Source organism: Acanthochromis polyacanthus, chromosome 16, assembly GCF_021347895.1.
Source record: "Acanthochromis polyacanthus isolate Apoly-LR-REF ecotype Palm Island chromosome 16, KAUST_Apoly_ChrSc, whole genome shotgun sequence".
NCBI classification, from domain to species: domain Eukaryota; kingdom Metazoa; phylum Chordata; class Actinopteri; family Pomacentridae; genus Acanthochromis; species Acanthochromis polyacanthus.
Genome location: NC_067128.1, coordinates 16,163,972 through 16,296,388, shown reverse-complemented (window position 1 = coordinate 16,296,388; position 132,417 = coordinate 16,163,972). Strand labels below are relative to the sequence as shown.

General features: G+C 39.9%; 6 protein-coding genes and 4 long non-coding RNA genes across 11 annotated transcripts; 9 read left to right on the top strand and 1 right to left on the bottom strand.

The window, feature by feature from the left end:
• The first annotated feature begins 18,815 nt into the window (after positions 1-18,815).
• On the top strand, positions 18,816-22,565 carry LOC127530311 (uncharacterized). The gene is made up of 3 exons (XR_007936863.1): positions 18,816-19,067; positions 20,098-20,198; positions 21,891-22,565. It is a non-coding gene; the product is annotated as an uncharacterized LOC127530311 (long non-coding RNA).
• Positions 22,566-28,887: 6,322 nt separating this feature from the next.
• Positions 28,888-45,227, top strand: LOC110959901 (cysteine-rich protein 2-like). The gene is made up of 8 exons (XM_022206910.2): positions 28,888-29,089; positions 34,739-34,833; positions 36,788-36,845; positions 36,944-37,075; positions 37,701-37,769; positions 37,879-37,973; positions 39,836-39,893; positions 42,738-45,227. The coding sequence occupies exons 1-8, from the start codon at positions 29,047-29,049 to the stop codon at positions 42,800-42,802; spliced, it is 615 nt and encodes a 204-aa protein (XP_022062602.1). The 5' UTR covers positions 28,888-29,046; the 3' UTR covers positions 42,803-45,227.
• Positions 45,228-47,222: 1,995 nt separating this feature from the next.
• On the top strand, positions 47,223-54,223 carry pnrc1 (proline-rich nuclear receptor coactivator 1). Its single transcript, XM_022206911.2, has 2 exons — positions 47,223-47,867; positions 51,220-54,223. The coding sequence occupies exons 1-2, from the start codon at positions 47,532-47,534 to the stop codon at positions 51,697-51,699; spliced, it is 816 nt and encodes a 271-aa protein (XP_022062603.1). The 5' UTR covers positions 47,223-47,531; the 3' UTR covers positions 51,700-54,223.
• Positions 54,224-57,890: 3,667 nt separating this feature from the next.
• Positions 57,891-87,206, top strand: LOC110959900 (uncharacterized). Its single transcript, XM_051937000.1, has 8 exons — positions 57,891-57,984; positions 58,866-59,195; positions 59,326-59,595; positions 73,896-73,943; positions 83,882-83,935; positions 84,312-84,398; positions 84,477-84,505; positions 86,643-87,206. Exons 1-8 carry the CDS (start codon positions 57,924-57,926, stop codon positions 86,670-86,672), a joined length of 909 nt encoding a protein of 302 aa, XP_051792960.1. The 5' UTR covers positions 57,891-57,923; the 3' UTR covers positions 86,673-87,206.
• LOC127530375 (uncharacterized) lies at positions 60,282-61,193 on the bottom strand. Its single transcript, XR_007936990.1, has 4 exons — positions 61,122-61,193; positions 60,989-61,044; positions 60,849-60,916; positions 60,282-60,755 (listed from the first exon to the last, which is right to left on the bottom strand). It is a non-coding gene; the product is annotated as an uncharacterized LOC127530375 (long non-coding RNA).
• LOC127530374 (uncharacterized) lies at positions 74,356-81,415 on the top strand. Of its 2 annotated transcripts, none has more exons than XR_007936989.1 (3): positions 74,356-74,460; positions 74,539-74,567; positions 81,293-81,415. It is a non-coding gene; the product is annotated as an uncharacterized LOC127530374 (long non-coding RNA). The 2 variants fall into 2 exon arrangements; XR_007936988.1 differs by lacking the exon at positions 81,293-81,415 and adding an exon at positions 76,680-77,237.
• A 1,202-nt stretch (positions 87,207-88,408) lies between the features above and the next one.
• On the top strand, positions 88,409-91,309 carry LOC127530391 (phosphatidylinositol transfer protein 4-like). Its single transcript, XM_051937037.1, has 3 exons — positions 88,409-88,648; positions 89,231-89,287; positions 91,280-91,309. The coding sequence occupies exons 1-3, from the start codon at positions 88,409-88,411 to the stop codon at positions 91,307-91,309; spliced, it is 327 nt and encodes a 108-aa protein (XP_051792997.1).
• A 10,776-nt stretch (positions 91,310-102,085) lies between these two features.
• LOC110959907 (uncharacterized) lies at positions 102,086-105,133 on the top strand. The gene is made up of 4 exons (XR_007947561.1): positions 102,086-102,116; positions 102,466-102,522; positions 102,814-102,882; positions 102,996-105,133. It is a non-coding gene; the product is annotated as an uncharacterized LOC110959907 (long non-coding RNA).
• A 689-nt stretch (positions 105,134-105,822) lies between these two features.
• btbd9 (BTB (POZ) domain containing 9) lies at positions 105,823-116,567 on the top strand. Its single transcript, XM_022206912.2, has 11 exons — positions 105,823-105,976; positions 106,361-106,569; positions 107,282-107,645; positions 108,417-108,684; positions 109,148-109,367; positions 109,744-109,863; positions 111,116-111,225; positions 111,372-111,561; positions 112,119-112,226; positions 113,592-113,670; positions 114,550-116,567. Exons 2-11 carry the CDS (start codon positions 106,385-106,387, stop codon positions 114,742-114,744), a joined length of 1,839 nt encoding a protein of 612 aa, XP_022062604.1. The 5' UTR covers positions 105,823-105,976; positions 106,361-106,384; the 3' UTR covers positions 114,745-116,567.
• Positions 116,568-118,290: 1,723 nt separating this feature from the next.
• zfand3 (zinc finger, AN1-type domain 3) lies at positions 118,291-131,816 on the top strand. The gene is made up of 6 exons (XM_022206914.2): positions 118,291-118,804; positions 123,232-123,272; positions 127,092-127,283; positions 130,196-130,261; positions 130,350-130,520; positions 131,551-131,816. Exons 1-6 carry the CDS (start codon positions 118,737-118,739, stop codon positions 131,703-131,705), a joined length of 693 nt encoding a protein of 230 aa, XP_022062606.1. The 5' UTR covers positions 118,291-118,736; the 3' UTR covers positions 131,706-131,816.
• Positions 131,817-132,417: the final 601 nt, after the last annotated feature.

Sequence of the window (132,417 nt, the reverse complement as noted above, 5' to 3'; positions counted from 1 at the left end):
CGAGATCACGAAATCAGCTGTTGCTTGTTGAAGCGAACGCTAAATTTATATTGTATATTTTACCTTTGCAGGTAAGCAGAGTTGGAATGAATGGGTTTAGAAATATGCTAAAACTTACAGTGTGGACACAACCCGCCATGGTTGAAGATTCAAATCTCATATCTCCCGTGTTTCTCCGAGACTGCCAGTGAAAGGCATGTCGCGAAGTAGGCGCGTCGCGAAGTGACCACGCTTCCAAAAGCGTGGTTAGTTTACGTGACTGATGTGTGATGAGATCCATAAAACTAACCACGCTTCCAAAAGCGTGGTTAGTTTACGTGACTGATGTGTGATGAGATCCATAAAACTGCAGAAATAGAAAAAGCTCTCAAGCTGCAATCGTGATTGAAGCATTTTCAAAAAGTGATTGAGCTCCATTTCAGAAACAGTCAGAACCGCTGGATGTTTCCAAGTAAGTAAATACAGATTTTAAAAAAATAACTAAAATAAAGAATAAATCAAATTAGAAAAAAATTAAATGATATGTTTAGAAAAAAATGAGGTACCCCAACCTCACAGGTTCGACCTATTAACAGCGTTTCGTTTCCCGTTGCACCCGCCACCTACTCCTCCTCTGCTGCCGGGAGTTGGCCAGTCTTCCTCCACTTCATGCCACGTCCGTTGGTCATTAAGTGTCACTTACTTCATGATCGAATCGAGACACAGTAGGAAGTAGAAGTATAGAGACAGTAGGAATAACTAGTTGAAGTGTAGAGACAGTAGGAAAGTAGGAAGTAGTAGAAGTGTAGAAATACCATGAAGCGTCACTTGTTTCATGCCACGTCCGTTGACATGAAGTGTCCCACTGGCACTTTATTTCAGTGATAATCGTGCTGATGTGGTGGGGAACTGACACTGCAGTAGGTCAAACCTGCTTACAATTTTATTGAAGGCAATCCAGCTATATATATAGTCAACTGACCGGATGTTCGTCTAACTCATGGTGTTCACCAATTCTTTGGAGGCATTTCCATGTGTGACACAATCTCCCAGGAAAACCTGACCACTCCACGGTGGCTTGACATTTTTATTTGCTTTCGTTTTCGTGTGAGCAGCTGGATTCATTTAGTCTGAGGCTGACGCTTGGAATTGTGGGTAATGGTTTGTTGTTACGTTATGATCCGAGTCTCCAGGTGGATGGAACGTTAGCATAGCCATGTGTGGAAGACAGCCAGCTTGTCTGGCAGCATCTCTGGCTGCTGTTGACCTTGTTTTTGGAGTAAGACACGGTAAGAAGATAAATACTTCTAACCAACTTTCAGTAGTTGGTCCAGACGCGTTAGCTAGCTAAGCGGCTAAGTTAGCTAGCGGGCTAATTAGCACGGGTGGCTAACTTACCGCTGAACACCTGTGTTAGTTGCTGCCTCAGCTGTCCGTCATTGTTAAAATGAACTTCTCAACCTGTATTTCTCTGCTGTGTATTTTAGCTTTTAAAAAAGTTATTGTGCTTTAACCCGTTCAGCTGCACTAAAGTTCTGCCCCTTTACAACCCACCCGGCCAGCAGGTGGGTGTTGGCGGGTTCTGGCCAAGGTTTTTTTCGCTGTTAAAAGGGTGTTTTCCTTGCCACTGTCGCCTTGCGGCTTGCTCTGGGGGTCAGGCATATGGATTCTGTAAAGCATCTTGAGACAATTTGACTGTAATTGGTTCTATATAAATTAAATTGAATTGAATTGAAGTTTAACATTCAGCTGGTTTGAATTAAACCACGCTTAACTAAACATTGCGCAACATCACCTCTCTGAATCTCCATAATTTCATTAAATTCCTTCTCTTCCACTGCTCAAATTCAATCTAGTATATAAAGTGAGATTAATAGTGAATAAACTAACAGCCAGCCATTGTATTTTATAATTATTGCATGTAGGTTTTAGTAAAACATGAGTTGAAGCATCCTACTTGTGGATCTCGAACTGCACAAGCCGTTCATATTCAGGCACCTGACGAGTTAAACTTCCCTTTTTATGCGAGGTTGAAGCAAATAGTCTGAGTTAACAAAGAAAATTGTTTCTAATTTGCGATACCTGTTATCTCTGACTGAGGCTTTAGTTTTTGTTGAGCCGATTCACACGTCGAAACTTTGTTCAGGAAGATTTCTCAGTAGCTCAGAGGACAGGCTGCTTTTGACACAACCTTGTAAGAGAATGTGTGTCAGTGCTTTCAGCAGAATTTAGAAACACAACACTTCCTAAACAGATATTTTAAGGCTGTGAGGTTGAACATTTCAGAGTCTATCAGTGTGTTTGTTTGTGGTCTTTCTGTTTCTCGGTGGAAGCTGAATTAGTGAGGATGACTCCTGCTCCTGTCATCTCTAAGCTCCTCACACATCTTTACCTGCACGTGAGGAAAATCCCTCCTGTAGAATGCAGGTATGTTTGTCATTATTATAAAAAGATGTTGACTGGTGACCTGTCAGAAACCCATCATACAGAGTCAGCCAAAAATAATGTTAACACACTTCAGGAAAAGAAAAAAATGTATAAATATTTTAACACCAAATTTATTTAGACATCATGAGATAAATAAAAGTTATCTTCGGCCTCTACAATTACCAGAGGTGCTCAAATGGAGGCCACTGGCTTCCAGACATTTCTGTTGTGTTGTAGACGTCACCCGCTGATGCTCCATTCATGAAGGTAATGCCATCTGTTGGGAAAACATGGTACAACAGGACACAGAGTTATGGTGATGTGATGAAAGTACTGATACAAATGAAACATTTATTTAAAAAAATCTTTTCCTGGTGTGTGCATGCATCATTTTGGCTGACTGAAATTAATGAGAACAAAACTGTCATTTAATTATTGCTCTGAAAGCTTCTTTAGTGAAAACCGGCTGGTGTTCTGCTTTTTAAACAAACTGCTGTTGAGGTCTGTGTTTTGAGGTTTAACCCCACAGTTTCTGAATGAACTGATAGTTGTTTTTTCCCCCTGATCAGTGTGGATGTTATAATTGATGGTAACATTTACCGATCATATAATCTGCATGGCAATATAACAGTATAACATTATGACCGCCTGTCTAATACTGTGTTGGTCCCTTGATGCTGCTGAAACTCCTCTGACCCAGTGGTTCATCAGGACCTCTGAGGATGTCCTGTGGGTTGCAGGGTGGGTCCTACCTAGACCAGGCTGATCCTGGACCATCGCACAGATGCTCAATCAGATCTGCATGTGGGGAGTGTGGAACCCAGGTGAACAGCTGAGCTCTGTCGTGTTCCTCGGACCACTCCTGAGCAGTTTTAGTTTGTCCTGCTGAGGGTGGCAGCTGGCATCAAGGACTGCTGTTGCCATGGAGACTGGGGGGTTGTTTGTCCCACAGTGTTCCGGTGGTGGTACGTGTCAAACATCCACATGAACGTCAAGGTTTCCCAGCAGAACGTTTCATTAGAACAAGATGATGGATGTTGTTGTCTTCAGCTGTCAGTGGTCAGAATGTTGTGGCTGATCGGTGGATCTGTCTGCCTTTACTCTGACATCCAGAGTTACACAAAAGTGTAGTATGTGTGCAATGCAGCAGAGATTTACTTTATTGTATGCAGTTTTCGTGGTCCCATCAGAGAAAATCATATCCATATTCCGTTTTTTTTTTATTATTAATTCCAGGTCTGGTTCAGTAAAGATTCTAATAATGACAACATCAGATAATTCTTTGTCGCAGCTGGAATTTTGCAGACTGAGAGATGGTTGAGAAGGTTTGCAGTTTTTTGGCAAAATATGTTAGAATAGAAGATCTTGATTGTTATTGTACATGAAATTATCTGCAAACCAGCAAAGTGCATCAATCTGAGGTATCTAAAAATAAATAAGTCAAGAAAAATGCTTCTAAAGCCAATAACAAACAGAATATTTTGAGGGAATATTCTAAAAAGGAAAGAAAAGCTCCATTCTCACTCCTCTCAGGATGAACTGTCATTAAAATTGACTTTAAATTTCACTTCAACACGAGATCAAAACATTTACTTTCATTACTGATGTTGTCCAGCTTTAATAAAGTTCATGCTACTTTTATAAAATGATGAAAGTGAATAAATTGTATTTCCGTGATCTGTGTTTGATTTCTGTCTTTTCTCCTGTCGTCCAGATGTTCAGAGGGAGATGATGCCACATCTGGTCCAGCCGATGGAAGGTCTTGAAGTTCTCTGTGGATGGTCCTCTGACTGGATTTAAGGTTAAGATGCTCAGGAACAAACTGAGCCGATTATTAAATGTTGCTACAAAGGTATCGCTGTTTTTCTTTGTGAATGCAAAGTGCTCCAACTGAAACTTGAATTAGAACTTGGAAGTAAATCCTTCCATCTGAAAGGATCTAGTTGCATTAATAACCTCATAACGTAGTTAGTTTTTATGAGGAATGTGATGTTTTAATTTTTCTGTGAATAACTGCAGTCTGGTGGAACAGCTGGAGTTGTAACATCTGTCCTGATATTGATCATGAAGTACTGATCAGAATACTTGTGGTTAGCCATCATCCCTGAAGTTTTACATTTAAAAAATCTTTACTTGTGTTGTGAACTTTGGTAAGAAGCTGAAACTTTAGCGTTGCCATGGATACATGTGTGTTAAATTCAGTCCATGTTTCATTTTGTGGTGCAGTCCAGCAGATGAGTTTGTTTTTACTGACAGCTACCATTCAGTCTGAGATATTAAGAATAAATAAATGTGGAAATGAACAGATTTTACTTTTATTTATTCCTACAGCTGTTGCAAAGTTCCAGAATGTGGAGGAATTGTCTCACAATCACAGACAATCAATATTATGTGAAAGTTGGGTTATTGTTGTTTATCAGCACAATACAAAAAGATTCATGTCAGAAATATTCCAGTTAAGAATATCATGATTTATGTAAATTTACCTCAATAATGTGAATGCTCAGGTTAAGATTGTGCAGTGATATTTATTATGCAAGTTTAGCTGATTAACGTTCATGACTCTGGATTAAATATTATTTAAATTTACATTATATTTAGGGTAGGACCCTATTGAGATGAAGAAATCAAATAATCTATAAAATGTAAATACACTGAACTAATTTGGATATACAAGGCGACACAAAAAAACGGGAACTTTTTAAGAATACAATAAAACCAAGAGTGATGGAAGAAAAATATTTTATTTGTAGTAACTGAAACCTCAAAACATGCCATTTAAGAAACGATGATGAAAATTTCGTTTTTTTTTTCAAAATTACTTCCTGTAGATGGCGTCCTCCTGTACAGGACAAAAGATAAGTTTGTTGGTTTACATGAGCATAAAACTCCCATGACTTTTTTCAATAAGAGAACATGAGGAGGCTCATAGAGTGACAGATATATACAACTGGTAACACAACTGTAGTCAGTGTGTAGAATCCGTGTACTGATCTGTAGTGATGGGAGATCGAGGCTTTGATGAAGCTTCAACACTTTATCCAATACCTGCTTCATTACTCGAGGCTTCACTGACACTCAGTGCTCGAGTAGGACATCTAGTGGTCAATAAAATGAAGTGCAATTGATTCATGTTTCTGATTGGTTCATGGATTGTTTTGGATTTGATTCGCCATGCACGTTCCTGTTTCACTACATTAGATGATTGTATCTGTTCTAGTGGCTACAATAATAATAATATTACCAGCAATAATAATGACAATAACTACTGAAGAGCCTGTTTCTTATCTGCCATGTCTGTCTGTAACCCTATATACTCTTCACTGATATTCTGTGTTATGAAACATTTAAACGGTGCTGCTACATTCATGAGATGTGCTCTATAAGTACAGACTGATGCAATTTTCACATGAGGCTGGTGCAAATACAGATTATATTATGGATTTTGGCAAAGTATGTCTTGGGTTAATTGGTAAAGAGGGTGTGCTTGTGTAACTGGATATGATTTTTTTTTAACAATGTATTAACAGTTTTTGTATGCAGGTACATATATGCATTGCAGTATACCTTACAAGACTTACTCAGTTATGCAAATATTTTTAACCATAATGTGGTACTTGCACATTAAACAGATCCTCATAAAATAAGGAAATGAAGAGAAAAAGATGGGGGGGAAAAATGAAATAAACATGTTCTCATACATGCAAATACATAAATACAGTAGTTTATACAGAACAGCAGGTAATCCTGTCATTCCTCTCATTCTGGCAGTTCCACGAGGTTTACATCACAACTGTTCATTCCACCTCATCACTTTCATCTGTTAAATTCATGGATTTCAAAAAAGCAATAAAGGGTCCCCACGCTTTCTCAAACAAATCCTGTCTCCCTTTTCGTACATGTGTCACTCTTTCTAGAGGAAAGGTTATTAACATCTGCCTCACCCAGTCTACTAATCTTGGTATGCAAGTTTTTTCCCAAAAAATGTTGTAATGTAATGTTTTTGAATGCAGGAGGCTTGAATCTATTATTATATGCTCACTCTTGGTGTACTTATGTCACCTTGGATAAAGTCCCAAAATAAAGTGAGCAGGGTTCATTGTAATATTTTTAGAAATAATATTCTCTATTGTTTAAGTCTTCCCCCAGAATTTTTTTAACCTTTGGGCAATCCCACATACAATGGTATAAAGTTCCGTTTGCCTCATTACATTTAACACATAAATCTGGGATGTTGCTGTTAATTTAAGTGGTGTAGTATATGTGTAACCCCTGTGAGATGTCTTCCTTTCTAAAATGACGATCAGGAGCTGGTCAGGCTGGTGGCAACAGCAGGTTTATTCCCTTTTCTGCGTTCATAACAAAGGACATGGAGTTTAGTAAGTCATCATCTTGTGGGCGACAGTATGTGCTCTCTTCATAAATCCTCCGTTGCTCTGAGGATTACCCATTCATATCTCTTTACACTCAGTACAATACATAAATGATCGTAGTGATCGTAGCTAACACAGTACAAAATACAATTAATAAAAACCGGCGAATATAACTCATTGGCATATTTCTACCATCCAACAATAACAATAATAACTAACATCACATTATAGAGGGACACACTAACATACCTGCGTTCATAACAAAGGACATGGAGTTTAGTAAGTCATCATCTCGTGGGCGACAGTATGTGCTCTGTCCAGAAAGACGGCATCGTGTTAGCGGTAGCTAGCTACGCAGTAGAATTTTTTTACAACGATAAAACACATCCAAACGCACAGTCAGCTTCAAAAACACATGGTGAAATGATTCTAGGACACACAAAAGTAACCAATTAAAGCCAGCTAAACTTCTACATAGTTATGAACGTAGTTAGCATTGTTTTGCAAACAGACATTTTTAGACATGTTACCTCTTCATAAATCCTCCGTCGCTCTGAGGATTACCCATAATCCTTTGCTACTATTACACATGCAGGGAATTCTTTCTGACAGCAGGCGGCGTAGTTGTCCCATTTAGCTGGATTTAACCTGAACTTTTTAACTATGTTACATACACCCCCTTTAAATCCTGCTAAATTGGGGCACTATACACAAAAAAAAAAACACACACACAAAAAAACACACAATTCACAAAACTTCAGTTGTGCAGTAATAAGAGCAAAACTCAGTTCAAGTCAGTTAGAAACTTTCCACTTGGGAACAAATTGACAAGGGACTGGCCAATTCCCTCACCAACAAAGACACAAAAGATGCCATGTACATCTCTTATTTTGTAAACATTGCTCTATAATAGATACAACCTTGGCAATCCTCAGGTAAGTACTAGTACAAAAAAAACAAAACAGCTCTCCAAATATACAGCACTCTATCCAGAAAACATGTTCCTCACAAAAGAAAACAAGGAGTCAACTGTTGACACAGAGTCATCAACAAACTGTTCATTCATTTCACAAATGAGTCGAGCTGGGGGTTTAACATTTCTACCCAACCTAGTGCAAACTGGAGGCGGCTGTGCATGAACTACATGGTCCAGTGTGAGTGCATCTAGCTGCATGACAGTTGAAGGGTCTGGGACTTGCTGAGCTTTATCTGTTGGGGGTGGGAAGAGTGTAGTCTGAGACTCAACACATTCAGCAGGAGATTCAGGGGAAGTAAGCTGTGCAACCAGTACTGAAGAATCAGGGGTATTCAAAACCTCAGTCACAGTGTGTAGGGCTACAGCCGTTTCAGTCTCTGAGGGTGAGATAATCTCATCTAGAACAGGAGAACAGTCATATTGGCCTGCTGTAGTGTCCACATCACTCGCATCCTCCATTTGTAGAAGCCAGTTAAGTGTCCTTGTCTCACTGTCCTGTATGTCAGCAGAAATCACTGGGTCACATCGTGAACTTCCAGCAACTGAAGAACAGCTTGACTCCAAGATGCCATCATCTCCCAGTGGGAGAAAACTCACAGGGAGCAGTAGGTTTCTGTGAACGACTTTCTCTGATAATGTCACAGGGTCTCTGATACAGTACACATTGATTGCAGGCTTCACTGATGTCACTTCATAGACTACAGAGTCCCATTTGTCTGCAAGTTTTTTCTTCCCTTTTACACCACGATTTGCAAGCTAGACTCTGTCACCGACAGCGAGGGGAGATCCTTTTGCTCTGCGGTCATAGTTCTTTGCCTGACGCGCCTGTTCTGTACGACTGTTCTGTTGGGCAATGCATGCAGCTTCAGACAGGTCACGCTTCAGACGAGAGACAAACTCATGGTGGTCGACTACAGCATCCTTGGGAAGGATATGCTGGAATACAACATCAACAGGTAAGCGCGGAATCCTCCCGAACATGAGAAAGAATGGAGCAAACCCTGTTGTCTCGTGCTCAGTACAGTTGTAACAGAATGTCAGCATCCGGAGCATTTGTGGCCACCTGGCTTTGGAGTGAGGGGGTAGGGCCCTTATCATGTTGCCGAGAGTCCTGTTGTATCGCTCGACGACTCCATTCCCCATAGGATGATATGGGGTGGTATGCGATTTCTGGATGCCAGCCATATCCAGGAGCTCTTTAATGAGTTGACTCTCAAAATTTGCTCCCTGATCTGAATGGATGCGTTTAGGAAAGCCGTATATGCAAAAAAAGTCATCCCAGAGACGACGGGCAACCTGCTTCGCTGACTGATTTTTACATGGAAAAGCATGTGACAGTTTTGAAAAGTGATCAGTCACCACTAGAACATCTACACACTTCTTGTCAGTCTGTTCAGCAGTCCAAAAGTCAATACATACTAGTTCCATAGGTTCAGTGGTGCAGATGCTTTCAAGGGGAGCACGATCGTTAGGCTCTGGAGTCTTTCCAACCACACAGCGGAAGCAATTTCTCACATAATTTATGATGTCACGTTCCATGCCTATCCAAAAAAAATCTCTGCCTGGCAAGGGAGAGAGTGCGAGCCTGACCCTGATGACCAGCTGAGTCGTGGAGGCCATGAAGGACTTGGGCCTTTAGGGAGTCTGGAACAACAAACTGGTAAATTGTCTTGTTCATAAGTCTGTCTTTCTTTACCCTGTACAACATGCCATCTTTAAAGGAGAGCTTGGGCCAATGTCTCAACAGTTTCATTACCCCACTAGATTCAGCAGCACGTTCACGGCTAGTGGGCCTCCTATGACGCTGGATGTAAAAGAAGATTCTGCCCAAGACTCCATCTTGCTCTTGCAGATTAGCCAGCTCACTTTTTGGTAAAGAGCAAGACGACTCAACACTGACAAGCTGAGGAATAGCAGGACCTGTGCCTCTCATTCGGCTGATGCTTCCAGAGTCGTGTGCATCCAGCACAGCTGAGACAACCTGTGAAGAGAGGGACCCTTGAGGTGGAGTGACAACAACTTTCTCCTCAGACTGATCGACAACCAACTGGCAGTTAGTAGTACATCGAAATGCATCTTGCACTGTCCTATCCACCATCCCATTTACTTGGTTCAGCAATGAGGCATAAGGCTCAGTTACAAGACGGTGGGCTATGCATGACTGGACAAATGGTTCTCTACTCAGTGCATCAGCAACCACATTCTTTGTACCTGGGACATAATTCAGGTCAAAACTGTATGCTGCGAGCTTTGAAACCCATCTCTGTTCACATGCGTCCAGCTTAGGTTTAGTCAGGATGTATGTCAATGGATTATTATCTGTCCAGACTGTGAAAGACCGCCCTTTGAGCCAATGGCTGAACTTATCACACACTGCCCATTTAAGAGCAAGAAACTCCAGCCGGTGTGCTGGATAATTCAGCTGAGAGTGTGAAAGGGTCTTGCTAGCAAATGCCACAGGCCTGGCAAACTTTCCATCAGGTGGCAGCTGTGACAGAACAGCTCCTAAACCATCAAAGGAGGCATCTACTGCAAGGATGAATGGTGCATTAAAATCTGGATGGGCTAAGGTGACACTGTGTAGAAGCTCATTTTTTAGAGTCCTGAATGCTTCTCTGCACTCATCAGTCCAATCAGTTGGAGACAGCCTAACACAACCTTTTTTAAATTTTGGTTTGTGGCCTCGTCCTCTATTTGGTGGTGTCAGTGGTTCAGCTACGAGGTTGAACAGTGGCTTAGCTTTGGCAGAGCATGCTTCAATGAAGTGATGGTAATACAGAACCATTCCTAAGAAAGATCTGATTTTCTTAGCACATGGCGTTGTCCCATCAGGCCCCATCAGGTCAGCTTCCTGCACATCATTAATTGTCTGCACTTTGCCTGGATCTGTCTTAACACCATCTTCACATATGATGTGTCCCAGAAACTTGACAGACCGGCAGAGAAAATGGCATTTTTTGGGTGAAAGCTTCAGGTTGTTTGCAGCAAGACGGGAGAAGACCAACTGTAGACGCTGAAGTGCAATCTGTTCAGATGGAGCAAAAACCATAAGGTCATCCAAGTAACATAGCAGACTTGTGAAATTCTCATCACCAAAAATGGACATCATCATGCGCATAAAGGTGGCAGGACTGTTTGTCAGGCCCTGGGGCATTCTGTTATATTCATGGAGACCAAAAGGGGAGGAGAATGCTGTGTATTTCTTGTCGTCTTCATGCAGTCTGACATTGTAAAATCCTGATGTGAGGTCCATCGTGGAGAAGAACGCACTGCCACCGAGTGCAGCGAGGGCATCAGTCTGATGAGGCAATGGATGTGCATCTTTCACCGTTCTCGCGTTCAACCACCTGAAGTCATTGCAGAGCCGAAGATCACCATTTGGCTTGACAACCAAGACAAGGGGCGATGAATACTCACTCTGAGATTTGCGAATTATTCCTAATTCCTCCATTTCATTCAGAGCAGTTCGAAGCTTGTCATAATGGCATGGTGGAACCCGTCTGTATGGAAGTCTGAAGGGCTTGTCATCCACCAGACGAATTCTGTGGACAAAATCTGTTGCCTCTCCACAATCCATCTTATGTCTTGAAAAGATGGACTCATATTGCTCAATGATCTGCAGCAGTTTATCCTTCCACTCGAGGGAGACCTCACAGGAAGAGAGGTCCAAATCTTGCAGGCCCATGTCATCCAAGACGCGTGCTATCTCCTCCTCTGATCTCGGTGCAGGAGATGAGCTCTGTGTATACTGGGCACTGGATTGGACGCGGGCTGGCTCAGGTAAATCCTGCACAGAAAGACAGGGGGACACATCTGCAACCTTGGCATTTCTCCTAAGAGTGAGCGGCTTCTCTGTGGGATTTACCATTTTAACAGGAACCCAGCCATCCCCCCACAAAGAAGTAACAACTCTCCCCACCAGAACTTGTGCAGGTCTGGTCCTGCTTTGAGTGGGTTCAATGATGACTGTACTCCCCACTGCAGAAACATCCACTGTAGGCAGTTTTGCCCACACCAAATGTTCAGACATTGGCTGCAGAGTGACGCTTCTTTTGAGTTTAGCTGTTCCAATTCTGACTGGCACTGCGCTGTCCTCCGATTGAGACAGCAGGGAGATGAGATGGGGCAGCTCATCTTTCTGTGTACCATTCACTGATGAGGCGTTCTGGTCGCTAACAGTCTTTTTCATCTGTGAAATTAGCCACTTAATAGCGTTGCTACCAAGGATCATTTCATCAGTTTGGCCTGGCACAACTAGGACAGGAATGACCACCTTATAGCCATAAACTGTAGTAACGAGATCGTACATGGCAGAATGTGTGACAAGGTGACCACCACAACCAACGATGACAAAGTCCTCAGCAGATTTTTTCTTAATGTTAGTTGACTGTGAAAGTTCTGCATCAACCGTCTCGCTTATCGTGCATGCCATAGATCCACTATCCACTAGTGCACTGAAAACATGTCCATCGTCAACAGTCACATCTGTGTAGAATAGGCTATCGGTCTTTGAGAGTTTTTGTAGGCTTTGCACGATCAGTGTTTTCTGTGGAGACACCATACTGCTACAGGTGCGATACAATGTCTCATAATCATTAATGTCTGTCAAATCCAGGGTGGGAGTTTCACTCACTTGATCCACGCTGTCCTCCCCCTCACGCAGACCATTCAGTTTCCCTGCTGTCCAGAAAAAGCAGGGCTCCTTCCTTCAGGGCAGTGGCGTCTTGAATGACCAGGTAAGTGGCACATGAAACACAGCCTGTTCTCCTGGCAGTGTGTGAGGGCAGAGTGAGAGCCATCTTTGCATATCGAACAGGGTATGTCATTTAATCCCTCAATTCTTGGGAGTCTGTTGTGACGTTGTCTTCTGTTGGCCTGAGCATTTCCTGGCCCCTGAAGCAACACCTTCTCCAGCATCCCAATTAACCTCTCTAAAGTAGAGGAGTCTTGGCTCACAGTTTTTGTCTGTTCTGGAGTGTCTGAAACTAGAGCAGTACTTGGGCCAATTTCAACTTTATTTACATTGATTCTGCTATTTTTCTCTGTAGCAGACCTGAGTCCTTTCTCTAGATGGTATTCGTCTAACACTTCCTGAACCTCACGAGCTGACCATTTATCAATCGTCTTGGATCTAAAGGTAAGAGCTAAATCCCTACAGGGGCAGTGTCTGATAAACATGCGTGTGACTTCAACAGTGGGGTTGTCAAACATCTTACCCTGCTCTCGAAGACAGTCTGTCGCAACATCAGCAGCTCTGTTAAATCTGAGCCAATACTCATATGGATCCTCATGTTCTTTTGGTAGGGTGGAGTAAAAGTCAGCAAGTGGCACAGAGGAACAATGGCTAGAACTGAAATGTTTGCGCAGGAGTCCGTAGATGGTCTGTGGGTTATGCTGGACATCAATCTCACCGTTTCTTGTTCCAAATCTCACCACATCTTTTGCTCTGCCTCTCAGATGCATGAGAATTTCTTCAGCTTGATTTTCCACTTGAACACCACTTTTTTTGATGTAATTCTTCATCAATTCCTCCCATTCCTCAATAGGCAGTGTCTCTGACCCCTCTCCATGGAACACAGGTGGGTCTTTAACTGCTCTCTGAGTGACCAGCTGGACTTGTGAGAGGTCTAGTGTGTGGCTGGGGGGTGACTCCTTCTTATCACGTGTCTTCTTGACACGTAAGCACAGCAGCTGTGGGGTTTGATGTGTTGAGGCGTGACATAATGCTATCAGCTAGCTGCTGACCTATCTGCTGTACAATAGAGCTCATTTGGTCAACTAGCTTCACATCATCAGGAGGTGGGTTTGGGACAGATGTGCTAGTAGACTGAGGCATATGTGAATCAACTACAGGCTGGCTCTGAGGCACCACTACATCCCTATATCTTAAAGGGCTATGCACAGAGTCATCACCAAAAGCTGTGTTATCATGGTCACCCAGGGAAAATGAAACAGGTGTGCTATGCAATCCCCTACCTCTACCAATACCAATAGGCGTCATATCAGAGGTTCCAAATTTGCTGAGACTCATATTTGCTAGCAAAATTCCCCCTCAAATCAGATGACAGGTTCAATGCTATATAGCAATGGTCAAATAAATAGTCCTAAAAGTCAAAACATGAAAACAAAAGATATGCAGCTCCAAATCGATGCAGTGAAGACATCCACCCGGTCCGACGTGGTCGGGTCACGGCACCAATGAGTCATTCCATGTCAATTCAACAAATGCTTGTTGCACCACTTTCTCAGATCCTCCCAAAAAATTTTTTGGGCTTTATTTGGGTAATTTTATGAACAAATGCAAAGTATTATGGTTATAAACATACAGTATAAGCAGTAATGATCTAATCTAATACCCATAGTCAGTCCAAACTTAATCCTCGCCTATGATTTTAGGGTTTTAAACTACTAAAAAAAGCAATTTATACTCCTTTTACATGGTCAGAATTTTTTCCCCTTCCAAAACTTTTACCCTTCTGGTGAGAAAAGTATAGAAATGAATGAAAATAAAAAAATACTGGACTGTGGAATTTCCCAAAATATCCTTATTATTTCATGGGCGACTTTATTTTGGGTTTTTCATGCCTCTATTTTAGGACTTATTCTTGTGAAAAGACATTGAAAGAATGAATTTTCTTCTTTACTAATGAAAGTTGCATAAGGTAAAAGTTTTAAAACATTAAAATAAAGCTTATTTATTGATTTATAGGCTGTTGAACTCAGGTGTAGACCCAAAATAGCCTAACTTTAGGCATTAAAAAGTGCATGTGGGATACATGGTACGCGGTTCAAATTTTTTTTGGAGGAACTAGTATGTGTGAAGTATGTGTGAACTTACTTTCATATTTGTTTCTTGTGCCAAAGATGAGCAACTGCTGAATCAATTTACTATACATTTTGATCCTCGTTTTTGTTTTTAGGAACCATTTACTTGACCAACTAAAGATGAAAGATGAATCTGAAGCATCAGCATCGTAGTATAAGTTACAAAGGGCATATCTGAAGTTAATTATTATATAGACATTGTTTTTTCTTTCATACAGTAACTGAATAAGAAGAAATGGCATCACTCCCAGACTGCATTCTCAGGACAGCCTCGGTATCGTATTTGACTTATCAGCTGAATTTGAAGATTTGCAAGTGAAATTCATGCACCCAAAAGGTCCCAGCAAGAAGTTCACATGGCCTAGAAAGGATGACGTAGTGTGGGTGCCTACAGCCCACATCCTCTGTCCAATCACTGCTCCTTCAACACGCCGTGGTGGACAGTACCACATATCTGGTGCAGATGATGGCCTGATTTCAGAGAAATTCAAGCAGTTCAAAGGACAGAAATAGTGGTGTGATAAGTTGGGGACAAATTACATGTTTTACATGGGACCTAAGGCAATATAACTCATTTTAACTGCAATATATTAGTTAGAATTCCTAAAAAAACGCCTATAAAACATAGTGCATTTCTTGGTTAAATTGGCCATGAAGGATTCAAGAAACAATGTTGATACTTCAGATATCAATTATTCGGATGTTTATTGTTATACAGACAAAGTTTCATGTTTCTACTCCATGTCCCACATTGGTTTCTGTGCCAATATATGTATGGTGTTTTTCAGTCTGTTTCATAAATAGGCATCGTTTTGAGGTCTAAGGAGACTAGCTAGCTCTTGGATATTTTTAGGTTAGAGAGAACTTTTAAGGTACTTTGAGATTTTTATAACATATGAACCTTGTTACTTATTAAAATTTGTGAAAAAAATGCCTAAATTCTTGAAAAATGCCATTTTCGCCAAATTTTTAAATTGCCCTGTACCACAGAGAAATGGGTATATTCATTCCAAATTTTTTTTCCTGCTCTATTGTTAAGGTGTTTGAACCCTTCAGATCACTTGTAAGTCTATATCATCAGTCAGTTCCCAGTATTATCTTCCTAAATCAAGCCTTTCTACCTAAAATATCAATTTCCGAGTGGAAAAATAGGGATTTAAATATTTTATAACTTAGCAAATAGCAATCATATGATGTTAAAACTTTGCAAGTAATCTATTCTTATGTTGGGATAGTTAAAAAAAAAGTTTGGAGATGATCAGAGGAGGTCATGCAACAAAATTTCCTCAGATTTGTTGAAATGAGATGGAATGACTCCAATGTAACCCCTGTGAGATGTCTTCCTTTCTAAAATGACGATCAGGAGCTGGTCAGGCTGGTGGCAACAGCAGGTTTATTCCCTTTTCTGCGTTCATAACAAAGGACATGGAGTTTAGTAAGTCATCATCTCGTGGGCGACAGTATGTGCTCTCTTCATAAATCCTCCGTTGCTCTGAGGATTACCCATTCATATCTCTTTACACTCAGTACAATACATAAATGATCGTAGTGATCGTATAGTGGATTAAATTTAGGTAAGACAATAAAATAAACTCATGAAAACAGAAAGTGTCCTCTTGATTATTTGAGGGAAAATTACAAGAAATTATTATAATAATACAAATTTTCCTGGACTGTTACCCCTTTTTTTTATATTTCATAGATTCACAACAGCTAACACAGTACAAAATACAATTAATAAAAACCGGCGAATATAACTCATTGGCATATTTCTACCATCCAACAATAACAATAATAACTAACATCACATTATAGAGGGACACACGAACATACCTGCGTTCATAACAAAGGACATGGAGTTTAGTAAGTCATCATCTCGTGGGCGACAGTATGTGCTCTGTCCAGAAAGACGGCATCGTGTTAGCGGTAGCTAGCTACGCAGTAGAATTTTTTTACAACGATAAAACACATCCAAACGCACAGTCAGCTTCAAAAACACATGGTGAAATGATTCTAGGACACACAAAAGTAACCAATTAAAGCCAGCTAAACTTCTACATAGTTATGAACGTAGTTAGCATTGTTTTGCAAATAGACATTTTTAGACATGTTACCTCTTCATAAATCCTCCGTCGCTCTGAGGATTACCCATAATCCTTTGCTACTATTACACATGCAGGGAATTCTTTCTGACAGCAGGCGGCGTAGTTGTCCCATTTAGCTGGATTTAACCTGAACTTTTTAACTATGTTACATATGTTCTCAACAACCATTTGTATTATAGCAATTTAAATCAGGTATTGATTGATTGAGTGTGGGCTTTGGTGCAAATCAGTTCCCAGTCCTCTGATGTTATGGCCATCTTTAGATCTTCTTTCCACTCTTTTCGTTTTTTTTAACAGTCGTAGTTACCTTGATATCAGGCAGCAAATGGAAATTATGCCATACACAGGACCTTTTCCTGATTGGCTCCTGCTGCAGATCTATCTATCTATCTATCTATCTATCTATCTATCTATCTATCTATCTATCTATCTATCTATCTATCTATCTATCTATGAATGCTAGCTGTGAATGCTAGCTAGCTAGCTATACACTACTAACTGTCAAAGCAACGAACGGCAGCAACAAAACCAACCTACTCTGCGGAAAGTCAGTCAAATAAACGACACTCTGGGATCTCCTATCCCGGAACACACTCAATCCCGCCGAGTGATTCACAAAACAAACCGAACCAATCAGGTGATTCGAAGCAGTTGAGTGCTTCAAACGTCACTGACGTGATTCAAACGTCACGAGTCACATGACCAAATCAAGCGTCGGCACAGTGGCTCGATACGATTGCTTCATGAGCTACCGCGCATGTGTTGAAGCCTCGGGTATCAGAGGACCATCACGACTGATCTGGTAAATGAATTTTCGGGTCTGAAACGGGTATTGAAAAACAAAAATCACATTTAGGTTTTCTAAACATTCCATGAATGTGAACCAGCGTCTCCACTGACAGTTGTATTAACTAAATGTACCACATTACACTAAGGAGGAATTTGACATGGTGCTTTGGTGCAAAACTGTGAGACATGCCATCGAAATGGTGTCATTAACGGCAAGTCAGTTGAGCAAAGCTGAGCCTCACAGGAGGTCACAGACTACCGTTGTCATCTAAAATTGGACGCGACAGGATTCGATTCGACGACCTTCGAGTCTTAAGCGCGCAGTATTAACCACTCGGCCACCGACAAGAAAAAGCCGTGAGCTGACACAAAGGGAGTACGTGAGCCATTACGTCACAGTCTGTGTCTGTCATTTGACTTCATGTTTCGAGCTGGATTTGTTCCACAGATTTACTTTTGTTCCAGTGAAAATTATCCATCAGCAGATAATTTGCACTGTAACAAAGGTAAATCTGCACCCAGTTAAAGACAAACATGAGTGGAGCTGTTGATGGCAGGACGTGGGACTGTGGAAGACACTGGTCTTCAGGTGGAGCTGAAGTGTCAGTGTGTGATCTACCGTCGCCTACAGAATCAGCAAAATTCGTGTGCTTCCAAAAGCGTGGTTAGTTTACGTGACTGATGTGTGATGAGATCCATAAAACTGCAGAAATAGAAAAAGCTCTCAAGCTGCAATCGTGATTGAAGCATTTTCAAAAAGTGATTGAGCTCCATTTCAGAAACAGTCAGAACCGCTGGATGTTTCCAAGTAAGTAAATACAGATTTTAAAAAAATAACTAAAATAAAGAATAAATCAAATTAGAAAAAAATTAAATGATATGTTTAGAAAAAAATGAGATACCCCAACCTCACAGGTTCGACCTACTACAGCGTTTCGTTTCCCGTTGCACCCGCCACCTACTCCTCCTCTGCTGCCGGGAGTTGGCCAGTCTTCCTCCACTTCATGCCACGTCCGTTGGTCATTAAGTGTCACTTACTTCATGATCGAATCGAGACACAGTAGGAAGTAGAAGTGTAGAGACAGTAGGAAAGTCGGAAGTAGTAGAAGTGTAGAAGTATCATGAAGCGTCACTTGTTTCATGCCACGTCCGTTGACATGAAGTGTCCCACTGGCACTTTATTTCAGTGATAATCGTGCTGATGCGGTGGGGAACTGACACTGCAGTAGGTCAAACCTGCTTACAAATTTAATGAAGCAATCCAGCTATATATATAGTCAACTGACCGGATGTTCGTCTAACTCATGGTGCTCACCAATTCTTTGGAGGCATTTCCATGTGTGACACAATCTCCCAGGAAAACCTGACCACTCCACGGTGGCTTGACATTTTTATTTGCTTTAGTTTTCGTGTGAGCAGCTGGATTCATTTAGTCTGAGGCTGACGCTTGGAATTGTGGGTAATGGTTTGTTGTTACGTTATGATCCGAGTCTCCAGGTGGATGGAACGTTAGCATAGACATGTGTGGAAGACAGCCAGCTTGTCTGGCAGCATCTCTGGCTGCTGTTGACCTTGTTTTTGGAGTAAGACACGGTAAGAAGATAAATACTTCTAACCAACTTTCAGTAGTTGGTCCAGACGCGTTAGCTAGCTAAGCGGCTGCGTTAGCTAGCTAAGCGGCTAAGTTAGCTAGCGGGCTAATTAGCACAGGTGGCTAACTTACCGCTGAACACCTGTGTTAGTTGCTGCCTCAGCTGTCCGTCATTGTTAAAATGAACTTCTCAACCTGTATTTCTCTGCTGTGTATTTTAGCTTTTAAAAAAGTTATTGTGCTTTAACCCGTTCAGCTGCACTAAAGTTCTGCCCCTTTGTTGGCGGGTTCTGGCCAAGGTTTTTTTCGCTGTTAAAAGGGTGTTTTCCTTGCCACTGACGCCTTGCGGCTTGCTCTGGGGGTCAGGCATATGGATTCCGTAAAGCATCTTGAGACAATTTGACTGTAATTGGTTCTATATAAATTAAATTGAATTGAATTGAAGTTTAACATTCAGCTGGTTTGAATTAAACCACGCTTAACTAAACATTGCGCAACATTACCTCTCTGAATCGCCATAATTTCATTAAATTCCTTCTCTTCCACTGCTCAAATTCAATCTAGTATATAAAGTGAGATTAATAGTGAATAAACTAACAGCCAGCCATTGTATTTTATAATTATTGCATGTAGGTTTTAGTAAAACATGAGTTGAAGCATCCTACTTGTGGATCTCGAACTGCACAAGCCGTTCATATTCAGGCACCTGACGAGTTAAACTCCTCTTTTTATGTGAGGTTGAAGCAAATAGTCTGAGTTAACAAAGAAAATAGTTTATAATTTGCGATACCTGTTATCTCTGACTGAGGCTTTAGTTTTTGTTGAGCCGATTCACACGTCGAAACTTTGTTCAGGAAGATTTCTCAGTAGCTCAGAGGACAGGCTGCTTTTGACACAACCTTCTAAGAGAATGTGTGTCAGTGCTTTCAGCAGAATTTAGAAACAACACTTCCTAAACAGATATTTTAAGGCTGTGAGGTTGAACATTTCAGAGTCTATCAGTGTGTTTGTTTGTGGTCTTTCTGTTTCTAGGTGGAAGCTGAATTAGTGAGGATGACTCCTGCTCCTGTCATCTCTAAGCTCCTCACACATCTTTACCTGCACGTGAGGAAAATCCCTCCTGTAGAATGCAGGTATGTTTGTCATTATTATAAAAAGATGTTGACTGGTGACCTGTCAGAAACCCATCATACAGAGTCAGCCAAAAATAATGTTAACACACTTCAGGAAAAGAAAAAAATTGCATAAATATTTTAACACCAAATTTATTTAGACATCATGAGATAAATAAAAGTTATCTTCGGCCTCTACAATTACCAGAGGTGCTCAAATGGAGGCCACTGGCTTCCAGACATTTCTGTTGTGTTGTAGACGTCACCCGCTGATGCTCCATTCATGAGGGTAATGCCATCTGTTGGGAAAACATGGTATAACAGGACACAGAGTTATGGTGATGTGATGAAAGTACTGATACAAATGAAACATTTATTTAAAAAAATCTTTTCCTGGTGTGTGCATGCATCATTTTGGCTGACTGAAATTAATGAGAACAAAACTGTCATTTAATTATTGCTCTGAAAGCTTCTTTAGTGAAAACCGACTGGTGTTCTGCTTTTAAACAAACTGCTGTTGAAGTCTGTGTTTTGAGGTTTAACCCCACAGTTTCTGAATGAACTGATAGTTGTTTTTTTCCCCTGATCAGTGTGGATGTTATAATTGATGGTAACATTTACCGATCACATAATCTGCATGGCAATATAACAGTATAACATTATGACCGCCTGTCTAATACTGTGTTGGTCCCTTTATGCTGCTAAAACTCCTCTGAGGATGTCCTGTGGGTTGCAGGGTGGGTCCTACCTAGACCAGGCTGATCCTGGACCATCGCACAGATGCTCAATCAGATCTGCATGTGGGGAGTGTGGAACCCAGGTGAACAGCTGAGCTCTGTCGTGTTCCTCGGACCACTCCTGAGCAGTTTTAGTTTGTCCTGCTGAGGGTGGCAGCTGGCATCAAGGACTGCTGTTGCCATGGAGACTGGGGGGTTGTTTGTCCTACAGTGTTCCGGTGGTGGTACGTGTCAAACATCCACATGAACGTCAAGGTTTCCCAGCAGAACGTTGCATTAGAACAAGATGATGGATGTTGTTGTCTTCAGCTGTCAGTGGTCAGAATGTTGTGGCTGATCGGTGGATCTGTCTGCCTTTACTCTGACATCCAGAGTTACACAAAAGTGTAGTATGTGTGCAATGCAGCAGAGATTTACTTTATTGTATGCAGTTTTCGTGGTCCCATCAGAGAAAATCATATCCATATTCCGTTTTTTTTTTTTTTTTATTAATTCCAGGTCTGGTTCAGTAAAGATTCTAATAATGACTACATCAGATAATTCTTTGTCGCAGCTGGAATTTTGCAGACTGAGAGATGGTTGAGAAGGTTTGCAGTTTTTTGGCAAAATATGTTAGAATAGAAGATCTTGATTGTTATTGTACATGAAATTATCTGCAAACCAGCAAAGTGCATCAATCTGAGGTATCTAAAAATAAATAAGTCAAGAAAAATGCTTCTAAAGCCAATAACAAGCAGAATATTTTGAGGGAATATTCTAAAAAGGAAAGAAAAGCTCCATTCTCACTCCTCTCAGGATGAACTGTCATTAAAATTGACTTTAAATTTCACTTCAACACGAGATCAAAACATTTACTTTCATTACTGATGTTGTCCAGTTTTTAAAAAGTTCATGCTACTTTTATCAAATGATGAAAGTGAATAAATTGTATTTCCGTGATCTGTGTTTGATTTCTGTCTTTTCTCCTGTCGTCCAGATGTTCAGAGGGAGATGATGCCACATCTGGTCCAGCCGATGGAAGGTCTTGAAGTTCTCTGTGGATGGTCCTCTCACTGGATTTAAGGTTCAGATGCTCAGGAACAAACTGAGGCGATTATTAAATGTTGCTACGAAGGTATCGCTGTTTTTCTTTGTGAATGCAAAGTGCTCCAACTGAAACTTGAATTAGAACTTGGAAGTAAATCCTTCCATCTGAAAGGATCTAGTTGCATTAATAACCTCAGAACGTTCTAATTTTTATTCCAGTCTTGGTTGGAAATAGAATCCCTGTATTGATTCAGGTAAAAACTGAACTTCACAGCATGTTGGAGCAAAACAAGCAGATGAAAAGTGTGATGGTGTTGGATTGTCAGACCGTAATGTTGCAGCTCAAAGCAGCTTTTCTATCTCACTTCATTCTGACATTCAGCTCTGAATCAACAGCAGATCCAGTTGATGGTGATCCATGCTGTGGAAGTGTCACGTCTCCTCATTTAAATACACTGTTTATTCACCAACACTTTATTTAATAAAAGTCCCATTTAGTTTTTATGAGGAATGTGATGTTTTAATTTCTCTGTGAATAACTGCAGTCTGGTGGAACAGCTGGAGTTGTAACATCTGTCCTGATATTGATCATGAAGTATTGATCAGAATACTTTTGGTTAGCTGTCATCCCCGAAGTTTTACATTAAAAAAATCTTTACTTGTGTTGTGAACTTTGGTAAGAAGCTGAAACTTTAGCGTTGCCATGGATACATGAGTGTTAAATTCAGTCCATGTTTCATTTTGGGGTGCATTCAGTCTGAGATATTAAGAATAAATAAATGTGGAAATGAACAGATTTTACTTTTATTTATTCCTACAGCTGTTGCAGTCAAAGTTCCAGAATGTGGAGGAATTTAGTCTCACAATCACAGACAATAAATATGTGAAAGTCGGGTTATTGTTGTTTATCAGCACAAAAAAAGATTAATGTCAGAAATATTCCAGTTAAGAATATCATGATTTATGTAAATTTACCTCAATAATGTGAATGCTCAGGTTAAGATAAACCCTAATAATTCCTTGCATTTCAATAACGTCCTAGGCACCGTCAGTGCTCGGACCTAATGACACAAGAGTGATCTATTTCTTCTCAGGGCTCTCACCTAGTTGAGTCCTTATACTGCGTCCATGCAGACTTCAGTTTCTGTCTACAGGGTTTGGATCAGTCTTGTATTGTTCAGCAGCTTGGACCCCTTTTTTCCAGAAGCTTTCATGGTGTTTTCTTTTTTTAATTTTGAAATTCTGTAGAAGAACTTCAACTGAATCCACTGTTAAACTACTACAAGCATGTCCAAACATTCTTTATTATAATTAAAAAACAGATGCGTTTAGACCCTCTTTTCACTTTCCAATCACAGTAATACCAACTCCCAAATTGCTGCAAAATCAGTGTAAACGCTTTTTGGTTGGTCTGGTTAAAAGGGAGGTAGTTGTGCTGGTAAATACATCTGTAGAGGAACAACAACTATAACCAAATACAAAAATGTTTTGACTGAAAAACGGTGGATGCCAGTTCTGTGTGTGTTGCCCTCTACAGGGTCATTGTTGGTTGTGTGTGGTGCCCAGACTTCAGGCCTTTTTATTCAGTCATTAATGCACTCATACACCATCAGAATAAATTTGGGGTTCAGTTTTGGCCCATTCCAGGACACCTGACATGCTAACAACATGAACTGGGATCAAACAGAGACATTCGAACCACAACAGCACATCATTATATCCACTCAACATGATCGTATGAACTTATGTTGATGTTAAGGACAAAACAAGGGGCTGTCTTAACCACAAAATGCTGTTTCCTTTTCTAGCTGAACAGGATGGTTAGTTAGACAAATGTGACAGGCTTTCAGACAGATATGAGACAGAAGCTGCTCTGGAGTCGAGCTTCCACCCATGACACCCAGTCACTGATGTCTGAGCCAAAATTTACAGACGGACACAATCTGGGCATGTTTATTTTAAGATCAGTATTCCCAGGCCCTGGATGGCTCAAGACCAAGTGTACTAACTGTGGAGGAAAAGAATTGCCCCTGTTTCCATCTTTGCCCAGACCGTTTGTGTGTTTATCTCATTGAAAATACTGCTCTTATCTGCCTAGGAGACTTCATTTAAAATATTATGCTTTGCTGGCAGACATTTTTGCTTGAAAATTCATTCCAGAGTCTTGCTCGTGGGGAAAAAAACTTAAAGGAACTATAACACTGCAAACTGGCACATACACAAAAATGGGATGGGAGTTGTGTGAAGAAAGGAAAAAATAAGTGTTGGAGAGAAGATCCTGCTTACTTTCACGCTGGTTGACAGGAACAGGGCAGGTAGAAAGTGCAAGCTGGAAAGCTCTGACAGCGAGGTGGAAATGGCTGCTAGAAGTGATTTGTGAAGGAGGAGCAGGTGAGTGGGATTGTGTGAAACTCTCGTGGTGACTGGAAAAATCCACAGGATGAAGGGGTACGAGGAAGTGTGAACATGGGGGAAGGCAGGGCCAATAGTAAAACGGACAAATTAAACACAACAGAGACGATGATTGTCATATTATTCAGTTCAGTTGCATTTGCTAATTCATTGGTATGATTCTTTACCACCATCAGCTGTCAGTCTGTACAGTACCGGGAAGGTAGGTAAAGACAAGAATGTGACATAACTCCTCCCCAACATTCAGAGGAAACACAATAGGATAGTGTAGTGAGAGCGCAGGTCTGTGTAACTGAAATGGTCCCAGCCTTGTATGTGAGAGAATGCTGAGAATAAACAGACATTCTTGAAAATTCGCTCATCAAAGAACTTGGTCCTCGGTAGAGTTGAGGATCCCAAACACTGGAACAGGCTTTTGCCAGGCTTCAGTTATGAGATGCAGCCATGTTGTGCCAGTGTCTTCCTTCAAAACACCTATTTAAAACAAACCTACTTAATATTAATTCATCCCTTGTGGTCAAAGCTCTGCAGAGTTCATTTTTAAAATATACTGGGCATCTACACACATATCTGAACCTTGGAAAAGGTGGTTTCAGATGTTTTGGTTTCACACAAAAGTCATGTGGGTAGATTTAGGGGGGAAAAAACAAAGCTTGTGTTAAAATACAACCTCTTTACAACTTGTTTGAACAGTGACCTTTATTTTCTGAGTCAACAGGGTGACAGTAAAGCAATGAAATAAATACATATATACACTACTGCTCAAAAGTTTGGGGTCACCTGGACAGTTTCATGTTTTCAGTGAAAAGTCACACTTTTATTCATGTGCTAACATAAATGTACAAGGGTTTTCTAATCATCAGTTAGCCTTTCAGCACCATTAGCTAACACAATGTAGCATTAGAACACAGGAGTGATGGTTGCTGGAAATGTTCCTCTGTACCCCTATGGAGATATTCCATTAAAAATCAGCCATTTCAAGCTAGAATAGTCATTTACCACATTAACAATGTCTAGACAGTATTTCTGATTCATTTCATGTTATGTCATAGATAGATAGATAGGTAGGTAGGCAATTAATGCCAGCAGCATATAAGTCTTGAAGAAATCGTCATCACAGTTTTACAGGTGGTTGTGGAGTCTCACTGGTATTTTCCAAAGAGTTAAGCTTTTCCTTTCAGGCTTTTATTGCTTCTACTGCATCATATGTGGATAATTTGGTTTTTATTTCATTATTTTATACATTGCAGATTAATACTGAAGACACCAAAACTAAAAAAAGAGTACATGGAAGTATGCTGTAAGCAAAAAGTGTTAATCTTTAATATCAATCTACAATGTGGATAATAAGACAAATAAATAAAAAGTATGAATGAGAAGTTGTGTAGTGTAGTGTACATTTGTGTTTAATCAAGCTACCGTAATCTAATGACTTTCACTAACTAATGCATTCAGAATACAGAAAAGTGTGTTTTACTGAGGACCACAGCTCATTTTCTGCCAGAGTGTTGGGTTAATATATATCTGCTGTCTGACACATTTAACATTTAAACTCTTCACCTGTTTCAGTCGTTAGGATGACTCGTTTTGAACCTTTCAGTGTGGACTTAAATATTAAGAAAATGAAATACAAAAAATATGGCAATGTATTTCTTTAAATTGTGCCCAACATCTGCAGGTACAAATAGGGAATTCCAATTTCAGTGCAAAGAAAACTATCAGAATAAATAATGTTTGAATTCTTAATTCCACATAAAAGTCCATCTATATGTCAGCTCTTCTTGTATCTGGGTGCCAAGAATGTACAGAGTTGTATTGTTGGGTGCTGCAGAGCATCACTTAACATTCCTTGTGAAGAGCACCGCTGTCAGGCAGCGTAACCTAACAACCACAGAGCAAACAAACAGAGCTGAAGGATGACACTGATTCATGCAGGAGGGACACCATTGCTAGGATTTAGGATTAATCGCATTTCCAAAATAGAGACACCTGCAACAATGGATATCTGTAGACGTGGGCTTTCCTACTATGTGGGGATTTACAATATTAATATGAGGAGCAGAAGGTCCAAAAAAGAACCCTAGACTAAACTAAAAACACACAATGCAGCAATTTATGATTAGATTTTTTATGTAAAGTGAAAAGTTGTGGCATGTTTTTTGGAATGAAGGTCATTCAAGTGTTTAAAAATCCACTGCTTGTTTTTGTGTTCCTCTGTAGGTTTATACAAAATATAAATCTGCAAAATATGTAACTAAAGTTACCTGTGTTCACTTATAGTTCATATTAGAATCTCCTTGTTGATTGAGTTGAGCTACCTTTCATAGACTCTCATGAATAGCACATGATCATTTACAATATAATCATTTGTTTTGTGTGAAATATCTTACTATTAATTTTAGTATCTGCCAGTAGTAAGTAACATAATTAATGTCAATAAATAATATTTTTCATATGATATATTGTGGAGAAAACATGAAGTATTGTAATAAAGTAATTTAATTTATTTGACCTTGGTGGAAAGTAGCTCAGTAGTTAGACACAGTTTGAAAGTACTTGACTCGACTTGGATATTTCCATTTCATTCTGCTTTATTATACATTAACTAAATTACATTGTAGAAGGAAATATCAGTGTGTAGTCTGGTCATACTTCAGAGGTTGTTAACAGCTCCACCAAACAGTGATTTTTCCCTCTGAACATCCCACATTGATTTATTTTTGATGATTTAATGCAGGATCTAATATCTAGAGAAGAACTGAACAGAAGTTTGTGGATCAGAGCTCTGTTTCTTCCTTTCTTCTGTTATTCTTCATGTTTGGATCTCTCAGATTTATCTGCTCTCCCTGTTTATAAACCTGTTCATATTGTTCATTCTGTTTGTACTGAAACATATACTGTAACTGTATTGATGCTATAAATAAAGCACTTAACTGTTGCTTTTGCACTTCTGGTTAGATGATAAACTGCATTTTGTTGTCTTGTATTCAGTGACAATAATAGTCGAATACAAAAAAGTTCAAACCTGTAGTAGCTACAACAGTAATTTCAGGCCTTTCACACAGGATGGTGAGGTCAAATTCAAATATGTTCAAAGTTCAGATTAGTCGAACTTTGACACCTATATGAGCTATTATATATAACCGGCAATAGAATTCTTACAGAGGGTAAAGTAGAGGAGAAGCTGGTGCTGTGTATCTGTGTCCCCCAAATTATATGAGACGAGTTTGCGATTGTAACGAGACTTGAGGATTAAAGAAACAGGTTCCCATTCAAGCTGTTCTACCAGGTTTGTTTTAATGGTCAGACAGGTTGTTGTCAGTCGGTAATATGCAGCGTTGGAATGTTTAGGTTGACTTATTAATAATCTAATGATGGAATGTATAATAATATATCAGTCTGAGGGAACAAACCAGGGCTTTTAGTTTCAATTTCTTTTGTTTTGCTGTTTATATTTTATTCGTTTATAAGGCCCCGCATGGGCTCACACCAGATTATATCTCTTTCAAAAGTATGGAACAGTCTGCCAGAGGATTTGAGAGGAATTAGACATTAACACTTTTAAACATCGGCTTAAAACCCAGCTCTTTAGTTTGACTTTTACGAGTGTCCTACCATAGTTTGGATTTTTATTACTCCGCCAAGGAATTATGTAACGATCAGTGTTGGTTCATCTGTCTGTCTGTGCGCAACATTACTCAAAAATGGACTAACGGAATTGGATGAAATTTCACTGAAGGTCAGAAATGACACAAGGACCACCTGATGAGATTTCGGCAGTGATGCGGCTTATCGTCTGGATCCACAGATTTGTTAAAGGTTTCTGTATCATTGCCAGATAGCGGCACGGCGTCACTGTAACCATGACAAGTCAACACTACATCAGCTGCCTGCTGATGATCATATGATTGCAGTCCTACTGCAAATCGACCATTGCTTGTCGGGACTTATCTGTCAGAAATCATACAAGGAACAACTGATATAATTGTGGGGGTTTCTGAGTCCCATCAATTCCTGCCACCCTCTACATATTTAGGTCCCGTGATTCAGTATCCATACATACTGTACACATGTATAACACACACCTGTGCTCAGCACAAGGTCATTTTGTTTGTGAGTACATCTAAATGGCCACATTCTATAGTGCTGGGATTTCTACCACAAATTTCTTTCGAGATTTCATCAGAAATGATACAAAGACTGAGCAGCCTTAGTGGAGGGCTATTCCATAACACCATGTGTATTAGCCTCCAAGTCCTTTGTCTGGTTTCACTTTGTTGTTTGTATGTATTTTTCAGTCAAAATGTAAAGCACTTTGAATGCCTTTGATTTATTTTGAAAGGTGTACATACAATTTGATTTGTTGATTTGATTTGAATATTATCTCAACTATGATTTTTTTTCAGTAGGCTCTTTACTTGTAACTGAGTATTTTTAACATTGCTGTATTGGTACTTTTACTTCAGTAAATGCATAGACTTGAATGTACATTTTGATCCGCTGAGAGCTGCATGACGTCATTCTGTGGGCGGGACTACAGGAGTCTATGAGGAGGGCGGATGTGAGACTCATTCAGTCTCTCATCAGCAGCAGCATCGTCAGCATCAACTGAGGTGTGTCTGGAGCTGCAGACAGACAGACTGACAGACAGATCACCGCTAGACCGACTGAAAACGACCCCGCTGGTACCGACCATGGCGTCCAAATGTCCAAAATGCGACAAGACGGTGTATTTCGGTGAGTGTGTGCTGCCCGAGCAGCTGCTGCAGAGGCCCGGAGTGTTCAAGGAGGCGATGAACGCTGGGTGGGAGAGTTCTCCTCACCACGTAGGGTTTTAGTCTTTATTTTTAATAGAAATATCATGTGTTGTCAGTGGGTCTGTGTTGAAACCGGATCCATTAGCTCATCCATTACAGAACTCACGAGATAACCTGCATTCACTGATCAAAAAGGGGATTTATGAAATTATAACAGCTCTATTGTGTCTCAGCAACTTTTCAGGAAAATTGTCTATAAAGAATTATCAGAATAACAGCATACAGTCTGTCATGTGTTAATGCAAGGATATTGTCATTCATTTTATTTTGAAAATATCTATGTTTGAACAGTGTTGACAGTTTTTGTTAAAAGAAGAACCAAACTAATCTGGTGATGTTTAGAATCATTGAATATAGGATTTCTACAGATACCTCATTTTCCACTCACTATAAATGCACAAACATTTGAACTTGAATGAATTCTATAAATTGTCTTTAGCATTTTCTGCGATGCAATTTCCTGTTCCTAATTGTCCAATGTATATACACCTTTGTATCTTTGTTGGGCTAATAATAGCCGATAAGTGAAGCCAGTGTTCAGTATCAGTCAGGCTCTAATTATATACAGCTGTCACAGCTTGATCTCCATTCAGTCCCACTGTGAAAATGTTTCTACCGTCTCTCTGGGTCCAAATCCAATAAAATATATCAGTGCTTATTGTTGATCTTCTGGAGCAGTCTACATTAGCTTTCTTCTTTTGTTACATGTGATGGTGCACTCACTGTCATAAGAGGCTTTGTATCCGACATGGATGAATGCTGAATTTAGGACATTGTGTTTTTTGTGCTGTCATTAACAGAGTCCTATTATTCTCTTCATATGTTTATAATAAACGTGGCCAATGTTCCAAATATTGAGGTAAGCGCAAAAAAAGTACTCTAGCTGTCAATGCTCTTTTTTTTCTACTTTTGTGTCAAGCTGATTTCTGCTACATTCCCAAAGTCTTCATGGTGAATGTCTATGTAGGTAGAATTACAGGCCTTTATTGCGCTCGAACATACAACAAACCAATGGTTCAGGAAGATACTATTCATTAATCTGGCGATCACAGATACGAGCTACGTTTTTTTTTTTTTTTCTGGTCTACAGCATTTGAATGCATTTCCACACATGGACATCTATTAACAGGGACATATATAGATTTTTTTTACATACAGCCTCTTTTTTAAATGCTACATTCACTGTTACATCACAGAACAAACAGTTTATGTGCGTCATATTCCAAATCAAATGAAGCTTGACATGTACAGATGGATTTGACAAATTGCTCTTTCCAGTCGAGAAAGGGAGATCGTTTTACTTGGTCAAAACCTCCACATTGGTATTAGAATGAGGTGTTTCTCATGTTTCAAGTCTTCTGTAAAACTGTGGAGGTGACATTTAAAGAAATGGGAGCTTTAACAGCTTTTTTCAGATGGTGGATGGTTGAGGAGCTACATAAAGGCCCACCATAACAGAATTTTTTTAATTTATTTTTACTGTGAATCATGCTATTCTGTCACAGTCTTAAAAATAAAACATAGACCTGGAAATGAGCATAGTAGGTGCCATTTAGAAGCCTGTTCAGGTCTCTACTGTGGATGTCGTCATCATGCAGCAACACTACAACACTAAACCTGAAATCCTGACAACTAAATTATAGCAGTACAACAAAATTGCACTTCTAAACTCACAGCTGTGCACTGCAGATGTGCTGTCAGATTGGATATGAAAGGAAAATGACAGTTTATCTCAAAGAGTGATTCAAAAATGCCTCAGCTGTCGAGTCTCTGTCTCCAGCAGATAGCTGCTTTGTATCAGCATTGCTCAGATCCAGCAGTAATGGATTCACTATCTCTGGATGTGATTACAGGGAGTCATTAACAGATCATCAACCCAAAGTATGTTATATTACAGCTAATGAAGAATCTTCTTTATGTATGCCTGTAGGTGGAATTAGCCTATGCAGGTTGACGTCTGGTTACTGGAGACGTCTTTTGCCTGACTGTAATCGATCTCGTTCATACTCTACACGGGAGAAAAGGGCGGTGTCATCTTGCTGAGAACAGAATTTAATGATCACATATCACTGTTTAGCTTCTATTCATTTTGAAGCCAACGCCATATGGCTTGGTAAATAATTTATTGATTACACGTTTGTCGAATGGATCAATTTTCTTTTTGTTCTTTCCTCGTCAATTCTCTGGAGAGCAGCGGCCCAACCCCGCCCTGCAGGCCCTGCCCGGCATGCTGCTCGCTCCTGTTTCTATTCGAAATTCTGCAGTAAATCCGATGCTCCTAAAAAAAAAATAAAAAAAAAATGTGCATCTCACAAGAAGTATGACGCCCTCAGGCAGTGTGACTTCTTGTTGTGCAGCCGTACAGGGAATTTACTGCCGTTAAAATGAGCATAATAATGAATAAATTTTATCCTTGGTGATAGTGTTTACTTTAGGATATCCGACTCCGGTGCTGTCATTTTTCTTTTGGGTGCAAAAAAATATTTTAAAGCTGTTTTGAGCAGAGAATGGATAAGAAGGAGTAAAACAGCAGACTGAAACACCACCAGCAGACATGTAGTTTGGTTATTTAAGTAATGAATGGAAGAAATCTGACAGTATTGCAAACTGAGGTGTCATTCTTTTAAAACGTACCGCTGAGTTAATGTGGTTTTGTCTTTACAGCTCCACTGTTAAGTAACAATAAGAAAACTGGTGGCCTACTCTGTTGCATACATGTCGTCCTCGATCAAGGCAAAGTTCTCACTGTGTACCATGGTGACTCGCTGTCACATATCACTCTGACAGGCTGACCAGCCACTGAGCCTGAACAGGAAGAGTCATGCTGTATCAGGTTTAGTGTATCTGCAGGGATATTTTGAGCAGAGGACAAACAGATAAACTACTGTCAGTGCACTCTCTGTCTTTTCTACAAACGTCTCTGTGGCTAAAACTGCTGAGTGGCTTGAACTAAGGCTTTTTTAAGGGACTACATGAATTATTTGGATAGAAGTCAGTAGAAGTGGGCTTTTTAATTTTGCTGACTAACGTTGTGCTTTTTGCTGTGGATTTGTACTGTGTGTTTCTTTTTCTTCCTTTTTTTTTTTTACAATATAGTTAATAGTTACATGAATACTTACTTTAATTCTACTTAATTTAATTACTGAACACATACCATAAAGGTGCACTCTTTCAAATGCAAGGGAAATCAGTTCTACCTCTGTGTTAGGGTTTTATTTTTCCAACATTTTCCATCCAACTGGTAGCTAACAACTCCAGTATGTCGGCTTTGAGAATCAGTATTTAGTGTGGGTGGATGTGAGTGAAGCTGTTGGAAAGCTAAGTAGTTTATTTGGCGAATATGCTTGATTGATACCACTCTATTCTGACTCACCGGAGGTAGACCATGAGTATAAATCTGACATTTCCACCAAACATTTCACACAGCTTTTTCTCCCAAATCAGCTGTCTGTTTTAAAAATTCCCGTCACTTTGAAAAACAACAACAAAAGCCTCCCAACGTGAATCCACATGCTAAAAACTTTCTAATTTTCATATGGTCAATGCAATGAGATTGGTTCTTTTCTTATATTAGTTATTTTGATGACCATGTCTGCAAAAGCTAGATTTATTTATTTAATTTATTTAACCAGGTAAGTTAGTTGAGAGCTGATTCTCATTTTCAATAACGACCTGGCCAAGAGACTAATAACTGGAAGTTACCAAAACTAAACTTGACAAAGCTCCATGTACAGCAAAGATAGCCAAAGTTTGATGTTAACAGATCAATAAAAAGGAGAAGCAGCATTTTAATTTACTTAATTTTTTTGTTCTGCATTTTTTCTAACTTTGTGAACCAGATTCTAAAAGAATCCTTTACAAAGTTTATTTTAGATTCTGCTCATCAAGTCCTAAACATATTTTACTCCTGTTAGTTTACAATCAACCCACTAGCTCACTGTTAATCTGATTGTGTTTGGAAAAAACCCTGAGCTGTCTGTTTAGAGACTAGATAGCTCAGTGACCAACACCCCTGACTTTAACACTGGAGGTTGGTGGTTCAAATCTTGGTCAGAACACACAATTCCAGTGAGGATCCTTAGTACTGGCCTGCCCACATACCTTGTATCTATTCTCTCTCTTGTCATTTTGGATAAAAGTGTCTTCTAAATGAAGTTGTAAGTTATAAAATGAGCCACTCAAACAATTCCCCCATCAGATGATTGTGAATGGTTTAAAGCAATACAACAAGAAAGAGCTTTCCTTATCAATGATAGTGAGGTGCAGTCATTAACCTCCTGTTGTTTCTGCTCACTGCGTGGCTCAGAAAAAGTCCAGTAGTCTATACTGTATAACCTTAAGTCAAATGGAAAATATTTCACTTTTTGTATAGATTAAAGAAGGTGTAACCCAGAGCTTCCCTTTCGCACTTGTTGGTACCGTTCTGTAGATCTGAATTGGTATATACCACCAGTCAAAAGTTTGGACACACCTTCTCATTCAATGCTTTTTATTTAATAATTTTGTACATTGTAGGTTAAAACAGAAGACATCAGAACTATAAAAGAATACATATGGAACTACCTATGCTGTAAACAAAAAGTGTTAATCTTCAATATTATCTACAATGGATCAAACGTGTGTCCAAACTTTTGACTGGTAGTGTAGATTTTACACTAAATACTTTTCCTTATCCAACCCGTCTCATTTATCTGGCCTTAGGACCAGCACTAATGATGCTCTAATGATGGCCTTTGCATCACCAGTGTCTAGTGGTTCACATCCAGCAAAGCAAATGAGCACATTTAATTCAGATTTAGAGAAGGACTGGATTTAGCTGTGGTAGTTATCGTTACAATGTTTTGTTCCATTATAGTTGCAGAGACGGAGGAACAGCCAGTAGCTCCATCAAATGGTTATAACTGATATAAAAATGGAAATCTCTGAGTCATCGCACTGCACTTTAGAACAAAGTGGAAAGAATGTGCTTTAGGCTGATAGGAACTCTTAAGTGCCCATTAAGTGCTGTCATTTAGACAGGCGACTCTGTCGCACTGTTAGACCGGTGATTCAGAGCAAATTGTTGCTTATGCATTCGGGTTGTGTCAAAACTTGAACTGCTGCTCTACTTTATATGCTGATGCTTGATCTCTCCCACACAAAAATCTTAATAACAGTGAATGTCAGTTCTTCTAATGACTGTTGGACCCACACACAGAGGCTATAAATAAGTAGTCACATTTAAAATCAGCATAATTGATATTTCATTTGGACACAGAAGGGAAAGAAACTTTTCCAGTCACAGGCAAGAAGATGCTGTCTGTGGAGGAAGTAGTTTTAACAGGAACATTATGTCCTGATTCGATTGTGTTTTTCTGCACCATTTCTGTTAATGCACTTCATACAATTTTGATTTTGTTTTTAATGTGTTACCCAGCTCTCAGCATGGCTCTTTGCCCAGGACTAAGTCTTATGTTCAATAAACACCCTAAACACAAGTGTTCACCGTAGTAGTTTTGCGACGCACTTGAATTCAGATGATTGTGACTTCTTTAAATGGTAATGACTCCTGTCTCTTCCCCCTCCGCAGCGGAGAAGGTGTCATCTTTAGGGAAGGACTGGCACAAGTTCTGTCTGAAATGTGAGCGCTGCAACAAGACGCTGAATCCAGGAGGCCATGCTGAGGTAAGAAGAGGAGAATGGGAGCCTGTATAGTTTGTTTCTATTATCATTATTTAATCTAGATTTATGAAATGTAGTGATGGATTACATTTACATATTTCTACATTTTTGTTTCATTAAAGATGAAGAATTGTAGCCTATATGATGTGTTTTATTTTTCCTTAACTGAATGACAGTGTTCACTACATAAAACCGTACATCATCATTCATACAGTTTAATCAGTGCTGACTGAGACTGTTTTCAGTTATTTATGGGTCTGCTTGACATTCAGTGTAGCACAAAATTAATCCATGCAGTGAGAGAAACACAGTTGATGCTTAGAATTTGGTTTTCTTTTTTAACCCTCCTATTGTCCTCATAGGCACCAAAAAATATTATTTCCTTGTCTGAAAAAAAATCCAAAAATTCAGCAAAAAATTCCCCAAATTTCTGAAAATTTGCAAAACCTTAAGGAAGAAATTTCCAATAATTCCTTACAAATTTCCTTTAAAAGTTTTACATTAAAAAATCCCCCAAATTTGGCAAGACAGTTCTTGTAAATATTTTCAAAAAATGAGTAAAAATCTGTAAATGAGTAAAAATGTGAATGTTCTTAAAAAAAACATTTTTGACATTTCTTTTTTCCCACCATAAAATGTTCAAGGATTTCCCAAAAATGTTGAAAATTTGGACATCAGAAGTTTCACTGTGAAAATATGTATTTTCCCCCACATTTTCAAACTTTAAAACGGGTCAATTTTGACCTGCAGGACAACACAAAGGTTAAGACTGTAGTCTTTCCTCTGAATGGCAAGTTTCTTTTTTTATCCAGAGCACTGAAAACTTTTCTTGGATCATATACTCCATTATACTCCTTGTCACTGTAGTGAACTCATTTCCGTGGCTATAGTTCCTACATCCTACATTCTTCAGCTCTGGCAAACCAGTCATTGCTAGCTGATGTAAAGTGCATCACTACTGGTGCACCAGCAGGGGAATGCTGCCGCAGATACCAGATTTAAAACTCCGGTATCCAGCGGAATACAGAAAGATTTATGGGGCATTGTGTGAACTCATTTGGCATTTTGCCTCACAGCTGCAAGGTTCCGGGTTTAAAACTTAGCTGTGTCGAGTTTGCGTGTTCTCCCTGTGCCTGTAAGGGTTTTCACCAGCTACTTCGACTTCCTCCTACAGTCCAAAGATACGCTGAGGTTTGTTGGTGATTCTAAATTGTCTGTAGGTGTGAATGTGAGTGTGATTGTTTATCTTCGTGTGTAGCCCCATGATAGACTTGTGACCTGTCCACGGTGTCCCCTGCCTGCACCCTAGATGGAAGTCCAGCACTCCAGCTTTATCAGCTCAGCAGCCTGTTTTTATAACTCATTTGTCTTTTACTGTCTTTGAAAAAGGGAATATCTTACTGTCACAGATGGACTGACAATAGTGCTGACAGCTGACCTGTTAAAAGGTCTCAGAAACATGACTGAAACACGTCCTGTGTGAATAAGTCTTTCTGACATGACTGAATGAAGCCAAATACAGAGCGTTACATAAAGAACACTGACATCTGGCTGACAGAGGACCATTCATTTAGATGAAGCTGTGTTGCATATTTTATGTCTGATAGAGGTTATACACAGACAGTCAGGCTGAAGATGTATTCCTGGAAAAGACACATTACTTTCTATCGCTATAAACAACATAGTTTTTCCTGGCTATTAAAGGAGGATAATAAAATTAAGTGAGCACACTGATGGCCATTTTTGGCTGTTTTATCTTGAGTTATACATTGAAGAAAGAAAGAAAAGAACAGAGAGAGGATGCATCTTATGAGTCTTAATTTGGCATCATGTGAATCCATGCACATTCCTGCTCTGGTTCAAAACAGTAATAAACAGATGGTATGGCCTAGATGTACTCTGAGACTTTAAGTAATCATTGCTTCTCTTTTCTGTTCTTCCATCTGACCTTGTGCAGCATGATGGGAAGCCTTACTGCCACAAGCCTTGCTACGCCGCCCTCTTTGGACCAAAAGGTGCAGTTTCCTCTTGTGTGCACAAATAGAAGATACTGGCATCACCTCTGGATTTATGGTTTTCAGGTTCAAAAATGAACTGGCTGTTTGCATTTTAGGCGTGAACATTGGCGGAGCTGGTTCCTACTTGTACGACAATCCTGTCAATGAAGCTCCTGCAGCTGTTTCCATGGAAACAGATGCCAAACCAGAGGAGGGAAAAAAAGCCCCCGCTCGGGGACCTGTGAAGGGTGAGAAATATGTGGAGCAAAAATAGAAGAACTGTAATTTGTACAGAGGAGAAATCCAGTGTCTGCTGGAATCGTATCCTCTCTGGGAGGATCAGGTTTAGTGCAGGTCAGTTTATTCTCAGACATGAATGTGTCAGTTATTAAAACAGCCTGATCAAAATGATCTGAGCTGACTGTGATCATTCTACATAGTCAGCAGAATTTATTACATTTACCTGTTATATTTCAGTCACAATTTCTACATTATTCACCTTCTTCTGTGATGGTTTAATGTCACCAACTGTTTATCTTTTTGTGCATAACTTAAAGTTAATATTCAACGAACTGCATTTTGATGAGCATCTGCTGACACCAACTTCATAGATTTAGTCAAACACCACAGCACCACTGTGAGCACATTTGCTGTGATGTTGTTGAATTTGTAGAAAAATTAGGTGCTAATATCACTAATCTAAAACTGAAAACGACAAATTGTTAATCACAGTTATTTTGTGACAAATGCAAATTTCATAATCATCACAGCTCTAATTACAAAAACATTTTAACTTACTCATAAAAGCATGTGTTTAGACTAATGCAGCCACAGACTGTGACGCATTATTTTAATTCAGTGTTACTTTTCCAGCTGCAAGTTTCTCATCTTTCTCTGGAGGACCCAACATCTGCCCCAGATGCAACAAGACGGTATATTTTGGTGAGCAGACAGATGTCCTTATATCTCACGCTGCATCATATTTGAATATGTGACTGTTGTTCGACTGTGTCAAGTGACTGTTTCCACGGTGGTCTGTGTGTTTGTGCAGCTGAGAAAGTGTCGTCTCTGGGGAAGAACTGGCACCGGCCTTGTCTGCGCTGTGAGAGGTGCAGTAAGACTCTGGCAGCAGGCAGCCACGCAGAGGTGAGAGATGAGCCTCCACTGAGCAACAATAGTGCACTGAAAAGTTCATAGTGTATATGTTAGACAATATATACAAACAGGAGTGGCAATTTATTTTGTGTTGAAAAGGTGCCAGAGAGTGAAAAAAGGCAAACAATTTAGTCATGATCTCTGAATCCTATCATTGATGTCTAAGACAGGATTGTTTCCTTGTAAAGTTCCACAGTGGCAATCAAATGATACGGTTGATAGAGTGCTGATATAGATTCTCTTTATTTGTAATCAAAGTAAACTACATGACAATATTTGGAACTCATATCCATTTACAGTAAAAATGCAAAACTTGGTGTCAAAAATTAGAAAAACGCAGACTCCAACACAGGACTTTGTCTTTGTTTTTTCAAGTTTTACATACGCTACTGTTCAAAGGTTTGAGGTCACTTAGAAATGTCTTTATAACATTAAATTAATCTGAAATACAGTCTAGACATTGTTAATGTGATAAATGACTATTCTAGCTGGAAACGGCTGATTTTTTTTTAATGGAATATCTACATAGGAGTACAGAGGAACATTTCCAGCAACCATCACTCCTGTGTTTTAATGCTACATTGTGTTAGCTAATGGTGTTGAAAGGCTAATTGATGATTAGAAAACTCTTGTACAATTATGTTAGCACATGAATAAAAGTGTGAGTTTTTATGGAAAATATGAAATTGTCTGGGTGACCCCAAACTTTTAAACGGTAGTATACATTTATGGTCTACACAAGAAGAATTTACGACAATTGTACCCTTTTTTTCTTGTTACTGATGGTTTTAATTGTGTAACGTGAAGCAGTGTGTCCAAGTCATGACATTATCATGCTGTACAAGCAAATTAAATTTACTGTGCATTTGTCATGTACAACTATAACTATGACTCTGGTTGTCTCCAACATTAAAATTAAAAGTCATGACAAGGCAAGTTTATTTATATAGCACAATTGATACGCATGGCGATTCAAGAGGCTTTACAATGCCAAAGAAATATATTCAGAAAAATGATTTAAAGGTAGACATACATTAAAATCATAGAACTAAAACATAAAAGGAGACATTGAGATAATAAAAGTACATTCAAAGCGAAGAAAACAGATTGAGCATCTAAGAGAAAGCTGCAGTAAACAATCTGGTTTTCAAGCTTGATTTAAAAGAGCCGACAGTTTGAGCTGACTGCAGGTGTTCAGGAAGTTTTTCCACAGGTGAGGAACATAACAGCTGAATGCTGCTTCACTAGTCTTGGTTCTGATTCTGGGAACACACAGCAAACCTGTGCCTGATGACCTGAGGGCTCTGGATGCTTCATATGGAGCTAATACGTCCAGGATATATTTTGGTCCAAGACCATTCAGTGCTTTGTAGGTGAGAAGGAAGATTCTGAACTCTATCCTTTGACTAACAGGAAGTCGGTGTAGTGATCTGAGGACTGGTGTAATACGGTCCAGTTCCCTGGTGTTAGTTAGGACTCTGGCAGCAGTGTTCTGGATCAGCTGCAGCTGCTTGATCGATCGCTTGTCAAAACCAACCATGACACAATGAGAGGCTGTTTAGCTGTAAAATCATACTACATTTGCCACTGAATGTGAAGCACAGTAGCTGCTAGAACATGTTTTAGTTGTGCATATTCTGACGACAGCTTTTCATCACACATTTAAGAGAGTGTTTTGGACTTTGTGTGGTAGGAGCAATAATTCATGTCATTCTTGTTGCTGTTACTGATATATAAATGATGATTTCATGTCTCTGAAAGCTAAGATACAATAAAACAGACAGTATTAATAACAACACAAGTTCAGACTGTATATGGAAGAATTTAGATGAACTCTTTTCTTTCTGTTGCAGCATGATGGACAGCCTTACTGCCACAAACCATGCTATGCTGTGCTGTTTGGACCCAAAGGTATGAAGTGACACTACAGAGGGATTAGGGAGCAGACAGAGACTGTCCTCAAAATAATGGTTCAAACCACCATCTTTCCTAACAGCAGTCTGCACAAATTCATTTAGCTAAAAGGTCAATGTTGAATTTATATAATGATCTCCTAATTGAACTAAATAGCTGCTGTTATTATCAGAGTTACTTTAAAATATTGCAGCAAACTTGCCATTCATTCTATTTTTTAAAATTTAACCTTAATTTATAATTACATCTACATTTGTTTTCCTTCTTCTTCAGAGTCATGTTCACCTGTTGTTTTAGATTGTACCGTTTATTGTTGGGCTTGCAGTCAAACATCATGTTTTATGCAGTGGGACTTGAAAGCCAAAGGTTTTCAGCAATATATTGTTCTTTGATTAGTTAATTTAGCTCATTTACAGCATAGAGCATGTAAAAAGTGACAAAACAGCTGCTCCCTGCACACTGACGTTTTTGCCTCTTCACCTTCATTCTTTAATACAACTACAGTGGGGCAAAAAAGTATTTAGTCAGCCACCAGTTGTGCAAGTTCTCCCACTTAAAATGGTGACATAGGTTTGTAATTTTCATCATAGGTACACTTCAACTGTGAGAGACAGAATATGGGGGTGGGGGGGTGGAGAGATAAGTAAATTATGGTGGAAAATAAGTATTTGGTCACCTACAAACAAGCAAGATCTCTGGCTCTCACAGACCTGTAACTTCTTCTTTAAGAGGCTCTTCTGTCCTCCACTCGTTAGCTGTATTGATGGCACCTGTTTGAACTCGTTATCTGTATAACAGACACCTGTCCACAGCCTCAAACAGTCAGACTCCAAACTCCACCATGACCAAGACCAAAGAGCTGCTGAAGGACACCAGGAACAAAATTGTAGACCTGCACCAGACTGGCAAGAGTGAATCTACAATAGGCAAGCTGCTTGGTGTGAATAAATCAACTGTGGGAGCAATTATTAGAAAATGGAAGATATACAAGACCACTGATAATCTCCCTTGATCTGGGGCTCCACACAAGATCTCATCCCGTGGGGTTAAAATGTTCATGAGAACGGTGAGTAAAAATCCCAGAACTAAACGGGGGGACCTGGTGAATGACCTGCAGAGAGCTGGGACCAAAGTAACAAAGGCTACCATCAGTAACACACTATGTCGACAGGGAATCAAATCCTGCACTGCCAGACGTGTCCCCCTGCTTAAGCCAGTACATGTCCAGGCCCGTCTGAAGTTTGCCAGACCGCATATGGATGATCCAGAAGAGGATTGGGAGAATGTCATGTGGTCAGATGAAACCAAAATAGAACTTCTTGGTATAAACTCAACTCGTCGAGTTTGGAGGAAGAAGAATGCTGAGTTGCATCCCAAGAACACCATACCTACTGTGAGGCATGGGGGTGGAAACATCATGATTTGGGGCTGTTTTTCTGCAAAGGGGACAGGACGACTGATCCGTGTACAGGAAAGGCTGAATGGGGCCATGTATCGGGAGTTTTTGAGCCAAAACCTCCTTCCATCAGTTAGAGCATTGAAGATGAAACGTGGCTGGGTCTTCCAGCATGACAATTATCCCAAACACACTACCCGGGCAACAAAGGAGTGACTCTGTAAGAAGGATTTCAAAGTCCTGGAGTGGCCTAGCCAGTCTCCAGACCTCAACCTCATAGAAAATCTGTGGAGGGAGTTGAAAGTCCTTGTTGCCTGGTGACAGCCCCAAAACATCACTGCTCTAGAGCAGTGGTTCTCAACCCTGTTCCTCAGGACCCCATGTCCTGCATGTTTTAGATGCTTCCCTGCTCCAACACACCTGACTCAAATGATCAGCTTGTCATCAGACTTCTGCAGAGGCTTGATGACAAGCTGATCATTTGAATCAGGTGTGTTGGAGCAGGGAAGCATCTAAAATATGCAGGACATGGGGTCCTGAGGAACAGGGTTGAGAACCACTGCTCTAGAGGAGATCTTCATGGAGGAATGGGCCAAAATACCAGCTACAGTGTGTGCAAACCTGGTGAAGAACTACTGTAAACATTTGACCTCTGTCATTGACAAAGGGTATATTAAAAAATACTGAGTTGGACTTTTGCTATTGACCGAATGCTTATTTTCCACTGTAATATACATATAAATTCTTTAAAAATCCTACAATGTGATTTCCTGGATTATTTTTTCCCCCATATTCTGTCTCTCATAGTTGAGGTGTACCTATGATGAAAATTACAAACCTCTGTCATTTTAATTGGGAGAACTTGCACAATTGGTGGCTGAATAAATACTTTTTTTGCCCCACTGTATCTTAACACACAATGCAACAAAGCTAACAAAGTCTTTTTTTTCTATGCTGCTCCACCTCCTCCAGCAGCACGTTCTCTATTTCCCTCCATGTCAACAAATGCTCGATACTTTTCAGCTGTGATGACAGCTGCTACCTGATCTGACAGATTTCACCAGTCTAGTGGTGTCAGAATCAGTTTAAGATACATGAAGACCGGAAGAAACAACCAAAACCATAATAGAAGTTGACAGCTAGTTATCCTCGTTATCTAGCTAAATAGACTGGAAAAGTTTGTATGTAGTTATATTCCTTATAATTGAAGAGATGAAATGAGAAGAGAGCCAGAACTACAGACCAATTAAGAGAAAGAGAACATTACCTCCGCAGTGTAGCGGTTTCAATGTGTTCAAACTTGTACAGTCACTGCTGTCTTTAAAACCACGATTGGACGTAGCAGAAAAAGTTTAACCATAAAGAAACTGCATGTACTGTATCTGAAAAGAGTGTGTATTCAAAAATGTATTTTGTTGGGTGACCTGATCCTCTCTCTATCTCAGGTGTAAACACTGGAGGCGTCGGCAGCTACATCTATGATGATCCTGAAGCTGAGGCACAGCCTTGAACCTTGATGCTGCCTCCACCATGCAGACAAACCTCCAGGACCCTCCATGTCTCGTTGATTTGCCTTCAGTGGTCATTATGACAAACGATATGTACTGCACTCACAGGGATGGATACTTAGATCTTTATGTTGTATTTGTATATTGTTTATATATCTATTTTTTGTACTGAAACAAACCTTTAATATGTCCTCCCGTGTGAGTTTCAGATCTGCCTTTACATTTCTTGGTTCTCTTTGCCAAATAGTTATTAGCCGATTACTGTTGTGGATTACAGTGACTATCAAAAATATTCAACCCTCTTTGAAGTTTTCTCCTTTTATGGCTTTTCAGCATTGAACCATGTTTAGTACAAGAAAAGTATTCAGAGAGCGCAATACTCCACCAAAGCTGCTCAGTCATTGTATCATTTCCGACAGCTAAACAGCTTGAAAAATTTGTGGCAGAAATCACAGCACTGTAGAATGTGGCTGTTTAATATAGATGTACCCACAAACAAAATGGCCTTGCTCTGAGCACAGGTGTGAGCTATACATGTGTACGTTATGTACGGATACCAAATCATGTGACATAGATATGTACCAGGTGGAGGGAATTGATGGAACTCAAACACCCCTACAATTTAATCAATTGTTCCTTGTACCATTTCTGACGGATAAGTCCCAATAAGTCTGCAGTGGTGGATTTGTAGTAGAATCTCAATCACGTGAGCGTCAGCAGGCAGCTGACGTAGAGTTCACTTATTGTCATAGTTACAGTGAGGCTATGCCCCTATTTCGCAATGATACAGAAATTTTTAACAGATCTGTGGATCCAGACTACAAGCCGCATCACTGCCAAAATCTAATTAGTTGGTCATTGTGTCATTTCTGACCTTCCCTGAAAATTTTATCCAAATCCAAGAATCTGTTTTTGAGTAATGTTGCGAACAGACAGACAGACGAACAAACGTACTCCGATCGTCAAATAACTGCTGCCGTTCCTTGGTGAAGTAATAATTCATCTTTCGGACAAGAAGTTAGAAAAGACAAAGACTTCTTTTCTCAATGAAAACATATTTCTACAAAGTATCATTAGCTACATAAAGAATATAAAATATATTGTTAGAGACTGCATAAGTATTCGCCCGATCCAGTATTTAGAAGATGAACCTTTGGCAGCAATTACAGCACTGGCCTCATGTGGATAGGTCTCAGTCAGCTATGTACATCTGGACACTGCAATTTTATCGCATTCTGCTTTGCAAAACTGCTCAAGCTTTGTCAGGTTACATGGAGTGTGCTGTAAGGGAACAGCTCTGTTTAAGTCCAGCCACAAATTTCCAGTTGGATTGAGGTCTGTGCTCTGACTTGACCACTCCATTCACCTTGTTGTCTTTAGACAATTTCTCTGTAGCTTTGGCTGTTTTCTTTGGTCTGGAAAACAGATCTTCTCCCTGGTTACAGTTCTCTTGCATCAGGTACCTCTACAAACCTTCCAGGACCTGCTGCAGAGACTCATCCCCACATCATGATGCTGCCGTGCTTCACTCTATATGCAGCGTTTCATGTCCGCCAAACACAGCGTCTAGTCTGATCTCCAAAAAAATCAATTCTAGGCTCTGCCAGTATAGCTTGTAACTCCTTCAGAGGCCTCATAGGTGTCTTGGTGGCCTCTCTCACTAGCCTCTTTCTTGCATGTTTAATCAGTTTCTGCTACAGGCAGAGTTACACATGTGCCATAGTCCTTCTTGTATTCATCCCCTGAATTCTGCTTTTTAAAAACATTTTTATGAAAAATGTTTTTCTGTCTTCAGGGTGTGCTTGTAGCCAGGAGTACTGATTTACTAGTGACTGGACCTTCCAGATACAGGTGTTGTTATACTAGTATCACTGAGTCACATTCACGACACTCAGTTAATTCCACTCCCTGTGTGACCTCCAGCAGCAGTTGACTGCACCTGTGTTGAACTAGGTGAGTCATTTTAAAAGGGGTGAAGTCTTATGCAATCACTTATGTTTTGTGTTTTTATTTATTTGACATTTCTCTGTAGAGATCTGTTTTTATTTTGACATAAAGGAATTGTCAAGAAGGCCACATTAAATTGACAGTGACTCAGTATTGAAAAGCCAAAAAATGGGAAAACTTCTAAGAGGGTGAACACTTTTTATAAGCAATGTAACTCCTGTGTTTTTTCACTCTTAGTAGTTTTTCAGACTTTTGTGCACTTACAAGTACTGTATGAAAAAAGTAGTAGGTCACCAATTTATATTGAGTGCTTTTTGAACAAGTTCGTCCCGGCCCTAAAAAGAAGGATGACAGTGTAGGTGTAGCAACGAAACATTTCACTGAATGTTATGAGGGCGAGTTTGAGGGTCTGTTGCAAACATGAAGCCGTCAGCTGTTTATCACATTTTATACAGTAAAACTGTGTGATAGTAAACCTGTGCTGAGTGTCAGTCGATTTTGTTTGTTCATACATACTGTATTACAAAATCACACACTATATTAGGAAAGGTTCATTTAATGTAGGGGGGGGAGTATTTCATACACAAAGGGAAAAATAGAATCAGTCATTTGTAAAAGAATAAAATCTACAAAATAAAAGCCAAATTGCTATTTATGTCTGACCAAAGTCATTAAAGGAATTCAACTTACAATGGCATACAAGAAGAAAAACAGCAAAACATTACAAAGGAGATACTAAAATCAACATTTATTTATTTTATTGCAATTATTTTTTTTGCAATAAATGACATGATGGATTTTTCACAGTGACAAATATAACCTGCTCCTGTGCAACGAAAACAGATTACTTAGACAATATATCACAGTAACTCCACATCAAAAGTTTTGTGAAAGGGTTAATGACGATTTAGAGATTGGTTTCAGCAGAAACTAAACTGAAACTAAAAAGATGTCATCATCACCACCAGTATGCATTTAAAAAAAACTACCAGTGTAAAAGAAATACATTTTAAAAGGTCATACATCAATAAATAGCAGTGTGGTTTAATTAATTAGGTCGTAATATATTGAAGTTTTTCCCAGAGTTGGGTGCAGCCTAATAAGAGGTAAACGTCACTGACAGGATGGAGTCTGGCACGCCCCTTACTGGAAAAACAGGCCCAGAGGAGATTGTCAAGCTGAACGGAAAACTACCGACAGTTGAAAGTGTTGCTTTACAAAATAATTGTGTTGAAAGGGACAGTAACGATGCAGTCCCAATATTCTGCAGAGCAACTCCTCAAGACTTTTCAATTATGCTTTGGCTACAGTTTATAATCTAGTGATTTTTGCTCCACCCAACACATGCAATATTTAATTAAATTAAAAATTGAATCATAAAATGTGTGCTTCAATAATAAGGTAGCAGTGTAATAATATATTATGAAATGCCACTGTGCCATATTATTTCCACAGCAGGCACTAAGTACAGTTTTGTTTGGGGTTTTAGCAGACTGAAGAGAGTTTACATTAAACCAATAAAAACTTAAAACATCATGCTATGTAAAAACATCAACATATTTTTATATGTGTTTTATATTTATATTTTCGTCATGCTCCAATGTATGATGACACTGAAGCTATTCTATTCTATTCTATTCTATTCCAGGAATTTCATTCATATGTTTCCTTCATTTTATCTCTCACATTTTCTTCATAGTATAGAGAAAGTAAACACAGCTAGAAATATATTTTAATAAAAATTACAACAGTTCTATAGCTATTAGAGTTTTAAAAAACAGGAAAATTGAGATCAATCAGCTGTACAGTCCAGATTATATCGCTGTGACATTTGATACTTTTAATACATTACACTGACATTAAGTTGGCTTGCTTTTACTGAGTACAAATTTGTGAACAGATGGTTCACTTGTAACAAAGTACTTTTATGTTATGGCTGTACATTTCCTTCTCTTTGGCAATTGAGAGCAACCAGATGAGCATAAAAGAGGAGGTGTTATGGTTATGTGACAGTCTTCCAACTGTCAAGATATTAAGTTTAGTATATGTATATAATTATTTATTATATTTCTAATTTACTGGATTGAAACAAGTCTTTTAAAAGTCATCATTAAATGCAAACTTAATATGGTGCTGTATGAGTAAGAATATACTTAAAGTTTTTTGTTTTTTTGTGCAAAACTGCGACACTAAAATTGTACCAAAAACTAATTTAAAGTCCTGTATTGCTGCTTGGATGTTTCTGTTTGATGAGTTGTCTACACTATGTAATATATACATTTCAGAATATCCCGCGTGTAAACAGGTTTTAAGCTTTTGCATCGTAATTTCAGCCTGACGTGCACGAACTAGTGTATGTTCTGGTTGACAATAAAGTGGCTATTCTATTCTATTCTTCTTCCCAGTACTGGTCTTATCGTCAGGAGGGCGTCTTGTTTTGTTACCGGAACTCATACGTCTCCTTGTGGCTAACTTAGCATTGAAGCTACTTCTGTTTCCGTTTAAAGGTTCACTGTCAACGACGCGCCATCTCAGGACAAGGCGTCCATTATTACAGCAGCAACAATTCAAAACCCCCAAGTTCACTCACAGGAGCTTCCGAGGCGACAAAACAACGTTATATTCGTTCAGTGTTGTTTTCTGCTCGAGGACAACTCGAAGAATAAAGCGCTTCTTCTACTTAGCTAATCGTTAGCTAGCTGTTAGCCTGTGACGTTGTTAGCTAAAACAACTTAGCTGCAGAGGAATTTCACAGCCTGTTTATGTTTTCGCCACTTCCAAGACATGTTGGACGGATCTCCGGCTCACAGCGATGAGGCCAACATCGGCAACGTCGAAAACAACAACCCAGTCATTTCCAGCAGCGACGGGATGAACAAAACAAAGCAGGTGCTGCTGAAGAAAGGAGGCAGGAAGCTGCGGACGACGACGACGACGGCGCCTCTGCATCACCATAAACCGCCGAGGAACTGCCCCAATGTCCGCCTGTCAGACCACAACAACAACACCCTGACGGCCTCATCCGTCAACAAACCCGCCGCCCTGCCCGGTACCGAGCACCCTGCCGGTACACAGACCGTACTGACTCTCCATCATCTCAGACAGGGAGCCAAGAAGGAGGTGAGTGTCCGGTGTGGAGCTGCTGTTTCCCGCAGTGCTGCAGATCTGTCTGGCCTCAGAGGCTGATTGACAGCAATAGCTGTTTACCTCGAAGTTATCCTGTCTAATGGGTTATTTTAAAAGTCAGATTTTACATCATTGTGATGTTTCCAGCCCAGTCACCACATTTATAAAAGCAGAACTCAATAACAAACTCCAAAATGCACCATATTTACTGTTTTCTGAAAGGACGCTGCGTTCTCCTTCGATCTTATAAATGGAGATCTTCTGTTTTTATTGTTCTTTTATTTCATGGCTCAATTTTAAATTGATTGTTTCTTTAGTTTCTTGCATCTTTAAGCAATATTTGTATACACTTGTGTTTGTGTAGTATTTGTGAGGTTTGATGGTGACTGATGGGACAAATGAAGACATTGAAAGGAAACCAGCTTTATCCCTGTGATGCTGCATGACTGATATTTTCTAGATCTATGGAATAATTCTGCAGTAATAATAATAATTTTAGTCATATTTACATAATTTTTAGAACTTTTTTTGAAGATACAGATTTCCAAGATCTTATCAAAAGTTATGAAACTCAATCAAATGCCATGTTAGTGTCATTTTTGAAGTAAGTTTCATTGTGTAAGGTTTAAACCTGCTGTTGAGCCTGAGGCATTTTGATGTGACGTAGTTCCAAGTTTTTACAGTGAAGTAATCATGTGATGAACACGCCTTTTCTTCCTGTTTCCATCACCTGATTCAAACACAGAAATTTCCCCAGATTGCACAATGACAGCACGTTCCCCTGTACAATAAAAGGGGAGGAGCTAAAGCTTCAGTAAAACATTAAACAAACAACATCACAAATGCTTTATGATGCAGAAAGTGATTCATATTTACTGGTTAAATTTAACTGTTATTGTTGGGGCAGGCGCTGAAGATAACAAGCGAGGAAATTAAGTTTGTGTAAGACGTTTGATGAAAGTGAGATGATGATTTGAGGTTTGCCAGACTTTTTCCTTTCAGATTTCAGTTTAGGGTTAAGATGCAGATTGTCATTCTCAGTTGCATTCTTAATGATTTTGATTCTTTGAGTTGCAAATGGTTAGATTTTTCTTGATTTCATTTTCACTTAATACTTTCACTGCTGTACATTCACAGTGTGGTTAAGTAAGCACCACTACACATCTCTCTTTATGATTATTATCAAGATAAAAACACTTCCTAATCATATGAAGTGATACAGATATTGTTTCATCTTCTTTAGGGAAGGTCATGACGCAGACGAGTTCTGACGGCCTGCTGTATTGTTCCCATTCAAAACGCTGTGTACCTCAGATAAACCTTTGCAGCAAAAGCATAGAGCTAGATAAAATAACTGTAACTACTGTGGATTTACTTAGGTTTTTTCACTATAATGACAGAGTCCAATCTCGTCCTTGTAGTAGGTCTTATAACACAGCTTTTGCAAAATTAAGATAAAGATAATTTATGCCGTTCACCTGCAAATCAAGCTTCTTAGCAATGACTGAAGGGTTAACAGGAAGACACACAGACATTCAGCCTGCACCTATAAAGAGAAATGAAACTTGCTTAGTGCTTCACGATTCTTCTGAAATCAGAATTTTGGAACCAGTTGTAACTTAAAGCCGATTTTTGATGCACAACCCTAAATAATTATATAATGAGTGTAGCAATGGATGTGCAGCTGTTTGACAGCGGGTTTACTTTATTAAGGTAAGAATATGGCAGTGTTATTTTTTATTTCACGACACTTGTTCAAAATGCACGTGTTTGGAACAGTTTGATTGTGGCTTTCAACATGTGATTGATTGATTTGTTTGTCCCAGGAGGAATGGGGAGTGTCAGTAAATACACAGCTGACTCAGGCTGCCAACAGTTAACAGCAGTGTTTAAACAACGGTGATCTGGGACTGCAGTACAGATAAACAGATAGAAGACATTATCTAGATCAGTATTATAGACATAGGTTAACATCTTACTTACTGTAGTGTTCCATTTGTTTGTGTTGCTATACAATCTACAAATCCACGACTGAAATGATCTTCTGGAGCAGAGCTCACACACACCCACACATAAAGCTACTATTTTCAAAGGACCACTCTAACACTACACCCACTAAACAGACTGTGTTCCAAGCCAGCCGCTGCAAACTACTCAAACCGAAACTAGCTTTCATTAGTCCCATGCTTTTGCAGTAATAAATCAGATAGGGATTGAGAGTTTCGAAAGCGAGCGCCAAAAAAACAAAACAAATTTGCAAAAGATTGCATACGGTTTGAGTTTAGGAAAAGCTGGAGTCAGTACATGATAATAAAATCCTACTGAGGATGTTATTATAAACATACTGCTGTGAAAGTGTAACAAAAAGCAAGTTTTAGACCTCAAATAACCTCACACTTGACACTGGGTCCTCAGCGATACATGATTGATTTATTTCTATATTTTCATGTCACACACACAAGCAAGCTCAACCCTCATGAATTTACAAGACAGCAGTATGCCAGCATTGCAGCAATACATCCCAACACACATTATTCTGCTGCTCAGCTCTCAAACTAAATATGTTGCCTTTTATCCCCGGCCTGGCCAAGAGATTCTGCCATGTAAAAGATCCAACTTCTGAAACATAACCTGAGTTTTTCATGGTCATCCAAGCAAAAGAAATCAAAAACATCAAATGAACCTGATTCTCAACTTCATCTAAATTACACAGCAAACAAAGTTTACATTTTTTAGGCTAGAAAATGCAGATTTTACCCCAGAAATTATTAATATAGTGTAGCGATCGCAGAGCCTGTCGCTATGACTCAACTGTTGTGCTGCAATGCACCATGGGAGGCTGGAGGCTTAAATGTCATTGTCGTTTATGTTAGTGTGACAGTGTTACTATTGTTTGTGTTTTATTGTGTTTTTGTGGTTTAGTCAGCCTAGTTAGTTTGGTTAAGTGTTACGTTGTCAGGACCGTGAGTGTGAAGTGTTTGATGACTTCCTGCCACATTTTCAGTTGTCGATGTCTCTGTGTCAAAATGAAAACAGCTGCCAGTTGTAGAGTGCATAAAAGGCAGATATCCATTCTCCAGTGTCATTCTTCAACGCAGCTCACTAAAATAAAAAAATAAATAAAAATACCTATAAACTGCAAAATCCAGCGATATGCATGTGAAACATCCGTGTGCAAAATCCAAATGCTATTTAAAAATCCGCAGTGAGACAGCGAAAAGTGAACCGCAATACGGCAAGGGACCACTGTATTAAGACGTTTTGGTGATGATGTCCATTAGTTTTAGTCCAATAATAGAACTATGTTTTCTACATAGTTTAATCAATGACTGTTTCTGTGTTGTAGCTGCTGAAATCCAAAGGGGGCAGATCAGAGCGAGGTGCCACGCAGCCAGGAGGCCAACCTGCCCGAAACCTGCCCAGACACGATCAGATCACCCAGAATGTGAATGCTCGGAGCCACAAGCCCAAGCAGAGCCAAACATCCGGCGCTTCTCACTCCTCAAAGAAGAAAGACAACAGCAGCCCCAACAAGCCCTCGTCTCTGTCCCAGCCTCCACACCGAGAGCAGAAAAAACCCCTCCACGCCTCAAACAACGTCAAGATCGTGAACACTCCTCCTGCTTCTGAAGCCGTGCCCGAATACCTCAAAGATGCCGAGAAGGTCTACGCTGGAGCCAAGTTCAGCGAGCCGCCCTCACCCAGTGTCTTACCCAAACCGCCCAGTCACTGGGTCGGAGAAAACGAGCCACAACAGAGCAGCCAAAGCAGGGAGCAAATGTCTGTTCATTTAAAGTCGCTGCTGAAGGTTCAGGATCAATCATGACCGCTCTGGAGCGCCAATAATCTGATCTCTCCATCATGTGATCGCCAATTATTGCCATCAATTAGAAAATCAAAATTTAAATTTTAAAAGGAAAATGAAATGGAGCTTTTAACACACTGCAATACAATGTAGGGAGTTTTAACTCACTGTAATACAATTCCCATTAGCCAACACGCTGCCTGCATTTGTGAACATTTCAGACACGTTGCGTTGCTGCTGGAAATCTGACTGACATGCCGTGTATGTCAGGCGTTTATCAGATACTTCAGGGATTCTTGTGAGCAGACGAAAGAAGGAAAATAATGTTTTAGTTGTTGAATTTGTGAGCTAGAAAAGTGTGTGGGAGTCTGAGGTCGTCTCCAGCAGCAACACAGTCAGTGCCTGAAGTTCCCATTATGCAAAGTGATGACAGCACTTTCTTTGTGAACACTTTTGAAAAGGCAGCCCTGTGTTCGACTTTTTAAGCTTGCGTAAATGTACATAATATATTGTAAACATATATTTGTGTATATTTTCTTGTTATTTTAACTGAGATTCTAGTTTTGTTACTGAGGATTTTCCAAAAAAGCAAAAAAAAAAAAAAAAGTCCCCTGCAAACTGAGGCACTTTTGTTACAGCTCCTTCAGTGTGAGGCACAGTGGATGTAAGAAAGACTTTTCTTACTCATTTACACTTACAACTAAAACAGGGAAGGGCAGGACACCTAACTTTGACGTTCCAAAGCTTGACCAGCCACTTTGATGAACCCACCAGCCAGCTTAGAGCACAGGAGAGGACTTGCAGGTCCTGGCTGGTTCCCTTTCAAAATGGATCGGATCGCGGACAAATCAAAAAACAAAAGCCATGGCCCAAAGTTCCCAGCTGCTGGCTGAAGTTCTCTCCCTTCCCTGAACACGGGTCCAGCCTTTGGAAAGTCGAGATTCATGTCAGCGACTCGTGAAGCTGACGAGGCTGTTTGGAGCCTCAGTGAACTGAAGAGAAGATGACAATGTGAAAGTCTCACTACCAGCTGCTGCACAAAGCCAGTATCCAGCATCCAGACCGAGTGCTTTTTCTGTTTATTGCACTGATGTAGAGTACGTCCACATGAAGCTGACTAAATTCAAGCCCTTGTCTTTCTCTTTCTGTTTCAACCCTCCATGCACTTGTAGCTTTTCTAAAACGCCATCCAGAGTGTGTCTGCCCAGTCACACTGAGGTCCTTGTGATACTTTTCTACTGCTTCTAATGTCCTCTGTGTTGTTTTAAATGTCATTTTGGCCGCTCACCCAGCTCTTACATTGTCCAAACGCTCATAGTACTATACTCTGATGGACGACTTTGCAGGCTGGTGAGCTTCATGCTGCTGTGTTCATGTGTTTGAGATACTCTGGTGCTACCTCCTCCTCCAGCATCCTCCTGTAAGCCCTGATCTCCAAATCCAGCCAACCAGACGTCCAGCAGGTTCTCCTAGTAAAATGTCCAATGTCACGATTCAAGCAAGTTGATTAAGTAAGTGATCGACAGAGAATGATCTATTAAGTTTTTTAGTCATCATCGAAGAAAGAGAAGTCAACATTTACCAGTTCTACTTTTTTTTTCTGCTTTATTTTATTGTAATTCAGGCAAAACAAGACATTTCATTTGTCACTTTTGGATTGGGGAAATTGTAATTAGCATATTAAACTATTATCTGATACTTTATAGAATGTTATGAGTTAACTGTAGTGAAATAATCGTAGCTTTAGTCACGGCTCAGATAAATTCCTGGATCATCCCTGCAGCTAAGCATCATGGGAATGACTAATGAGGTATGTATGGACTTGTTCTGTGATCTGGTGGCAGAAACAGATAAACACAGAGGCGGGTCAGAACAGGATAAACCAGCTGAGACTCTTACTAGTTTTTTTTTGTTTGTTTTTTTTGGCTGAATGAAAAAGAGCAAAGCAAGTGGGAAAGAGTTTAGGGTGCTTTTTAGTGAGCAGGTGTTTGAGCGCCAGTGGAGATCGATAAAAAGACAAACGCTGCTGGAAACCAACTTTATTTTTGTATTAACTTTTCACCAATAAGGACAGCTTCATGTGGACGTAGTCTTACCTTGTCTGTATATGATTTTTTTTTGTAAAGGGGACTTGTTTTCACACATTTTCATTTCATGTACCTCTTCTTTATCTTCTCATTTTTCTCTCTTTAACGCACTTGAATGTTTACCAGGAGTTCAGTACGTGTTGAATTTGACACACATCCTCTTGTGATTATGTACCACATGTGTTGTTGTTTTTTTCTACTTTAATGGTTTTCGTGGATGCAGGCAGCTGCTGGATCTCGTTTCTTGACCTCTGTGACGTCACTCGAATGGAGAATTGTATTAATGTAGCGAAGACTGCCCCCTTTATTGCAGTGTTTTAAAAATGTTTCCATTCCAGTCACCAGAATATGCTTAACACATCTCCATGCCACAATTTGGAAAAAAAGATCATTTATTTTAGAAAAGCTTTCGTATCTAAATTAAAAATGATATTAAAACATTGGTTCCCCCTACTAAATGTGGATTGTGTGTTTATTACAAAGACAGCTGACAGATGTTTTTGTGTTGCCTTTTGGAGTCACTGAGGACAGATGGTTTTATAGTAGTTTAGAGGTGGATAAAATTCTGATTCTAAAGAGTGAAAAAAGTAGTATTTTGTATTGTTTGAGACATCTGCTACAAAAGGAAGTGCTAAATACAACTGAAGATATTTTTGGGACAAACCTGTGATTGCAGTTTGGATTTAGGAAACTGTCTTACATCTTGAGTTCCTGCAGAGGTCCCTGTTTGACCGTCTGCAGGTCTATATCAACCAGACAACTCACACTGCTTGTTATAAAACGATTTGTCATAAGGTGAGAATTATTAGGAAGCTTGTACAACAGTATAGCTGCTTTTACAAAGTACATCCACTACCATTTAAAAGTTTATGATTACCCAGACAGTTTCATGTTTTCCATGAAAACTCACACTTTTATTCATGTGCTGACATAACCGCACAAGGGTTTTCTAATCATCAGCTAGCGTTTCAGCACCATTAGCTAACACAATGTAGCATTAGCACACAGGAGTGATGGTTGCTGGAAATGTTCCTCTGTACCCCTATGGAGATATTCCATTAAAAATCAGCCGATTCCAGCTAGAATAGTCATTTACCACAATAACAATGTCTAGACTGTATTTCTGATTAATGTCATCTTCATTGAAAAATAAAAAGTTTTTCTTTCAAAAATAGGGACATTTGTAAGTGATCCCAGCACACTGCGAACTGTACATCCATCACAGTCTGCTCTGTGTGAAATCAGCTGTCTGTTCTCTCCTGGCAGCTCAGGTTTGCAACTCCATTAATACTCTGTAATGTGTCCTCTACTGTACACACGACTGGGAATCAGAATAGCCAGAAAAACATGCAGCGTTTCATACTGTGAAATGCAAACGGCTGTATTTTTGGTGTACTGCATCTGACATACTGTGTACCCCATCTTTTCCTGGCATAATGTATATTGGTAGTATGGATATTGGAACACACTGTTTCCTGACGTAGATGTGTTTGTTGCAGGACGCTGTTCCTGGTAAACTGGTGAATCAGTCACAGGATCATGAGCATCCAAAGCTGCCTGATGCTTTCCACAGAAGCTCTACTGTAGCACAAACTGCTGAAAAACCTCAATGTTGCTATGAACTGTGTAAGGCCTTTACTAAATATGAACAATGTCTCACCAGGATTGCTCCATCTTTGTGATAACATGCAAGGAACTCACACCAAACACAAAAGACAGCAGAAGCTGATGGAAATGTGGTCAGATACCAAGTACTGGGCAAAGTGTTGACAGTACCACAGAGCTACCAACATGATGAAAATTCATGATAAGACGAAGGTCTGAACCAAAACTGACGTAAAACTCACATCATGATATGAGGAGATCTCCAGTTTTATAGGAGTCATCTTCTTGGGATCATGACTGTACAAATGTCTAATCACTATAGCCCCTATAATTAGAGATTTCATCAAGCTTTCTTCCTTAATTTTTCTTTATTTAGACATTCTACATCCTGTTTACAGTCAGAAAGAATGGAATGGCTGGTTAGAGTTGAAGAAAATGTGATCTCACAGATACAGAAACTTTACATTTGATATGAATGATATCAGAGTTAACATTGAAGCTGAAGACTGTAAATAGAATTTGAAAAACAACACCTATAAACAAACAAACAAACCAAGATGTGGTTTTGTTTTTGCAGAAGAGACAAAAACGGGAAATGACAGGTGGAAAATTGTTGCACAAACTCACTCCAGAATAAGGAACTTAGAGTTAGGACAGATCATCGCCTTGTCATATGAAGGAGTGGTTTCACAGCGACAAAACAACATTCATCATGTCTTGGTGCTTGTTTCTTTGGTGTTTATGTCTTTAAGTAACAACAATGACTGATGAATTTCAAAAGAAATGAGAAACTGATAACTCCACCTACCTGTGGTCAACACCAACAAAACAGATTAAAGATACAACATTCATTCAGGTCACAGTGATATCTTCAACATACACACGTGGACAAAATTGTTGGTACCCCTCAGTTAAAGAAGGAAAAACCCACAATTCTCACTGAAATCACTTGAAACTCACAAAAGTAACAATAAATAAAAATTTATTGAAAATTAAATAATCAAAAACAGCCATTACTTTTGAATTGTTGATTAACATAATTATTTAAAAAAACAAACTAATGAAACAGGCCTGGACAAAAATGATGGTACCTCTATAAAAGATTGAAAACTATTTGACCAGAGTGACATGATTAACTCAGGTGTGTCATTTAATTGACATCACAGGTGTTTCCAAACTCATAATCAGTCAGTCTGCCTATTTAAAGGGAGACAAGTAGTCACCCTGCTGTTTGGTGAAAAGGTGTGTACCACACTGAACATGGACAACAGAAAGCGAAGGAGAGAATTGTCCCAGGACATCCGAAAAAAAATGATAGACAAACATCTTAAAGGTAAAGGCTATAAGACCATCTCTAAACAGCTTGAAGTTCCTGTGACAACGGTGGCTCATATTATTCAGAAGTTCAAGACCCACGGGACAGTAGCCAACCTCCCTGGACGTGGCCGCAAGAGGAAAATTGATGACAAATTGAAGAGACGGATCGTTGGAATTGTATCCAAAGAGCCCAGAGCAACCTCCAAAGAAATTAAAGGTGAACTCCAAGGCCAAGGTACATCAGTGTCAGATCGCACCATTCGTCGTTGTTTGAGCCAAAGTGGACTTCATGGGAGACGACCAAGGAGGACACCACTGCTGAAAAAAACTCATAAAAAAGCCAGACTGGAATTTGCAAAAATGCATGTTGACAAGCCACAAAGCTTCTGGGAGAATGTCCTTTGGACAGATGAGACCAAACTGGAGCTTTTTGGTAAGGCACATCAACTCTATGTTCATAGACTCAAAAACCAAGCATACCAAGAAAAGAACACTGTCCCTACGGTGAAACATGGAGGAGGCTCAGTAATGTTTTGGGGCTGCTTTGCTGCATCTGGCACAGGGTGTCTTGAAAGTGTGCAAGGTACGATGAAATCTGAAGACTATCAAGGCATTCTGGAGAGAAATGTGCTGCCTAGTGTCAGAAAGCTTGGTCTCAGTCGCAGGTCATGGGTCTTCCAACAGGACAACGATCCAAAACACACAGCCAAAAACACCCAAGAATGGCTGAGAGAAAAGCGTTGGACTATTCTAAAGTGGCCTTCTATGAGCCCAGATCTGAATCCCATTGAACATATGTGGAAGGAGCTGAAACATGCCATTTGGAGAAGACACCCATCAAACCTGAGACAACTGGAGCTGTTTGCTCATGAGGAGTGGGCCAAAATACCTGTTGACAGCTGCAGAACGCTCATTGACAAATACAGAAATCGTTTAATTGCAGTGATTGCCTCAAAAGGTTGTGCAACAAAATATTAAGTTATGGGTACCATCATTTTTGTCCAGCCCTATTTCATTAGTTTGTTTTTTTAAATAATTATGTTAATCAACAATTCAAAAGTGATGGCTGATTTTGATTATTTAATTTTCAATAAATTTTTATTTATTGTTACTTTTGTGAGTTTCAAGTGATTTCAGTGAGAATTGTGGGTTTTTCCTTCTTTAACTGAGGGGTACCAACAATTTTGTCCACGTGTGTATGCAGAGAGCGCTCAGATATTGAGGCAGAGCAGCACAATGATTGAATTCAGATGGACTGGAATGTCTTTATTTCTGATCGTGGTGCTTCAGTTTACTGGTGAGTCTTTGGGATTTTTGCTGCTACTTCATGCTTTCCTAAAACACAAATGACAAATTTAAATTTTGGCCAATAAATGGCAAACATGACGAGTTTTGTCATTGATCAGTTTGTTGGATTTTTGTTTATCACAGGCAAGAAAAACATTGCAGGTATTCAACTTTATAACAGAATTACAGAAAAATATATACAGTTCCAGTCAAGAGTTTGGACACACCTTTTCATTCAGTGGTTTTTATTTATTTGTATTATTTTCTACATTGTAGATTAATCCTGAATATTAATACTTTTTGTTTACAACATAATTCCACATGTATTCTTTTATAGTTTTGATGTCTTCAGTATTAATCTATAATGTATAAAATAATTAAATAAAAACCATTGAATGAGAAGATGTCTAAACTTTTGACTGGTAGTGTACATGAGAAAATCACTTAGTTATTCAGTCAGTCTGAACTTTGTTCACTTTACCATCATCAAGATCCATTACTGCTGGGAAAGCAGATGACTCCACTGTTTTAAATACACAATTTTGTGCAAAAAATCTAAACGGTATTGATCAAACTTTCGCATTTCTCCCTTCTGGAGGCTGCAAAATTGTGAAATGAGTGCAAACTTGTTCAAACACAGACCTGTCATAAATTATCCTCCATCTGACATTAACAATATTGTTTTTCTGTCGTATCCTCAGGAGCTCTGAGCAAACAGAATAATATATAACAATCTTTTAACTATGTTTCTACAAAGTAAACTCTGAGTTGAATTAACTCTTGAAATTCACTGAGGAGGCAGAAACATATTAAAACTTACCTTTGATAACTTATGTGTTAAATTATCCTCCATCTGACATTAAAATTAGTGTTTCTCTGTCGTATCCTCAGGAGCTCTGAGCAGACAGCTTGACCTCTCCTCCATTGTCAGAGAGGGAGATGAAGCCACTTTGTCTTGTGAGAATGTTGTTGATGATCATCATGACTGTAACACAACCACCTGGATCTTTGCTAAATCAAAAATGCTTTTCGCAGTAGAGCTGGTTGATCTTGGACAAATTAAGAATGAGGTCAATATAGACAGACTGAGTCTTACAGCAAACTGTTCTCTGGTAATAAAGAAAGTTAAAACTGAGAATGTTGGTCGTTACACCTGCAGACAGATTATATCAGGGAAACAACAAGGTGAAGATGCTAATGTTGATCTGTCTGTTGTTACTGGTGAGTATTTACAATATTTTCATCTCAAACTGTCTTCTCACAACAACATACTGACACAATACAATAATTCTGATTGCAGTCATGAAGTCAAACTGATTTATTTGTCTCTCTTGCAATCCATCTTCACCAGTGACTGAACACAAAGACACTGATATAGCGACTTTAAACTGCTCTGTGGGGACAGATGAACCATGTGGACACACAGTGAAGTGGGTTTTTATGGGTGAAACTGTGGATAAAGATCACCCAAACATAAAGACATCACAGTCTTCCTGCTCTGCTACTGTGAGCTTTCTGAGTGATGTTTGGGGATCACCAATACTATATCATAACTGGTTTAAATGTAGTGTATCTACAGAGGATACCCAAGAGCCACTGATCTTCAGTGTTCGTCCATCAGGTGAGAAACTGAGATTATAATCAGCCGTTTTAAAAATCACTTCAAGTTATTGATGTAAATAATTTGCTGTATTTTTAATTTTCTGATCTGAAGCTTTAACATTTCATCACAAACAGACAGTTTGTGACTGAACAGGTTGCTGACTTGTTTCTTCTTGTTCAGGTGAGGACACAACAACAACAACTGCAGCTGCAAATGACATAAATGATACAACCACGACAGGATATGCAAAACTACACAGTATGTTTTTATACAAACTCTGTTTCTTTATAAATGTCAGACTGAAACTTTGTGTGGCAAAGTGGGCTAAGAGAGAATGGATAGACAACGCCACCTGGGGACTTACACCCCAAGATATATTTAAACAACTCACAATAGAGGTAGGCACGCAGATCGAAATGAAATCCACAGACTGGAGGACGTGATTTCACAGCAAACTTAAAATACTTTATTAAACAAAGTGGATTAAAACAAACAGACTAAATCATAAGATGTGGTGTGGGAGCTGCCAAAAGAAATAACCAACTACAGGGGCTGAGGCTTACCATGACAGCAGTAACAAAAAAGGGATGAGAAATCCAGACTACACAGCAACATAAAAGTGATAAAAGGACCACCACCAGGGGACCGCTGCCGCTCCGGGGCCCTCAGCACCTGCCAACAGGAAAAAAAAACAAAACAAACAAAAAAAAACCCCACACAATTAAAACATGTAATGGGCAGCCCTCACACCACTAATAACAAACACAGCAACCCCCAAAAAGGAAAAAAAAACAAACAACAAAAACAGTTAATCAAAACCAGAGTTAACACAAATTATTCACAACATAAGAAAACTAATCTCAAACCAAAACCCACAATTGAGCAAATAATCCAAAAATAAGAAGCAGAGTAGAAAAAACAAATCCAAATATAAACTCCACAAAACAGGGATTCAAATGAAAAGCTAACAAAAAAATACGACAAACATAGCAAATAAAGATGTCTGCAACATTAAGAAAGAGAGCCAGAATCTCCACAGCGGCGGTGTCTGGCACACATGCGGCCCCAGCCAATCCCCAGCCTGCCCTAACAGCAGCAGCACCGGAGAGAAGACACCACCACTCCAAAAAAAGAGAGCCAAGACAGCAGCGTTGGTGGCGGCCAAGGAGTGCCACACGCTGCAATTTAAAAAAACAAACAAACAAATAAATCACAAACAAACCAGGAAACAAAACCAACCACTCAAAATTAGGGAACAAAAACATTCCTACCGGAGAGTGAGGCTGACTGGTCGGACAGCGACAGAGGAGGCCCGCAGCCCAGGCTCAGCTGGTAATGGCTGGGAGAAAACAATTGTTATTGTCTCACACCAGACTAACAGCAGCCAGGTGTCACAAGGAAACAACCTTACCCACGGGAACGTGCTGCACCCACAAGCTCCACAGTCTAGCCCTCAGGTATGCCACGCTGCACTCACGGAGCAGACCGTAGTTAAACAACGCCCAGGTGGCCGAATGGACAAAGTAAAACAACACAATGCCTACCTGATTAAAAATGCCAACACTGCTCCACGCTGCACAGCAACATGTCCACACTCACTCACACGGAGGCTTGCCGGCTCCATAAAGGAGGAAGAGGAAGAGAGGCAGAAAGAGGGGCCAATGCCACTAATTGATGGTCACACTAACCCTAGTGGCAGGGAGTGCAATCCTGCGTCTTGCCACATTTGCCACAATTTTGATGAAGACACAACTACTTTCAGTTACTGATAAACCCTTTGTGTGTATTTTTTACCGCCCAGCAAAACTCCGTTTTCCGGAAGGTATTGTTTTCAGCCGCATGGTCTTGCTTGCTTGCTTGTTTGTCTGTAACAATTTGGTTTCCGCACGATAACTCCATACAATATTGATGTAGCCTCACCATATTTGGTACACAGGTGTACCATAATAACACACAGGTCAAGTTCACATTTGTTGACCTTGACCTCATTTTCAAGGTCACATGGGTCATCTTTGTCGCTGGGCGGTCCAAGTTTGGTAAAACTTCTTGTTCTGATTTGTCTTGTTTCACTCATAAATGACTGGATTTCATATGAAAGTCACTTTAAATTGACTACTTAAATATTGCTTCACACATACACACTTTCTCACTGAACAGTTTCAGATTTAAGGCCAACTTTCTCTCAATCTGTCCGATTGTGTGAAAACAAGCAAATATTTACTTGATAATGCATTTTTAAACAACAACAGTGACTCAAAAAACAACAGTCTGTCAATAAATTAATGCAGGTAAGTTAAAAAAAAATTTCATGATCATCACTGGAAGCAGCTGGTAGAGCGGTGATCAATTTTGTATTAGATTGAAATTGAGAATCTAACTTTAATTTCTAAACTCCCCCATTCAGCAGAGAGAAAATGATACTTGCATAGCCTTTAAAACAGCTGCAGGATCAACTTGTGACATTAGGATGAGGGGAGATCGAGCTGCAGAACAAATCAGTGAAGATCAGCTGGATGAGTGGGTTCAGTAAAACAGAGACAGAATGGTATCTTTGCATAGCTGCACTGCAAAAGTGCTCATGTTAAAATGCTAAGTCAAAACTCATAATTAGAAAAACATTTGTGCCATTACATTGAAAAAGTTTATGCAGAAAGCCTGATATATAGCAAAGAAAAGCTCTCATCACAGTAGAATCCTTGGTAATGGAACCCTTTAAAGGTTGACTTCAAAAAGCTCCTGCTGCATTCCAGTAACTTCTTTTAAAAAAGAAGGTTTTCAAGCCAAATTTAAAACAGCATCTAACCAATCATGGATGTATTCACCACAAGCAAGGGTCTTGAGCTTCTCTGTCTAGGTGAGGTCAGAGGCCAAATACCTTTAGAACTTACTTTGAGTTAATTTCTTAAACACATACTCTACCGTTCAAAAGTTTGGGTCACTTAGAAATGTCCTCATTTTTGAAATAAAAGCCGTTTTTTTCCAGTGAAGATAACATTAAATTGATCAGAAATACAGTCTAGACATTGTTAATGTGGTAAATGACTATTCTAGCTGGAAACAGGTGATTTTTAATGGAATATCTCCATAGGGGTACAGAGGAACATTTCCAGCAACCATCACTCCTGTGTTCTAATGCTACATTGTGTTAGCTAATGGTGTTGAAATGATAATTGATGATTAGAAAACCCTTGCGCAATTATGTTAGAACATGAACAAAAGTGTGAGTTTTCATGGAAAACATGAAATTGCCTGGGTGACCCCAAACTTTTGAACAGTAGTATAAATCCAGCCGTTAACTACCTGCTGTGGTTACAGATCTAAAACCTCATTGAACCTATGACTGAAATGACTTCATACGTGATGTGTTCACCTCATATGGTTCCATTTGGTAGCAGAGGTCCCAGAAAAAAGTTCAGTTTCCTCTTCTCCAAATGTGCGATTATCTTCAGAAGTGACAGTCTCTCCTCATGTCTGATGCAGATGTTCCATTTGGATGAAAGCTTTGGGTTGGCTGTCTTCTCAAACAGTCTTCCATCACATTTGCAGCTTTAACAAAAGTTCTTGGAATTAGTTGTGTTGCTCTGATTGCCTCATAGAGCAAACTGCTGTTCTGTTCAATAGTGAGTTCAATAGTGTAGACACCATAGACTGAACATAAGGATGAGGATACAAAGATATTAAAGTGCTCCGTGGTAACATCTGAGAGAGTACACGCACAGTCAAGTGGGTGTTTGAGCCCGAAAATAGAGAAGCATAAAAGAGACTTGAAGATGTCCCATATTTTTGAAAACACATGTATCTCTATTCGTATTGTTGCAGATTTTAAACACAGTATTTGTTAAGTTTTCATTCTCTCTCCAGGTCAGTGGATTGTCATTGTGGCTGTGGGTTTAGCAGCACTAATAACAACTACTGTGGCCGTCAGCATCTGGGCAAGAACTAAAGGTGAGACTGTATATAGAGTGACTGTGAAATGTTTTCACCCACCACTGACATTTTCCCTCCAAACTGCTTTTTAAGATGAATTCATGGTCAATATAATTTGGCTTTTTTGACAAAGATTTTTTTTTTAAATGAGATGATTTCACTCAGTATTTACGTAGTAGATAAATCTTTTGCCTCAGTTCCAGCATTGAGCCTGTGTGGAAAGATCTTAGTCAACCTGAACATCCAGACACTGAAATTTGACCTCATTCTTCTTTGCAAAACTATTAAAGTTCTGTCAGGTTGCATGGGGTTGGTGAGTAAATAGCCATAAATTCTCAGTTGGACTGAGGTCTGAGCACTGACTTCACCAGTCCAGAACATTCATCCCCACATCAAGATGCTGCCACCACCGTGCTTCACAGTGGTGATGCTGTGTTTGTGATGATGTGCAGTGTTGAGCGTCTGCCAAACAGTGTCTGATCACCAAAAAGCATGATTTTGTTCTAATCCGACCCAAGAACCTTTTCTAGATGACTCCAGACTCTCCTACATGCCTTCTGGTGAACTCAAGATAAGATTTAATGTTAGCTTTTTTTAGCAGTGGCTTTCTTGTTGCCACTAATCTCATAAAGCTTTGACTGGTGAAGAAGAGATGACCTTTGTATGAACAGTCTCTACCATCTCAGCCACTGAAGCTTCTTACTCCTTCAGAAGAGTCATAGTTGTCTTGGTGGCCTCCCTCATTCGTCTCTTTCTTGCTCGGTCACTGTTTTTGAGGATGAGCTGATTAATGCAATGCTTCTGTTTCTTAATGATGGATTTAACAGTACCCAAAGGGATGTTGAGTGGCTTAAAAATTTTCTTTCCTGCTTTTCATGAACTTTTACTCTGAGTTGTTTAATGAGTTATGTCCTCATTGTGTAGTTATAGCCAGAAGTACTGATTCACCAGTAACTGGACCTACCAGATACAGATGTTAGACCAAAATCACATCTATCACTTTAAAGTCACTTCATTTTTACATTCCATATCTTTGATATCATTTTGTAAAAAAAAATAAAAAAAATAAAAAAATTCATGTTGACGTTTGTGGTTATTTTGTCACACAAGGTAAATAATTGTAGAGAAAATTCTCACACATCCTGAGGAACTTTCTCTGTCTGCTGTCATCATGTGAATCATTTGAGTGCAGCGCCACCTACTGGACCTTCTGTAGACTGTTGAAGGTCAAACTTCACATTTACACACAGTGTTGCTCTGATGATATGTTGCTGCTAACATTCATATTGTCTCTGCTGGAATTGTTATCTGTTGATTTGTCACAGAAAGACGTGAAACTCTTGTTTGACACCACAGATCAGCTCACGTTAAAAGTAACAGAAGTTTAGGATAAGAATGAGGAAATGTGTGATGAAGCTCATTGGAAGTCTGGGTGAGCCACAGATTAAACTGTAGCTCCAATGTGAAAAGGTTTTTCTGTTTTCTGTGTTGTTTGCTGCATTCCTCCACACAGCAGGTTTAACAGTTTATAGAAATGATGAGTATTAGAGTCATGTTTGCATCAATCAACAGGAAAATCAGAGTTCATGAACTGACTTTCATTCAGAAATGTGGATTAAAAAAGGCCACAAACTAACACTGTACATTCAGCCTCATGTTCATGCTGGACAATTCCACTTATTCATTGATAATGACTTTGATTTCACTCATTATTCTAAGTTGCTTTGGACAAAATTACCAACCAGCATATTTAGTGTCAAGTTGTTCATCTGATTCCTTTGTGCTCCAAGTAGAGCAGTGGAAGATGAGAGAAGTGAGTCTGGTGTTGGGAAGTTGAATATGTCAGATTGTGTGTGTGATTGTGTTGTTTTGTTCCTCACAGGTGTGTAATGATGAAGATGATGGACTTTGATCCTTCAGCTTCTGTTCAACTCCACTGATCAACATCTACTTACCATATATTTGGAGGAGCAGTTGGAGGTTTTATAAGATTTATTCATTTCAGTCCAGCTGATTGATTGAATCTCTCTCCTCAGCAGTTTGTACTTCCTCATTAGTTCCTCAGTATATATACCACTGATCCACCACCATATTGTGTTTGTGCACTTTTCCAGAACTTTCCAGCATTCAGAGCCTGTATATTCTTTATTTTTGGCCTCAGCATGTAAATATGGAGCTTTATTTTATCCTCATCTTTCTGCCTCATGAGTGAACCTGAGTATCCTCTAAGTGATTTTCTCCTGCCTGTCACAGTGTTCTGCATTTGGGTCTGTTTCCTCTGAGGTGACATTGTTTAGTTCGACTATGTTTCTGATTTCTTTGTGTACTAAGAGTGTTGTGTTCATTGTCAGTGGTGGATATTTTACTCTATGAATGTGTCACGAATCTAAGTTGGTGGACCCGAGCAGAGAGCCACTCATCCAAGACCTGAGGAGATGCAGAATGATTTTATTGGAGGGGATGAATAATGGCGGATGGAGAAAGCCAGGGTGTAGGAGCGGGGGTTCTGGGCAGGAGTGGGGCTCCAGGCAAGAGTGGGGGGGGGGGTCCAGGCAAGAGTGGGGGTTCCAGGCAAGAGTGGGGGTTCCAGGCAAGAGTGGGGGTTCCAGGCAAGAGTGGGGGTTCCAGGCAAGAGTGGGGGTTCCAGGCAAGAGTGGGGGACCAGGCAGGAGTGGGGTTCCCGGACAGCTGGCTGCGTGAAGGCAGGAGAAAAACAAGGTTAAAATAAGGCAGGAACTCAAACAGAAAATGTCAAAGGCTAGAGAGCAAACCGAACTGCATGGTTTCAGGTTCAATACTCTGGCAGGGAGTGGAAGGCTGAGCCGGTATTTATTGCAGAGGTGAGTCGTTAGCATGATGATTGTCAGCTGCCCGGGAGCCGTGGAGATAGTTGATTGCCTGAGTGGAGTCAGCTGGAGAAGCCAGACTCCACTCAGGCACCGAGCTGCAGGGGAAAGACAGGGCAGAGAAGCGGATGGGAGACAACTAGACAGACAGACAACTAGACAGACAGGGCAGAGGAACGGAACTGTGACAGTACCCCCCCCTCAACGGGCGCCTCCCGGCGCCCCATGGACCCAACCAAAGAGGCCCACTGGGGCAACCAGGGAGCAGACAGACACAGGGACCAGACAGGGCGGAAGGAACCAAAAGGACAGAAAAAACGAGGGGAACAGACAGGAAGGGAGAACGGGAGAGGGAATGAACTAAGACTGGGCTGGACCGAACGGAACTGAGGACAGGGCTGGACTGAGAGAAGGGAAGGACTGGAGTGAAGGACAGGACTGAAAGACAGGACTGGAGTGAAGGACAGGACTGAAAGACAGGACTGGAGTGAAGGACAGGACAGGACAGGACTGGACTGAGGGAAAGGACAGGACTGGACTGGACTGGACTGAGGGAAAGGACAGGACTGGACTGGACTGGACTGAAGGAAAGGACAGGACTGGACTGGACTGGACTGAAGGAAAGGACAGGACTGGACTGAAGGAAAGGACAGGACTGGACTGAAGGACTGGACTGGACTGAAGGAAAGGACTGGACTGAAGGAAAGGACTGGACTGGACTGAAGGAAAGGACTGGACTGGACTGAAGGAAAGGACTGGACTGGACTGAAGGAAAGGACTGGACTGGACTGAAGGAAAGGACTGGACTGGAAAGGAAAGGACTGGAAAGGAAAGGAAAGGACAGGACTGGACTGGACTGGAAAGGAAAGGAAAGGACTGGAAAGGAAAGGAAAGGACTGGGCCGGGCTGGACTGAGCGGAGCTAGGGACAGGACTGGACTGAACTGGGAGCAGGACTGGACTGAACTGGGAGCAGGACTGGACTGGACTGGGAGCAGGACTGGACTGGACTGGACTGGGAGCAGGACTGGACTGGACTGGACTGGGAGCAGGACTGGACTGGACTGGACTGAGAGCAGGACTGGACTGGACTGAACTGAGAGCAGGACTGGACTGGACTGGACTGAACTGAGAGCAGGACTGGACTGGACTGGACTGAACTGAGAGCAGGACTGGACTGGACTGGACTGAACTGAGAGCAGGACTGGACTGGACTGGACTGAACTGAGAGCAGGACTGGACTGGACTGGACTGAACTGAGAGCAGGACTGGACTGGACTGGACTGAACTGAGAGCAGGACTGGACTGGACTGGACTGAACTGAGAGCAGGACTGGACTGGACTGGACTGAACTGAGAGCAGGACTGGACTGGACTGGACTGAACTGAGAGCAGGACTGGACTGGACTGGACTGAACTGAGAGCAGGACTGGACTGGACTGGACTGAACTGAGAGCAGGACTGGACTGGACTGGACTGAACTGAGAGCAGGAGTGGACTGAACTGAGAGCAGGACTGGAGTGGACTGAACTGAGAGCAGGACTGGAGTGGACTGGATAGGACTGAACTGAGAGCAGGACTGGAGTGGACTGGATAGGACTGAACTGAGAGCAGGACTGGACTGGACTGAACTGAGAGCAGGACTGGACTGGACTGAACTGAGAGCAGGACTGGACTGGACTGAACTGAGAGCAGGACTGGACTGGACTGAACTGAGAGCAGGACTGGACTGGACTGAACTGAGAGCAGGACTGGACTGAACTGAGAGCAGGACTGGACTGAACTGAGAGCAGGACTGGACTGAACTGAGAGCAGGACTGGACTGAACTGAGAGCAGGACTGGACTGAACTGAGAGCAGGACTGGACTGAACTGAGAGCAGGACTGGACTGGACAGGACTGAACAGGACTGGACTGAACTGAGAGCAGGGCCGGACTGGACTGAGTGAAGGGAAGGGCCGGACTGGACTGAGTGAAGGGAAGGGCCGGACTGGACTGAGTGAAGGGAAGGGCCGGACTGGACTGAGTGAAGGGAAGGGCCGGACTGGACTGAGTGAAGGGAAGGGCCGGACTGGACTGAGTGAAGGGAAGGGCCGGACTGGACTGAGTGAAGGGAAGGGCCGGACTGGACTGAGTGAAGGGAAGGGCCGGACTGGACTGAGTGAAGGGAAGGGCCGGGCTGGACTGAGTGAAGGGAAGGGCTGGACTGAGTGAAGGGAAGGGCTGGACCGAACTAGCAGGGCAGTAGCTCTGGGGGTCGGCCCGAAGGCTCAACTGGCCGAGGATGGATAGGGCGGAGGGTCCGTTCCGGCGGGCGGACCGTAGGTCGGACTGGCTGGGGATGAGTGGGCCTGAGGGTCCGTTCCGGTGGGCGGAGGATCCGTTCCGGCGGACGGACCGTGGGCCGGACTGGCCAGGGATGGGCAGGACGGAGAGTCCGTTCCGGTGGGCGGCCTGGGGGTCGGACTGGACGTGGATGAGCAGGGCAGAGAGTCCGTTCCGGTGGGCGGCCTGGGGGTCGGACTGGACGTGGATGAGCAGGGCAGAGAGTCCGTTCCGGTGGGCGGCCTGGGGGTCGGACTGGACGTGGATGAGCAGGGCAGAGAGTCCGTTCCGGTGGGCGGCCTGGGGGTCGGACTGAACGTGGATGAGCAGGGCAGAGAGTCCGTTCCGGTGGGCGGCCCGGTCGAGGCTGGGCAAGCCGGAGGGTCCGTTTCGGGGAACGGCCCGAAGGCGGGACAGGTCGAGACCGGACCGGGCGGAGGGCCCGCTTCAGAGGGTGGCCTGGCGGCCGGACGGGCCAGGACTTGACAGACAGGGTGGATCGTTCGGGGGACGGCCCGGGGGCGGTAAAGCCGGTATAGACTGCTCCAGAGGACGGTCCTGGGGATTGACAGACAGGCGGGGCCGCTCCGGCGGACGGCCCGGGGGCCGGACAGACAGGCGGGGCCGCTCCGGCGGACGGCCCGGGGACCGGACAGGGCAGAGGGGCCGCTCCGGCGGACGGCTCCGGGGCCGGACAGGGCAGAGGGGCCGCTCCGGCGGACGGCTCCGGGGCCGGACAGGGCAGAGGGGCCGCTCCGGCGGACGGCTCCGGGGCCGGACAGGGCAGAGGGGCCGCTCCGGCGGACGGCTCCGGGGCCGGACAGGGCAGAGGGGCCGCTCCGGCGGACGGCTCCGGGGCCGGACAGGGCAGAGGGGCCGCTCCGGCGGACGGCCCGGGGGCCGGACAGGGCAGAGGGGCCGGGCTGGAGGCTGGACTGGGGGCAGAGCCGGGTCCGGTGGGTCCTCCGGGGGCGGAGCCGGGTCCGGTGGGTCCTCCGGGGGCGGAGCCGGGTCCGGTGGGTCCTCCGGGGGCGGAGCCGGGTCCGGTGGGTCCTCCGGGGGCGGAGCAGGATGGGAAGCGCAAGGCCTCTTCATGGACTTGGGGGAGACCCCAGGCCCCTCCAAAACCGCCGAGGCTCCAGGGAGCGGAGGCGGGGCATCGACGGCCTCCTCAGGGAGCGGAGGCGGGGCGTCGACAGCCTCCTCAGGGAGCGGAGGCGGGGCGTCGACAGCCTCCTCAGGGAGCGGAGGCGGCGCAGGATCCAGGGGCCCCTCCGGGGGCGGCGCAGGATCCAGGGGCCCCTCCGGGGGCGGCGCAGAAGGGAAGGCGCAGAGCCTCCTAAGGGGCTCAGGGAAGGCTTTATGGCCTTCTAAGGCCGCTGAGGTCGCGGGGACTGGAGGCGGAGCGTCGTCGACCTCCGCGGGGACTGGAGGCGGAGCGTCGTCGACCTCCGCGGGGACTGGAGGCGGAGCGTCGTCGACCTCCGCGGGGACTGGAGGCGGAGCGTCGTCGACCTCCGCGGGGACTGGAGGCGGAGCGTCGTCGACCTCCACGGGGACTGGTGGCGGAGCCGGGAACTCCTCCGGGGCCGGAGCGGAAGCCGGGGGGTCATGGCGCCTCCTGGCTCCGCGTCTTCGACGGCCAGGCCGCCCGACAGGCGGCTCCACGGGCGGCAGAGAGCCAGGGCCCGGCTGGCTGCCAGGGGAGTCAGCAGGCGGGTCACTCAGAGGAGCACTCAAGAATTCCTGCATGTAAGCAGGTAAGTGGTCGGCTAATCCGGGTCGCTGGTCTACGAGTTTCCGGCCCAGGATTATGCTCGAGTCTTGGGGGGTCTTCCCTCCACTTTTCCCACAACTCGTATAGCACGTTGAAGAAAATGCTGTGCTCCTCGCAGGAGGAGAAGAAGTCTATGGGCGTGTCTTGGGTTAGGGACTGGGTGTCGGCAGGGTCCGGGGCTGGTGGCACAGGTGGAAGGGAAAATGGTTCGGGCTGGGCTGGGGACGAGCAAACTTGGTTGAGCAGGGTGACAAAGTGGTTTAATTGTGCCTTTGTGGCGGCAACATCCTGTAAGGCTTGGCTGTATTGTAGTATCCGGGTCGGGTCGGGGGCTTCTTGGGAGATCTGGCTGGCTAAGACGGCGAGTTAGGAGCACATCTTCTGATAACCGGTTGAAAGCAGACGGAAGGTTTGGTGAAGTTGCCTGATGTCAAATGGCGTAGGCGGGTCCGGCCTTGGCGGTGAGTTCTCCGGGTCCATGTTTTGGCCAGAGTATTCTGTCACGAATCTAAGTTGGTGGACCCGAGCAGAGAGCCACTCATCCAAGACCTGAGGAGATGCAGAATGATTTTATTGGAGGGGATGAATAATGGCGGATGGAGAAAGCCAGGGTGTAGGAGCGGGGGTTCTGGGCAGGAGTGGGGCTCCAGGCAAGAGTGGGGGGGGGGTCCAGGCGGGAGTGGGGGTCCAGGCAGGAGTGGGGAATCCAGGCAGGAATGGGGGTCCAGGCGAGAGTGGGGAATCCAGGCAGGAATGGGGGTCCAGGCGAGAGTGGGGAATCCAGGCAGGAGTGGGGAATCCAGGCAGGAGTGGGGAATCCAGGCAGGAGTGGGGAATCCAGGCAGGAGTGGGGAATCCAGGCAGGAGTGGGGAATCCAGGCAGGAGTGGGGAATCCAGGCAGGAGTAGGGGTTCCAGGCAAGAGTGGGGGTTCCAGGCAAGAGTGGGGGTTCCAGGCAAGAGTGGGGGTTCCAGGCAAGAGTGGGGGTTCCAGGCAAGAGTGGGGGTTCCAGGCAAGAGTGGGGGACCAGGCAGGAGTGGGGTTCCCGGACAGCTGGCTGCGTGAAGGCAGGAGAAAAACAAGGTTAAAATAAGGCAGGAACTCAAACAGAAAATGTCAAAGGCTAGAGAGCAAACCGAACTGCATGGTTTCAGGTTCAATACTCTGGCAGGGAGTGGAAGGCTGAGCCGGTATTTATTGCAGAGGTGAGTCGTTAGCATGATGATTGTCAGCTGCCCGGGAGCCGTGGAGATAGTTGATTGCCTGAGTGGAGTCAGCTGGAGAAGCCAGACTCCACTCAGGCACCGAGCTGCAGGGGAAAGACAGGGCAGAGAAGCGGATGGGAGACAACTAGACAGACAGACAACTAGACAGACAGGGCAGAGGAACGGAACTGTGACAGAATGTCCTGCTTCTGCTGATAATAAACCTTCCTTCTGTTGAACCACTTTGTTCTCATGGGTACTTTAATGTGTCTAAATAAAGAAATGTGTGTTTGATGGTTATCTGGTCATCATAAGAGGTTAAAACCCTCAGACTGTGTTGCCATTGTAACTTCATTCTCACCAAAATACTTCCCCTTCATTTCTCAGAAACACAATCAGGAAGTAACAGGTCTCAGACCATCTTATCTGTGCTGCATCTGAAACATCAAGAGTTAATATCTGATGGGTGATGAGTTGGACTTAAATGTTATTTCAGGACAAGAAAAGCTTCTTTACTGAAGCATTTATCTTCTTTAACAATCCTCAAACATCATCCATTCCTTCTTTTAAAGATGTCAGATCCACTGTGGGACACAATGTGCGCTTGTTGATTCTTCACGTGTTTCTTGTCACAGCATCAATTTGTCTCAATCTGGGCTCTAAATGCTGAAATAAGTTTCTGTTCTGTGTATCAAGTCACTGTCTCACAATCACTTCTCTTTGATATTGATCTCTTTAATATTGTTGATGAAGAAATTCACACCAATAATTTCACATTTCAGAGAGAAAACAATTCTGTCTACATAGTGTTAAAATTGTAGTGCAGAACTTTTCAGTATAAATGAACATCAGTTTCACACACTGACCACAAAGGAGGAGCATAAAAGCTGCACAATGTGGCAGCGAGAGAACATGAGAGAAAAAAGATCCAAGCATTAATGAGGAAGTGTCACTTCACCAATTACAAGGAGGAGATAAATGTCTTTTTAAGAAGCTCCAGTTTAGAGACTTTCATGAGAAGCAGAGAGAAAAGAGAGAAGGAGAGGAACGATGGTGGAAACTAGATGGAATGAAATGTTTCTTCTTTTGATGCTGGTGCTTCAGTTCAGCGGTAATGACTCAAATAATATTGTTATTACAGAAATATGTAAAAAGCTCTTTCTTCTGATGCCACTTTATTGCATAATCTTCTTTTACCTATGTTCCTACAAGGTAAATTCTGAGTTTAGTCAACTCTTGAAATTCAGTGAGGAGGCAGAAACACAGAAAATGTATCTTTTGTAACTTATGTGTCATAAATTATTGTTCATCTGACATTAACAGTAACATTTGTGTTTCTCTGTCATATCCTTAGGAACTCTGAGCAGACAGCTTCACCTCTCCTCCATTGTCAGAGAGGGAGATGAAACCACTTTGTCTTGTGAGAATGTCGTTGATAATCATCAGAACTGTGACACAACCAACTGGATCTTCGGTAAATTAGGAACATCAGTAGAGCTGGTTGCTCTTGGACAAGTTCAGAATAAGAGTAATACAGACAGACTGAGTCTTACAGCAAACTGTTCTCTGGTTATAAAGAAAGTTAAAACTGAGAATGTTGGTCGTTACACCTGCAGACAGATTATATCAGGGAAACAACAAGGTGAAGATGCTAATGTTGATCTGTCTGTTGTTACTGGTGAGTATTTACAACATTTTCATCTCAAACTGTCTTCTCAGAACAACATACTGACACAATATAGTAATTCTGATTACAGGCATGAAGCTAAACTGATTTACTTTGTCTTTCTTTTGCAATCCATCTTCACCAGTGACTGAACACAAAGACAGTGATAAGGTGACATTAAGCTGCTCTGTGGGGACAGATGGATGGTGCAGACACACAGTGAAGTGGGTTTTTAAGGGTCAAACTTTGGATAAAGATCACCCAAACATAAAGATATCACAGTCTTCCTGCTCTGTTACTGTGAGATTTGTGAAACATTTTTGGGGATCCTCAATAACATATCATAACTTGTATAAATGTAGTGTATCTACAGAGACTAACAAAAAGCCACTGACCTTCAGTCTTCATCCATCAGGTGAGAAACTGAGATTATAATCAGCTGTTAAAAATCACTTCAAGTTATTGATGTGAATAATTAGCTAAAATATTTATTTTATGATGTGAAGGTTTAACATTTTATCACATACAGACAGTTTGTGACTTAACAGGTTGATGAGTTGTTTCTTTTTGTTCAGGTGAGGACACAAAAACAACAACAACAACAACTGCAAACAACCGAAAAGGTGATACAACCATGACAGGATCTGCTATTAGGGACACTACAGCAAAACTACACGGTACCATGTCAACAACTTACTGTATGTTTTTATACAATCTCTGTTTCTTCATGAATGTCAGACTGAAATTTTAAGGGTATTTCTTCACTGTTTACAATCTGATGCAAAGCAACAATAGCTCCATAAAAATCCCTGCCAATACTGATGACATCAAAACTGTCGTCCAAGAAAAATATGATTTAATTTGAAACATCCTGAACTCTAACATGCAGTCATCTTTGAATATCAGTGATGGATTTATTACTGATAGTTTATTTGAATGCTGTACATCAAAAATACATTTTGTAATATTTTTGGAAGCACGCATTTCTCTCCTGTTTCACCAGAACAAAAAGCTGCAGCTGAAATATCTGTGAAGTTTTCATTCTGTGTCCAGGTCAGTGGAGGATCATGGTGGTGACGTTGGGTTTAGCTGCACTAATAACAACTGCTGTGGCCGTCAACATCTGGGCAAGAACTAAAGGTGAGACAGTGGACAAATGAAATAAACCTCATTTCTCCGTGTGGAAGCTACAGTTAACTTCTTCTCTTGTCTCATCAGGGAAAACAACACAGACGGGTGAAAACAGGGTGAGTCTTGAAACAGAATTTTACAATCTGTTGTGATGTTTGTTGTCATAAACTGTAGATTTCGATTAAAGAAGACAGACGACAAAACATACTTTTACACAACTGATAACTGAGAAAAGTAAAATCTAGAAATACTATATAATAAAATGTATCTACTTGTGAGATCCTCATGGAAAAAATGTTTTAATAGCTGGAGTATACCACAGTTCATCCAATACAACAACCAGCTTCTAAATCCATCATTGATCAAAATCAACATACATGTCAACAAGAAGTGAATATCTTTATGATATTGATACAGATGAAAAGATTAGTTCAAATAAATTACATGACACCATAAAATACAGTCCTGAAGGACCTCCAGTGGCATCTCCTTGTAGAAATATTGTGTCTCATGCAACAACCACTTGTATAAATTAGATGTTAAGTGTCAGCTATGAGTGATTTAAGGCTTCAGGTAAAAGATGTCAACATGAAACTTTTCAGCTCATCCATCACATTCAGACAGTTATTTCTGAAACAAGTTTTCTAAAAAGTTACTTTTTAGTATGCAAATGAAGTATTATCAGATTAAATATATTCATGAATTTGCATACATTTTCAGAAAATAAATGTGAAGATTGTATAAAGTCAAGTTCAAGAATCATATGTTTTTTCTTCACATCTTAGAGTAAAATAGGGAATTTTGTATATTTACTTTTATCATCGGATTTTAATCAAAAGCCAGAAAAAGCATTTCTGCAATTTTTGAATGAATACAGTTCAATATAAATGAATGATATCTGAACAAATTCCCCATGAAATCCTTCAAAACATTAACAGCAATGAAGCTGGAAAGTCTGACGTAACAGAAATGCAACAGAAATGAAGATTTCTGACTCTTTATTGGAAAATACTCTAGATGTTTTAACCACAGATATCACCATGAAACTTCGCTAGTCAACTACTTATTTAATATTTTAATCTGTGAATGAGATATTATCAAATTTAATATGCACTATTTTTCACACATTTGCAGTAAACACACTGCAGCAAAATAAACACTTCAATATGTATTTTGGACATTTTCTTTCCACCAGTCTGATAGAAGAAATGTTATGGAAGAAAGACTGACCTGTACATGAAATAAAAATTACATTATTATCTGTAGTGTCTCATATGAAGAGAATCTTTGTCATTTATCAGTTTTCTCTTGTTTTCAGCAGAGATGTAGAGCTGTACAGACAGTACATGACACCTTTATTAAAATGAATAAAAACACTGATTGGAGTCATAAAGCTTTAATCTGAGCTGAAACACTGAATTTAATTTACTATTTAGCACATTTGTGGTTATTTTATCACATAAGGTAAATAATTGTAGAGAAAATTCTCACACATCCTGAGGAACTTTCTCTGTCTGCTGTCATCATGTGAATCATTTGAGTGCAGCGCCACCTACTGGACCTTCTGTAGACTGTTGAAGGTCAAACTTCACATTTACACACAGTGTTGCTCTGATGACATGTTGCTGCTGACATTCGTATTATCTCCGCTGGAATTGTTATCTGTTGATTTGTGACAGAAAGACGTGAAACTCTTGTTTGACACCACAGATCAGCTCACGTTTAAAGTAACAGAAATTTAGGATAAGAATGAGGAAATGTGTGATGAAGCTCATTGGAAGTCTGGGTGAGCCACAGATTAAACTGTAGCTCCAATGTGAAAGGGTTTTTCTGTTTCCTGTGTTGTTTCCTCCACACAGCAGGTTTAATAGTTTATAGAAATAATGAGTATTAGAGTCATGTTTGCATCAATCAACAGGAAAATCAGAGTTCATAAACCGACTTTCATTCAGAAATGTGGATTAAAAAAGGCCACAAACTAACACTGTACATTCAGCCTCATGTTCATGCTGGACAATTCCACTTATTCATTGATAATGACTTTGATTTCACTCATTATTCTAAGTTGCTTTGGACAAAATTACCAACCAGCATATTTAGTGTCAAGTTGTTCATCTGATTCCTTTGTGCTCCAAGTAGAGCAGTGGAAGATCAGAGAAGTGAGTCTGGTGTTGTGAAGTTGAATATGTCAGATTGTGTGTGTGATTGTGTTGTTTTGTTCCTCACAGGTGTGTAATGATGAAGATGATGGACTTTGATCCTTCAGCTTCTGTTCAACTCCACTGATCAACATCTACTTACCATATATTTGGAGGAGCAGTTGGAGGTTTATACGATTTATTCATTTCAGACCAGCTGATTGATTGAATCTCTCTCCTCAGCAGTTTGTACTTCCTCATTAGTTCCTCAGTATATATACCACTGATCCACCATCAGACTGGGTTTGTGCACTTTTCCAGAACTTTCCAGCATTCAGAGCCTGTTTGTTCTTTATTTTTGGCCTCAGCATGTAAATATAGAACTTTATTTATCCTCATCTTTCTGCCTCATTAATGAACCTGAGTATCCTCTAAGTGATTTTCTCCTGCCTGTTCTGCATTTGGATCTAATTCCTCTGAGGTGACATTGTCCAGTTCGACTATGTTTCTGATTTCTTTGTGTACTAACAGTGTTTTCTGTTCATTGTGAATGGAGGATATTTTTCTCTGTGGATGTCCTGCTTCTGCTGATAATAAACAACTTTGTTCTCATGGGTATTTCAATGTGTCTAAATAAAGAAATGTGTGTTTGATGTTTATCTGGTCATCATTAGAAGTTAAAACCCTCAGACGGTGTTGCCGTCATTCTCACCAGCCACTTAATATCCGTTATTAGTCCCACAAGGGGAAATTTGCAGTTTTCACATATCAGAGTGCAAGGTCAACCATAGTACAGAAAACCCTGGAGCAGGAAGGGTTCAGGTCCTTGCTCAAGAGCCAGACAGTGGCTGCATGACGATCTGAACCTCTGACCTTCTGATCAGTGGTCCAGAAACGTAACCATTGCAACACCACTGCTCTGTCAGTTCTCATAAAAATACCTCAGAAACAAAATCAGGAAGTAACAGGTCTCAGACCATCTTATATGTGCTGCATCTGGAACACCAACAGTTAATTAATGAGTTAACAACAACAATGTGCACTTGTTGAGTCTTCACATGTGTTTCTTGTCACAGCATCAATTTGTCTCAAACTGGGCTCTAAATTCTGAAATAACTTTACTTTCTGTGAATTAAGTTACTGTCTCGCAATCACTTCTCTCTGATATTGATCTCTTTAATATTGTTGATCAAGAAATTCACATCAATATTTTCACATTTCAGAGAGAAATCTATTCTTCTGTCTACATAGTGTTAAAGTAAATGAACATCAGTTTCACAAGTTCACACACTGACCATAAAGGAGGAGCATAAAAGCTGCACAATGTAGCAGCGAGAGAATAACAAAGAACATAAGAGAAAAAAAGAATCAAGCATTAGTGAGGAAGTGTCACTTCACCAATTACAAGGATGACATAAATCCGTGGTTAAGAAGCTCCAGTTTAGAGACTTTCATGAGAAGCAGAGAGAAAAGAGAGACGGAGAGGAACGATGGTGGAAACTAGATGGAATGAAATGTTTCTTCTATTGATGCTGGTGCTTCAGTTCAGTGGTAAGGACTCACAACACTTATAATATATACATGGAAAATAGTTCATACATCTATGACGATCTTCTCTTAACTATGCTCCTACAAGATAAATTCTGAGTTTAGTGAACTCTTGAAATTCAGTGAGGAGGCAGAAACATATTAAAACTTACTTTTGATAACTTATGTGTCATAAATGATCCACCATCTGACATTAAAATTAAAATTTGTGTTTCTCTGTCATATCCTCAGGAGCTCTGAGCAGACAGCTTGACCTCTCCTCCATTGTCAGAGAGGGAGATGAAGTCACTTTGTCTTGTGAGAATGTGATGGATGTTCATCAGAACTGTGACACAACCACCTGGCTTGTCGATGACTCAAGAGAACAAGCAGCAGTTGAGCTGGTTGCTCTTGGACAAGTAAAGAATAAGATCAATACAGACAGACTGAGTCTTACAAAGAACTGTTCTCTGCTTTTAAAGAAAGCTACAGCTGAAGATGCTGGTGATTACACCTGCAGACAGTATATACCAGGGAAACAAGTTCAAGATGCTCGGGTTTATCTGTCTGTTGTTACTGGTGAGTATTTACAACATTTTCATCTCAAACTGTCTTCTGAGAACAACATACTGACACAATACAATAATTGTGATTGCAGTTATGAAGTCAAACTGATTTACTTTGTTTTTCTTTCGCAATCCATCTTCACCAGTGACTGAACACAAAGACACAGATATAGTGACTTTAAACTGCTCTGTGGGGACAAATGGACGATGCAGACACACAGTGAAGTGGGTTTTTACTAGTCGAGATGTGAAGAACGATCACCCAAATTTCTATCCATCACAGTCTTCCTGCTCTGCTACTGTGAACATTTTGAACAATTTTTGGGGATCGCCAATACCATATCATAACTGGTTTAAATGTAATGTATCTACAGAGGATACCAAAGAGCCACTGACCTTCAGTCTTCATCCATCAGGTGAGAAACTGAGATTATAATCAGCTGTTAAAAATCACTTCAAGTTATTGATGTGAATAATTAGCTTAAATATTTATTTTCTGATCTGAAGCTTTAACATTTCATCACATACAGTTTGTGACTGAACAGGTTGCTGAGTTGTTTCTTTTTTTCAGATGAGGACACAACAACAACAACAACAACAACAACAACAACAACAACAACTGCAAACAACCAAAAAGCTGATACAACCATGACAGGATCGACAATTGCTACAACAAAACTACACGATACCATGCCAACAACTTACTGTATGTTTTTGTACATTCTGTGTCTCTTTATGAATGTCAGACTGAAACTTTGCTTTGGTGTCAAAGAAGACAGGAGTAGTTTCAGTTACTGATCAACTCTTTATGTGCCTGTTTTTCCTGGTTATGTTGTTTCATTTGCAAATGATTGGATTTCATATGAAAATCACTTTAAATTCAGAGAAAAATCATCTGAAATGTTTATTTATGGATCTGCTGCTTTCATATAATGTTAATTACCGACAGTTTCTCAACCAGCAGTTTCAAATTTCAGGTCAAACATTCTCAAAATCAGCCTGATTGTGCTGAAAACAAGATAATGTTTATTTGATAAGATGTTTTATATTGAGTCCAGCTGTAAATATGAAGTGGGTGTTAGAGAGTGAAAATGTGGAGAAATCTAACAGAGACTTGAAGACGTCACAGTCTAACTGCTCAGACAGTTTGACCTTTACAACATTTCCAGTTCTTCAAGTGCTCAGTGACTGTTGTTCCATTTCAGAGGACTGGTTTAGATGGAACTAGATGGTAAACATTAAGAGTATTTCTTCACTGTTTACAATCTGATGCAGAGCAACAATAAGTCCATATTAATCCCTGCCAATACTGATCACATCAAAACTGTCATCCAAGAAAAACATGATTTAATTTGAAACATCCTGAACTCTAACATGCAGTTTTGAATCTTTGAATATAAGTGATGAAATTATTACTGATAGTTTATTTGAATGCTGTACATCAAAACTACATTTTTTCATATTTTTGGAAGCACACATTTCTCTCCTGTTTTAAGCAGAATAAAAAGCTGCAGCTGAAATATTAGTTTTCATTCTGTGTCCAGGTCAGTGGAGGATCATGGTGGTGACGTTGGGTTTAGCTGCACTAATAACAACTGCTGTGGCCGTCAACATCTGGGCGAGAACTAAAGGTGAGACAGTGAACAAATGGAATAAACCTCATTTCTCACTGTGGAAGCTGCAGTTAACTTCTTCTCTTTACAATGTGTTGTGATGTTTGTTGACATAAACTGTAGGTTTAGATAAAAGAAAACAGATGACAAAAAACACTTTTTACAAGACTGATCACTGAGAAAAGTAAAATCTAGACATGATTTGCGGTTATTTTGTCACAGAAGGTTAATAATTGTAGAGAAAATTCTCACACATCCTGAGGAACTTTCTCTGTCTGCTGTCATCATGTGAATCATTTGAGTGCAGCGCCACCTACTGGACCTTCTGTAGACTGTTGAAGGTCAAACTTCACATTTACACACAGTGTTGCTCTGATGACATGTTGCTGCTGACATTCATATTGTCTCCGCTGGAATTGTTATCTGTTGATTTGTGACAGAAAGACGTGAAACTCTTGTTTGACACCACAGATCAGCTCACGTTAAAAGTAACAGAAGTTTAGGATAAGAATGAGGAAATGTGTGATGAAGCTCATTGGAAGTCTGGGTGAGCCACAGATTAAAGTCTAGCTCCAATGTGAAAGGGTTTTTCTGTTTTCTGTGTTATTTGCTACATTCCTCCACACAGCAGGTTTAACAGTTTATAGAAATGATGAGTATTAGAGTCATGTTTGCATCAATCAACAGAAAAATCAGAGTTCATAAACTGACTTTCATTCAGGAATGTGGATTAAAAAAGGCCACAAACTAACACTGTACATTCAGCCTCATGTTCATGCTGGACAATTCCACTTATTCATTGTCAATGACTTTGTTTTCACTCATTATTCTAAGTTGCTTTGGACAACATAGCCAATAAACATGTTTAGTGTCAAGTTGTTCATCTGATTTCTTTGTGCTCCAAGTAGAGCAGTGGAAGATCAGAGAAGTGAGTCTGGTGTTGTGAAGTTGAATATGTCAGATTGTGTGTGTGATTGTGTTGTTTTGTTCCTCACAGGTGTGTAATGATGAAGATGATGGACTTTGATCCTTCAGCTTCTGTTCAACTCCACTGATCAACATCTACTTACCATATATTTGGAGGAGCAGTTGGAGGTTTTATAAGATTTATTCATTTCAGACCAGCTGATTGATTGAATCTCTCTCCTCAGCAGTTTGTACCTCCTCATTAGTTCCTCAGTTTATATACCACTGATCCACCATCAGACTGGGTTTGTGCACTTTGCCAGAACTTTCCAGCATTCAGAGCCTGTTTGTTCTTTATTTTTGACCTCAGCATGTAAATATGGAGCTTTAATTTATCCTCATCTTTCTGCCTCATGAGTGAACCTGAGTATCCTCTAAGTGATTTTCTCCTGCCTGTCACAGTGTTCTGCATTTGGGTCTGTTTCCTCTGAGGTGACGTTGTTCAGCTCAATTATGTTTCTGATTTCTTTGTGTACTAAGAGTGTTGTGTTCATTGTCAGTGGTGGATATTTTACTCTATGAATGTCCTGCTTCTGCTGATAATAAACCTTCCTTCTGTTGAACCACTTTGTTCTCATGGGTACTTTAATGTGTCTAAATAAAGAAATGTGTGTTTGATGGTTATCTGGTCATCATTAGAGGTTAAAACCCTCAGACTGTGTTGCCATTGTAACTTCATTCTCACCAAAACACTTCCCCTTCATTTCTCAGAAACACAATGAGGAAGTAACAGGTCTCAGACCATCTTATCTGTGCTGCATCTGGAACATCAAGAGTTAATATCTGATGAGTGATGAGTTGGACTTAAATGTTATTTCAGGACAAGAAAAGCTTCTTTACTGAAGCATTTATCTTCTTTAACAATCCTCAAACATCATCCATTCCTTCTTTTAAAGATGTCAGATCCACTGTGGGACACAATGTGCACTTGTTGATTCTTCATGTGTTTCTTGTCACAGCATCAATTTGTCTCAATCTGAGCTCTAAATGCTGAAATAAGTTTCTGTTCTGTGTATTAAGTCACTGTCTCACAATCACTTCTCTTTGATATTGATCTCTTTAATATTGTTGATGAAGAAATTCACACCAATAATTTCACATTTCAGAGAGAAAACAATTCTGTCTACATAGTGTTAAAATTGTAGTGCAGAACTTTTCAGTATAAACGAACATCAGTTTCACACACTGACCACAAAGGAGGAGCATAAAAGCTGCACAATGTGGCAGCGAGAGAACATGAGAGAAAAAAGATCCAAGCATTAATGAGGAAGTGTCACTTCACCAATTACAAGGAGGAGATAAATGTCTTTTTAAGAAGCTCCAGTTTAGAGACTTTCATGAGAAGCAGAGAGAAAAGAGAGACGGAGAGGAACGATGGTGGAAACTAGATGGAATAAAATGTTTCTTCTTTTGATGCTGGTGCTTCAGTTCAGCGGTAATGACTCAAATAATATCGTTATTACAGAAATATGTAAAAAGCTCTTCCTTCTGATGCCACTTTATTGTATAATCTTCATTTAACTATGTTTGTACAAGGTAAACTCTGAGTTTAGTGAACTCTTCAAATTCAGTGAGGAGGCAGAAACATATTAAAACTTACCTTTTGTAACTTATGTGTCATAAATGATCCTCCATCTGACATTAACAGTAACATTTGTGTTTCTCTGTTGTATCCTCAGGAGCTCTGAGCAGACAGCTTTACCTCTCCTCCATTGTCAGAGAGGGAGATGAAGCCACTTTGTCTTGTGAGAATGTCATTGATGATCATCAGAACTGTGACACAACCAACTGGCTCTTCAGTAATTCCAAAATGCCATCTGCAGTAGAATTGTTTAATCTTGGACAAATTAAGAATAACATCAATACAGACAGACTGAGTCTTACAAAGATCTGTTCTCTGGTTATAAAGAAAGTTACAGTTGAGGATGTTGGTCGTTACACCTGCAGACAGTTTAGATCAGAGAAACAACAAGGTCCAGATGCTTGGGTTGATCTGTCTGTTGTTACTGGTGAGTATTTACAACATTTTCATCTCAAACTGTGTTCTGAGAACAACATATTGACACAGTAAAATAATTGTGATTATATTCATGAAGTCAAAGTGATTTACTTTGTCTTTCTCTTGCAATCCATCCTCACCAGTGACTGAACATAAAGACACGGATGACGTGACATTAAACTGCTCTGTGGGGACAAACGGACGATGTGGACACACAGTGAAGTGGCTTTTTAAGGGTCAAGATGTGGAAAAAAATCACCCAAATTTCCATACAGCACAGTCTTCCTGCTCTGTTACTGTGAAATTTGTGAATAATTTTTGGGGATCGCCAGTACCATATCATAACTTGTATAAATGTAGTGTATCTACAGAGACTAACAAAAAGCCACTGACCTTCAGTCTTCATCCATCAGGTGAGAAACTGAGATTATAATCAGCTGTTTAAAATCACTTCAAGTTATTGATGTGAATAATTAGCTAAAATATTTATTTTATGATGTGAAGCTTTAACATTTTATCACATACAGACAGTTTGTGACTGAACAGGTTGATGAGTTGTTTCTTTTTGTTCAGGTGAGGACACAAAAACAACAACAACAGCAACTGCAAACAACCGAAAAGGTGATACAACCATGACAGGATCTGCCATTGGAGACACTACAGCAAAACTACATGGTACCATGTCAACAACTTACTGTATGTTTTTATACAATCTCTGTTTCTTCATGAATGTCAGACTGAAATTTTAAGGGTATTTCTTCACTGTTTACAATCTGATGCAAAGCAACAATAGCTCCATAAAAATCCCTGCCAATACTGATGACATCAAAACTGTCGTCCAAGAAAAATATGATTTAATTTGAAACATCCTGAACTCTAACATGCAGTCATCTTTGAATATCAGTGATGGATTTATTACTGATAGTTTATTTGAATGCTGTACATCAAAAATACATTTTGTAATATTTTTGGAAGCACGCATTTCTCTCCTGTTTCACCAGAACAAAAAGCTGCAGCTGAAATATCTGTGAAGTTTTCATTCTGTGTCCAGGTCAGTGGAGGATCATGGTGGTGACGTTGGGTTTAGCTGCACTAATAACAACTGCTGTGGCCGTCAACATCTGGGCAAGAACTAAAGGTGAGACAGTGGACAAATGAAATAAACCTCATTTCTCCGTGTGGAAGCTACAGTTAACTTCTTCTCTTGTCTCATCAGGGAAAACAACACAGACGGGTGAAAACAGGGTGAGTCTTGAAACAGAATTTTACAATCTGTTGTGATGTTTGTTGTCATAAACTGTAGATTTCGATTAAAGAAGACAGACGACAAAACATACTTTTTACACAACTGATAACTGAGAAAAGTAAAATCTAGAAATACTATATAATAAAATGTATCTACTTGTGAGATCCTCATGGAAAAAATGTTTTAATAGCTGGAGTATACCACAGTTCATCCAATACAACAACCAGCTTCTAAATCCATCATTGATCAAAATCAACATACATGTCAACAAGAAGTGAATATCTTTATGATATTGATACAGATGAAAAGATTAGTTCAAATAAATTACATGACACCATAAAATACAGTCCTGAAGGACCTCCAGTGGCATCTCCTTGTAGAAATATTGTCTCATGCAACAACCACTTGTATAAATTAGATGTTCAGTGTCAGCTATGAGTGATTTAAGGCTTCAGGTAAAAGATGTCAACATGAAACTTTTCATCTCATCCATCACATTCAGACAGTTATTTCTGATACAAGTTTTCTAAAATGTTACCTTTTAGTATGCAAATGAAGTATTATCAGATTAAATATATTCATGAATTTGCATACATTTTCAGAAAATAAATGTGAAGATTGTATAAAGTCAAGTTCAAGAATCATATGTTTTTTCTTCACATAGAGTAAAATAGGGAATTTTGTATATTTACTTTTATCATCGGATTTTAATCAAAAGCCAGAAAAAGCATTTCTGCAATGTTTGAATGAATACAGTTCAATATAAATGAATGATATATGAACAAATTCCCCATGAAATCCTTCAAAACATTACCAGCAATAAAGCTGTAAAGTCTGACATAACAGAAATGCAACAGAAATGAAGATTTCTGACTCTTTATTGGGAAATACTCTAGATGTTTTAACCACAGATATCACCATGAAACTTCGCTAGTCAACTAATATTTTAATCTGTGAATGAGATATTACCAAATTTAATATGCACTATTTTTCACCCATTTGCAGTAAACACACTGCAGCAAAATAAACACTTCAATATGTATTTTGGACATTTTCTTTCCACCAGTCTGATAGAAGAAATGTTATGGAAGAAAGACTGACCTATACATGAAATAAAAATTACATTTTTATCTATAGTGTCTGACATGAAGAGAATCTTTGTCATTTATCAGTTTTCTCTTGTTATCCATCGTCTCTTCAGAATAAATGAAGTTTTAGCAGAGATGTAGAGTTGTACAGACAGTACATGACACCTTTATTAAAATGAATAAAAACACTGATTGGAGTCCTAAAGCTGTAATCTGAGCAGAAACACTGAATTTAATTTACTATTTAGCACATTTGTGGTTATTTTATCACAGAAGGTAAATAATTGTAGAGAAAATTCTCAAACATCCTGAGGAACTTTCTCTGTCTGCTGTCATCATGTGAATCATTTGAGTGCAGCGCCACCTACTGGACCTTCTGTAGACTGTTGAAGGTCAAACTTCACATCTACACACAGTGTTGCTCTGATGACATGTTGCTGCTAACATTCATATTATCTCTGCTGGAATTGTTGTCTGTTGATTTGTGACAGAAAGACGTGAAACTCTTGTTTGACACCACAGATCAGCTCACGTTAAAAGTAACAGAAGTTTAGGATAAGAATGAGGAAATGTGTGATGAAGCTCATTGGAAGTCTGGGTGAGCCACAGATTAAAGTCTAGCTCCAATGTGAAAGGGTTTTTCTGTTATCTGTGTTGTTTGCTGCATTCCTCCACACAGCAGGTTTAACAGTTTATAGAAATGATGAGTATTAGAGTCATGTTTGCATCAATCAACAGGAAAATCAGAGTTCATAAACCGACTTTCATTCAGAAATGTGGATTAAAAAAGGCCACAAACTAACACTGTACATTCAGCCTCATGTTCATGCTGGACAATTCCACTTATTCATTGATAATGACTTTGATTTCACTCATTATTCTAAGTTGCTTTGGACAAAATTACCAACCAGCATATTTAGTGTCAAGTTGTTCATCTGATTCCTTTGTGCTCCAAGTAGAGCAGTGGAAGATCAGAGAAGTGAGTCTGGTGTTGTGAAGTTGAATATGTCAGATTGTGTGTGTGATTGTGTTGTTTTGTTCCTCACAGGTGTGTAATGATGAAGATGATGGACTTTGATCCTTCAGCTTCTGTTCAACTCCACTGATCAACATCTACTTACCATATATTTGGAGGAGCAGTTGGAGGTTTTATAAGATTTATTCATTTCAGACATGCTGATTGATTGAATCTCTCTCCTCAGGAGTTTGTACTTCCTCATTAGTCCCTCAGTTTATATACCACTGATCCACCATCAGACTGGGTTTGTGCACTTTGCTAGAACTTTCCAGCATTCAGAGCCTGTGTGTTCTTTATTTTTGGCCTCAGCATGTAAATATAGAACTTTATTTATCCTCATCTTTCTGCCTCATTAATGAACCTGAGTATCCTCTAAGTGATTTTCTCCTGCCTGTTCTGCATTTGGATCTAACTCCTCTGAGGTGACATTGTTCAGTTCGACTATGTTTCTGATTTCTTTGTGTACTAACAGTGTTTTCTGTTCATTGTGAATGGAGGATATTTTTCTCTGTGGATGTCCTGCTTCTGCTGATGATAAACCACTTTGTTCTCATGGGTATTTCAATGTGTCTAAATAAAGAAATGTGTGTTTGATGTTTATCTGGTCATCATTAGAAGTTAAAACCCTCAGACTCTGTTGCCGTCATTCTCACCAACCACTTAATATCCGTTATTAGTCCCACAAGGGAAAATTTGCAGTTTTCACATATCAGAGTGCAAGGTCAACCATAGTACATAACCCCTGGAGCAGGAAGGGTTCAGGTCCTTGCTCAAGAGCCAGACAGTGGCTGCATGACGATCTGAACCTCTGACCTTCTGATCAGTGGTCCAGAAACGTAACCATTGCAACACCACTGCTCTGTCAATTCTCATAAAAATACCTCAGAAACAAAATCAGGAAGTAACAGGTCTCAGGCCATCTTATATGTGCTGCATCTGGAACACCAACAGTTAATTACTGAGTTAACAACAACAATGTGCACGTGTTGAGTCTTCACGTGTGTTTCTTGTCACAGCATCAATTTGTCTCAAACTGGGCTCTAAATTCTGAAATAAATTTCCTTTCTGTGAATTAATTTACTGTCTCGCAATCACTTCTCTCTGATATTGATCTCTTTAATATTGTTGATCAAGAAATTCACATCAATATTTTCACATTTCAGAGAGAAATCTATTCTTCTGTCTACATAGTGTTAAAGTAAATGAACATCAGTTTCACAAGTTCACACACTGACCATAAAGGAGGAGCATAAAAGCTGCACAATGTAGCAGCGAGAGAATAACAAAGAACATAAGAGAAAAAAAGAATCAAGCATTAGTGAGGAAGTGTCACTTCACCAATTACAAGGATGACATAAATCCGTGGTTAAGAAGCTCCAGTTTAGAGACTTTCATGAGAAGCAGAGAGAAAAGAGAGACGGAGAGGAACGATGGTGGAAACTAGATGGAATGAAATGTTTCTTCTATTGATGCTGGTGCTTCAGTTCAGTGGTAAGGACTCACAACACTTATAATATATACATGGAAAATAGTTCATACATCTATGACGATCTTCTCTTAACTATGCTCCTACAAGATAAATTCTGAGTTTAGTGAACTCTTGAAATTCAGTGAGGAGGCAGAAACATATTAAAACTTACTTTTGATAACTTATGTGTCATAAATGATCCACCATCTGACATTAAAATTAAAATTTGTGTTTCTCTGTCATATCCTCAGGAGCTCTGAGCAGACAGCTTGACCTCTCCTCCATTGTCAGAGAGGGAGATGAAGTCACTTTGTCTTGTGAGAATGTGATGGATGTTCATCAGAACTGTGACACAACCACCTGGCTCGTCGATGACTCAAGAGAACGAGCAGCAGTTGAGCTGGTTGCTCTTGGACAAGTAAAGAATAAGATCAATACAGACAGACTGAGTCTTACAAAGAACTGTTCTCTGCTTTTAAAGAAAGCTACAGCTGAAGATGCTGGTGATTACACCTGCAGACAGTATATATCAGGGAAACAAGTTCAAGATGCTCGGGTTTATCTGTCTGTTGTTACTGGTGAGTATTTACAACATTTTCATCTCAAACTGTCTTCTGAGAACAACATACTGACACAATACAATAATTGTGATTGCAGTTATGAAGTCAAACTGATTTACTTTGTTTTTCTCTTGCAATCCATCTTCACCAGTGACTGAACACAAAGACACAGATATAGTGACTTTAAACTGCTCTGTGGGGACAAATGGACGATGCAAACACACAGTGAAGTGGGTTTTTACTAGTCGAGATGTGAAGAACGATCACCCAAATTTCTATCCATCACAGTCTTCCTGCTCTGCCACTGTGAACATTTTGAACAATTTTTGGGGATCGCCAATACCATATCATAACTGGTTTAAATGTAGTATATCTACAGAGGATACCAAAGAGCCACTGACCTTCAGTCTTCATCCATCAGGTGAGAAACTGAGATTATAATCAGCTGTTAAAAATCACTTCAAGTTATTGATGTGAATAATTAGCTAAAATATTTATTTTCTGATCTGAAGCTTTAACATTTCATCACATACAGTTTGTGACTGAACAGGTTGCTGAGTTGTTTCTTTTTTTCAGATGAGGACACAACAACAACAACAACAACAACAACAACAACAACAACAACAACAACAACAACAACAACAACTGCAAACAACCAAAAAGCTGATACAACCATGACAGGATCGACAATTGCTACAACAAAACTACACGATACCATGCCAACAACTTACTGTATGTTTTTGTACATTCTGTGTCTCTTTATGAATGTCAGACTGAAACTTTGCTTTGGTGTCAAAGAAGACAGGAGTAGTTTCAGTTACTGATCAACTCTTTATGTGCCTGTTTTTCCTGGTTATGTTGTTTCATTTGCAAATGATTGGATTTCATATGAAAATCACTTTAAATTCAGAGAAAAATCATCTGAAATGTTTATTTATGGATCTGCTGCTTTCATATAATGTTAATTACCGACAGTTTCTCAACCAGCAGTTTCAAATTTCAGGTCAAACATTCTCAAAATCAGCCTGATTGTGCTGAAAACAAGATAATGTTTATTTGATAAGATGTTTTATATTGAGTCCAGCTGTAAATATGAAGTGGGTGTTAGAGAGTGAAAATGTGGAGAAATCTAACAGAGACTTGAAGACGTCACAGTCTAACTGCTCAGACAGTTTGACCTTTACAACATTTCCAGTTCTTCAAGTGCTCAGTGACTGTTGTTCCAGTTCAGAGGACTGGTTTAGATGGAACTAGACGGTAAACATTAAGGGTATTTCTTCACTGTTTACAATCTGATGCAGAGCAACAATAAGTCCATATTAATCCCTGCCAATACTGATCACATCAAAACTGTCATCCAAGAAAAATATGATTTAATTTGAAACATCTTGAACTCTAACATGCAGTTTTGAATCTTTGAATATAAGTGATGAAATTATTACTGATAGTTTATTTGAATGCTGTACATCAAAACTACATTTTTTCATATTTTTGGAAGCACACATTTCTCTCCTGTTTTAAGCAGAATAAAAAGCTGCAGCTGAAATATTAGTTAAGTTTTCATTCTGTGCAGGTCAGTGGAGGATCATGGTGGTGACGTTGGGTTTAGCTGCACTAATAACAACTGCTGTGGCCGTCAACATCTGGGCGAGAACTAAAGGTGAGACAGTGAACAAATGGAATAAACCTCATTTCTCACTGTGGAAGCTGCAGTTAACTTCTTCTCTTTACAATGTGTTGTGATGTTTGTTGACATAAACTGTAGGTTTAGATAAAAGAAAACAGATGACAAAAAACACTTTTTACAAGACTGATCACTGAGAAAAGTAAAATCTAGACATGATTTGCGGTTATTTTGTCACAGAAGGTTAATAATTGTAGAGAAAATTCTCACACATCCTGAGGAACTTTCTCTGTCTGCTGTCATCATGTGAATCATTTGAGTGCAGCGCCACCTACTGGACCTTCTGTAGACTGTTGAAGGTCAAACTTCACATTTACACACAGCGTTGCTCTGATGACATGTTGCTGCTGACATTGATATTGTCTCTGCTGGAATTGTTGTCTGTTGATTTGTGACAGAAAGACGTGAAACTCTTGTTTGACACCACAGATCAGCTCACGTTAAAAGTAACAGAAGTTTAGGATAAGAATGAGGAAATGTGTGATGAAGCTCATTGGAAGTCTGGGTGAGCCACAGATTAAAGTCTAGCTCCAATGTGAAAGGGTTTTTCTGTTTTCTGTGTTATTTGCTACATTCCTCCACACAGCAGGTTTAACAGTTTATAGAAATAATGAGTATTAGAGTCATGTTTGCATCAATCAACAGAAAAATCAGAGTTCATGAACTGACTTTTATTCAGGAATGTGGATTAAAAAAGGCCACAAACTAACACTGTACATTCAGCCTCATGTTCATGTTGAACAATTCCACTTATTCATTGTTAATGACTTTGATTTCACTCATTATTCTAAGTTGCTTTGGACAACATAGCCAATAAACATGTTTAGTGTCAAGTTGTTCATCTGATTTCTTTGTGCTCCAAGTAGAGCAGTGGAAGATGAGAGAAGTGAGTCTGGTGTTGTGAAGTTGAATATGTCAGATTGTGTGTGTGATTGTGTTGTTTTGTTCCTCACAGGTGTGTAATGATGAAGATGATGGACTTTGATCCTTCAGCTTCTGTTCAACTCCACTGATCAACATCTACTTACCATATATTTGGAGGAGCAGTTGGAGGTTTTATAAGATTTATTCATTTCAGACCAGCTGATTGATTGAATCTCTCTCCTCAGCAGTTTGTACTTCTTCATTAGTCCCTCAGTTTATATACCACTGATCCACCACCATATTGTGTTTGTGCAGTTTGCCAGAACTTTCCAGCATTCAGAGCCTGTTTGTTCTTTATTTTTGACCTCAGCATGTAAATATGGAGCTTTAATTTATCCACATGTTTCTGCCTCATGAGTGAACCTGAGTATCCTCTAAGTGATTTTCTCCTGCCTGTCACAGTGTTCTGCATTTGGGTCTGTTTCCTCTGAGGTGACGTTGTTCAGCTCAATTATGTTTCTGATTTCTTTGTGTACTAAGAATGTTTTGTTTATTCTATATGGTGGATATTTTACTTTATGGATGTCCTGCTTCTGCTGATAATAAACCTTCTCCCTGGTGAACCACTTTGTTTTCATGGGTGTGTCAATGTGTCTAAATAAAGAAATGTGTGTTTGATGGTTATCTGGTCATCATAAGAGGTTAAAACCCTCAGACTGTGTTGCCATTGTAACCTCATTCTCACCAAAACACTTCCCCTTCAGTTCTCAGGAAAACACCTCAGAAACACAATCAGGAAGTAACAGGTCTCAGACCGTCTTATCTGTGCTGCATCTGGAACATCAAGAGTTAATATCTGGTGGGTGATGAGTTGGACTTAAATGTTATTTCAGGACAAGAAAAGCTGCTTACTGAAGCATTTACCTCCTCTAACAATCCTCAAACTCTTGTCCATTCCTTCTTTTAAAGATGTCAGATCCACTGTGGGACACAATGTGCACTTGTTGAGTCTTCACATGTGTTTCTTGTCACAGCATCAGTTTGTCTCAATCTGGGCTCTAAATGCCAAAATAAGTTTCTGTTCTGTGTATTAGGTCACTCTCTCACAATCACTTCTCTTTGATATTTATCTCTTTAATACTGTTGATCAAGAGATTCATGTCAATAAATTTCACCCACTGACCACAAAGAAGGAACAAAAAAGTGGCACAATGTGGCTGCAAAAGAATAAAAAATAGCAAAGATAAAAAAAAGATTCAGGTTTTACTGAAGAAGTGTCACTTTCCCAATTACAAGGAGGACATAAATCTGTGTTTAAGAAGCTCCAGTTTAGAGGCTTTCATGAGAAGCAGAGAGACGGAGAGGAACGATGGTGGAAACTAGATGGAATAAAATGTTTCTTCGATTGATGCTGGTGCTTCAGTTCAGCGGTAAGGACTCATAAGACATCGTTTTTACAGAAATATGTCGAAACCTCTTCCATCTAATGTTACTTTGTTGCATAATCTCCTTTTAACTATGTTTCGATAAGGTCACCTCTGAGTTTAGTGAACTCTTGAAATTCAGTGAGGAGGCAGAAACATATTAAATTATCTTATCTATAATAATTATCTTTGATAACTTGTGTGTCATAAATTATCCTCCTTCTGACATTAACAGTAACATTTGTGTTTCTCTGTCGTATCCTCAGGAGCTCTGAGCAGACAGCTTTACCTCTCCTCCATTGTCAGAGAGGGAGATGAAGTCACTTTGTCTTGTGAGAATGCTGTTGATGATCATCATGACTGTGACACAACCACCTGGATCTTCAGTATACTTCAAGAGAACGAGTATCAGTAGAGCTGGTTGCTTGCTTTTGGACAAATTAAAAATGAGCTCAATACTGGCAGACTGAGTTTTTCAGTGAACTGTTCTCTGGTAATAAAGAAAGCTACAGCTGAAGATGCTGGTGATTACACCTGCAGACATTTTATATTATGGAATCAATTTCAAGATGCTGAGGTTTATCTGTCTGTTGTTACTGGTGAGTATTTACAACATTTTCATCTCAAATTGTCTTCTTACAACAACATACTGACACAATACAATAACTGTGATTACAGTTATGAAGTCAAGCTGATTTACTTTGTTTTTCTCTTGCAATCCATCTTCACCAGTGACTGAACATAAAGGCAGTGATACGGTGACTTTAAACTGCTCTGTGGGGATAGATGGACGATGTGGACACACAGTGAAGTGGGTTTTAAAGAGTCAAGATGTGGATAAAGATAACCCAGTCTTCAAGACATCACAGTCTTCCTGCTCTGCTACTTTAAGCTTTCTGATTGATTTTTGGGGATCCTTCATACCATATCATAACTGGTTTAAATGTAGTGTATCTACAGAGACTAACAAAAACCCACTGACCTTCAGTCTTCGTCCATCAGGTGAGAAACTGAGATTATAATCAGCTGTTAAAAATCACTTCAAGTTATTGATGTGAATAATTAGCTTAAATATTTTTTTCTGATCTGAAGCTTTAAAATGTTATCACATACAGACAGTTTGTGACTGAACAGGTTGATGAGTTGTTGCTTTTTGTTCAGGTGAGGACACAAAAACAACAACAACAACAACAGCTGCAAACAACCGAAAAGGTGATACAACCATGACAGGATCTGCTATTAGGGACACTACAGCAAAACTACACGGTACCATGTCAACAACTTACTGTATGTTTATATACAATCTCTATTTCTTTATGAATGCCAGACTGAAATTTTAAGAGTATTTCTTCACTGTTAACAATCGGATGCAGAGCAACAATAAATCCATAACAATCCCTGCCAATACTGATCACATCAAAACTGCCATCCAAGTATATGGATATCCTGTATATATACGACTGATCCAAGATCAGACTGTGTTTGTGCACTTTTCCAGAACTTTCCAGCATTCAGAACCTGTTTGTTCTTTACTTTTGACCTCAGCATGTAAATATGCATCTTGAGCTTTGTTTTCTTCAGTGACAACATTTAGTTCTACTGTGTTTTTCTAAGTATTTTATTCTATGGATGTTTTGCTTCTGCTTGTCACGCCCTTTCTGACAAGCAGTTCGTGACAGTGCTGATAATAAACCTTCCCTCTGTTGATCTACTTTGCTCTCATGTGTACTACAATGTGTCTAAAATCAAAGAGATGAACTCCAGAGAAAACATAGAAATCATTCAATTACACACCGAACACATGACGTTCAGAGTGACTGTGAGTGTTAGGAAACATGAGCTACCTACCTGACCACATATAGATTTTTTGTGACACAGAGGTGGACGTGAGTCACACACTGTTTCTGTTTACTGTAGGTTTTCAACTCAAACAGCTTCAGGGGAAATTGTACTTTTTATCATTAAATTTACTTATTAACATGAGACATAAAGCTCAAAGATGTTATCACCTGCCACAGTTTCTTCCTTGCTGAGACCATCTTGTGCTAAAGCTTAAAGATGAGGCACACCTCCAGAGCAGCTCCTTTAGAGGTTCACTGAGTTGGTAGATTCTCAAACATAAATGTTAAAGATGGTATCAGCTTGAGACTGCTGAAGACCTGCTCCCCTCAGCTGTGTGACATCCTCACATACCTGTTCAACCTCAGCCTGAATCTGCAGAAGATCCCTACACTGTGGAAAACATCCTGCATCGTCCCTGTCCCCAAGAGGAGACATCCTACTGACTCCTGAGGCTACAGACCTGCAGCCCTCACTTCCCACATCATGAAGACATTTGAGAGACTGGTACTTTCTAAGACCCAGGGTGAGGATGTCCACAGACCCCTGCAGTTCAGATATCAACCCAGCGTTACTGTGGATGATGCCCTTATCTACATGCTACAGAGGACCTATGGACATCTGGACACTAGATGTGACTGTGGGGATCAAGTTTTTTGATGTTTCAAGTGCCTTTAATACTATCAAGCCGGCACTGCTTAGTGAGAAGATGAGGATGATGCAGGTGGAGTCAGCACTGATCTCCTGGATCATGGACTACCTCACCTGCAGACCACAGCATGTTTGACTGCAGAACTGTGTGTCCAACAAAATCCTCTGCAGCACAAGGGCCCCACAAGAAACTATCCTCACCCATCCTCTTTACATTATACATATATACACTGACAGTCATTAAAAAGTTTGAGACCATATTTTTCAACATAATTTTTATTTTGAAGCAAACTGGATTTTCTTCATATGAATCATTTGTTTAGCATATTGGCATACAGAAACAAAAATCTAAAGTTTCAAGAATGATTTCAAAATAAAGAATTTCACAAAAGAAAACGGCACCTGCCAAACACAAAGTCACAACAGTCAATACCGAGTATGGCCTCCATTTGCTTCGATGCAGGCAGCAATCAGTCGGCGCATGCTTTGGACCAGGCTTCTGATTGTGGGTTGGGAACAGCCTATACGCCTGGCTACATCACTGTAGCTCAAACCGGCCTCCACCATACCCAGTGCCCAGGGATGTTGTTCATGTGATAGACGCGGCATGATGCTGTTCACTGGACTAACAATGGTGGCCTTTTTTGGGCCTTTATATAGGCCTTCAAAACCCATTCTCAAATTGTGCAAATACTCACTGAGTATTGCTTGGTGTGTATTTGGTTCACTTTTTCTAAGTGACCAACCCATGTGCAATGAATCATGACAAAATGACAACTCATCATTATCTCAGCTACTGTTGTGTAAAAACATATCTATTGCTGTGAAAAAATCTATGCCTGTGTGTGTTTACTCTGATGAACTGGCCTTGAACCGGTTGTGAGAAAAGAACCCAGTATTTTCTGTACTCTAACAGAGATGTGCTGACTGTGTAGTACAATGTGTGTACAGTGTGTGACCTTGTACTCAGCGGCGACCAGATGTTCAGAGCTGTGTTGATTATGTGTTGACTGTGTAGCTCCATTGTGTGTGTAAATCTGTAGTGAGACCTTGGTGGCCCGGCGTACGTGCAAAATGAACGGTAAAAGGAACGAAGCCAGGGGGGGGATCCCTCCCCCTGGGGACATGCTGACCCAGTCTCATATTTTTTTGGAAAGTTAGAGAAATATCAGTCTCTATTAGACCTTGAGACTATGATGTAATTGTGTAAAAGTGAAAGTTGGCAAGGGATAAAAGTAGGATGGACTAGGGGTGTCACCTACACCAGCCAAAATAGTATAAATGATTCAGCATTCTGGCAGATATTCAGAACATATCTCTGGAGGTATCTTCTCAGCGTTTTACCTGTCATGTACAGAAATAAACACTTTTGTCTTGGCATCTGAAGACTGACTCCTGGACTCCTTTTTCATTTTTTCTGGTGAGACTTAGATTATTTCACAACAAGAACCTAGCAGTGATTAATAACTGTTAATATTTTTGAAGTGAATAGTTTAGTGATTGACCTTACGTAGTGGACAGCTGGCCCAGCCACTACACTACCAGGGCACTAGATCATCAGTAAATCCACAATGAATAATTACAACCCCCCCTACAAGTAGAATTCTGAGGACATTTCTACCTCAAAGTTTCTATTGACTCTCAGTATATATATATCTATCTATATATATATATAGATAGATAGATATATATACACACACATGACTTCCGGTGTAACTCAGAAAGCTGCTTTCTTCAGAAATTTTCTGATGACTCTGTGGTTGTATCAGACGAGGATGTCAGGAGGAGTACAGGGACATGATCAGGGACTTTATTGATTGGTGCAACTTTCACCTTCTACTAAACACCTCTAAAACCAAGGAAATGGTGATTGACTTCAGGAGGAAGAAGTCCACACCAGCACCAGTCACCATTCTTGGCACAGAGGTGGAGGCTGTCTAGAGTGCAGCTGGATGACGTGCTGGACTGGTCCAGACACATGTGTACAGGAAGGATCAAAGCAGACTTTAGGCCTGCTGATGTTAAGGTCTTTTAACATCAGCAGTCCTCTTCTATGTACATTTTACCAAACTGTTGGGGTTGTTCTTTGGGGTTGTGGGTTGAGGGAAGGTGGCTTGCTCCAGAGACAAAAAAACTGGCTTAATAAGCTGATCAAGAAGAAAAGCTCCACTACTGGTGGTGAGCTGGAATCAGTCCAACAGGTGGCTGGAGTGAGAATGCTCAGGAAACTGAACTCTACGACCCACGACACAGTCTGGAGGTGTTTCAGCAGAACACCTTCAGCCACAGACTCATCCCCCGCAGGTCAGGTCTGAGTGCAGCAGGAAGTGCTTTCTACCAGCTGCAGTCAGGCTTTTCAATTCACAGTATTTCACATTAATATATTAACTTATGGTGTATATGCTGTGCATGTTTTAACTTTCAGATTAAGTTCTAACTTATATATTATGTATGTGGTCATACTGGTGACTTTCGTCAGCTGCTGTAACAAAGTAATTTCCTGTAAAGGATCAATAAAGTATTATTCTATTCTATTCTATTCTATTCTATTCTATTCTATTCTATTCTATTCTATTCTATTCTATTCTATTCTATAACTGGATAGTAGATGTGTCCTGGTTGGTGAATTTAAACCAGAAAGGCAAGCCTCTTTCCCTCCTACTGTACTGAGAGAGAAGCAGGGAAATGCACAGCTAACTGTTGGATGGTGAAGGGTTTAGTCAAACTGTTGGATGCAAGCTGTGAAAAATTTTTCTCCCCTAAAGCGATTTTTTTCCCCCTTTTTGGAGATTGACTGCTTGCTTTAAGACTACAAATAATCAGCTTCTTATTTTCCAGCGCATTCTTTTCATCCTGGTGTTCGTCCTCCACATGCTAAGCTGCCTACACCCTCCATGTAGCAATGAGTGGTATTCTTCTGTATAACTGAGTTTCTGAATGTGTGAACTGTTTGTGTCTTTTTATGTTTGTGTGGTCATCATTAGATGGTAAAACCTCCACAGTGCTGATGATGTAACCTCACTCTCACCAAAACACTTCCCCTTCAGTTCTCAGAAAAATAACTCAGAAACAGAATCAGGAACTAACAGGCTTCAGATCATCTTATCAGAAGTTAATTCCAGGCCTCAGACCATCTTATATATATATCAAAAGTTAATTCCTGGTAGTTGATGAGTTCGACTCTTTACTTGTCAATCGTCATCAGCATGAGTCCTGTGTGTTTTTACATTTATTCATTTATTTATTGATGGTATCCAAACACAAGAAAAGCTGCTTTACAGAAGCACTTATCTTCATTAACAATCCTCAAACATTCTCCATTCCTTCTTTTAAAGATGTCAGATCCACATAATGTGCACTTGTTGAGTCTTCACACGTTTTTTTCTTGTCACAGCATCAAATTGTCTCTAAATGGGAAAATGTTGACTTTTCTGTGTAATAAGTTGCTGTCTCACCATCTGTTGCACATCCTACAAACTCCTTTCAGTTTACAGGGTCTTTGTCATTCTGCTGTGATCTTTAATACTGATCAATAAATGAAAGTCAATAATGTCACATGTCAGAGATAACACAAACTATTCTCATATGTCTGAACAGTTTGAAAAGCTGCAGAGCAGGATTTTCAATGTAAAATATTAACAGCTGTTACATTCAATACAAATGAGTTCACACAATGTTGATTAAGCCTATAACAACAGGTATAAATCTACTTTGTTTTGCAGCATAAAAGATTTTTAAATCTGCTGTCTGTGCTGACATTCACACTCTGGTTCACTAGCTGTGCATTTGATATGAAACAAGCAATGAATGGTCAGTAGAGCTGAAGAGAGCAGTAACTGTAGTGATGGAGCAGACTAGGAGGAGTATGGTGGTGTCCATAGAGGAAAAGTTCCAGATGTTCTAAATAAACTTTTGAAAAATACTGAGAGGAAAGATGACAGTCTAATATGAGCTTGGTGTGGCAGCTTTCTTTGCAGGTGCTGGAGGAGGGGACCTGGCAGCATCTGGACCAGAACTCATTCTTTAACATTTTTTAGGAGCTCAGTTGTTGTTGCTGCTCTCCTCCCAGAGACACACAGTTGGTTTCTTTGACTGAGGGTCAGCTTGTATTTCTGACAGTGATCACTCACCTACACTACTGACCTTACTGATGTCACTTTAAGCTCTATATGGTTTTCACATAAACTGTTTGTGAATTGGCTTTTCTATGTGTATCTTCAATACCATTATTGTTATCATTGTCACAGCCATTCAGCTCAATTTGTGACAACTTAAAAAAGAAATGAAATAAAACTATAGTATTGTTATATGATTGTCACCTTAACCTACCTACAGTCACCCCCTGCCTCCATCAGGATGACAACTTGGTCACACATTGTTTGGCTTTAGTGACTGGAGCAAAGGACAAGTTTGGGTCTGTTGTCTTTATTTTTATTACTGTTTTAAGTAGTGATGTGATTTTATTCCTCCTTTGCTGTGAACTAACCAATAATAATAAAATAAAAGTGTAATCATGTGTTTTATCTGGACAGTTTTTAGCTTACTATTCCCCAAAAAGTGCAGTCAGAGTGAATAGTAAGCTAAAAACTGTCCAGATAACTGACTGCACTTTTTGGGGAATTTTTTTTTTCTATATTCTGTATGATTTTATATTTTTATTCTTTTTGATAAAGCTTTTTCAGTCATTCAAGAGTCCGCATCTATGCCTCACTGAAAATCTATTAGTCGAGGTGACCTGTGGAGTGGTAGTGGTGTGTTTGGTGTAAACCCATACTCAAGTTTCTCGGGTGATAAAAGCAATATGAGAACAAATAACACAAATGTGATTCATATTTGAGAGTAAAATTAAATACCTTACAGGAAACAGTGGATGCTTAAATAGTTATATTTTCACTGTTATTAAATCCAGATACGTGAGGTCAATCTGAACTTATTATCAACTCAAGTCGACTGTAAAGGAGGAATTTAATCGCTGCACAATGTGGCTGCAGAAGAATACCAACTGGCAAAAGAGAAAGAAAGATGACAGTCATAATGAGGAAGTAACAACTTAGTAATTGCAGGAAGCAAACGCATGAGTTAAAGAAGCTCCAGTTTAGAGACTTTCATGAGAAGCAGAGAGAAAAGAGAGACGGAGAGGAACGATGGTGGAAACTAGATGGAATAAAATGTTTCTTCTTTTGATGCTGGTGCTTCAGTTCAGCGGTAATGACTCAAATAATATCGTTATTACAGAAATATGTAAAAAGCTCTTCCTTCTGATGCTACTTTATTGTATAATCTTCATTTAACTATGTTTGTACAAGGTAAACTCTGAGTTTATTGAACTCTTCAAATTCAGTGAGGAGGCAGAATCATATTAAAACTTACCTTTTGTAACTTATGTGTCATAAATGATCCTCCATCTGACATTAACAGTAACATTTGTGTTTCTCTGTTGTATCCTCAGGAGCTCTGAGCAGACAGCTTTACCTCTCCTCCATTGTCAGAGAGGGAGATGAAGCCACTTTGTCTTGTGAGAATGTCATTGATGATCATCAGAACTGTGACACAACCACCTGGCTCTTCAGTAATTCCAAAACACCATCTGCAGTAGAATTGTTTAATCTTGGACAAATTAAGAATAAGATCAATACAGACAGACTGAGTCTTACAAAGATCTGTTCTCTGGTTATAAAGAAAGTTACAGTTGAGGATGTTGGTCGTTACACCTGCAGACAGTTTAGATCAGAGAAACAACAAGATCCAGATGCTTGGGTTGATCTGTCTGTTGTTACTGGTGAGTATTTACAACATTTTCATCTCAAACTGTGTTCTGAGAACAACATACTGACACAATAAAATAATTGTGATTATATTCATGAAGTCAAAGTGATTTACTTTGTTTTTCTCTTGCAATCCATCCTCACCAGTGACTGAACATAAAGACACGGATGAGGTGACATTAAACTGCTCTGTGGGGACAAACGGACGATGTGGACACACAGTGAAGTGGGTTTTTAAGGGTCAAGATGTGGAAAAAAATCACCCAAATTTCCATACAGCACAGTCTTCCTGCTCTGCTACTGTGAACATTTTGAACAATTTTTGGGGATCGCCAATACCATATCATAACTTGTTTAAATGTAGTGTATCTACAGAGGATACCAAAGAGCCACTGACCTTCAGTCTTCATCCATCAGGTGAGAAACTGAGATTATAATCAGCTGTTAAAAATCACTTCAAGTTATCGATGTGAATAATTAGCTAAAATATTTATTTTATGATCTGAAGCTTTAACATTTTATCACATACAGACAGTTTGTGACTGAACAGGTTGCTGAGTTGTTTCTTTTTATTCAGGTAAGGACACAAATACAACAACAACAACAACAACAACAACAACAACAACAGCTGCAAATAACCAAACAGGTTATGCAACCACAACAGGATCTCCAGTCAATGATACAACAAAATTATCAAGTAGGAAAACAATTATCTTGTTTATGTATTATTTTCTGCAGTCTCTCTCTTTCTTCTTCTGTAAGATCCAAACTGGACCATGGATTCACTTAATAGTACATCAAACTTAGCAGCCTAATTAGCTTTGGGAGTGATAAGTGGAACTTCAGTTACGTTTTATTTATTTGCTTTGTCTAAATGTGTGTAGATTGTCTCTACTTACTGCAGATTAACTGTCTGATTTGATTTTAAGTATTAACTATTTTTGAACGTCACTTTCCAGATTTTACACCATATTGCCAAAATGCTTAAAATATCAACATTATCATATTCCAGATCTTTGGTGGCTGTTCATCGTTGTGCCTGTGGTTGTGGTAGCACTTTTGATAATTGCTGTGAAAGTCATCAGATCAAGGAGAACGAAAGGTGAGAATGATTCTTTTTTTTATTTATAAATGATAGCTTTTAATAGAACTATTTTCACTGTGAAGAAGTTTAAGTCGCTGAGCCTGATTATTACTATCTTTTTGTTTTGTCTTTGCAGGGAAAAACACACAAAGAAATGACAATGTGGTGAGTTTTTAAACAATACTTTCTCTGCTAAAAATGTTAGTTTAATATCTGAGGAAAAACACAATAAGATAAAAAATAATGCTGCGTGTGCCATACTAAAACTAACTGTTTGCAGCAGCAAACGTGACAAAATACAAGTGAGAAAAACTGCTTTTACAGTCATAAACACCACAAATCCAACACATTACAAACATAGTATTGAAAGCTACATACAAATGGTGTTTGTGGTGGAACTGTTGTGCTGGGTTGCATTTTTCTATCTGGAAGTATCCAAGGATTGAAACAGTCAAGACGCTTATCTATAATATCACGCTTTTTCACCAAATGTTATTTGACTTTATTTATTCAGGCCCTGACCTCAGAACCTGCAGTGGCTCAGTCTGCACCTGAAACCAGTCAGGACATGGTGAGATAACACAACACACCCAGCGCAAAGTTGCAATCCACAGTAGTCGTATTTTTCTCCAAAATCATAGTGTATGTATGATACATTGTGGAATGTCAGCGTACAAACGATAGAAATACAAATTCAGTGGTACAGTTGCCTGGATCACACTCAAAAAGAACCTGTGTGAAAAAATACAGAGTCAAGAGGTTAGATCAGAAATAGATATGAGGTGATGTCTTGGGCAGAAGCATTGAGTCAGTATGGATCTACATGTTGCTGATGAGTCATTAAGTTGTCGTCTCTGCGTAGGCTGATCCTGAGGATGGTGTTTCCTACGCCTCCATCAGCTACACCAAGCCAGCCAACAGCAAAGCCAAGGTGAGCCGTCTGATTGGTTATTCTTCTAACATCAGTATGTGTGAATAAAAACTGTCTCATTAGGGTGGCGTTGGTTACGTCAAATCACATCCTGTTGCGCTCTTTGCTTCCAGATTCGGAGTAAAAAAGATGACGATGACACAGTAACCTACTCCACAGTTAAAGCTTCCTCCTATGATCCCAGCAACCTCTATGCCACCATCAACAAACCAGAGTCAGGTCCTTAGATCATCGCTTCTGTTCAGAATTTCTAATCTGAAGTGTTGGGTGTTATCTATAGTGGCACAGTTTAAAAAGCAGAAGTCAAACCACAACATTTTCACTGAGGGTGCTTAATATGCTCCATGAACTGTGTGAATGTTGGGTTTATTTTTCAAGGTTTAGTGTATAGTTTTTATTTTTATTTCATGTTTTTAAAATGTATGTTGACTGTATTTTTCTGCAAATATAATAATTTATCTACATAAAGTTTAGTTTGATAACCTATAACCTAAGTTTGATAACTTATCTTTATCTGATATGCAGTACTTTGGTCATTTATGTCTTGGCTCAAGGCCGGATATAATGTGATGTGACTTATTTGAGCTACATAAAAGCTGTAGAAATTTAAAAGAAATAATGAATCACTGTGAAAATGTTTGTAAGAAGGATGTCATGCATGTAAGAGTGTGAGAAATAGCCACTGATGGTTAGTTTGAGGAAGTGGCTGATTCTCTTTAAGAAACTATTAGCTTAGAGACGTTTGAGGACAAAAGAGGAAAGACAGACAGAAATGCAGATGGTTCAATTCAGACGGATTAAAATGTCGTTATTTCATGTGGTGGCTAATGGCAGATGTGATTTTTTTTGTAAATACTCACATTAGTCCCTTAAAAATGGCCTTTGTACAAGAATCAAATGTAAACATTGTTAGGTTCATCTATTATGTTGCTGTGATGCCACCTGTAGGTGAAATGTCATAAAGTTTACACGCTGAGAGCAACCAAACCAGCAATTTTATTTAGATGGCACCTCGTCATGAACCTACGTTATTTAAAAGTGTTTTACAGGCAAAGTGATGAAGTTTACAAAATAGAGAGACTTTATAAAACAGAATAGTTACTTAAAAGCCATGGGAAAAGAACTGTCTTTGGCTTACGTCTAAAAATTGCAACATTTTGGACAGATCTGAGTTCTAAGGGGAACTGATTCCAGCAGCAGCAGCAGGCAGAATAATGACTAAACACTTACTACCACTTCATCGTGTCTGATCTGAACACACCAGTCTTTGTAGATCTCTAAGAGCTTCTGGGCCTCAGCAAACAATTCCCCAATATAATTCAGGCCCAGATCAATCAGAAACTAGTGGACAAAAGGTATTGCCTTAAGTTCAGCTCTATGTTTACCTGAAAGCAAGTGAAGCGACCTGTTGAAGTGGTGTGTTCTCCTTTCTTGATGTTTGTCAGTATTCTAGCAGTAGCATTTTCAATGGTTGCAAATGCCTAAAGGTCTTATTATGGAGGCCACTAAGAAGTGCATTACGGTCATCCACTCTACAGTTAATGAAAGTAAAGCATGAATGGGATTTTCTAAATCTTGCTTTGAAACAGTGCTTCTCTGTGTTATCAGTTAATTTAGTTACAGCTTTGATGTTTAGATCCTCATCAATGACTACACCAAGATTGTTGTCCTATTTATTACTGCCCTGCACTCCTGGTAAGCTATGAGATCCACGAGAGCTGATGTGGCTACCAGTCATTTTAAATTTTGCAGTGTTTAAATTATTTAGCGCTTTTTTAAAAATGTACATATTATCAGCAAAATACATTTAAGTCTAAAAGTAAAAGTTATCAGCATGTTGAAAAAATTAACCTTTTCAGTGTTGTATTTTTCTGTATTATGATAATGATATTTTAAGTGATGCATTATAATTAGCCAGCTGTAACAGAGCTCTTTCTACACAGTATTTATATTTCTAGTAGTTTAATTTACTGCATAACAATCTTCTGTGTTTTATACGCTCTTTGTGTGATTTAGCAATCTTTACCTGCAATGTAATCGTGACTATAGCTGATGTTGAAGTAGAAAGTACAGTGTTTCCCTTTGAAATATAGATAAGTGTAAAAAAAAAAAAATACTCACGTTGCTTAAGTATCTTGGAAAGTATTTAAGTACAATAAAGAAGTGTTGGATGTGTTGTGTGTATAGTATGTTGCTTGTGATTATTATGTATGTTATGTTGTATTGTATGTGAATTGTATGTACAGTATATGGACAGATACTCTGGCACAAATGAAGTTCCTCACAGAAAAATGAAGTTGTTTGAATTGAACTGAACTGAATTGAATTGAAAGGGTGAACCCCACTATAATATAATACAGCTACATAAAAGCAAAACTAGCTGTAAAAATATCTGTCTAAGAGGCAAACTAGTTGACATGTGAAGCTAGTAGCATTATGTTATATTAGCTTGCTGGAGCAACACCTAGATACTTTGAATTCTTCTTGAAGCATCCTTTAATGATTTAGCATTCTATTTTTGTCAGGGATTTAAATAGCAATGACCATAAAGTTATGGCTAAATTCTAACATTTGTCTTAGGCTGCTCAAATATAAACTAATATCATTAATTAATTTTATGAAGTAATACACATTAATTAATTATTGTTACCTGACATTCATGTTGGAGCTAAAGTCAAAGAAAACGTGTTAAACTTGCTAGTTAATCTCAATTGTAAGTAGCAAGTTTATATTTATCAAAGTTACTTGTAAAGTGGCTACTTCACCTCTATATATGTGTGTGCGCACATAACTTGTAATTGATGCAATTTTTAAAGTCATATCAAGTTTATCACAGCTGTGTGATGGGTGAAAAAAGTCAAAATAAAAGTTGTCCTACTAATTTATTTGAATAGCTTTCTTGGGAACCCTTGTTTTGAAAAGCTGCTATTCGAACCGGCATTTCCTGTCTGATGACCCAGAATCGATTCCTCTGGTGTGATGCTGGAAGAATTGTGAATTTGCTGCTGAATTTTCCTACACATTGGAAGAATAACCAGGACTATATTTTTAAAGTCATCTTTACCGAAACGCGGGAGTGAATGCTAGCTGCTCGGTAAGTTTCAGGCCCAGAATGAGAGGAGAGAAGAGAAGCTAACGTTTGTTCAGGTGTCGAATGTCCGCCACACCAGCGGCTGTAAACAACATCGCTAAGCTAGCTGGTTATCGACAGCGCAATTTCAGCGGTGTGTATTTCGGCCTGCTAATTAAGCTGTTTTTACCATGCACAACTAGCACCGGGAAACATGCATTATGGAACATCAGTCAGGATCCATTTATTCAAAGTTACCAACTATAATGCCGCTATATTTCATGGCATCCCGGTTAGCAGTTAGCATTAGCTGATGCTAAGTGGCGTCAGCTAACTCCTGAGCTGTGCGTCTGGTTTTCGCTCAAGTCTGATTCACTTTCGCTTTGTCGTGTCTGCTCCTCCTGTCAGATGTGACTCTGACAGCCGTCGACCATGAGCAACAGCCACCCTCTGCGTCCACTGGCGTCCGTGTCAGAGATCGACCACATCCACCTGCTGTCGGAGCAGCTCGGAGCCCTGGTGCTCGGCGAGGAGTACAGCGATGTCACCTTCATTGTGGAGGGGAAGCGCTTCCCGGCTCACCGGGTCATCCTGGCAGCTCGCTGTCACTACTTCAGGTAACTTTAAATGTCTGAGAGCTCATGGTTGATGTTCCCTTTGTGCCACAGATCCACTGGAAAGCTCATCTCATCATTACTGAACTCTACAAAGAGATATTCGGACTAGAACCGAAACAACCACTTGCTTCATTGTTTGATTTTATGCCATCAGCTAATTGTTAAGTCACGTTTAACCACAAATAGCAGGAATTTTGCAGTTTGAGCTTCAAATTTCTTCACCTCATGTGACAGCAGCCTGAATATCTTTAAGTTTTGGTTTGACAAAATTGTTCATTTCCCATTGTTAAACTGTAGACGCCACATGTGAAGGCAGATTCTTTAAAGTAGTATATCTTTGTAAGCTTTGTTGTGTCTTCATTCTGTCTGCTGTTTATTTCTGTATTTTTCACTAATGTTTCTCGTGACAGTGACCCGTAAGTGCCCCTATTTTACTCACATTTGGTTTTATTATTGCTTCCAGCCATCAAAATGACTGCCTTTATATTGGCAATTTGTGCACAAAAGGAGTGTTTAACATACAATATGTGTTTGAGGCAGTCTTGATCTTGCCAGTATTGCTCATCACCATGATTTTGTACATCTGTAAGACTGCTGTCAGCTGGGTACACTTTAAAAATCAGGACTTTAGGACATCTCTGTTTAGAAAATTGACTCTAAAACTAAAGAAACTATAAATGCTTAGGCTTTTTACTTAATCTTGTTCCATTAGGGCCTTGCTATATGGAGGAATGAAAGAGTCCCAGCCACAGGCGGAGGTGTGTTTGGAGGAGACACGAGCTGAAGCCTTCTCGATGCTGCTAAACTACCTGTACACGGGCCGGGCCAGCCTCAGTTCTGCCCGGGAAGAAGTGCTGCTGGACTTTCTGGGCTTGGCTCATCGCTACGGCCTCCAGCCTCTTGAGGACTCCACCTCTGAGTTCCTCCGCACCATCCTGCACACCAATAACGTCTGCCTGGTCTTTGATGTGGCCAGTCTGTACTCTCTGAGCACGCTCAGTGCAGCCTGCTGTGCCTACATGGACAGACATGCGCCTGAAGTGTTGAACTCAGATGGTTTCCTCACGCTGTCCAAGGTACGAGGTGACAGGATGATGGAATTTTTGTTATCAGATCTGCATTTAGTTCGTTTTTTTTGTTCAAGTAGCCTTTAGTCCTCCATACTCTGTAATGTACTGCAAGTGGTTTGGCATAAACTTTACATACAGTGACCTCTCGTGGTAGATAAGTGATTTCTAAATAAAATTAAAAGGGTTTGCTGCTCAGCAGTCGACAATCTCAAAAACACTTCACAAGGTTTTAGCAAATACTTCATTAAGCTTAAATGAATTAATCATTTAAAAGTGGTTAATCTGACCACTATTTTTTACCGCTTGTATGGCTTGAATCATTTTAACTGATTAAGTGTATTGCTAGAAATTATTGTCACATACAATTGCGCAGCATTGAAAAATGTAATTATTAGTGTCATTAAATTCATTAATTCAATAAAGGATTGTAATCCTTATCATCCCACTAGTTTTCCATCATTTGATTAGGTATTAAATTACAATGAGTTGTTTATAAAAAGGGTTTAAAACAGTCAGACAGTTTTATTTAGGAAACCCTGCAGAAACCCTAAAGAGATTTTTTTATCTGTTTTATTAATCTGCTGTTACACATTAGACTATTAGACTGTATCTTGTACATTTTTTTCTTTTAAGAGCTCATCTAGGAAAAGGCCAGATCTCTTATTTCAAATTTCATTTAAGCAATTACTTAATTTGGCTCCCTTGTCTGACCAAAAAGACAATTATTTATTTATTTATGTTTTCCTAAGTGATTGATTGAAGTTCCTGTGTTTGCAGACTGCTCTGCTGACTGTGGTCAGACGGGACTCGTTTGCTGCCAGTGAGAAGGAGATCTTCCAGGCGTTGTCCCGCTGGTGCCGGCAGCATGAGGACGGGGCTGACACTCATGAAGTGATGTCAGCCGTTCGGCTGCCACTCATGACTCTGACAGAGATGCTGAATGTTGTGCGACCATCTGGCCTTCTGAGCCCAGATGACCTGCTGGACGCCATTAAAACCCGCTCTGAGAGCCGTAATATGGATCTGAACTACCGAGGAATGCTCAGTTAGTGCTCTTTATCCTTTATTTGGTTATTTGATATTAAACATCAATAAAAATGAAATATGCGCTTGCTTAATGCATTTTGTAGCATTTTATTACCTCCGCCAGGAGGTTATGTAATCACCGGAGTTTGTTTGTCTGTCTGTCCGTCTGTGTGTGTGTGTGTCTGTCTGTTTGTCTGTTAACAGCATAACTCAAAAAGTCATGGACGGATTTTCACCAAATTTTTACAGGATGTCCGGAAGAGCACGAGTAAGAATCTATTAGATTTTGGAGGTGATCCGAATCACCGTCTGGATCCAGGAATTTTTTGAAGGTCGAAGGACAATTGAGATATGGCCGCTAGGCGGCCGTCTGGCGGCCATATCACAGACAGACGGACAGACAGACAAACGGGATGGCGGAGGTATGCGCTCTCCGAGTGCTTTTCTGGTTCATTTATCAATCTCTCTTTCTTGGTTTTCAGTCCCAGAGGAGAACATCGCCACCATGAAATATGGAGCTCAGGTGGTAAAAGGAGAGCTGAAGTCGGCGCTGCTTGACGGAGACACCCAGAACTACGACCTGGACCACGGCTTCTCCAGACACCCCATCGAGGAGGACGGCCGGTCAGGGATCCAGGTCAAACTGGGCCAAGCGTCCATCATCAACCACATCCGCCTGCTGCTCTGGGATAGGGACAGCCGGTATGAAAAACTTGCCTCATCCTATTAAAACTAGCAACAAAAACAGTTTAAAACCAGCATAATGTGGGTTGAATTACTTCAGCTGTGTATGGAGTTCATATTATCTTCACTGAATAATGGCATGCATTCTTCAGTTCAATTTGTTGTTGAAGTAGTTGATGGAATGTGCTCATGTGAGTATTTAAAAAGTCACTGTCAATACAATCTGATAGTCAGTTGATTTATTTGTAAACTGCAAATATTCTTTGTCTGACAGGTCTAATGAAATGTATGAGTAACTGTTTGATTTGTAGTGAGCTTCATGATACAAACGTTATGTGACAGTGATGAACTGAGTCTGTGTACTGCCTTAAGATGTCATCCTTGATTATTTCAGATCTTACTCCTACTACATCGAGGTGTCTATGGATGAGCTGGACTGGGTGCGTGTTGTGGATCACTCCAAGTACCTGTGCCGCTCATGGCAGAATCTGTACTTCACACCACGGGTTTGCAGGTAAGCTAAACCAAACCATGTGGTTCCCTGTTCCACTATGTGCCAACGTGAATTATTCCTTGGCCCAAGCTGTTGTGGAACAGGTGACTCTGTAGCTTCACAAGAATATCACATCTCTTAAATAGGGAATACAAGTACTTACTGGTAGTGATTTTGTTGACATTCTGTCCTCTATCTAGAATGAGTCAAAACAAATTAGATTCCATTTCTATGATTTTTTTTTTTTTTGCTAAGCGAAAAGGGCTTGTGTGTGCTGCTTGCTGCAGTAATTTGCCTTAAATTTTCCATGTGTAACATTCAGAAAACCATTATAATTAATGACAAACACTGGTGACACCGTGCAAAACTACACAAGGGATTTCTGTTCATTTGGTATTTGTAAAACACATACTTACATTTATTCTGCTTTGTTTTTAAGAAGCATGTTTTAGGTGTTTGATGTCATTTATTTTATCAAGAAGTCTCTTTGATCAAATACTGTAAAGATTTCATCATTCTTCAAAAAGTAAAATGGTAAATTTTGTTCATATTTGAATGCAGATTGTAGAGAAATCATCGCGTTTTTTTCTGTCTCAGAATGGGCCTTAGGGGAGATTAGTATGCATGAAAGTAAGCATTAATGGTCAGCATGATGTAAAAGCAATGTGTCCGTCTTGCACACTGTCTTATCTTGTCCTTATTTTATGGGAATCTATGCAATTTTCTGTTATTTCTGACCACTGAATAAACAAATATGCCTATTATGGTTGAGTTAATTAAAACCCAATTAACAAATCTAGATAAATAAAAACAGAATGACTGTTTTTACTTTCAGTTTGTATTGTTTTCTCAGTGGTGATTGTCCTTGGTGCTGACTAAAACGTCTTTGGAGGCTGATGGAAAATTCCTCTGCAGCAAAAACTGTCGTCATCAACATGAAATTAAAAAGTAATATCTATCAGACAAGGAATATTTGAAACAAAGGAAATGTAAAAACTCTAAAGGAATAGACTGGGTCCTAAAGGATAACAAGAAAAGTATCAGCTTCTTTCCACTTTTAATTTAAATATCTTTACTATATATGAAAACAATAATTTGGATGAAATTCATCATCATTTTTACTGTTACAGACCATCTAACAAAGGGACTAAACACTATCATCACTGAGCTTTCTTGTCATTCTTCAGTTTTTCTCTTGTAGTCAAAGAATTGAGTTTTGATTATTTGTTTTTCTTACTGACTCAGCGCTGATGTTTTTTTCTTTGTGTCTCAGGTATGTTCGCATTGTGGGAACACACAACACAGTCAACAAGGTTTTCCACCTCGTGGCTTTTGAGTGTATGTTCACCAATCGCTCGTTCACCCTGGAGAACGGACTTGTTGGTAAGTGGCAGAAAACTGGGACAAAAAGGATTTCAAATGTTTTACACACGTATGGTTTGTGTTTTAAACCTCATGTTAGCAATCAACCTCAAATATATGAAAATCATAGCAGAACAAGGCTGTAACCGTGCCTTTAATGTCTGCAGTGCCTAGTGAGAACGTGGCGACTATTTCCTCGTGTGCCAGTGTCATCGAGGGAGTGAGCCGCAGCAGAAATGCCTTGCTCAATGGTGACACCCGCAACTACGACTGGGACTCTGGATACACTTGCCATCAGCTGGGCTCTGGAGCCATCGTCATTCAGCTCGCTCAGCCCTACTCCATCGGGTCATTAAGGTAGATAAACTTGTTTTATGGCTCTTATCCAGGTTGTTTTCTCCTGATCAGATCCTTGCTTGTGTTGAATCTACTGTCAGATGTACGTCTCTCTGGATAGAAGCGTCTGCTAAATGAAATTATAGATACGGCCTTATTATCAGCATTGAGCATTTTGCAAAAGAATAGCCAGAAATCTCAGCAGCTGCTGACGTGGTTGTTACTGTACAGGTAGCAAATCAAACTAAACAGGTTTTCTTTGTCCCACATTACATTGGAGTAATTTTCACCCCAATCTTAAACCTCTGTGTGTGCTCGGATTAGAAATGTAGCTTGCACACAAAGAAAAATGGATATGACTGAATTCAGCAATAATGCATAAAGTGCTTTATTTATTTTATATTTAGGTTATGAATGTCTGGTAAACTAAAACCTAAAAACATGATATATTCATAACTGAAGTCATTTAAAAATGCAGTGTGAAGTCGCATCGACACCTCACAGTGATGTTAACACATTAAGATGGTGAAGTACAAAACAATAGTGTTTATTATTCTCCGTTTCTTCTGTCCGTTCAGGCTGCTGCTGTGGGACTGTGATGAGCGATCCTACAGCTACTACATCGAAGTCTCCACCAACCAGCAGCAGTGGACAAAGGTGGTGGACCGCACCAGGGTGGCATGTCGGTAAGACGCCCAGTTCTTCTACTTGTAACTTTTTTAAACCAAACGTAGTTCATTCCTTCTATTCACATACACATTTAATGCATAATCAGGCTTTATATTTATTTGATTGCTCAGTTCATCACTGTAGTTTCTTGCTCAGTATGTGTCATATTTGCACATTGGCGGCTGTGACGCATATTTGATAGATAGATAGACTTTGTCTGTCTTAAATGATGACAAAAATTCTTCTTTGACAGGCTCCAACAATAAAATGCAACACACTGAAAACACAGGCTCACAAAGTAGATGTCTAAAAAAATGTTAAAAAGAAACAGCAGCTGATTAAACAAATAAATATGTGGTGCTCAGTGTCTTATTTTATTTTGACCGACAAAAAAAATTAAAGACGTTGTATTTTGATGTTACAAGATCACCAGAATCTTCAAATTTAGAATTACATTTTAAAAACTAATCAACTAAAATAAAATAAATTTGCATTAAATGCTCATTTATTTATTTTCCAAAGCCACAGGGAGCCACAACAGAGAGCCGCAGGTTGCCGACCCCCGGTCTACAGGGATGGGCTCTCGCAGAGGCAACTCTTTTGAGAAAATAATGACCTACTGGGAGAAACCTGCTCATTATTTGTTTGAAGGCATGTCAAACTAGGCGCTAGAAAGCTGTTATGCAAATGTCTTACATGAGTTTGTAGATATGTAACACAAGAAAAGCCTGGACTTTAAACAAGGTGTTTAATGGTAAATGGTCTGTATTTATAGCGCTTTACTATACCTGAAAGGTACCCAAAGCACTTTACATGATACATCACATTCACCCATTCACACACACATTCACACACTGATGTTTAAGACGGTAAGGAGCTGTGTTTTCTGTGGGAGAGAAGAACTCCCTTTGGCCTAGACAAGCTATAACACACTGAAGGAAAGGTGATGACCAAGCTGCATAATATGGACTTTAAACCAGCAAAAGAACTTGTTGATTTCTGTGTACACAATCACTTTTCAAAAGCCTGTCTGATTACAAAGTCACCTTTAACCACGAGTTCCTCTCCAAGGAAACACAATGTAGCCTCGTCTGAAAGTGATTTCCTTGATGATACAGCCGTAAAAAGATCAATAGACAATCAAGGCACTGTTGACTGAGTCTTAATTTTTAGCAGATGTGTGCTAACTTTAATAAGCTGTTACACTGGAAGACTAAATATTAAGCTTGAACACGCAGACTGAACATTTAAAACCTTTCTTTTTAAGTCTTTGTGCAATAATCGAGGCCAATCAAAGAGTAAATGTTGCCAACAGAGACATGTAAACTGAAATAGAGTTGTTTTATGTTTTGGTTCTAAATGTTTCCTGTCCTCTCTTACAGATCATGGCAGACATTGAAGTTTGATAAGCAGCCTGCTTCCTTCATCCGTATTGTTGGGACTCACAACACAGCTAATGAGGTGATAACATAGTTTACTGTGATTGTCAGAGTTCTTCCTTCTTTGTCTTTTTTTTTAATGTTAGAGGATGTTTAGTTTGAACAAAATTAGTAATAAAATGTCCTTTCTTTTTTTTTTTACATTAGATTCAACATGTCACTGTGGTCACTGTGTAGCTGAAGTGTTTTGATGTCCAGACTGATTCATAAGCAAATATTAGTGTCTTAACTGTTGCTGCATCACAAGTAGCTATTTACCCTCCTGTTTTCTTCATTTACGGGCACCAAAAATATTGTTTCCTTGTCTGAAAAATATTCAAAAATTCAGCAAAAAATTCTCCAAAGTTCTGAATATTTGCCAAGTCTTTAGGAAGAAAATTTCAATAATTCCTTTAAAATTTCCCTCACAAGTTTTATTTAAAAAAAAAAAAAAATCCCCCAAATGTGGCAAGAAAATTCTTGTAAATATTTTCAGAAAATGAGTAAAAATCTTCCAAAAAAATCCTAAAAATATCTAAAATGATTACATATATATCAGTAAAACGAATAATATTTACTTTAAGAACATTCACCAAAAAAATCAACCCAAATCCAGCGAATTTCGCTGGATTTGGGTTGATTTTTTTTGGTGAATGTTCTTAAGAAACATTTTTAACATTTCTTTTTTTCCACCAAAAGTGTTCAAAGATTTCCCAAATATGCTGAAAATGTGGACATCAGAAGTTTCACTGTGAAATTATAGATATTTTTTCCACATTTTCAAACTTTAAACCGGGTCAATTTTGACCCGCAGGACGACAGGAGGGTTAAAACAGACTGACTTTCTAGCCGCTGGCAGAATTAAACAGCGGTATGTGTGGTGGTGATTTCTCATGTCGGTGCTTGATTGTGATCTCTGCAGGTGTTCCACTGTGTTCACTTCGAGTGTCCGGCCCAGCTGGACACAGAGGTTAATGAAGGCAGCCCAGGTTTGGACTCGTCTGATTCTGGATCTGCCACCCAGCAGCCGCGACCCCAGCGACCTTCACGCACACACAGCCTGCTGCCTACCCAGCCCTCTTCCTCGTCGTCATCTTCCTCGCAGTCCCACCATTAGGAGTCCCTCGTCGGAAGGCGTTTAGAGGAAGGGAGACCTCAGAATGCCATTTTGCACAGCCTTCGTCGTCCAGACTGCACTGCTACAACGCTGCTAAGGCGATGGTCTCGTTGTCATAACCCATGGTCCTTCTGTCATAAGTGCAACATTGGAGACTGGTGTATCTGTAGCAGCAGCATTTAGGGCTCCAGTCTTCCCAGTTTTGAAACTGAAAATTAGGTATTCCATTCGCTGGCTCACACATTTTTATGAAGGTACTTTTTAGCGACTAAGACAAAATCATGAAGGTCAAATCTTTACTTCTCCAAAGATGAGGCACACACTGAAATACGGTTCTACTGTATCGCCAAAGAGCAGTAAGACCAGGGCAGGGAGGGAGAGGGGGTGCTATTTGAATTTATGCGATAACAGTAATAACAGAAAAAGGATTTTATCCTTATCAAGCTATTTTTTTAAGAAACTGTCTTAAAAGGACTCTACTCACTTTTCATATCATCAAGCTAACAGAGTAGCAGTCGAGTATTTTTCAAAGTTTGGAAGTAAATTCTTCAGAAGTTTGCCAAAGCTGTGGAGCTAATGCACTCCATGGCGTTTGTATGCAAATAGCACGCAGTCTAATTATTCATTTGCATATTAAGTAATAGCTGTGAAGTATTTGAAGACAAGCTTTCACACCCGAAACCAAAATGTCCGATAGTATCCGGTGTGACTTTTTGATAGTTAAGATTCATACCTCAAGACAAACTTCACTGAAACGAACCGACATTTAACTGAGTGTCTTAATTTAGCAGTTTAAGCACTTGAATTGCTTGGCACAAATGATTGGGGAAATCAATTAGTTTGTTGAAAATTGGGGCTTAGAGGCCTGGACCAAATCGTGTATGCACTCGGGCTGCCGGACATACAGTTTATATACGGTAGATACATGAGCAGCTGCCATTGGCACTTTATTTTACTCAAGTATACAAAAACAAAGGTTGCAGCTTGGGTCTTCTGACTGAAGTACAGTACTGGAGTGCTGGATTTGGTGTCTTGCTGTTTGTATGTTGAATTAATTTAAACTTCTAGGTTTGAGCTGTCTTTTGTGTGTTTTTGGAAGTTTGTTTTTAAGTTAAGTTGTCAGTGCTGTGGTTCCTGTTTGTTTTCATTGTGTCCTGATGTTGCACTTTTGAGTTGTTCGTCTTTAAAAACTCCTGTATCGGAAACGTTTAGTTTGTTGTTATATAACCTGAAATACCTAACTACCCTGTGTGACCCACTGATGTTTCTGTAAGCTTACTTTAGGCATCCCATCTCCATTTAGAAGATTAGTTAGATAAAGTCTTCCTTGAGAATTTAACAGAGAACAAAAATAGGGCTTTGTTCAGGTTACATCGTAATGTAGAGAAGACCCTCCCAGCACCGCATCTAACTTTATGTATATGCATAGTTTTACTTAATATATATCTATATATATTATTTTTGACCATTGACGTGTGATTGCATTTCACTGCCTCTTGTTTAATACATTACCTGTCAATAATGTGATAAAGAGAATAACTGACATTGTTTATTCATGTTCATTTGTGTGAGAGGTCACGCCCATCTGCTTTCCTAAATGGCTGCTGTTAAACACAGTAGCGGTCTTTGATACAAGCGACACAGTGATCTCTATCTTCTGCTCAGTCTTGAGAGCTTCTGTTACACACCAAACAGTGGTGATTGATCAATCAACAGGTATTCATCATGCTCCCGGCACAGATGTCCCGCTAGCTCTTTGGGCAATGTTGACGTGTTTTTATTGTTACAAATCTTTTAAAAACGTCTGACTTTAAAACTCTAAAGTGTTTTGTCGTGTTTGTGAAGTTGAGTGACTGCTCTGTTTGTCCCTTCTAGTTTCAACTAGAGCAGTGGGATAATAAAAAAAATTGGTACCTTTGTAAATTTGATCTCTAATATAATCACTGTTCATAAGTCAAACTGTTACCTTCTTTTCTTTCCAAACAAAACTATTTTAAGTAAATGCAAAATTGTTACACTGTTTCTATCACAAAAAACAGGGATCTTTACATTCTGTGCATTAGTACCTGATTTCGACACTAGCCCTGGGATAAAATCTAGTTTTAAAACCTTTACTACTTTATCTTGCTTACATGTCGTATGTTACTCAAATGTGCAATCGCATAAACTGTAATCAAGAATTTGATTGCAATGTCTAATCTAAACGGTGTTGCTTGTAGTGTCAAACGGCTCTTTCACACATTTTAGCCTCTTTCGGCTTATAGTGTTGGTTCTAAGTCAAAACTTGCCGCTTCATTTCAACTGAAGCAAGCAACAATTGTCAGTTAAAAAACACATTTATTAACCTCTTTCCTACACCAACACACAAATAGGGTTAGACATTCACCGGCCAACTTGAAAAAGATAGGAGTTGGTTGTCTTACTACAAAAACCCACATCAAATATCTTTCTCTTTTAAAAAGAAGATAATGATGTGATGCAATCCTAATCAAGCAGATTTTTATGGTGAGAAATATTTGAATAACAGAACTAATAAAACTTAAATAATTCTCTCTATTTATATCTATATAAAAATAGATATCTGAAAACGAATTCTGTTGCTCTGCACAAGACTGCTCTTCCTGTGTGAACTGACTGTGTGGCAAATGACAGTAAATAGAAACTGAATGTCAAGAACTGAATCATGATTTTAAGAAGTTAGTTTCAATTTTGATTACGGAATTACATTAAAGAGTGCATTTAGTTTAACTAAATGATTGGAAGTCTGTGTTTTAATAACATTTTTGAAGTTAGGAAATTAGAATTCAAATTATGTCAAATAAGTTTTTAAACACAATTTTTCAAATTGGGCAGTTTCAAATTCAAATTATGTGTTTCAAATTCATTGCTTAATACCATTCCAAAATAATTTTTAACAGTGACATTTGAAGTTAAGCAATTCAATTTCAAATTTCACTGTTAAAAATTATTTTTTATATACAATTACTCAAGCTGAGTAATTCAAAATCATAATATGTGATGCACATAGTGACTTATATTTCTGCAGTAGGTTTGATTTTATTTTATTTACAGTTTTCTTCCAAAGTTAAATCTCCACTGCACTCAGTAAAACGGATTACATGGAAGCCTGTGATCAAAGCAAGCCAAACCCTTGCTAAGAACCTCAGTAATAACCCAAGGTACTTCTCTTTTTGGATCTTGAAGAAGTGAAACGTCTTCAAGAACCAAAAAAAGAGAAGTCCAGCAGCTTTTTGCTGAAGCTCATAAGGTTACCATGACCTGAATCACTGAGAATCCACACAGACAAGTCAAACCTATGCACATTTTTCGCTTTGGCTTTGCTCTAAGTTAAAGCAGAAACTCCTAAAATGTATTCTACGTGTTTTCATTATAATTTTGTCGGGTAATACCGAGTGTAAATGCCAGTTTGTACCACAGTTCAGCCTTCATTACGTTGGGCAATATTGACATTTCTGGTTTGATGGACGCGTTGCCGGCCCAGCATACTTCGTACCAGCGACGTGTGAATAGGGGTGGTCCTGAACTGTGAAGAGGGGAAGGCCTTCCTCAATCTATTTATTTTTTATTTTCTCGCACCCTCCCACATATTTAACGTCGTCATATTTGTATTTTATCCGTATATGCGGACTGCTGACGGTTATTTTATGTATTTTGGTGTCGAGTAAAACACCGGGACGCCCCCCTCTTTAGGTTTGTCGGTCGTAACGTCCGAACGTCCAGCTGATTGCTTTGAGTGCCGTTCAATTATTCCAGTTCAAACTGAGACGTTTTGTTTCTCTTAACGGAAGGGTTTTGTGGGCCAAAAGGATCGAGTACGCCGCCTTTTCGCCGACTTGTGGACTTTAAAAGAAAAGGAACATTTATCGTTTTGTCTAACTTGAGTGCTTGCTCGTTTTTCTCATTGAACGACCAGGCCCCGGACTCATCCCCAGCCTCGCGTTTCCATATCGGTTTTTTTTTTGTTGGAAGTCATGGGAGACACTAGTGAACGAAGCAAACCTCCAAGTCTACCTCCCAGGTGTCCGTGTGGATTTTGGGGGTAAGTGTTAAACCTCATGTAAAGTATATTAAACATTAAAGTGAAGGCTAAATCCGGATGAAATATGCTCAACGGGTTCAACTAGTCCAAACCCATTGTTGTTGTTCTGTTGTGCAGGCCGAGGGTGGGGGGTTGGGAAGTTAGCTAATAAATAAACCTCCTAGCTTGAAAACTAGCTAAATTTCCATTGTTTTTGAAGTTTACAAACCCACTGTGGTCCTTTGGGGGACTGGTTAACATTTTTAACCGTGCTATATCGTGTTTTGAGGCAATTTGTGAACCCAGGAGATGACGTACCCGACATAGAAAATGATTTATTGCCAGCAGGTTCCTTTTAAACATACCCTGTTTTCGACACCTCGATGAAATAAAACGACCAACACTGAACTTCGGTTAAATCCTATATATTGACTACATAGATAAAGCTGTTTTTGAGTCATTTTACACCCTTTCCATTCGGTCTTGACAAGTGGTGGATGTGTGTTGCATACCGGATGTGATTCACTGTGTTACCCCATAGGAAAAATGGCCATATCTAACCTTTAATCTATTTAACAGCCAAACGTGACTGATCGCTTCTCCTTATAGACGTTTAAGTCTATAATAGGAGACAAAAACCTTCAGTGTGAGACGATTACTGCCATCTCATTACTGAGCTACACACGCACACACACACACACACTCTGTTGTACCCACCACACAGTTCTATCAATGATTTCAGGGAGGTAACCTGCTACTACTGTGTGAAATACAACCAGGAAGATAATAGCTCCCCAGTTTGAGCAGCTATCAGTACAGCATGTTGTCATATGACTTGTCATTTCGTTACCAAACCTCCTCCTCCCCCAGCACTAGCCCCCGATTGCCTTCATTTTGTGGTGTCCAGAAAGCCAACCTGAACCCACCTGTCAATGTCAGGTGACACAAATGGCAGCGTTGTGTGTTTATGGCCCAGGCTGGCCAGGCTCAGAATAACACCTGGCCTGGGGCTGCTCTCTGCCCTGTCCCATGCAGGCTCCTCGCACATGTCACTGAAACTCAAGGCCTCTTAGAAACATCTTGAATAAGGTTACATTTAACCCTTTAAAGGATTGACTTTAGTACTGAATCTGTCCAAAAGCATGGATCGCAACTACTCCCCTTAATAGGAATAATGACACATCTCCCAACACTGTTTGTGTACATGTTTTTTATTATTATTGTGATTTAAGTAATGAATTATTAAGGACAGGTCCTAATGATAGAGTGGTGATACTTGTTTGTGTTCAGTCTTGACATTTTGCCTTTGTTTGGTAATTTTTCTTTTAATTCAATTCAAGTCTTGTCAGGGTTTAAAAGCTGAAGATAATATTATGATCTAGTGTATGCTACAGCTTAAAATTAAGATAAATATTGTCATACTGCAGTATCCCATTCTCAGATGCTATGGTGTCTAAAATATGTATCAATATAAAGGTGCTACAGAGATGCCCCAGCCTACACATTATATTCTTCAGAAGAAAAATGGATAAAAAGAAAACCAATTCCACTAATGTTATGGCCTAAATCACAGTTTCAATATATTTCATAATATTTGCAATATAATTTACCTTTTATTTTCTGCACAACATCAGCTTTTGTATCAGCCAATGCCTGGTAAAATATGCAATTTATGTTTAAGTCTACACTACCGACTACACCAGGCTGTTTCATTCTCTAGTTTCTCCTCTAATCAGTGAAATCACCTGCTTGGAATAGCAACCTGCTGAGTTTAAGCAGACCAGTATTCGATGAAGTAGACCAATTTAAATAACTACAGCTGTTCAAGGAAAGTACTGGCTGATATAATAGTGATCCTTAATAAAAAGAAATATAACAATACAGCAGCCATTATTTATCTCATTTGAAGGCATAAACCTGTATAATTAACAAGGAATACCTTTGAATTGGTGTGTTTACGGTGCAAAGACATTGCTTGGCCTGTCACAATAAATACATGGTCACCTGATAGCAATTTTTCGAGCGAGCTGTGATCATTTTGCATTTTCATCGTTCAGGCCTCTTCATGTAGTTTAATGTTTATCTTGAGGTGCTTATCTTCGATGATTCAACTGCAATTCGATGAGTATCTGACAACGATAACGTGATGGATTTAGCTGCAAAGTCAAACTCCACATCACTGCTCTGGGCATGTTTTAAACCCACATCGAAAAAGAGGTGATTTGTGTCAAAAAGGTGATGATCAAAGGTGCTAATACCGCTAATCTAAAAGCTAATAAAGGCATAAAATGAACTGGCAAAAGAAATGGATTAAGTCATTAATCACAATTATTTGTATGCAGTCAATCGTTAACTAAAAAAATTAATGATTGCAACAGCACTTGTCAGCGCCCTTTGGTCAGTATAGTATGTAGTGGTGACATTAGTTTTATTTAACTGACCGGTTCTTTGAAATTTGTATGACATAGTGGTACTTACACACGTGTCAGCTCCAGTGTATCAGCAGAAGGCTGTTATCTGAAAGAATGAGGGAAATATTGTAAATACTTGTGCTGTCCTCCTCCACGGTTGAAGGTTAATGGTTAGTTTTCTGTGTTCGCTTATCTGTGTTTGTTTTTTTCCCCCACTCTGCTTGCTACTGTTACATGAGTGAGTTGTGTTTAAGCACCTCAACAAGATATTTGACTTGGATGTGTCGCGTTTTCTGTGGGCATAATCAAATTTTACCATCTGGTCTCCAACCTGGATCGTCACCTGGGAGCAGAATGGAGTACACTTTGACTTAAACTTTATTTATCACTTGTTTCTGGCGAAGTGCATACATTTTCTGTTTATTAAAACAATACTTTGTCTCTCCCCTTTTTTAGCTGTAATGTTTGGATAAATTTCTGTATGAATTGGTATTAATTTGAAGTTTAAGTGTTATTAAAGACTAGGCAGCATTGATCTCAAAATTCATTTTCCATTGCATGTGGGTCCTCAGTAGCTTGGTCTCTGCAATATTTGATTATGTAAATGAGTTCTCGTTTGTTTTATTGTGTTGCTGATGACACACAAATGCAGTACAGGTGAAAATATTCAGCTCCTTGCTGAAGGTAAAAAGCGTCTGTGCAGGCCTGTCCTGCTGCATTGACCACATAGCTCCTGTAGAAACAATGATCAGAATACCCTATGAAGTTCCAGCTTGTGTACCATTGAGGGGACTCACAGCTGACAGAAATGGCTCAGTCTGACATATTGTGGTGGTTTGGACATCTAAGAGAGATCCAGAAGGTGTAGGAAAGACATCTTTATAGAAAAAAGGCTATGCCAAACTTCAAGAAAGCTAGGAAACAAATAGATACCCAGATTGAAAAGCACTAAATGTACAGTTTACAGATTGAAATCAGGAAAAAAAATCATTTCTTGATGAAACCACTTATTGTCCTATGAGGGTGTTTAACATTAGTAGTTGAACTTTAAGGTCACAGGAAATGCTACAGTATGCTTGATATGGGTGGTTTTTCTCAATGTTAAAGCCATGACTATTCATGGCAAAAGAGCTTTTAAAATGACTCTGTTTTAATAGAAGAATCTCTAAGAGCTCATCCATGACACATCCATCAGACAACCAGTAACCTGTTAGGTTTAGCGGTGTCTGCCCTCGAGCTTAATGCTGGCATGTTTTTGCAGCTGCAGAAAAAATGTAGACTTAATGTTTACAAATGTGCTCACAGTTTTCTTGTTTGAAGGTGTTGCACATTGGTGTTTAATCATCAGAGCAGCAGGGCATCTAGTATCGAAGCCAATATTGGTAACATAGAAAACTATTTCATTTTTGCCTGGAGAAAGAGCGACACTAATATGCAACAGAGGCTGGACTAGATTTGCATGTCAGAAGACATTTTCGTCTCTCTGCTTGGATTCGTCAACAACAATAGCATAACAGGGAAATAATGTACTTTATTACAACCACATGCTCATGTTGTCGAGCACCTGTTCGCTACTCCATCTTTTGTTATTTCTTGTCTGCCTTGAATGTATGGGGACACAAAGGCCCAGCTGTTAAAATGATAAACAAACAGAGGACTCCTGGGATCAAACCTTGGGAGAGTTCATGAAAGATGTTATGTTTCACGATTAGTCTGGGATTCAATTGTCGTTTGAGATGTTGATAAAAATGGACAAGATCCTACGAGGGTTTGAGACGACAACAAGATAGGCACTTGTCTTCTACATGTATGCACTGAAAATGAATGACAGATCAAAGGTTTTATTTAATAAAGACAATAATTGTCTGTTTTGCCAGAAAATGATGCTCTTAAAGACACTTTTACTTTGCTTTCAAATGTACAACCTTTGTTTTTGCAACAGAGAAGTACATAATAATAATAATAATAATAATAATAAGTGGAAGCAAACCATGGATGTCTGAGGAGGTCAGTAACATTTACCTTCTGTCTTTACAGGTCCAGTAAAACCATGAATCTATGCTCCAAATGTTTTGCTGGTAAGTCATTTCTCATTACATTGTATTTTATAAATGGAAATAAAAACTTCACATGCAGAAATCACTTCTGTTATTGCGGGTGGATATCATTCTACAGCAAGGAAGGCACAAGTCACAAAGGGAAGTGGTGAAATTGCAACAACACAGTTTTAGTGCCTGCCTGTGTTTGATACTTTATTATCATATCACTAGTATGTATTTTTTTGTTGGCAGTAAATTATGTGTGACAAAAGTCAGACTCGGTATTAAATGTATTTACTCTAAATTATCACTCTGAGTGGAATGTTTTCCTCTACTTTGGCAGGTTGCCAGCTGTCATTTAGCTTCATTGTAAGCTAAAACTCAGTTTGTTTTTGACAAAATGGGAAATAAAACCCAGGGCTTTAAGGTGCTCAAGTGTTAAAGGCCTGTGAAGTGAAGGGCCAGCCGAATGCTGTCATATCTGAGCACGTTTGTACATCCTTGCCTCCAGTGGTTCACCTGTACATTTGTTGCTTGACAACAGACTTAACAAATTTTCCTACAGAGATTCAAATCCCCACATGTATGCATGGGTGCCTTTCAGGTCCCCTGTGTCCTTCACTGTCTTTCAGGGTTGCTTGCAGGTGGTTGCCTCTCACATTTAAATGAGTGAAACAGTTGCACATTCGTTTTCTGATAAGTTGCTTCTTGGCATGCAGAGTCATTGTCACTGACAGCCAGAGACACAGCTAGCAGCAGCTCGACGCTAGGTGTGCCAGCTGATTTCAGTTAGGAATGCTAATAATGCTAAGAAATCATTCTAGGAAAAGAGAAGAACAAGCAAAGCGCCTCACTCTAAAATGATGTATGGTATATTGTGGATGAGTCAAGATGTCAAAAGATAATTTCTTACATAAAGGATGCAAAGACTCCATTACATTAAACAATAATGTTGAATTGCTGTGAAGTGAGTAGCGAGGTTATCAGGACTAGAATCAGCTGTGAATTCAGACAACAGAAGAAACTTTGTGGTTGCAAGGTTAATAGTTTTGTAGTTTTAGTATAACTACTGCATGGTGTAGAAAAATGATTTCAAGTTTGAAAATGTCAAGGTATGTATTAAGTTTTCAGAGTGACATCTCTAGTCTGGTTCAGGTGGATGGGTTTAGGGTGCACTGCAGCCCTGTCGGTGGCCATGGCAACCAGTGAGTATGGCAGACAGCGAGGACCTAAGGGCCCAGCTTTGAGTCTGGCATCACAGACAGCAGTACGGCTCAGAATAGACTCAATACACATGAGTATGTAGGCTGAGCAGAAGTGGGTTAGCCCACATGTGGAGGAGAAACTAAAATCTAGGCTGACCTCCCTCACCCTCCCTTAGGTGGACGGAGGGGAGAGCAAAGACAATATCCTCATGGTTCGATAATGTCTGAGATCATCATTATGTATAGAAGCCCAAAGTGCAGCCAAGTTGTCTTTCTCTTACTGTCTTGTCTCAGTTGGCAAAGTTAACTTCTCGTCACGTGGTAATGCAGTTGAGAGCAGTTTTGAATTTGGTGCATTTGGTGCTCGGATGACTTGAACACATTAAATCTGAAAAATGTGCTGATGAACAGCAGGTATTTCTTGGGCACTGGGCTTGTGCTTATTACACAGATGACAGATGGAGCTGTCAGGAAAATGAGAGGAGGGAGAGATGGAGTTGGCGCATTAGAGCTGCAGCTAATGATTATTTTTATTATCTGTTAATCTGCGGATTGCTTTGACTTGTATGCAGTAAATCTTCAATAAAATTCCGGTGTATAAGATTGCAAAACGGTGGAAGCTGCCCATAACAAATGAAAATCCAATTAGATGTCCTAAAATGATCACTGCTGGATGTCATTTGTATTTTGAAGATTCTGATTCTGATGCTGTTCATTTATTCTGGTTCCTAGTGATTGTTGATTCTGATTCTTTAACGGGTTGATGTTACGGATGCTACACAGCAAAATCAAACTTTTACTTCTTACGGTACGAGTAATGAAAGACTAATGATTTAATATACTGTATCATAACAGTTGCACTAGATATTTTCCTGCAGTGAGTGGTTTTACTCTAATATGATAGTTTGCTATTTTTCTTCTTTACATAATTTGTACCTTTTCAGTGTAGAACATAAACTTTTCCAAAGGATCCTAGTACTTCTTCCACCTTTGCTTACCTCTGTTGAGGTATACAAACACTTAAAAATTGGATAAATTTAAACAGCTGTGGTTTTTTAACAAGTGAGGTTATCGCTGCCACAGCCGGACTGCACATCCCTTAAATTAAGGTGGTGACGTAGACCAGTGGGCTTGTTGTTTTAAGTCTCCTCCAGAGTGTGAGAAAAGTAGCAGCACAATGTTGCAGTAACTGTAAACTGTTGTAAATACAGAATCCCTGTCCCATGTTCACACCTTCCTCATACCTTCTACGTGTTTAAAACAATGATTACCACGGAAGGTGAAGAGTTACCAGGAGAAACACACAGCTAGATAATAAGATTGGGGCAGTGCTGGCCTTTTATCCAGTTTATGTTTTTATCTTCATGAGGGCTACTTTACTGTAAGAGTTGTAACAACAGCAAAGTCCAAATTAGTCCTTGAATGTTGAAAGTCAAGGTTTTGTTACAGGACGGTCACACAGTTTGAGCTGTTCCCCTGCTAGTCAAGCAACTGAACAGAAGCTGAATAGGTTAACTTAGCATGATGCTAGCGTCGAGATTTACTCACACAAATACATTAGGAGATGCAGGGTTAGGGTTTCATTCAACCAACACGACTAATGGTGCAGATGGATGGCAGTAGATGGAGCATAGGGGTTTGCAGTACGCTGTTTAGAAACGAGCTAAAGTGCAATGTGTTCAGAAACTGATAAGAATTGAATTGAAACTTTCATTCATGATTTCTTTGGAATCAGACTTTTGGAACTGGTACCTAGTACCCAACCTTGTTCATCAAAGACAGCTCGAAGCAAACTTGCCAAACTGATCACTTTTGGCATATTTGCGTCAAAAAGACTTAATCAAAACATTGCAGTTATTTTTATTTTATCAACAGACCAATCAAATAGTTGACTTTTCAAACTGTTCCTTGCATGAAATCCATGTTTGCTCCTATAGCGTACATACAAGTCTCTAAAGCAGCAAGTAGTCAGCTGTAAATGTGCAAAGAAAAGCTAAGATCTGGACTGCACTGGCACTTCATTGGACTCCAATAACAAAGTCGATGATTGTTGACTTCAACAAGTTTCCACTGTTCAAAGTGGAAGAAGTTATAGGAGGAGATAAACTAGATGGAACCCTGGAACACACTGTCAGGAGACTCTGTAGGCAGTTATATTTACCAAACAGCCGATGCATGATTGTTTCACACAGGAAAAACCAGGAGACCAAAGGAAGTGGAGAGGCAAAAGATAATAACATATGAGAGTTCCCTGGGCTGAGCACTAGTTCACTATTTTACCAGACTTTTCTGTCTTTAGCTGCAAAAAATCAAACTCTTGAATTGGATTTATAAATATATATATATAAATGTCTTATGGGTACAGCTTCTTTATACAGATATATCAATATGAATCTGCCTTCCAACTGCAAAACCCTGTTTTTTATACATTAGCACTGCTACATAATGCCTGTTGCTGGCAGTAGGAGGAGGTGGAGATGTGCAGCTGGATTTCAGTACTACACACCATGAAAAAGGTGTGTGAGTCACAGTTTCAGTGTGTTCACTGTCTCCTTGTCTTCTCTTCTCTCCCTCCCTTTCTGTTTATCTGTCCGTTTTCTCGTCCTATTTTTACATTCCTCTCCACTCCCCTACTTACTGTCCTTGACCACAGACATCCAGAAGAAGCAGCCAGTGGAGGACTGCACCTCCAAGCCCATCCAAAGCACTGGGAGTAGCCAATCACCCGTTTTCAGTAGCGAGACGAGCAGTAGCAGTAGCCAATCCCTATCGTTGTCGCCACCCTCTAGCTCAGAGCAGCCGTCAGCCGAAGAGCCCTCGCCCACGTTTTCCAGCACGAGGGAAGGTAAGATCGATCAGTCAATGTTGTCACACTCACATTGTACTTTTTGTTTAACCTGGGGAAGCAAAAACCTGCATAAAAAACGATGTAATATTATTCTGTGAACCACTGGGAAAATAGTCACAGGGGGTCAGTGAAAATTAGCATGAACTTTGGATCACTTCTGCAGCACAGTATTTCTGGCAGAAGTGACAAGCACAGTACTGGTTGTCCATAGCAAGGTGTTGAAAAAAATATTGGACTGTCTGTTCTTTTTGTCTTTATATCCAGTGGGAAAATACAGAGAGATATAGAGCATGGCTGACATAGAAGATAAAGCACTGACCGGATTCAGTCCCAAGATGATGGGGCAGTGAAACTTTCAGACACTCGCACCAAGGAAGCATCATTTAATGTGAAGTACATTGCAGAACTCATGCAGTAATTCTCACAACAATTGCCGGCCTCAAGACTACATCAGCAGTGCGTCTTTATAGATGGCAGTAGTAGGGCTGGGTGATATAGCTCAAAAAATAATTTAATGTCCATCGATTGTGATAAAAACTGAAATGTATAAGGACCAGCAGAACCAAGGTTCATTTCAATTTATCCACTTAAACCTATTTATCAAGGTAAATGGGTAATAACTGTAATGGTAACATCAAAAACATAAAAATAACTAAATATAGATACGTGAATATAAATGAGTAAGGATAAGCTCCCCATGATGCACATTAACCCTCCTGTTGTCTTCATTTACAGGCACCAAAAAATATTGTTTCCTTGTCTGAAAAAAATCCAAATATTCAGCAAAAAAAATTCCCAAAATTTCTGAAAATTTGCAAAACCTTCAGGAAGAAAATTCAAATCATGCCTTAAAAGTTTTCCTTAAAGTTTTATTTTAAAAAAAAAATCCCCCAAATGTGGCAAGAAAATACTTGTAAATATTTTCAAAAAATGCATAAAAATCTTCCAAAAAATATTTAAAGTGATTACGTGTATGTCAGGAAAACTTCTAATATTTTCTTTAAGAACATTGACCAAAAAAATCAATCAAAATCCAGCGAGTTTCGCCGGATTTTAGTTGATTTTTTTTTTTTTGGTCAATGTTCTTAAGAAAATTTTTTAACATTTCTTTTTTTTTTTCCACCAAAAAATGTTCAAGAAGTTTCACTGTGAATATATATATGTGAATATATATATATATATATATTTATTTTCCCACATTTTCAAGCTTTAAAACGGGCCAATTTTGACCCATAGGATGACACAAGAGTCAAATAAAGAAATTAAAACTCAGAGGTGCGTGGAGGGTGTCCATGGCGAAGCTGCCGCACTGTGCTGAGGTTAAAGTTCCAGAGGGGTGATGGGAGGCCCAGGTGTCTTAGAAGACCTGCATGGAAGCCAGAGGAGAGTGACGAAGGGTGAAGGGGCTCAAGGGATGCGATAGACTGTTGGGAACCAGGGTGGGAGGAGGCTTGGGGTTTGTACACGCAACCAAACTTTGCATTTTCATTATATACTGTCATGGCAGGTTATGTATAATACATGTAAGGAAAACTATTGAGCATTCAACTGTCTGGTGCCAGGTTAATATCATTATTTTATTGCCAAAGTGTAGATAGCACCAGAATTATGATTTCTTTAGGTTTGAACATGTGCAAATGTTGCTGTGCAGCCTTCACTGTCTTCCAGTGGGTCCACATGGTTGAGTCAGGAGACAGGAATTGGTCTGTGTAGATTTTGCTTTTTGGCTCACAAAAATCGCAGCCCCCCCTTTACAAAGTGACACATGGTGGAAGGGCAACAGGACATCACATACAGTTTGGGATACAAAAAGCAAGAAAAGAGTTCTCTGTGAAAGCATCTAGTTTTCCCAAATGTAACTGACTAAATGCGTTGACCATGTTTGTACCTGTGCAGCAGAAGATGCTATAATGTCAGTATTATTGACTCAGTTTTAAACATCCTGAAAGGGCAAATTTCTTTTTTGGCCACTGGAGGGCAGCAGAAATAATCTCTGAACACAGCATTTGACTTCTAAATGAATATGACCAATTAAGGAGCTGCAGAGAAATGTTACGTAGCTGTGATTTGGAGCATTTAAGTTCAGTGTTAACTAACGTCTTGATCTGCTTTCAGAGTCCACTGTGGTCCCTGAATCTTAAAATGCTTCATGCTCCGCTATGATAATTGCTAACTGTGTCTGTCTGCTGTTTGGTACTGATATGGTGGTCTACAGGGGGTTTTAGGAGACTTTTCTCCCAAAGCTGCTGCGGAACCAAAACAGTGACTTCACACACTGGACAGCTAAACAATGAGGTTCAACTCACACAAAGTTGAGGAGAGCTTCGAATGACACCTTTCATATTTTCACCTTGTTTGCACTCTGTCATCTATAAAATATGCTTTGCCGCGGTTTTAAAGAAATTGTCATTTTTACTCCACATCAACATGTTCTCAGAAATGTTGTTGAAATGTTTTTGTTTTTTTCTACCATTTAATGTGGATTTTAAAAAAAGGTTGAACTGCTTTAGAAAGTTGTGGAGTTATCTAGACCTGCTGAGTAGTTCAGTTGTTTTTAAGAGCATCTAAAGGGTAATTATGTAAGTACTGACATTTCCTGCATCACTTTCAAGTTAAATTAGTATACAAAACATTTGTGTTTCAATAAGACTCCTCGAAACTCTAAGGAAATTACATTCTGTGCTTCTGGGGAAATACAGGGAATAACATGCAGTAAAGATCCAGCCGGTTGGGAAAGTGGGGACTCACTGTTGACAAAATTTTTGCCCATTTGCTAATCACCCCAGCCCCTCAGATATTATTTCATCGGTTTTGTCATTTAATAGTATTTTTTTCATCAGCATGGATGGACGGTGTGGAAGGAGGTCATTCCATCATGTCTCACTTGTCCTTTAATTCTCCATCTGCAGGTGTGTCGTCCACAGAAACAGCCCAAGGCACACTCTGCACACCCACAAAACGTCCACGAGAATCAGGTACAGCCGGCCTCTTCTCCCTGCCAGTATCTCTGCATGGCCTGCCCCAGTTTAAGTGGTGACTCTTAACCCCGCCGTTTGTTTGCAGCCTCGGGCTCAGAGAGCGAGGAGACGCCAGAGAAGCGACCACGGACGGAAGAGAAGGAGGGGAGCAGCGAAGAGGCCCGCGGGACACCCAAGCAGAAGAACCGTCGGCGCTGCTATCGCTGCCAAACCAAACTAGAGCTGGTGCAGCAGGAACTGGGCTCCTGTCGCTGTGGTCAGTACCGTCACTGCTTGAACCGTCATGCCGCTTCTTGTAATTTCACTGCTTTAGTGACCCCATTGTGGCTGAAAATAAGTCTCCTGTAGGTTTGAAAAGCAAGTTTGTTTGTTTTTTTTCAGTTGTCCAAATTGCACTGTTTATCATTATAAAAAAAACTGTAAAAAAAAAAAAAAAAAGAGTTGTCAGAATTGGACTCATCTCAAACTAGTCATGTGTTATTTTTGGTTTTACCACATTAGTGTAAAAATATTGATATTTTATCAAAATTGCTTTTTCCCCCACATCTCATTTTAACAATTTGCCATATATAAACTGTCAGCAGTACCTGCACCCTGTGAGTTTTATTTTATTTTTTTTTAACTGAGAAGCCAATTGTGAAAAGTTCTTAGTTTTCAGCTGAAATGTAGCACAGAGGAGACCAGTACAGTAAAAAGATGTAAAATGTAAGCAGTAACTTATTAATATCAGGTAGAGCTACCATTTTTGTGACACCTGTCTGCACTCGGAAAAAATTGTATGTTGATTGCAAGATTTTACCGTTTTTTGTGAAAACAATTAATCTAAGAAATTTGACTTTTTTTTCCTTTTCTTATGATTATTGGCATTATAACTTTGTTATACTTGACAAAAGACTTCTATCTACTTCTGAACATGGCTGTTCAGTTTCCAGGGAGGTGCAGGACTTAAAGTAGCGGTGAACAATGAGCCCACCTTGATTAAAATAGTAACAAAAGAAATGCTCAGAAACAAATTCAGAGTTTTAAATCATTGAAGCTTAAGTGGAAAAAGCTATTGAGCAGATCTTGACTGCTCAGTGTAAGTAATCAAAATCCAATCTGAATCACCAGGATAAACAAGTATGCAGGTGATACACACTTTTCTTTAAATTGGATGAAGATTCAGATTGGATTGAGATCTGTGGGAGAGGTCATGGAGAGACTTGTTGTCCTTACAAAGTGGGAACAATCAAACATATATTGGGGTCACTTCCTCCCTCACCACGTTGTTTCCGTTTGCCTTCCAGGCTATGTTTTCTGCATGCTTCACCGTCTACCCGAGCAGCACGACTGTCTGTTCGACCATCTGGGCCGCGGGCGCGAAGAGGCTGTCCTCAAGATGGTGAAGCTGGACCGCAAGGTGGGCCGCTCGTGCCAACGCATCGGGGAGGAGTGCTCCTGATTGGCCACAGCGTGACCAGCCATCCAGTTAGAGATTAGGCGCTTACAAAGAAGAGGAGGAGGAGGAGGAGGTGGAAGGAGAGCTAGGAGAAATGACAAATGGGGTGATGGGTGGGACGGGGAGGGAGGGAGGGGGGAGGGAAGAAGAGGAGGAGGGGGCGCGGTTGTAACATCCTACATCTGACCCAACGATTCTAGATCTGAGCTTGACGTCACCCTGTTGAAGTCCTGATTTCCTGCCTGGAGCGTCTGTTTGGACTCTGCTGTGGACGAGGCCGCTCTGGGCCAGCAGGGGGCCTGGTGGCTGTTCTGTGGAGCCACATTCGGTATCGCATGTTCACACACACAGCCTTAACCCCATCCCCGTCTTCAGAGGAAGGACGCCGCAGAGACGGACCCAGTCAGTCGTACATCACGCACAGCTCTGCTGTATCTTGCCATGGTTTCCTCCTCTTTGCTCACGCTCCTTTTTTTTTCCAGTACAGGGAGTTATGGAAGATGAACTGTAGCGTTGGGCTGAACTGATCCATTTGGATTCTTATTCGAAAGAGTTTTTGTTTTATTTTATTTTATTTTTTCCATTACTTGGTCGCGGGTGAGGGGTCCAACTCTATCCCACGGCCACTCCTCAGGTCGTCATCAAGGGGTTGGAGTATCAAACCTGTAACCCCACCTTCCTCTTCTTCTTCTTTCTTCTTTTTTCTTCCACCGAC

Bases quoted from the DNA above. Each gene is read 5' to 3' on its own strand.
- LOC110959901 (XM_022206910.2), top strand. From the start codon at position 29,047: ATGGCGTCCAAATGTCCAAAATGCGACAAGACGGTGTATTTCG. The intron at 36,846-36,943 runs GTGCAGTTTCCT...TTTGCATTTTAG, and splicing joins CGCCCTCTTTGGACCAAAAG to GCGTGAACATTGGCGGAGCT. The intron at 39,894-42,737 runs GTATGAAGTGAC...TCTCTATCTCAG, and splicing joins TGTGCTGTTTGGACCCAAAG to GTGTAAACACTGGAGGCGTC.
- pnrc1 (XM_022206911.2), top strand. From the start codon at position 47,532: ATGTTGGACGGATCTCCGGCTCACAGCGATGAGGCCAACATCGGCAAC. The intron at 47,868-51,219 runs GTGAGTGTCCGG...TCTGTGTTGTAG, and splicing joins GACAGGGAGCCAAGAAGGAG to CTGCTGAAATCCAAAGGGGG.
- LOC110959900 (XM_051937000.1), top strand. From the start codon at position 57,924: ATGATTGAATTCAGATGGACTGGAATGTCTTTATTTCTGATCGTGGTG. The intron at 57,985-58,865 runs GTGAGTCTTTGG...TCGTATCCTCAG, and splicing joins CGTGGTGCTTCAGTTTACTG to GAGCTCTGAGCAGACAGCTT. The intron at 83,936-84,311 runs GTACCATGTCAA...TTCTGTGTCCAG, and splicing joins CACTACAGCAAAACTACATG to GTCAGTGGAGGATCATGGTG.
- LOC127530391 (XM_051937037.1), top strand. From the start codon at position 88,409: ATGGATGTTCATCAGAACTGTGACACAACCACCTGGCTCGTCGATGAC. The intron at 88,649-89,230 runs GTTGTTACTGGT...GAGGACACAACA, and splicing joins ATGCTCGGGTTTATCTGTCT to ACAACAACAACAACAACAAC. The intron at 89,288-91,279 runs GCAAACAACCAA...TGTTCCTCACAG, and splicing joins CAACAACAACAACAACAACT to GTGTGTAATGATGAAGATGA.
- btbd9 (XM_022206912.2), top strand. From the start codon at position 106,385: ATGAGCAACAGCCACCCTCTGCGTCCACTGGCGTCCGTGTCAGAGATC. The intron at 106,570-107,281 runs GTAACTTTAAAT...TTGTTCCATTAG, and splicing joins GCTCGCTGTCACTACTTCAG to GGCCTTGCTATATGGAGGAA. The intron at 109,864-111,115 runs GTAAGCTAAACC...TTTGTGTCTCAG, and splicing joins TTCACACCACGGGTTTGCAG to GTATGTTCGCATTGTGGGAA.
- zfand3 (XM_022206914.2), top strand. From the start codon at position 118,737: ATGGGAGACACTAGTGAACGAAGCAAACCTCCAAGTCTACCTCCCAGG. The intron at 118,805-123,231 runs GTAAGTGTTAAA...CTGTCTTTACAG, and splicing joins TGTCCGTGTGGATTTTGGGG to GTCCAGTAAAACCATGAATC. The intron at 130,262-130,349 runs GTACAGCCGGCC...GTTTGTTTGCAG, and splicing joins AAAACGTCCACGAGAATCAG to CCTCGGGCTCAGAGAGCGAG.